Below are 144179 nucleotides of genomic sequence, written 5' to 3'. Positions count from 1 at the left end.
CGGATCGATGCAGCTCCTGTGACTTCGTCCTGCACACCCAGGATTTCAACACATCATCCCTGGGTGTCCAAAAACTCCGCAACCCAAAGAGGATCCCAGTCTAAATGCCAGAAATTGACATAAAGCCTGCCCTACGTGAAAACTCCACAACGCATCATCTTTGTGCGCCAGAAAAATCAACACACACCTCCCCGTTTTCCACGCATCTCCTCCTCTGCGCCCCGTTGCAGAGAATTTGAATGCAAAGAGACATTTTTTGCTTTTTAAACACTAAAGACTTCTTTTTTCATTTCCTACAGTGATAACTCAAAGTGTACTTTTGAAATCTTTGATAAAATAATTGATAATAGCAATGTAATATTTTCAGTAAAATATTTGATGAAAAAAATTGTGCATGGTAGGGACACGAGCTATAGTTTCCTTATGGCACGAGTTATAGTTACTTTCTGTGGTTTTGTATGTTTGAGTGAGTGTTTGAGTGCGTCTTTGTGGGTGTGTCAGTAGCTGTGTGAGTGACTCTGCCTCAAAGGAACCTCACCTGCCTTTTTTCCAACAAGAGTCCACAGCTTTGGATGAAATATCTACCCAAGTAGAGTTCTTACTGCCTCCTTGGGTAAATGTCTAGTATGTATTCTACACCACTGTTGCCTAATGATGCACAAGGAAATGTCACCAGTGACAATGGGGGAGGGGGGTCGTGTGGTCCCCCTCCCCCAGTCAAATTCATCTCCAGGGACACCGTCTTCTGGGGGCACCTCTATTCAGTGGGGGAGGGGTGTCACACAGCCCACCTCCCCCAGCCAGTTTGTGCCCTGAGAACCCCATCCACTGTGGCCCAAGCATCTGTCCTAGATGCCCTGTGGTGCACCCAGGGTGCATTGGGACTGTGGTGGGAGCCTCAAGGCCCTTGTGGTCCCAGCCAGCTCCTTGCCTACTGCAGGAGCCGGCATTGTTTTTGCACACAAGGAGCTGCTATACATGCAGCTTCCTGTCTGAAAAAGCAATTATTTCCTATGTTTCCCTGCCCACATCTCTGCAGGCTGGGAAACAGAAGAAACCTCTGCTTCCCTCAGGAAAGAGCACTTTGACAACTCTTGCCCACTGGAAACAGAGTGTTTACTCTGACTTAGTGGGAGCTATCAAAGCTTCCGCCAAGACAGATCAAACAGCTATGTCCCGGGGTGGGCACCCCAGGACATAGGAGGAGCTGACCCTGTGGGGTTGCGGTCCCAGGGCCATTAGTGGCTTCACAAGGGGGGACTGCGCAGCCTCCCCCCAATGTTTATATAGTCTAAGGGAGGTGGCGGTGCCTGGGACTGCAGTGGGGCTGGGTGGGACCCATGCATTCACTTCAAATTTAGCCCCGGGGAGGTAGAGGTCCCCAGGGCTTTTGGGGAGGCCATACGGGCCTTCCCCTTTTTAAATTAATGTTTTGCCCTAGGGAGGTGGTGGTCCCCGAGTGTGGGGGGTGTGCGCCACCCTCATATATGTCTCTGTCATTGCCCTGGGGAGGTGGCAGTCCCTGGGACTAATACGAGCTCTTGGAGGAAGGCCAGTGCCCCCTTCCGCTTTCAATCCCTCAATGCCCCAGGGACCAGACCCATACAGGGGCTAAATTTTAAAAAAGGGCGGCAGACCGCCCTTTTTTATATGTCAGGGAAATCTGCGGATCCATGGATTTTCCAGAGTTTTAATAGAAATGCTTTTTATCCCTGGCGGGGTCCCCATAAGTAACCCCTATACTAAGGCTAAAGGCTCAACCTGAAGCTACCCTGGTCCCTTTTCTTTTTTTTTATCTTTTTCTGGGCCTCAACTGAAGAAGAGTTCAAAGATGGTTGCCAACAGTTCCTTGCTGAAGTGTTGTCAGCCAATCAGATATCAGCATGGGGATAGTTGGATCCGCATCCTGAGATATCTATATTTTTTACCTTCAACATCTCCGAAAGTATGGAATGGATTTACACCAAATCAAAAAATTCACTTTTTCTAGCCCAAGATCAAACTTTCTGCCACATTTGGTGTAATTCTGTTCAGCGGTTTGGGCTGTAATTATAGTTAGCTCTAATTATCTCTAGTAATTAAAACTCACAACCCCGCCATGCCCAGTGTTGTCATTAATGATGCCATTTCAGATGTTGCTGTGATGTCATCACTGGTGTCATAGAACATGTCATGAGTGGTATAATATGTCAGGTCCTTGGAGCTGACTACAAGATATTGGGCAAAATCCTAGCAGATAGCTATGCACAGGTTCTTCCTAAACTCAATCATACCGACCAGAACGGCTACATGCCTGGCCGTAGCACTTCCTAAAATATCTGGCACTTCTTCTACATGCAGGACCAAGCCCTGAGTCACTTTCCCCATGCAGCCTGCTTGATTCTAGACCTTAAAAAGGCATTTGGCACAGTCCTGCTGGGATACCTCTTTCGTTATTGTCTCAAGTAGGGAGCTATCTTCTAATAGTACACAAGACTACTTTACACAAAACTCACATCCTGGGTGAAGCTTGGGAGGCTCATTTTGCCAGTCTTCAACAGTAGGCAGAGAGATTAGACAGTGATGCCACTTGTCCTCCCCTGCTCTTCATGATGGTGATGGAGCAACTCGCTTTCTGCATTCGTAGAGAGGGCAGAGAGATCCACCTGGCCAATGGCATGTATGTGATTTGAGCTCTAATCTTACATTCCTCACTGCCATGGTGGATGTGTTTGCCTGCGTGGTGGCCTCCATGTCAACTGGGCCAAATACAGTGTTTACCTGCTGCACCCCAGTCGTCCCCAGTGATCCATCCTCAGCTGGCAGGGCAACACAGTCTGGTACCTCGTGGTACACCACTACCATTCAACTGCCAATCTATCTGATGGGAGCCTGGGAAAGGCCCTGGGTGTGGTTCTGGAAGCAGCTCCCATTAGCTGCAACGGGGAAAATAGCCCTGTTGAAGATGATCGGCTTTCCCCGACCTCCTGTATTATTTCACTCATCTCCACCTTGTACCTCCCCAATCCTTCTTTTGGGGGCTGGATGTTCCTCTAAGGGAGCTCACATATTGCATTGGCAAAGCTGCAGCTACTGACAGGCATGAGAGGACTGGGTGTTCCCTCTTTTGAGTCCTACTATCTAGCAGCTAAATTACAGTGGCTGTTTCACTGACTAGCGGGGTGGAATCTAGGGGAGAAAGGTCAGGTGACACATAACCTCACGTCAACTGTAGTAAAGTATTTTGCCACTCAATTAACCTCCATCATACCTTACAGATGTACATAGCCAGGAAACACAAAGCCTGGATACATTTCCTCATGTTTCATGTGCTGCTGTACATCCCAGTGCTCCCATTACAGGGCCTACCATGTCCTCCAGGGATATACATTGTGACAGACCTATGACATTGTTATCATCAGTCAATAGACACAATAGGAGATCTCTTGATGGATGGGCAATTGCTCACCTTTGATCGGCCCATAGCAGCTTAAGGTGTGACCCTAGGCCAATTCCTAACCATATGGACAACTCTGCAGCACTTGCTGAACCCTTTGGTCCACAGTGGATGAAGATCCCACACCCAGGCAGTTCTTCAGACATTGCTCCAAATGGAAGCTGGTGCACCTCATCATCTGGGTATACAAAGTAATCAAGAAATATGCCTGGTCTCCGCTCCCAGAGTTACATACCAAGCGGCAGGATGATATTGGGAGGCTGTTAAATGATGGGGAGTGGGAGCAGGCCCTGGAATCCCCCAGACAGTCTCTTGGACTGTACGGTTTAAAAATGTTTCATTCTACACCCTTCACTAGACCTACCTTACACCTGACCAACTCAATCACTATTTCCCACATGTGCACCTGTACAGTCCCCGATGCCAATAAGCATTAGCTGATTTGTGTCATATGCTTTGGTCCTGCCCCTCCCTCTCCTCAAACTGGCTTTCCATACACACGCATCTACGCAACATTACAGAGCTTTCCGATATACACCTGGGGAGCCTGCACTCAGGGTATTTTCAAGTGCCAGAAACAGTCACTTTGCCATCTTGGCTATCTTATTGGTTAAGATAGCCTTGACTATGCCCTGGAGGGCAGCATCAGCACTGCTTGCAATGGTTTGGCACAGGGCAGTGTGCAAATAGGGGAAAGCTGAGGGAGAGGCCCTTTGCTATGAAGAGACTCGTTGACGACACAAAATTACCATCTCTGATGGTCACTCTACTTGACCAATTCCACCAATATCCTCCCGCCCATGGGCTCCTCTCCTACCCCATCACAGGAGCCCACAAACCTCTTGCGCCAACCTTAGTGAATCCCAGCAATTGACACCCTAACACTACCTTTGATGGCTTGCGGTCTCCTTCCCCCATACAACACATATCTGGTTTCTGCGCTCAATTCCTTCACCGGCGTACCCCAACGGGTTACTTCCCCCACAGCCCCTAATTCAACAGCTAGGATCCAAGTGACATCTCACAATAGAGCATGATCATGGCCATCCCATAGTTGTTTGTCCTCATTCATACACTCCTGACCCCACACATGCACCTTCCCTTAGTTTATTATCAGTTTTGTGGGGCACTTTCCCTTTACACAATGTCAACCTTGCACACACAAGATGCTGATACAGCTTTACCCTTTAGAATGTTCAGGCCCAACTTATGAGGTCACCATCACGTTGATGTCTACAGCTTATTGTGTGTTGCATTGAACTACTGCTGTATCTATACACTGTCCTTGAGCTCACTAATGTGAGGTTGTATTACAGCAACCTTATGTTTTCTTGAAATTTTTCAATAAAAATATTTTTAAAACAATGAGCGAAGTAGTGAGGTAATTAGCAGTGCATGGCGAGGGCATGAGTATTAGTTATTAGGTGTAACTGGTAGCTGTCAGTAAATATTTGATCTTAAAACATTATGGCGGTGATTCTAACCGCGGCGGGCGGCGGTCGCCGCCCGCCATGCGGTTACCGCCAAATCACCGCACGGCGGTCACAAGACCGCGGCGGCCATTCTGGCTTTCCCGCTGTGCTGGCGGGCGACCGCCAAAAGGCCGCCCGCCAGCACAGCGGGAAAGACCCAGCAACAATGAAGCCGGCTCCGAATGGAGCCGGCAGAGTTGCTGGAGTGCGACGGGTGCAGTAGCACCCGTCGCGAATTTCAGTGTCTGCAAAGCAGACACTGAAATTCCTTTTGGGGCCCGCTTACGGGGGCCCCTGCAGTGCCCATGCCATTGGCATGGGCACTGCAGGGGCCCCCAGGGGCCCCTCGGCACCCCCTACCGCCATCCTGTTCCTGGCAGGAGACCCGCCAGGAACAGGATGGCGGTAGGGGGTGTCAGAATCTGCAGGGCAGCGGGAAACCGGCGGGTCAGAATGCCCAGCGGTGCACCGCCAGCCTGTTGGCGGTGCTACCGCGGTCATTCGCCCTGGCGGTTTTTACCGCCAGGGTTAGAATGACCACCTATGTTGCCACTGAAATTTTCACCAAGCTATAACATTACTTACACCTTTGTATTTTCAGTGAATTTCTAAGGTTTTTCAATGGAAAGTAGAATATAATTACAACTCCTGACTATAATGTCCCTTTAACTTTTTTGCAGTGAATTTCTATGTTTATTTTACTGGAAAGTAAGATGTGCTGTGCTCAGCAATCCATGGGTACCCGTTAGCCATAGGCACCATGAGATAGGCACAAGGCCTAGCCTGTGGCCATAAGCCAGAGCAAAACCTCCACAGGCACCCACCCTTGGATAGTGCTCATGCCCTGTGCACAATTGTGTATTCGATTGTGCCGTTTTTCTGGATTCGCCCAGAGGTGAATGTTGTGTACTGGGGCAGGAGTCCTTAGAGATCCATATCTATATCTGTCTATCTTTATATTTTTGCACTGAATAAACTGAAAAAATAAGTCTTAAGAGAGTGCGTTGCCACAATCTTTTTGTTATATATATATATATATATATATATATATATATATATATATATATATATATATATATATATTTAAGAGGGGTCATTGTAAACAATACATTTTAATCCTTACAAGGAAGTGACTCAGAAAGTTGAGATCCTTCCTGAACTCGATATTGTGGTGAGTCCGAAAACCGCCCAACCTTCACCTCAAAGTACCTCTTATCACTTTATCTCCCTCATTAACACCAAGCTGAAGACTTTCGCAAAAATTCTTTCATCCACGATCCGACAAGTGATTTTCTTCTTGGTCCATCTGGACCAATGAGGGTTCATGCCCATTTGAGGCATTTGCCACTGCATACACCATTTGCACTTCACCCTGGCACATGCACACAAATTGCCCAACTCCTGCACACTGCTGCTACTTGATTTATAGAAGGCTTGCGATTCGGCGGATTGAGGCTTTATGTGGATAGTGCTGGTCTGGATGGAATTTGGCCCCAGAATGTGTTGCTACATAGACCTCCTGTATTTCCACACAACAACCCGGCTGTTGGTGAATGGGGTGCTATAGTACCCGTTCCCCACTGGCATGGGTTAATCCAGGAATACCCCCTGTCACCCCAAATGTTTGCCCCCATGAGTTAACCCCTTGCCCAGATGGTGGGCTGCTATGCTCTGATGTGTGGATAGAGCTGAGGCGTTCTGGTGGAAGACAGCATTCCATTGTATGCTGACAAAGCTCTCTTGTACCTAGCCGACTCTGCCAGCACAGGGCCGAAGTCTTTCTGCATCCTAGAGCATTATGAAGAGGCTGCTGGCCTGCAGGTCAATCCAGACAAATCACTGTTAGTGCTGATTTGAGTGAATCTACTGCAACACATTCTCCATACCTGTGAGATGCCTAAACTTCAATTATTTGTGGATTCATTTCTCCCTTGTCCCTGATATGACATGGCACCTTAAATTGCCACTTATTCACATCTAAGTGCAGGAAGACTAAGGGCATGCCTCCCACTGAACCTGTTAGGCCGGGTGGCCCCTTTTAAAATGATGGTACGCCCATGCTACCTATATGTCCTTTAAACTTTTCCCTTGCCAATCCCTGATCGGTGGTGCAGGATTTCAATTCAGTAATCTGTACCTTCCTTTATTGCTTGGACTAAAAGTCGATTAGCATTGTATGATGGAGGGGTGGTAAATGCTGTCCTTCAAATGTACTATCAGACCACATAACTCCTCGTGATTAATGAGTGGCTCATTGGTGGATGGGACAACCATGCCTATTGGGCAAACTTGCTTTACTGAATCTGGATAGGGTCTTGGGAATGCTTTATGGGGTTTCTGTGCCCTGCTATCTTGCCATTTTCCAGGCTTGGCGAGCGGTGTCACGGGCAATGTGCTGGCATAAAAAAACTCACCCTGCAGACCCCGTTGTGGCACGGTCGCCAGCTCCTGCATGTGTCTAGTCTCCAAGGCTTCTGGAGATGGGACTTCATAGGTATTCAGAGTCGAGGTAACATCAGGGAGGGAGATCACATTAATTAAGCTTTTTCAATTTCATCAATACCTACAGGTCTGGCACATGCTCACTGTTTACAGAGATAACCTTGGCAGACCCCCCCCAAGTACTGTCCACTGGAGATGCAGCTATTCATGGGTGTGCTGGGAAAGGGTGGGGGTATCACATATTTATAAATCCTTGTTTAACATAACCCAATGCCTTGGCCTCCCTCTGGAGAAATGGGAGGTATGGCTGAGTCCTCTTGATGATGCTGACTGATGGTTTACCTGAATGGCCCCCTGTGATATAGCAATGTCCTCTCACCTGCGTTTTGTTCAATTGAATTATCTTTACTGCACGTACATCACAACCCCGAGGCTGTGGTGGGCCCAAAAATGTCATTCCAACAAGTACTTTGGCTGCCTTTCCCTAAATGCTGATCTTTTTTTTCATATGATCTGGATCTGTACATTAATTGCAGACTATTGGCAGAAGAGAGCTCAATCCTTGACCCGGTTGTTGGGATACACACTCACGCTTATGCCAAAATAGGCCCTACTGGGGGGTTTTAAGGATATTGTTAACACTAGGGGGCAGAGGTATCTTATTGGGCTGGCCATGATGGTGGTGAAGAGAGACATTGCTACTGGGTAGGAATATGCCACTGCCCCAATGGTGGAGGAGTGGATGAAGTGGATGGATGAGTGTGTGGCTCAGGAGGAACCCACAGATTTGACCACATATGGGGTCATGACTGGATCATTTAGGAATGAGATTGGCCCTTGTTGGGAAACCTGATTTTATTGGCCTGTTTCATGAAGTTGGTCGGAGGGGTAGGTTTTTGTTTTCCCATCTCCTGATGTGTTTGCAATCAATAAAATTGGTTATCAAAAAATGTGTCTGACTCTTCTTTAAACATTTGTCTGGCCACAGCATGCAGCCATCTACTAACCACAAGATGTCTAACACTCCAGCTGAAGAGCATGTAGCTCCAGAGTGGAGTGCAATAAGGAAAATGGTAAGATTTCCTGGAGTTGTGGATTCAGTGAGCTAGAATACTTAGGGGGTCATTACAACATTGGCGGTAAAAGCCACTTACCGCCGTGCAGAAGACCGCCAATACACCGCCGCGGCCACGGAATTCCGCCACAGCTATTATGACACACATCTCGGAATCCGCCGAAATTGAGACACCCACACAAGTCTGTCACACCAAAGGTCAGTGTTAAACTGGCGAAAACAAAACCTCCACCTCCACGCCAACAGAAACACGCCCATGCTATTACGACCGACGAACCCACGTGGCGGTCTTTCAACCGCAGTATTCCATTGGTGGTACACACCGCCACGCTCAAAATACACACACATCTCCAAAACACCGCCACATTGGACAATTCCAAATACATACACCTGACACACATACAAACACCACTCCCACACACCCAACACTATATAAAACACACACCCACATCACCCACAAACCCCTACGACCAGAAATTATTCACGAATGCCAGAGAGACAGCACAGAATAGACAATCCCACCACACAGAGGCACACAACACCATCACCCACACAACATCCACGCACAAAACACCACACACCACTACACATCACCACACACATCAACACTCTCACCGCCCCACACATCACACACACCACCCCATGTCACGCCAAAGACACCCCCGCTTTTCCGAGGAGGAGCTCAGGGTCATGGTGGAGAAAATCCTACGGGTAGAGCCACAGCTATTTGGCTCACAGGTGCAGCACACATCCATAGCCAGGAAGATGGAGCTATGGCGAAGAATCATGGACAGGGTCAACGCTGTGGGACAGCATCCAAGAAATCAGGAGGACATCAGGAAGGGGTGGAACGACCTACGGGGGAAGGTGCATTCAGCGGTCTCCAGGCACAACATCGCGGTTCAGCGGACTGACGGCGGACCCTCACCTCCTCCCCCACAACTAACAACATGGGAGGAGCAAGTCTTGACCATCATGCATCCAGAGGGCCTCGGAGGAGTCGGTGGAGGAATGGACACTGGTAAGTCAATTCTTAACTATCATATCCCCCACCCTACCTGCATGCTATCACACACCCCCACCCTCACACCCTCCCCTATCACCCAAACTCCTCACTAATGTACTAAGAACACAAACCACACATCCCAACACCAAGCCCTGCATGACACAACTAAGCATGGACACCCATCACTAAAGCATGCTCACTACACATACCCATACCAACCCCTAACCATCATCACACAAGCCCCCACACAGAAATGCTTGCACTGGGGTACACGCTCACCCACCCATTCCACACCATGACACACACAAATGCAATAATCATGCTCTTATGCCCCTGCAGGATCACGAAGGACCATCACCACACCAGAGGGTCCAGACAACTCCACTCCACCCACAGAAGAGGCCCACAGTGACGATAGCAGCTCTGCCCTACTGGATCCTGATGACCAGCCCGGACCATCGTGGGCCTCGGGACAGTCGGTTCCCCTTGCACAGGCACAGCCCAACACTGACCTTCCACCCTCTGGTAACACCAGCATAGCACCCACCCAGCGGCCCCAAACCTCCGGGACAGGTCAATCAGCTGTGTGTCCACCACTACAGGGAACCCAGGGTAACCCACCACCTCAACAACAACAGGGACCTGGGGGCAGTGTTATAGGGCACACGGTCCCAGGGACGGAGGCACAGGAACACAGGGGAACTGGGAGGGCTGCTGTGCGACAGGGGGCGGACAGGCCAAGGGAACCCACTCTCCACGAGGCCCTCTCCTCCATCATGGGAGCATACCACCACTCGCAGGAGACGATGGCGACGGTCCTGGTCAAGTTTCAGGAGACCCAGCGCCTGCAGGAGGACCAGTATTTGGGGTTCAGGGAGGAGCTCAGGACCATCAGCTCTGCCTTGGCCACCATCGTAGGGGTGCTGAAGGACATACAGCAGACCTTGAGGGACACCGTGGCACTCCAAGGGGCCCCTGACACTAGCATGGACGATGAACTGCCCACCACCTCCACCGGCGCTAGTGGACAGGGTGCCCCACCACAGGACCACCACACCAGCACCCCACCCCCTGCAGACGGACAACCACCACGCAAGCGGTCCCTGAGATCCAGGAACAGGACAGAGCAAGATGGCAAGACCCCCGCTAGGAAATGAGACCACCCTGATTGTCCTCCCACTGTCCCACTTTGTTAACCTGTCCATACGTAAACTGCCCCAGCTCCACTTCCTTTGCCCATATGGCCAGTGCACCTGTGATACTAATAGACTGGACTCTGCCATGGACATTCCTCCACCATCACCCATCACCATTTTACAACCCCCTTCCATTTTTGAGAACTTCAATAAACACCCTTGAACCACAAAACAATGTTGAGTCAGTCTATGATTTGGTAAAATGTATTATCAATGACAGTGTCAAAATGTGTTTCTAGTTGTAAAGGCAACATACCTATGTCACACATCACAAGTCCTTGAAGGATGCATGCAGATGACACACGTTGATAAGCACACCTGTGAAACCGTAATGTAAAGGTACTACTCAGTTACCAAATAATCCTATGAAATTACACACAGGATAGAGGAAGACGTGTGACAGTGAATGTAATGGTAAAAATGAAAATGTTCTCACCTGTGTGTCACTGGAAATATTGCTGTTGTCGTTGTCTTCTTCCTCAGCTTCCTCCTCATCACTGTCCACAGGCTCCACAGCTGCCATAACACCGTCATCTGGACGATCTTCCTGCAGAAAAGGCACCTGGCGTCGCAAAGCAAGATTGTGAAGCATCGAGCAGGCGATGATGATCTGGCACACCTTTTTCGGTGAGTAGAATAGGGAACCACCTGTCATGTGGAGGCACCTGAACCTGGCCTTCAGGAGGCCGAAAGTGCGTTCGATCACCCTCCTAGTCCGCCCATGGGCCTCACTGTAGCGTTCCTCTGCCCTGGTCTTGGGATTCCTCACTGGGGTCAATAGCCAGGACAGGTTGGGGTAACTAGAGTCTCCTAATAGCCACACACGGTGCCTCTGGAGTTGACCCATCCTATCAGGGATGCTGCTATTCCGCGGGATGTAGGCGTCATGCACTGAGCCAGGGAACATAGCATTTACCTGTGAGATGTACTGGTCTGCCAAACATACCATCTCTACATTCATCGAATGATAACTCTTCCTGTTCCTGTACACCTGTTCACTCCTGTCGGGGGGGACCAGAGCTACATGGGTGGCATCAATAGCACCTATGATGTTGGGGATATGTCCAAGGGCATAGAAGTCACCTTTGTCTGTAGCCAAATCTTCCACCTCAGGGAAAACTATGTATCTCCTTACGTGTTTCAGCAGGGCTGACAACACTCTGGACAGCACATTGGAAAACATGGGCTGGGATATCCCTGATGCCGTTGCTACTGTTGTCTGAAAAGAGCCACTTGCAAGGAAATGGAGCACTGACAGCACCTGCACGTCAGGGGGGATTCCAGTGGGATGGCGGATTGCTGACATCAGGTCTGGCTCCAACTGGGTACATAGTTCCTGGATAATGGCACGGTCAAACCTGTAGGTTACGATTAAATGTCGCTCCTCCATTGTCAACAGGTCCACCAGCGGTCGGTACACCGGAGGATTCCGCCATCTTCTCAATTGTCCCAAATGACGGTGCCTAGGAAGGACAACAGCGGCCACAGAGTCAACTATTTTCCAGGTATGTACCCACAGTTACACAGAACACAACACCAAACACAAAACCCTTCCTGTATGTGTGTTGAGAGTAGGCCTAGCTATGTGTGACGCAGAAGTAAATGAAGCCATGTGGGCCCCTGAAATGGCGGCTGCCTGACCTCTAAACTGGGACAATGGGATTGTGGGGTAACTGCGTTGGCGTTGCACACGGTCGCGGTAGGCGGTCGTAGACCGCGGCGCAATGCTGCATTGGTTAACATTGGACCCTATGGGTCCCAGGAGCCAATGAACAAGTGCGCCCCCGTTGATGATACGCACCGCCGTGGACGTCACCGCCACGGATGTCACTGCCATTTTCTATCTGTTCAATCATTAGATACCTGACCTTCGACAGGAGAGGACCTACACTGCAAGTGCTGCTGTGACCTCGGTCTGGAAACGACGATGGCTGCTGCGTCTGGGGAAAGGGCCCCTGCCTTCACTGCTCAGGAGTTGGAGAAACTAGTAGACGGGGTCCTCCCCCAGTACACGCTACTCTACGGTCCTCCAGACCAACAGGTTAGTACACAGGTAGCACGTTGTATGGGCTAGGCCTGGGTGGAGAGGGCTGGTTGTAAGAGGGAAGGGGGCAGAGTTCAGGGAACATTAATGCAAGTGAATGAATGTGCCACATGGCTAGGGTAGGGAGGGGGGACACTCACATCGACGGTGTAGTTGGTAATGACTTCTCTTCTTCCCTTGTGCATGTCATGTAGGTCAGCGCCCACCAGAAGAAAGACATTTGGCGTGCCATCGCCAAGGACGTCCGTACCAGAGACTGGGCACCCACTGCCGGAAAAGATGGGAGGACATTCGCCGCTGGAGTAAGAAGACGGCGGAGGCTCAGCTGGGGATGGCCTCCCAACGTGGGAGGGGTGCCCGTCGCACCATGACCCCCCTGATGTTCCGGATCCTGGCGGTGGCCTACCCTGAGTTGGATGGGCGCTTTAGGGCATCACAGCAGACACAAGGGGGTGAGTACACTCTCATTCTGCGGACTTTGCGCGCAGTGGAGGGGTATGGGTGGGGGAGGAGGCCTGTGGGTGTACCTAGGCCAGGCAGAAATATGTAGGCTAGGCCCCTCCATAATGCAGGCCATGTGGCACTCTACCCCACCGCAGTAGAGTGCCAAGTACAGGTATACATGCCCCTGTGGCATCCATGTGTGCAGAAGTCCACATAGCCATGTAGGCCAGATCCCAGAAATTGCATCTGTAGAGGCCAGGAGCACGGCGTAGTGCAGGGGGCTGCTGTGTCTGTATTGTCCGCCAACGGTAGCGGTATGCCATGCACTCAACCTGTCTTTCTTCTGTCTCCCCCCCCTTTTTGTGGTCTCCCTGTTCTTTTGTGCATCAGCATCATCAGGCGGAGGTACAGTGGCACCGGAGCACGAGGGAGCTGCATCCCACATGGCCATGGAGGGCCACACCATGGACTCTGAATGCACCAGTGGGACGGAGGGTGAGGGGAGCTTCATGTCGGCCACCGGATCACCAACCAGCGACACGGACTCGTCCGCCGATGGGAGCTCCCTTATGGTGGCGGCACCATCTGTGCGCCCCACTTCTACAGGTACAGCCGCCACCTCCCCTACCAGCACCGCCCTCCCAGCAGCCCCTCAGCATTCGCCCCGTGCCCGCTCACCCAGGAGGGTGGGCATCACCTTCGCCCCAGGCACCTCAGGCACTGCCCCAGTCACCCCTGCGGCCATTGACCTCCTCATGTCACTCACTGTTGGGCAGTCTACCATTGTGAATGCCGTCCAGGGTGTAGAAAGGGAGTTACAACACAGTAATGCATTCCTGGAGGGCATTCATTCTGGTCAGGCTGCCCTTCAGCGAACCCTGTCATCTCTGGCCTCAGCACTGATGGCAGCCATTGTCCCTGTGTCTAGCCTCCCCCCTCCAACCTCCTCCACCCAGACCCAATCTCCTGTACCCCAGCCTATCCCAAGCACACCATCAGACCAGCATGCACACACCTCAACACACAAAAGTAGCTCAGGCAAACATAGGCACCACGCAACCCACAGGCACACACACAAGCATCACCCACATGCAGACACAGCAACATCCACTGCCTCGCTGTGTCCCCCTCCTCCTCGTCTCCCTCCTCCCTCCCAGTCTCGTCTACACTCTCACCTGCATGCACTACATCTACAGGCACCAGGACTCGCACCAGAACACCCAGCACCACACCCCGCTCACCTGCACCCACCACCTCCACTCCCATTTACACGTCCCCTGTGTTCTCTCCCAGTGTGTCTGTGACACCCCCTCCCCAAGTACACAAACGCAGGCACACACCCACCCAACAGCCATCCACCTCACGACAGCCTCCAGTACCTGCACCTGCACCCAAAACACCTAAAGTGACACCTCCTACAACCACTTCCTCTTCCTCCACTCCCAGACCCCCTCCAGCTACCCATTCCAGTGTTCGTCAGAAACTGTTCCTCTGTAAAGTTGACCTTTTTGCCCCCACCACCCCTCCACTTCATCAGTCCCGTCGTAGCGCCTCAGCCAAAAAGCCTCCAGTACCAGTGGTGCGTGTTTAAGGTGTGTGGAGTGCACCGGCCACCAGGGCAGGCAGTGTGACACGGAGCCAAGGCACTGCCAGTCCACCCCCTATAAAGGCTCTGAAATTGGAAAGTGGCCGACGGGACCGTGTGAAGACTCCTGGAGGCAAAACAACTCACAGGGGTCCCAGGGGGATAGCAGAGTCAGCTGTGACTCCTCCAAAGGTGGGGAAGGGCCAGAAGAAGTCTGCACAGCCTGGTGTGAGCATCACGGCGGAGAAGGGCGGCATCCTTACCGGCGGCCGGGACGCCAACGCCAGCACTGTGGGCACTGACTCCGGCGGTGGCGGTGGTCTCCTGACCGGTGACAATACTTGGGCCCCCCTGGGCACTGACTCCGGCGGTGGTCTCCGGACCAGTGACGATACTTGGGCCCTCCTCGGCACTGACTCCGGCGGTAGCGGTGGTCTCCTGACCAGTGACGATACTTGGGCCCGCCAGAGTCAGTGCCCAGGAGAGCCCAAGTATTGTCACTGGCCCGGAGACCACCGCCAGAGTCATTGCCCAGGAGGGCCCAAGTATCGTCACTGGTCAGGAGACCACCGCCACCGCCAGAGTCAATGCCCAGGAGGGCCCAAGTATCGTCACTGGTCCGGAGACCACCGCCAGAGTCATTGCCCAGGATGGCCCAAGTATCGTCACTGGTCCGGAGACCACCGCCAGAGTCATTGCCCAGGAGGGCCCAAGTATCGTCACTGGTAAGGAGACCACCGCCACCGCCGGAGTCAGTGCCCAGGAGGGCCCAAGTATTGTCACTGGTCCGGAGACCACCGCCGGAGTCAGTGCCCAGGAGGGCCCAAGTATCATCACTGGTCAGGAGACCACCGCCACCGCCGGAGTCAGTGCCCTGGAGGGCCCAAGTATCGTCACTGTTCAGGAGACCACCACAACCGCCAGAGTCATTGCCCAGGAGGGCCCAAGTATCGTCACTGGTCAGGAGACCACCGCCACCGCCAGAGTCATTGCCCAGAAGGGCCCCGGCAGCTACAGCCCCACTGGGCAATGAGGGACCGTCATGCCACACACCAATGTCCAGTCCAGAGAACGTCATGCCACACACCAATGCCCAGTCCAGAGCCCGCCATGGCTAAGCACCGCTGAACAGTCCCGAACCGCCAGGGCAAAGCACCGCTGAACAGCCCAGAACCGCCATGGCAAAGCACCGCTGAACAGTCCAGAACCGCCATGGCTAAGCACTGCTGAACAGTCCAGAACCGCCAGGGCAAAGCACTGCTGAACAGTCCAGAACCACCATGGCAAAGCACCGCTGAACAGTCCAGAGACCGCCATGGCTAAGCACCGCTGTACAGTCCAGAGAACGCCATGGCTAAGCACCGCTGAACAGTCCAGAGACCGCCATGGCTAAGCACCGCTGAACAGGGCATGCACCGCTGAAGAAGGAAAAGACCGCCACATCAAGCATCGTTATCCCATGTGCAGCTGGGACAGTGACAGGACAGGAACTGTCACGGGGAGACTAATCCAGTCTGGGCACCAGTCCCCTCCAGAACCAGTGGTGGCTGTTATCTACTTGAGAGACTGTGGATTTGCACTCCCCATGATGGTACAGTGGGCAAACCACCCACTGTAGAGACTTGTGAGACTGTGGCTTTGCACTCCCCAGGATGGTACTGTGGGCAAACCACCCACTGTAGAGACTTGAGAGACTGTGGCTTTGCACTCCCCAGGATGGTACAGTGGGCAAACCACCCACTGTAGAGACTTGTGAGACTGTGGCTTTGCACTCCCCAGGATGGTACACTGGGCAAACCACCCACTGTAGAGACTTGTGAGACTGTGGCTTTGCACTCCCCAGGATGGTACAGTGGGCAAACCACCCACTGTAGAGACTTGCGAGACTGTGGCTTTGCACTCCCCAGGATACATCAATGGGCATGGAGCCCCGTTGTGGATCTGGCTTTGCACTCATCCGCCTGAGGTGCCCCCCCTTCCCTTCCCCCTGAGGTGCCTGTTGTATTTCTCTCTGATGCCCCGGCAGTGTTCTCTCCGTTTGTTCACAGGTAACTTGTGTGGGCCTCGCCCATGCATTTTTGGACTAGTGGTGCACGGACATTGATATGTGCATATCTGCACTACTTCTCGTAATGTATATACTTGTTAATGATTTTATCATATTTCTGTATATATTTGAGACATGTATATTGAAACATTACAATGTTTGAACTGATTTCGTTTTGTGTTTGCATTCTTCCGGGGGGGTTGTGGGTTGTTACTGTGATGTTTTGATATGCATTGGTGTGTGTGTGTTGTAATGTGCGAGGGTGAGGGTGGGGGTGTTTCTTGTGTGCCCCCCTGACTTTTGCCTCCCCTAAGTCGTAGGTACAGTACTCACCGTTGTCTTCGCCGGCGCTGGCGTTGGTCTTCGTAGATGAGTAGGAATACAAGGGCCGGTAGGATTTGTAATTCCGGATCTATGGAGTCCTCCTTCCTCGTGGGATGTGTTCAGGTGAGCATTTTCCCATTGCAGAAACTGTTTCCGCCGTGTTTTTATCGACGGTGAATCCGCCCCGGAAAAGGTGGCGGATTGGCGGGTTGTGATACTATGGGCGGTACATTGTCTTCCGCCTGTCGGTTGGCGGTGACCGCCGCGCTGCTTGCCTGTACTGCCGTGGCGGGCAGGGTGTTAAAGTGGCTGTCTTTGTTGGTGGTTTCTGCCAGGGTCATGATTCCCTTTTTTTTTTCACCGGCCTGTTTGCGGTATTACCGCACCTTTAACACCGTCCGCCAGGGTTGTAATGACCCCCTTAGTGAGTTGTTTCTAAACATTGCTGGGAGGCTATTCCGTTCCCTGCAGCCCCCCACAACATAAAAAAATGGGTAGTTATGCCCTGCCCCTTCTAAGGGAACTAGCTGGAACAAATGTATAACTTAAAAGCCCTTGTAGGGATTATGGGGTGGTCCTTCTCTGGAGCAGTGAATGAAGAATGAGGGGGTCCTGCCACTCATTTAATTAACTTTTTTTGTTTTCTATATGTTTTTATGGGTGCCCAGTTCCCCCGGAGGCATATATAACATGCTGAAATGTTAGGGGGCCGAGGAGGAACTACATGTCCTCCATTGACCACTACCTGCTCTCCAGACAGCACCCATACTGGGTGCTGGTGGAATCCCGAAGTTTTTTTTTTTACAGTAGATGCCCCAGTGCCCACTCAGGGCATGCACAACTGATCAAATTGGCCTGTCGTAGGACTCCCATTGTAATAACAAGACTGTTGGATTTTGGGTGGCTGCACCACAGAGTATGGGGGACTGAGTGTGCTCCCACACGTGTGACAGCTGGCGGCCTAACCCTTCCAGCCAGCTAGCAGCACATCACCAGTACCAGAGGTGAAAGTGATTGTGACAGCCTATCGCATGACACTCAGACTCCTCAGGGAAGTTGTGGTAGGACAGATCTTATCCCATTCTCTCAGTTATACAAGTCTCATACATGCAAAGACAAACAAAAGCAAGATTTTTGTTCAATAGGTTTTATTGAAGAAACAGCATTCTCTGCAAAAAGGCATTAATTGTGATTATGAGGATAATGAAACACAACTATATTACAGCAGTGACCAAAAAAGTGAATCACAGGAAAAGCCCCACCATATTGTTACTATAATGTGTCTAATATCCCTATCTATACTACTAAGGGCCTGATTATGAGTACAGCGGTCCTGGGCCCACAGTACCCACGGTGGCGGTCTGACCACCACCTCCTTGCCAGTCTGACCACCAGAGTATGAGTATGGCAGTTGGACCACCACAAGATGCCCACAACCACCAGAATCTCAGATCAGTAGGGAAAGCCATAGTCACATGCGATGCTGGCACCATTGTGCTGATCACGATCGGCTTTTCCTCTGAGCTTTTCATGGGGGAGGAGGGGACCCCATCATGAAAAGCTTGACAAGAAGGCAGGGAAGGGACCCCAGAAAGGGCGACGGGGCAATTTTGCCCATTGGGGAGTGTGGCTGGGAGCACATGTTGTGCCTCCCCGACGCCTGCACTGTCGGTGCACACTGTTTGCCATGCACAACATTGTGCATGACAACAGTGCACCCAAGGTGCATCTGGCACTGCACTGTGGTGGCTTGTGCTTCAGGCTCACTTTATGAGCCAAAGCAGGCCCCTGCAGTGTCACCGCTGCAGACACTACCATCAGCCCAGCGGTAGTGTTGTAATGCAGCGGTCAGGCAGCCACCGGCTTGGCAGCATCTTCCCAACCACTGCATTAGCATTCTGGGGGTCCAACCACCAAACTCAAAATCAGGCCCTAAGTTCCTACATGAGAGCAAATAGCAATGGTAGCCCTAATCCACCCATCTAAAGAAGAGGTCTGTTAGTCTGCTGGGAGTCCCCCCAGATAAACAAAGAGGAAGCATGGTGTTTCAGCTTAAACTGTAAGGACATGCAGCATGAGATGGCAGGCTGGCTGGAATGACCCCTCTGACTTAGTTTGGGAAGCATGTTGTTTTATAATTTTTTCTAAGAACTGCCCTGACATGATAATGTGTCCTTTCTGTGTAAGGTAGACATTCTCTGGACCATCAAAACATGGTAAACTATTATGTGTAACCTTGGAGTGAGCACAGGATTAAATGTTGTGCAGATAAATGAATAACACATTCTGCATGGAAGGGCAAATTATAAAACTAATATAAATTACCATTTAAAATGATTGCTAAAATAATAAGAGGAATAAAATGACAAGTGACTAGGTGAGAGGGCACAGGCCTCAGACCCTAACTAAAATAAATCTGCCTACCTAAACGCTAAAATAACATCACAACAGTTTGGGCGGGGGAACCCATGGCACATGGACTCTGCAGCCCATACTGGCTCCCCAGCCAGCACCCTTGGAAGGTGCCTGAGGGAGCCAGCTTTATCGCTTCTGCCCGGGTGCTAGCAAAGTTGTGTTCCCTACATATGAGAGTGCAGGCAGCGAATACAGTTTATATTCTCTGCTCACACCCTCCCAGGCAGGGAACACAGTAGTGTCCCTGGGGATGTGGTACATAGAAAACACTGCACTCATCAGGCCCTGGGGCATTGAGTCATCATAAGCTGTGTAGGGCTTGCATAGGGAGGCCACAAGCCCCCTCCCCAAAATTAAAATCTTGGCCCCATGTGATGGACTCACTGGGGCCTCTATGAGGCTCAGGTAGGAGGTGCACAGCCCCCCTCCCCTAAACTGAAAACTTTGTCCTGGGCAATAACACCCTAAGGGCCTCAATGAACCTCAAAGAAGAGGACCACACTCCCCCTCCCTTAAATAAATGACATTGGTGATGCTAAGGCCCTGGCTCATCCTGGGAGGGCCTATTTTTTAAAAGGTCTGTAAACCAACACATTTATTTTATTAGCATGGCAAATGTGTGAGTCCCCTGTGAATCCATGGAACTGTTAAAAATGTGTTTTTTTGATCCCCAAGGGCAGGGTCTCTCTGGCCCCAACCACCCCCACCAGGCCTGGGGGGAAGGGGGGATAGGGTACCATTAACCTGCCCCATTAAATGTGTTTTTTATTCTTCTTGTACGGCAGGGGCATTTGACACCAGACATCAAACCCACACCTTCTCACTATGATGCAAAAGTGTTTGTGTGGTGGTAGGCAGGGACCGTGAGCACATGAGATGGGTAAGAGAGCAGCAGCACCACAATTTAGTGCATATGGCTCTGTGATACTTACTCTCTTCCCTCAACGCAATGGAGGGCAGCAACTTCAGTTTACACGCTGCACTCTCCGACAAACCAACAAATTGCAAACCTGTAAAGTTTGCCCTGTTCTGGGTTGAGTGAGGGTTTAAAGATACCCATTTTATGATTTTGTGTTTCAAATAATAATAATGATAATAATAATAGTAATGGGAACGGTAGTAATAATAGTAATAGTTGTCCTAGTAGAGTTAGTAATCGATGCTTATTTTGGTTGACTAAATTGCTATAAAGTTTCGAACAGGCACGATGTTATGGTATTGTAGTACAGCTATCTGATTTTTTAAGTTATCGCAATATTCTATCGAATATTAACATGCGGCTAGCATACACAACGCCTCAAAAATTTATAATCTAACTCCCAAACATGTAATTCTATTTTGTAACAAGATGAAAACACATTCCTAAAAAGAAATTCTGTAATCGTCGAAATAAGATTAAGGGGGTTATTCTAACTTTGGAGGAGTGTTAATCCGTCCCAAAAGTGATGGTAAAGTGACGGATATACCACCAGCCGTATTACGAGTTCCATAGGATATAATGGACTCGTAATACGGCTGGTGGTAAATCCGTCACTTTTCCGTCACTTTTGGGACGGATTAACACTCCTCCAAAGTTAGAATAACCCCCTTAATCTAAATTCTGGTCTTCCAGACAGTTAAAATAACTCTCTTCGAGAACCCCCTCTACCTGCACTTGAACAAAGAGACCAATGTTATTTTTGCTCGACAGGTATCCGAAGAGAGAAAATGAGGAGAGACGTACCTGCTAGAAAGAATAATGTAGTGTCCTTCGGTAACCGAGCAGTTATGTCTGTTCAGTCTGGTTAACACTCGGATCTGTCAGTTTACAAGAGCTATAATTCAACGCCATTCTTTCCACCTGCTGAGTTGGAAAGAAAATCCTGCGACACTTAAAATGAGATAGAGGCTCCTTTAGACAGGCCTATAAATCAGCCAGGACGAACTCCTCCTATCCATTAGCCAATATTGTAGAAGTGGCAGACTTTCCACCAGTCAGCCTGTCAAATCAGGTTCAACATGTTGTGATGGGACTGGCTTTCCTAACTGAAAAGAATGTTAGGAACCTGTAAAAGGGAAAAGAGAGATAAATAGATAGAGTGAGAGAAAGAGAGAGAGGCGCAGACGGCAAGAGAAAAAAGAGGGAGAGAAAGGAACACAATGAAAAACAGAGGGACAGAGAGAGAGAGAACGGGACCAATCGAAAGAGGGAGGGAGAGAGAGAGACAGAAAAAGGGAGATAGGAAGACAGAGGGAGAGGAAGACGAAGTGGGCGAGAGAAAGAAAAGAGAGAGAGGAAATAGCCAGGGAAAGAGAGAGGGAAAAGTGGGCATGGAAAGGACAAAAAGAGCCAGCTGTGGCAAGCATGATGCCGATTATGATTTTAGTAGTGTTTAAAAAGCAAATCTTCTATGGACTTTCTTTGTATTGTGGTTTGAATCTATTAGTTGCATAAGTAGATGCAAGGTTCGTGAAACGGAGTTTATCGTTCAATGTTCATCTTATGGCTCGTGGAAAGACGCTAAGGTCTCAGTTCCAGATTGGCGCTCATTTGCTAAACTACAAAGTGAACAGGCTTGGGATGAAACAAGTCCAGAGTATGCACGCCTTTCATATGCATTATGCAGCTTGCTGGGTCTCTGACCTTCCCCCAGAGGAGGAGGAGGAGTACCTGATTAAAACGACGACCCAGCATCTGGTACTTCACCGGGTCAAAGCACTCACTGCTGCTTCTGTTTCTGTACATCCAAATTGTAAAGGGCATGCTGCACGTGGTTGCTCCGGGCGCATTTCAGACCTGACAGCCCTTCACGTCTAATTATCACTCAAACTGAACACGCCCTGAAAGAACCAGAGCAAAGTATGTCTTTTCATGTGTATATATGTGTTGGACAATACATAAGTGAGTAAGTACCACTGTGAGTGATTGGATAAGTATCTAACAGGTATACCTGGGGGTATCACTGTGTGTATCAATGTATGCCTGGCTGTCTCATTGTATGCATAACTGCATGTTTGTATGTTTAAGTGTAAATGTTGCTCTGTAACTTGTGTTAGCTGATGAATTAGTGTGTCTGAATGACTATGTGCCTGGTTATGTTATTCTATGTTTGAGTGTTTGCTCAGGTATTTCAGTCTATAGATGAGTGTGTGCCTGGATGTGTCAGTGTATGCATTAGTGTGTGCCTGGGTATGTCAGGTTATAGATCGGTGTGTACCTCGGTGTGTCAGTGTGTGCGTCAGTGTATGCCTGGATATGCCAGCATATATGTCAGTCTGGGCATACGTGTCTATTTGAGTGTGTTAGTGCATGCATCAGTGTCTGCCTGGGTGTGTTGGTGTATGCATCAGTGTGTGCCTGGATATATCAGTGTAAGGATGAGTGTTTACCTGGATGTGTTAGCGTATACATTAGTATGTGCCTGGCTATGTCAGTCTATGGAGGCCTGGGCATGTCACTGTATGCATTAGAGTATGCCTGGGAGTGCCAGTATGAGGATCAGTGTGTGTCTGGGTGTGTCAGCTTATATGTCAGTATGTGTCTGAGGGCCAGATGTAGCAGTTCCGATTTTGTGAATCGGAAATTACGAGTTGGTGCGACTCGCAATTTCCAATTCGCAAAATTGGATGCAGAACGGTGTCTCAGACGTGTTAGTGCCTAGATGTGTTAGTATATGCATCAATAACTGAGTGGGTGTGTTACTGTGTGCATAGCTGTGTGCCTGAGTTTGTGTGTGTGCATCCATCAGTGTGTGCCTGAGTGTGTTACCTATATGTAGCAGTATGTGCCTGGCTGTGTCAGTGTACGCATTAGTGTCTCCCTGGGAGTGTTTACGTATGTATCAGTATGTGCTTGGATCTATCACTTTATGCATTAGTGTCTGCTTTGGTGTGTCAGTGTATGTATGAGTGAGTGCCTAGGTGTGTCAGCATATGCATGAGTGTGTGCCAGGGTGTGTTAGTGCAAGTGTTAGTGTCTGCCTGGGTGTGTCACTCTATGAATGAGTGTTTGGCTGGTTGTCTCAGTGTATGCATAAGTATGTGCCTGGGTATGTAAGTGCATGCAGCAATGTGTGTCTGGTTGTTTGACTGAGTGTGTCACTGAATACATTGGTGTATACATATCTGTGTCAGTGTATACATCACTGTGGCCGTCATTACAACCCTGACGGTCGGTGTTAAAGCAGAGGTAATACCACCAACAGGCTGGCAGTAAAGAAAATGGGATCATGACCACTTCAGAAACCGCCAACACATACATCCACTTTAACACTCCGACCGACACGGCAGTAGCAACAAACACCGCAGCAGTCACCGCCAACAGACAGGCAGAAGACAATGTACCGCCCACCCTATTACAACCGGCCAATCCGCCAGCTTTTCCGGGGTGGTACCAAGAAATCAAAGGCACGGCAGAAACAGTCTTTGGAAGGGCAACCACTCACCTCTCGACAATCAACGAAGAACCAGGATGCTATGGAGCCGATGCTGGTCAACCTCCTCATTCAAGAGGAATTTCAAAGGCGGCGGCGACGACCACGGTGAGTACTGCACCTAGCACATAGGGGAGGGGGTAGGAAAAAGAGAGTGACACACACGCAACATGCAACACCCCCACCCCCACCCTCACCCACAACACCGTACACACAAACACATGCAACAACAGTACATTTACATCCTGTTACCCCTGGAAGAACGCAAGGACAAAAGGAATTGAGTTAAATCAGTGATATTTTGAAATATGCAGATATACTAAACGAATATAAAAACAGTATACACAAACATTTACAATATGTACAGAAGGCCGTACAGTGTCCTTTGCAAATGTCTGTGGCCCACTGGGCCAAAAATCATGGTCCAAGCCCACACTTGACTCCTGCCTCAATACGGAGAGAACACTGCAGGGGCATCAGGTTGTAAACACACAGACACCTCAGGGGGACGGGGCGGGGGGCCACCTCAGCCGGAAGATGGTACAACACCACTGCTCCTCGAGGGGGCTCCATGCCCACTGCTAGGTCCAGGGGAGTGCAAAGCCACAGTCTCTCAAGTGGGTAGTTTGCCCACTGCTTGGTCCTGGCGAGTGCAAAGCCACAGTCTCACAAGTCCCTCAAGTGGGTGGTTTGGCCACTGCTTGGTCCTGGGGAGTGCAAGGCCACAGTCTCACAAGACCCTCAAGTGGGTGGTTTGCCCACTAATTGGTCCTGGGGAGTGCAAGGCCACAGTCTCTCAAGTGTGTGGTTTGCCCACTGCTTGGTCCTGGGGAGTGCAATGGCACAGTCTCACAAGTCCCACAAGTGGGGGTTTGCCCACTGCTTGCTCCTGGGGAGTGCAAAGCCACAGTCTCTCAAGTGGGTGGTTTGCCCACTGCTTGCTCCTGGCGAGTGCAAGGCCACAGTCTCTCTACTGGGTGGCTTCTCCACTGGTTCTGGAGGGGGCTTTGTGTCCAGTGTGCTTCATCTATCCAAGGATAGGGTGAGTTTATGCATTTCTTCACTGGTTCTGGAGGGGGCTTTGTGCCCAGTGTGCTTCATCCTGCCAAGGATTGGGTGAGTGGATGCATTTCTCCACTGGTTCTGGAGGGGGCTTTGTGCCCAGTCTGCTTCATCCTGCCAAGGATTGGGTGAGTGGATGCATTTCTCCACTGGTTCTGGAGGGGGGCTTTGTGCCCAGTGATGCAGCACTTGGGGTGTGGCAGTTCACATTCCCCCACCTGGGTGTCTGCGGCACGAGATTTGCAGGGAAGAGGTAGCATGATACTCCATGGAGGCAGGGCCAAATTCCATCCTGCAGCAACTAAGGCTCCAAACTGGTGGCCGTGCTGGTGGCTGTGCTTCCAGTGGTGGTGGGAGGCTCCAGGCCGACTCCTGCAGCCTGGGATGGCTGCTCACTGGGGTTGCTGCTGCTGACAGTTGTTGTGGCAGCGACAGGGCAGGTGGCCGTGCAGGTGGCGGTGCTTGCGGCGGGGATGCTGGCAGTGCTGGCCATGGTGCTGGTGCTGGTAGTGGTGGTGGGAGGCTCCAGGCCATCTCCTGCAGCCTCGGACGGCTGCCCACTGGGGAGGTTGCTGCTGACAGTTGTTGTGGCAGCGGCAGGACAGTTGGCGGTGCAGATGGTGGTGCTTGCGGTGGCGCCTGCGGTGGGGATGCTGGCAGTGCTGGCTGTGCCTCGGACGGCTGCCCATTGGGGATACTGCTGCTGACAGTTGTTGTGGCATCGGCGGAGCAGGTGGCGGTGCTTGCGGCGGTGCGTGTGGCGGTGCTTGCCGCGGTACATGTGGTGGGGCTGTCAGTTCTGATGGTGGGCACCAGGCCCTCACCTAGAGCCTCCGAGGTCTGAAGTGCCTTGCCTTGGCTTTTTTGCCCCTTCCTCACCTTGGCAGATGCTGCTGGGACCTTGGCACTGGCAGCTGGAGTTTTGGAGGAGGCCTTGCTGGGTGGGTCGTGCTCCTTAGCGGTGCTGCATGCACGCCCCTTCTTCACCTTGGCAGGTGGCAGAATGGGTTGGTCCTTTGCAGGGGTCGGTGGCACACTGGCTGGCCTGGCACGTGCCCCCTTTGATCCTCTGGGAGTTGCAGGTACCACAGCGTCCGCCGACTTGGTGGCTGAGGTGCTGACCTGGGATCTGGGCACCCTGGCCTGAGGGGAAGGACGGGGGGAGGAGTAGGGAAGAGGTCAATGTTTGCCAGGAACAGTTTTTTAGACACACTGGGACAGGAAGATGGAGAGGGTTTGTGAGTGGAGGAAGAGATAGTGGTTGTAGGAGGTGTCTGTCTGCTGAGTTTGGGTGAAGGTGCATGGGCTGGATGCTGTTGTGAGGTGGATGGCTGTTCGGTGGGTGGGTGCTTGCGTTTGTGTACTTTGGGAGGAGGGGTCACAGATACACTGGGAGAGGACATAGGGGATGTGTGCATGGTTGTGGAGCTGTTGGCTGCTCGTGAGGGCTGTGTTGTGATGGGTGTGCTGGTGATGGATGTAGTGGATGAAGATGTAGTGCATGCAGGTGTGAGTGTAGATGCTACTGGGAGGGAGGTGGATGATGAGGAGGAGGGGAACAGAGTAGAGGCAGTGGATGTTGGTGTGTTTGCATGGGCATGGTGCTTGTGTGAGTGCCTGTGAGATGAAGTGTCGTGCTTATGTTTGCCTGAGCCACTTCTGTGTGTTGATTTGGGTGAATGCGGGTCTTAAGGTGTGCTTGGGATAGGCTGGGGTTGAGGGGATTGGGTCTGGGTAGAGGAAGTTGGAGGGGGGAGGCTAGACACAGGGACAAGGGCTGCCATCAATGCTGAGGCCAGAGCCTGAAATGCTCTCTCTTCGGCAGCCACTCCAGAGTGAATGCCCTCCAGGAATGCATTAATTTGTTGCAAATGCCTCTTGACACCGTGGATGGCATTCAGAATGGTTGACTGCACAACAGTGAGTGATATCAGGAGGTCAATAGCCTCCTCACTGAGGGCATCAGGGCTGACTGGGACAGGGCCTGAGGTGCCTGGGGTGAAGGAGATGCCCACCCTCCTGGGTGAGCGGGCACGGGAAACATGCTGAGGGGCTGCTGGGAGGGCGGTGCTGGTAGGGGAGGTGGCGGCTGTACCTGTTGTTGTGGTGGGCACAGAGGTGTCCGCAACCACCAGGGAGCTTCCATCAGAGGAGGAGTCGCTGTCTGTGGTCTCCCCCCTGTCCCCATCGTGGTGCTCCCCTCGCCCTCCATCCACTGGTGCCTTCACCCTCGGTGGATTCGGCCTCTAAGCCCATGTGGGATGCAGCTCCCTCCGTCACCGGTGCCTCTGCTCCTCCACCAGATGATGCTAATGCACACAAGGACAGGGTGACAAAACAAAAAGGTTGGTAGAAGAGACAGAGGGTACACTCCGTAAATGCCAGCAACACCACCACCGTTGGTGTACACTACAGACAGGGATCAGCCCTCTGCACTAGGCCATGCCCAATCATTTACTGAGACAGTCACCAGCCCATGGGGTACAATGCCTAACGCCAGCATCTGCACACCAGAAACCCACAGGACCCTGCCTAGTGGTAGAGCCTGCCCAACAAGGGACCTACTCTGCCATGACCGCCCAGGCCTAGGGGCACTCACAGCCCTCCTAACACGTGCAACCTCCTAACATGCCCAAAGTCAGCTTTCAGAATCTGTACTCACCCCCTTGTGGCTGCTGTGATGCCCTCAAGCGCCCATCCAACTCCAGATAGGCCAACACCAGGATGCGGAACATCAAGGGTGTCATGGTGCGACGGGCACCCCTTCCACGTTGGGAGGCCAGCCCCAGCTGGGCCTCCGTCGTCTTCTTTGACCAGCGGCGCAGGTCCTCCCATCTCTTGCGGCAGTGAGTGCTCCACCTGTGAAAGACCCCCAGGGTCCGCACCTCCTTGGTGATGGCACGCCAAATACCCTTTTTCTGGTGGGTGCTGACCTGCAGGGAAAAGACAGCAGAAAAGGAAATTACTCACTTGTCCAGACTGTCAGACTCATTGCCCACCACTTCCCACCCATGCCCTGACACACATACACTGACCAGCTTGCATGCTGCACTCTGGCCAGGACGCCTCAGTACCCCCCAAACATGTGGCTTACATCCACAGCACTCCAAACAGTCATGGCCCACGCATCATGCTCACAGTGTACTCACCTGTTTGTCTGGAGGACCATAGAGAAATGTGTACTGGGCTAGGACCCCATCCACCAGTTTCTCCAACTCTTCCGCAGTGAAGGCAGGGGCCCTTTCCCCAGACACATGAGCCATTGTCGCTTCCAGACACAGGTCACAGCAGCACTTGCAGTGTATACCGAATAATGTTCTAAAATTTGATAATGCTACATATAACATCTTTTTTTAAATACTGTACTGCCAATGTTAATAAAAGCTGCATCTATACTTATACCTTGTGATTTATGGAGAGTTACAGCATATGCTAGAGACCCTGGGAACTGTTGTTGTCGGACATATACATCTTTTACAAGCACAAAACATACAACACAACAGCCAATTTGCTTCATGACATCAATCTGATCAAAATTAATGAAATCAATGGCTTCACCTATTGCACCATTTACTAAGCCTTAATCAACATTTAGCTTACTTTAAATAACTCAACATTTTTGCACACATGTAAACACTTTTCTATACCGGCTGTCTTGGATACAAACCTCCAAAGAATTCAATTTTGCTTGTAGTTTTGTTCTGTTAGCAGTATTTTCACTCCCTGATGTTCCCTTTTATTAATAGCTGTAATTTCCAAAATACCTTCTTTCTCAAGTTTCAAATATTATTTTTTGAAGTTGGAACACTTGATGTGTAGGTGTTAAACAGAGTACAGATTTGTCTTCTTGAATGAAGTTGAACATTAGTTGTGCTGTTTGATAAAATGATGTCTTGATAAAGTTACTTTCTAGAGCACATTTACCATCCTTTGCCAAAACTCCTACTCTGAATTTTCTTCACTAGTTCCTTGTATTCAAAATTTACCCAAATATTTATGTTGCCAATACTTCCCAAATAATTTCTTGTTTCATTATGGACAAGTGTCTTGAAAACAAGTTACCGTTTCACAGGGGTAAGTTGCAGTAGGTCACTGAAGACAATTAAATTTTTTCCTCCAAAGAGTATGTCATACTCTGTTTTTAAGATCTTCTGCATTCTTGAGTGTATCAAGGCAAGCATTATCTTTGATACCATGCTCACCACATCAATTATTAAAACCTTTTGTTTAATTAAAACTCTTGACACCTCATGACACGGTTCGCCAGAAAATGTCTGGTACTTCAGTTTATTATCATGTTCAACAGGTAGAATAAGTAGCAGATACAAAGGAATTCCTTTGGTGTTGTGGGCAGCTAATCTTGTTGCTGTTGCTACACATGATAAGTTTGATTCCATAGTCTTCTGTAGATAAGCAGTGAAAACAATAATTAGAATGTTTTTCACAGTGCCAGCTTGCTCACTGATTTATAGTAGTAGTGGCTTAAATGAAGAGATTCATACTCCCTTTTCATGCAAACATCCACGCTCTTTTATATTTCTTACATCAATATAAATTCCTTTCTGTTCATCATTCAGTTTTACTACTAAGAGTTCAAAATAATAACTTTACTCTTTTGCTTGCTGCAGTGCACTCTCTACCTTGTTCATGACTATGGCAGCTTCATTTTGAATAACTCGTTCTCCAAGAGGATCTTGACTTATAGGTCCAGAACTTTGGCTGTTTTGTGACCTCTCCTTAGCTTTCTCAGCAGTAATTGAATCTTCCTGTTGAATCTCCTCTTCCAACAGTTGCAAATAGTTTAGAAAGACTGAACACTCAATGTTGTATTTCACAGTGTTAAGAGAATCTTCATAGCAGTCATTTTCTCCTAGTAATTTTGATTCAGCACTCCAAGGCTTCCACAGTTGTAAAAGAACCAAGTAGAAAATCGCTCTTTTGTCTACAGTTTGGCAACTAATATTTCTGTGATAATTAGCTGTCCTTTGGTGTGTCTGACCAAACAACATCCAAGTACTACATATTTCCCTTCTATGTTTTTCTCTACATTGCTTCCATAGCTATAGTATTGAAGTACTTCATAAAGGCTTATGTTGTCTAGATGTGGACTCCTTTTTTGAATAGTATGTGTCCAACATATTAGATTTTACAATGCCCCTGTTTTCTCAATCAAACTCTGCTTGATACTGAATTTCTGGGAAATACTTTAGCACTCTATTTCACATGTTTGGAAGCCCTAAACGTACCCAAACAATTCCCCTTGACTTTGAGAACAATCTAGCCACGCTCAACCTGTGCAAGCACTCATAAGAGCCAACTTTACTGTGGGAAAGCATTTTCAAGCTGAAACTGTACTATGCCTTAGCAAGAAATCTCCTCCCACATCGTCATCATCTCTGTTTTCTCAGATTTTGTGATATATGAAGTGACGTAAGGAGCTACAGCAATGGAGTTATCTGCAACAAAATGTATGTCCATGTTTGCATTCCACATCTTCAAAATGACTGAATAATAGTCATTAGTGCACTTAGAGGCCTCTGTTCTTCTCAGATTGTAAGGATTTGTGGTGATTTCCGTGTCAGTGTATGTCTGACTGCAGATAGAAAGCTGTTTACTCTTCCTTGTGAAATGACAGGTCAAGGAAATCCAAAACGACATCTTGCATAAAATGTACCTTTGCATCACTATTTTAGACTATAGTACTTCTATGATTTTGGAAGTACAGAACTTGTTGTCTCAAACCTTTTTCACTTCTGCCTTTTGGAATCGCACATGTCACATACTGTTGTTTGAAAGATCGGACACACTTCCACTGTCTGTTCCAAATGTTGGTGCGTCTTTTATCCATAACAGCATGTGAATATGAGTAGCTCCTCTTGCTTGGTACTCTTTATACCAAAAGAAATCAGTTACTTCAACAAGAGGAGGATCTGGTTTGCTGCAGATGAAAGACATCATAGCTTGAATGCAGTGGGTAAAATATCCACAAACATTAGCAGGATCCAAGGAACAAAGTTCTCCTGCTGTCTTTAATTTAATGTCCTTAATGTTAGAGTTTGCTTCTCTCAAGAATTAAAGCAGGTCATCCCACGCATTTTCAGCAGAACTGAGAGCCAGGAGCCAAGAATGTGAACCAAAGTTTCTCAACATGCATTGCAGCTCTCCATGATGATGATACCAATATTCGTTGGTGCCACATTGGCACAAAATTAGATATTCAAACTGTACTCCAACTTTTCATCTTTTCCCTAAACTTTTTTAACAAAGTCTTTTGCAGAAAGGTTTTTAAGATTTACTCCTGTTTTCAGTACATGGTTTACAGCATATGAAAGTCCTGACAAATCAGTTTCATACAGAAGATAGAATATGTATGGACTACACTGGTAAAATCTAGGATCCTCTGAATATAATCTGGTTGATCGGTATTCAGTTGATAGTATCTGTGAGGGGCAGTCTTCATAATGTACACCTTCTCCAGTGGAAAACAGTTGTGAAAAACATCAAGCCTTTAAACTTTTCTCCCACATACTCATGGGAGCAACATTTGCTTGCTTCATTTGAAAAAGGTCTATGCCATCACCAATAACTTCTTTAGAATGCAGAGGATGGATATTGGAGTGTTCATACATTTCTTCTGATCTGGATTGATCCACCTTTTTAATATGACCACTTGACGTTAATGCTTCACTGTGAGAAAGTAGCCTCTTTCTAGCATGGTTACCCCCATTTTTGGCCTGTTTGTCAGTGCATTTTTACTGTCTCACTGGGATCCTGCTAGTCAGGACCACAGTGCGTATAGTTTGTGGCCTATATGTCAGTATGTTTTACTGTTTTGTCAGTATGCTTGACTGTGTCTCTGGAGTCCTGCTAATGTTAAATCCAGTGCTTATGCTCTCTCTGTTTCCAAATTTGTCACTATAGTCTAGTGACTCCATATTCCAACCCTGATTGGCACACTGGACCCCCCTTATATGGTACCTAGGTACCCAGGGCTTTGGGGATCCAGGAGATCCATATAGGCTGCAGCATTTCTTTTGCCATCCATAAGGAGCTCATACAAATGCTCCTTCAGGAATGCCACTGCAGCCTGAGTGAAATAGCGCAAACTCTATTTATCAGCCATTTCACTGCACCAGGTAACTTACAAGTCACCAATATGTCTATCTTCAGTTACTGAAGGCAAGGTGTTAAGTTACTGTGTGTGATGGCACCCTTGCACTAGCAAAGGTGTCCCTACATTGTCCAGGACCAATTTCCTGGACTTTGTGAGTGCGGGGACACCATTATAAGCGTGCACTACATACATGTCAATACATATATGTAGCTACATAATGGTAACTCTGAATAGGGCCATATGAGTTGTCTAAGATTGAGTAATGGTACCCCCAATCCAATTCTGGTATAGAGGACCTATTCCATGCACCCTGGGGGCTCCACCATGGATCCCCAGTACTGCCAAACCAGCTCTCTGAGGTTTCCACTGCAGCCCCAGCTGCTGTCACCTCACAGACAGGTTTCTGCCCTCCTGGGGATTGAGAAACTCAATCCCAGGAAGGCAGGACAATGCATTTCCTTTAGGAGAGGGGTGTTACACCCTCTCAAAATTGAAAATTGGTGTTACAGGCATGGGAGGGGTATCCTCTCAGAGCCTCTGGAAATGCTTTGAAGAGCAAAAACAGTGCCCTCCTTGCATAATCCAGTCTACACCGGTTCAGGGACCCAGAGTCCCTGCTCTGGTGCGACACTGGACAAAGGAAAGGGGAGTGACCACTCCCCTATCCATCACCACCCCAGGGGTGGTGCCCAGAGCTCCTTCAGGGTGTTCCTGGCATTAGCCATCTTGGATTCCAAGGTGTGGGGAGCCCTTGGGAGCATCAGAGTGGCCAGTGCCAGCAGGTGATGTCAGAGACCCCTCCTGATAGTTTCATACCTGGTTATGTAGCCAATCCCCCTCTTAAGGGTATTTAGGGTCTCTCCTCTAGGTGTTTCCTCAGATTCAGTTTGCAAGACTCCACCAGGACTTCTCTGCATCCTCTGCTTCAGCTTCTGACTGTCGGATCTGCCACAGACTGCGCTAGGAACACTGTAAATGCAAAAAAGTATCCAAGAAAGCTACTGCAACTCTGCAAGTTCAGCTCCTGCCATCAACAGCAACAGTTTCGAGGTTGTGCATGCTCTGAGGACTGCCTGACTTCATTCTGCACCAGAAGGACTGAAGCAATCTCCCGTGGAGTGACAGAGTCACTTCCCTGCTTCAACAGGCACATCTCTGCGATGAGAACTGGTACTCTGGGATTCCTCTCCTGTTGACCAGCGTGATCCTTGGAACACAGGTGGTGGACCTAAGTGATCCTGACTGTCCAAACGTCCAGCTGTCAAAATTTGGTGGAGGTAATGGCTTGCCTCCCTGTGCCCTACAGTACCCTATAGACCGCGTGTTCTGCAGCTCCTTGGGCTTCTGTGCACTTATTCCAGAATTCCTTCATGCACAGTGTAGCCCAGGTCCCCATCACTCCATCCTGTGATGCTCAGCTCCCTGAGCTGCTCTCTGGAGCCATGGGATCCCTTTGTGTAGTGCTGCAATGACTGCATTTTGCAATTCTTTTGTCCCATTGTTGTGGGACTCCTGTGGGTGCTGCCTGGTCTTCTGCGGGCTCTCTAAACTACTGAGAACCCCCCCTGTCTCCTCAGTCCAATTTGAGACACCCAGGTCCCTCCTGGGCCCAGGCAGTGCCTTTTCCCACCGAACCGTGACATTTGCGTGAGCCAAGGCTTGTTGGCAGAGTCCAATGACAAAAAAACAGCCTGCATCCAACGATTCGACGTGGGACAATTCTTGCACAAGCAGGAGCCCACAGCTGTCCTCTTTGGTGCATTTCTGACTTCTTCTTCCAACCAGAGAATCCACTTATGCACCCTGATCCGGGTTAGCAGGGGCTCCTGTTCTTCCTGGACTCTTCATCCACTTCTGGACTTGGTATCCTCTCTCCATAGGTCTTCAGGTCCAGTAATCCATCATTGGTTTCTTGCAGTCATGCTTGGTTTTTGCATAATCCTTTACCACAACTTCTAGTGGGTTCTGAGAAAACCTGCTGTACTTTACTCCTGTTTTCCTGGGCTCTAGGGTGGGGTAATTTACTTACCTTTGGTGTTTTCCTACACTCCCAGCGCCCCTCTACACACTACATTTGCCTAGGGGGGGAACCAACATTCACATTCCACTATTCTGGGGCCATTGCAACCTATTGTGTTTTTCACTGTTTGCACTTTATTTTATGACTGTTTACTTACCTGATTTTGGTTACTAGAGTATATATTGTGTATCATACTTCCCTCCAGAGGGAGTATAGCCTCCAAGGTATTTCTGGCCTTGTGTCACTAAAATAAAGTTCCTTTATTTTTGGTAACACTGAGTATTGTCTTTCTTGTGTATAGGTACTGTGTGACTACAGTGGTATTGCAAGAGCTTTGCAGGTCTCCTAGTTCAGCCTTGGCTGCTCTGCTACAGCTACCTCTAGAAAGCCTAAGCTTCTAGACACTGCCTACATTTCATTAAGGTGGATCACTGGACCTCGTATAAGGTGTGAGTACCACTGGTACCCACTACAAACCAGGCCAGCTTCTCACATTCACCATCCATATGTGTTATATCTTCACCAACATCATAATTATTATAATAAATGTTAATTTGTACCAGGTATAGCATTTACTTTGTTAACATCCTGTAACACTTTCCATACTTTTTTGTTCTTAGTGGGAACACCATTTACTAGAATAATAAGTGGATCTTCCTAATCTTTCTCTACTCCTACAGTTTCAATATTTTCTTTAATCTAATGGCAATTACACAACTCTACCTTTAACCCCTTCGCTGCCAGGCCTTTTCCCCCTCCTGTGCCAGGCCTTTTTTTGCCTATTTGGGGCAGTTCGCGCTTAGGCCCTCATAACTTTTTGTCCACATAAGCTAACCAAGCCAAATTTGCGTCCTTTTTTTCCAACATCCTAGGGATTCTAGAGGTACCCAGACTTTGTGGGTTCCCCTGAAGGAGGCCAAGAAATTGGCCAAAATACAGTGAAAATTTCGTTTTTTTCAAAAAAATTGGAAAAAGTGGCTGCAGAAGAAGACTTGTGGTTTTTCCCCTGAAAATGGCATCAACAAAGGGTTTGCGGTGCTAAACTCAGCAGCTTCCCAGCTTTCAGGAACAGGCAGACTTGAATCAGAAAACCCAATTTTTCAACACAATTTTGGCATTTTACTGGGGCATACCCCATTTGTGCAATTTTTTGGGCTTTCAGCCTCCTTCCAGTCAGTGACAGGAATGGTCATGAAACCAATGCTGGATCCCAGAAACCTAAACATTTCTGAAAAGTAGACAAAATTCTGAATTCAGCAAGGGGTCATTTGTGTAGATCCTACAAGGGTTTCCTACAGAAAATAACAGCTGAAAAAGAAAAATATTGAAATTGAGGTGAAAAAAACATCAATTTTTCTCTACGTTTTACTCTGTAACTTTTCCCTGCAATGTCAGATTATCGAAAGCAATATACCGTTACGTCTGCTGGACTCCTCTGGTTGCGGGGATATATAGGGTTTGTAGGTTCATCAAGAACCCGAGGAACCCAGAGCCAATAAATGAGCTGCACCCTGCAGTGCGTTTTCATTCTATACCGGGTATACAGCAATTCATTTGCTGAAATATAAGGAGTAAAAAATTGCTATCAAGAAAACCTTTGCATTTCCAAAAAGGGCACAAGATAAGGTGTTGAGGAGCAGTGGTTATTTGCACATCTCTGAATTCCGGGGTGACCATAGTAGCACGTGAATTACAGGGAATTTCTCAAATAGATGTCTTTTTTACACACACTCCTATATTTGGAAGGAAAAAATGTAGAGAAAGACAAGGGGCAATAGTACTTGTTTTGCTAATCTATGTTCCCCCAAGTCTCCCGATAAAAATGGTACCTCACTTGTGTGGGTAGGCCTAGCGCCCGCGACAGGATATGCCCCAAAACACAACGTGGACACATCACAGAAAACAGAGCTGTTTTTAGCAAAGTGACTACCTGTAGATTTTGGCCTCTAGCTCAGCCGCCACCTAGGGAAACCTACCAAACCTGTGCATTTCTGAAAACTAGAGACCTAGGGGAATCCAAGGAGGGGTGACTTGTGTGGCTCGGACCAGGTTCTGTTACCCAGAATCCTTTGCAAACCTCAAAATTTGGCTAAAAAAACACATGTTCCTCACATTTCTGTGGCAGAAAGTTCTGGAATCTGAGAGGAGCCACAAATTTCCTTCCACCCAGCGTTCCCCCACGTCTCCCGATAAAAATGATACCTCACTTGTGTGGGTAGGCCTAGCACCCGCGACAGGATATGCCCCAAAACACAACGTGGAGACATCACAGAAAACAGAGCTGTTTTTAGCAAAGTGACTACCTGTAGATTTTGGCCTCTAGCTCAGCCGCCACCTAGGGAAACCTACCAAACCTGTGCATTTCTGAAAACTAGAGACCTAGGGGAATCCAAGGAGGGGTGACTTGTGTGGCTCGGACCAGGTTCTGTTACCCAGAATCCTTTGCAAACCTCAAAATTTGGCTAAAAAAACACATGTTCCTCACATTTCTGTGGCAGAAAGTTCTGGAATCTGAGAGGAGCCACAAATTTCCTTTCACCCAGCGTTCCCCCACATCTCCCGATAAAAATGATACCTCACTTGTGTGGGTAGGCCTAGCGCCCGCAACAGGATATGCCCCAAAACACAACGTGGACATATCACAGAAAACAGAGCTGTTTTTAGCAAAGTGACTACCTGTAGATTTTGGCCTCTAGCTCAGCCGCCACCTAGGGAAACCTACCAAACATGTGCATTTCTGAAAACTAGAGACCTAGGGGAATCCAAGGAGGGGTGACTTGCGGGGCTCGGACCAGGTTCTGTTACCCAGAATCCTTGGCAAACCTCAAAATTTGGCTAAAAAAACACATGTTCCTCACATTTCTGTGGCAGAAAGTTCTGGAATCTGAGAGGAGCCACAAATTTCCTTCCACCCAGCGTTCCCCCACGTCTCCCGATAAAAATGATACCTCACTTGTGTGGGTAGGCCTAGCGCCCGCGACAGGATATGCCCCAAAACACAACGTGGACATATCACAGAAAACAGAGCTGTTTTTAGCAAAGTGACTACCTGTAGATTTTGGCCTCTAGCTCAGCCGCCACCTAGGGAAACCTACCAAACCTGTGCATTTCTGAAAACTAGAGACCTAGGGGAATCCAAGGAGGGGTGACTTGTGTGGCTCGGACCAGGTTCTGTTACCCAGAATCCTTTGCAAACCTCAAAATTTGGCTAAAAAAACACATGTTCCTCACATTTCTGTGGCAGAAAGTTCTGGAATCTGAGAGGAGCCACAAATTTCCTTCCACCCAGCGTTCCCCCACGTCTCCCGATAAAAATGATACCTCACTTGTGTGGGTAGGCCTAGCGCCCGCGACAGGATATGCCCCAAAACACAACGTGGACATATCACAGAAAACAGAGCTGTTTTTAGCAAAGTGACTACCTGTAGATTTTGGCCTCTAGCTCAGCCGGCACCTAGGGAAACCTACCAAACCTGTGCATTTCTGAAAACTAGAGACCTAGGGGAATCCAAGGAGGGGTCACTTGTGTGGCTCGGACCAGGTTATGTTACCCAGAATCCTTTGCAAACCTCCAAATTTGGCTAAAAAAACACATGTTCCTCACATTTCTGTGGCAGAAAGTTTTGAAATCTGAGAGGAGCCACAAATTTCCTTCCACCCAGCGTTCCCCCACGTCTCCTGATAAAAATGATACCTCACTTGTGTGGGTAGGCCTAGCGCCCGCGACAGGATATGCCCCAAAACACAACGTGGACACATCACAGAAAACAGAGCTGTTTTTAGCAAAGTGACTACCTGGAGATTTTGGCCTCTAGCTCAGCCGCCACCTAGGGAAACCTACCAAATCTGTACATTTCTGAAAACTAGAGACCTAGGGGAAACCAAGGAGGGGTGACTTGTGTGGCTCGGACCAGGTTCTGTTACCCAGAATCCTTTGCAAACCTCAAAATTTGGCTAACAAAACACATGTTCCTCACATTTCTGTGGCAGAAAGTTCTGGAATCTGAGAGGAGCCACAAATTTCCTTCCACCCAGCGTTCCCCCACGTCTCCCGATAAAAATGATACCTCACTTGTGTAGGTAGGCCTAGCGCCCGCGACAGGATATGCCCCAAAACACAACGTGGACATATCACAGAAAACAGAGCTGTTTTTAGCAAAGTGACTACCTGTAGATTTTGGCCTGTAGCTCAGCCGGCACCTAGGGAAACCTACCAAACCTGTGCATTTCTGAAAACTAGAGACGTAGGGGAATCCAAGGAGGGGTGACTTGTGTGGCTCGGACCAGGTTCTGTTACCCAGAATCCTTTGCAAACCTAAAAATCTGGCTAAAAAAACACATGTTCCTCACATTTCTGTGGCAGAAAGTTCTGGAATCTGAGAGGAGCCACAAATTTCCTTCCACCCAGCGTTCCCCCACGTCTCCCGATAAAAATGATACCTCACTTGTGTGGTTAGGCCTAGCGCCCGCGACAGGATATGCCCCAAAACACAACGTGGACACATCACAGAAAACAGAGCTGTTTTTAGCAAAGTGACTACCTGTAGATTTTGGCCTCTAGCTCAGCCGCCACCTACGGAAACCTACCAAACCTGTACATTTCTGAAAACTAGAGACCTAGGGGAATCCAAGGAGGGGTGACTTGCGGGGCTCGGACCAGGTTCTGTTACCCAGAATCCTTTGCAAACCTCAAAATGTGGCTAAAAAAACACATGTTCCTCACATTTCTGTGGCAGAAAGTTCTGGAATCTGAGAGGAGCCACAAATTTCCTTCCACCCAGCGTTCCCCCAAGTCTCCCGATAAAAATGATACCTCACTTGCGTGGGTAGGACTAGCGCCCACGAAAGGAAAGGGCCCAAAACACAACGTGGACACATCACATTTTTTTATAAAAAGCAGTGCCTACCTGTGGATTTTGGCCTGTAGCTCAGCCGGCACCTGGGGAAACCTAGCAAACCAGCGCATTTTTGAAAACTAGAAACCCAGGGGAATCCAAGATGGGGTGACTTGCGGGGTTCTGACCAGGTTATGTTACCCAGAATCCTTTGCAAACATCAAAATGTGGCCCAAAAAACACTTTTTCCTCTCATTTCGGTGACAGAAAGTTCTGGAATCTGAGAGGAGCCACAAATTTCCTTCCACCCAGCGTTCCCCTAAGTCTCTCGATAAAAATGGTGCCTCACTTCTGTGGGTAGGCCTAGCGCCCACGAAAGGAAATGGCCCAAAACACAACATGGACACAACATATTTTTTCACAGAAAACAGAGGTGTTTTTTGCAAGGTGCCTACCTGTGGAGTTTGGCCTGTAGCTCAGCCGGCCCCAGGGGGGGGGGGCAGAAATGGCCTAAAATAAATTTCTTCCCCCCAACCCCCACCCCCCCCGGGAGCGACCCTTGCCTACGGGGTCGCTCCCCCTGCGTGACATTGGCGCCAAAAAACAAATCCCAGGTGCCTAGTGGTTTCTGCCCCCTTGGGGGCAGATTGACCTAAAATCGGCCAATCTGCCCCCAAGGGGGGCAGAAATGGCCTAAATACAATTTGCCCCCCAGGGGAGCGACCCTTGCCTGATGGGTCGCTCCCCATCTCGAAAAAAACAAACAAACAAAAAAAAAAACACAACAAAAAAAATTGCCCTGGTGCCCTGAGGGTTCTGCCCCCCCCCCCGGGGGCAGTTCAGCCTAATAATAGGCCGATCTGCCCCCAGGGGGGGCAGAAATGGCCTAAAATAAATTTGCCCCCCCAGCCCCCACCCCTTCCCTGGAGCGACCCTTGCCTACGGGGTCGCTCCCCCTGCGTGACATTGGCGCCAAAAAACAAATCCCAGGTGCCTAGTGGTTTCTGCCCCCTTGGGGGCAGATTGACCTAAAATCGGCCAATCTGCCCCCAAGGGGGGCAGAAATGGCCTAAATACAATTTGCCCCCCAGGGGAGCGACCCTTGCCTGATGGGTCGCTCCCCATCTCGAAAAAAAAAAAACAAACAAAAAAAAAACACAACAAAAAAATTTGCCCTGGTGCCCTGAGGGTTCTGCCCCCCCCCCTGGGGGCAGTACAGCCTAATAATAGGCCGATCTGCCCCCAGGGGGGGCAGAAATGGCCTAAAATAAATTTGCCCCCCCAGCCCCCACCCCTTCCCTGGAGCGACCCTTGCCTACGGGGTCGCTCCCCCTGCGTGACATTGGCGCCAAAAAACAAATCCCAGGTGCCTAGTGGTTTCTGCCCCCTTGGGGGCAGATTGACCTAAAATCGGCCAATCTGCCCCCAAGGGGGGCAGAAATGGCCTAAATACAATTTGCCCCCCAGGGGAGCGACCCTTGCCTGATGGGTCGCTCCCCATCTCGAAAAAAAACAAACAAACAAAAAAAAAAACACAACAAAAAAATTTGCCCTGGTGCCCTGAGGGTTCTGCCCCCCCCTGGGGGCAGTTCAGCCTAATAATAGGCCAATCTGCCCCCAGGGGGGGCAGAAATGGCCTAAAATAAATTTCCCCCCCCAGCCCCCACCCCTTCCCTGGAGCGACCCTTGCCTACGGGGTCGCTCCCCCGTGTGACATTGGCGACAAAAAACAAATCCCAGGTGCCTAGTGGTTTCTGCCCCCTTGGGGGCAGATTAACCTAAAATCGGCCAATCTGCCCCCAAGGGGGGCAGAAATGGCCTAAATACAAGTTGCCCCCCAGGGGAGCGACCCTTGCCTGATGGGTCGCTCCCCATCTCGAAAAAAACAAACAAACAAAAAAAAAACACAAAAAAAAAAATTGCCCTGGTGCCCTGAGAGTTCTGCCCCCCTCTGGGGGCAGTTCGGCCTGATAATAGGCCGATCTGCCCCTAGGGAGGGCAGAAATGGCCTAAAATAAATTTGACCCCCCAACCCCCCCCACCCCCCCCGGGAGCGACCCTTGCCTACGGGGTCGCTCCCCCTGCGTGACATTGGCGCCAAAAAACAAATTCCAGGTGCCTAGTGGTTTCTACCCCCTTGGGGGCAGATTGACCTAAAATCGGCCAATCTGCCCCCAAGGGGGGCAGAAATGGCCTAAATACAATTTGCCCCCCAGGGGAGCGACCCTTTCCTGATGGGTCGCTCCCCATCTCGAAAAAAAACAAACAAACAAAAAAAAAACACACAAAAAAAATGTGCCCTGGTGCCTAGAGGGTTCTGCCCCCCCCTGGGGGCAGTTTGGCCTAATAATAGGCCGATCTGCCCCCAGGGGGGGGCAGAAATGGCCTAAAATAAATTTGAACCCCCAACCCCCACCCCCCCCCCCGGGAGCGACCCTTGCCTACGGGGTCGCTCCCCCTGCGTGACATTGGCGACAAAAAACAAATCCCAGGTGCCTAGTGGTTTCTGCCCCTTTGGGGGCAGATTGACCTAAAATCGGCCAATCTGCCCCCAAGGGGGGCAGAAATGGCCTAAAGTCAAGTTGCCCCCCAGGGGAGCGACCCTTGCCTGATGGGTCGCTCCCCATCTCGAAAAAAAAAAAAAAAAAAAAAAACCACAAAAAAAAAAATTGCCCTGGTGCCCTGAGGGTTCTGCCCCCCTCTGGGGGCAGTTCGGCCTGATAATAGGCCGATCTGCCCCTAGGGGGGGCAGAAATGGCCTAAAATAAATTTGACCCCCCAACCCCCACCCCCCCCCCGGGAGCGACCCTTGCCTACGGGGTCGCTCCCCCTGCGTGACATTGGCGCCAAAAAACAAATCCCCGGTGCCTAGTGGTTTCTGCCCCCTTGGGGGCAGATTGACCTAAAATCGGCCAATCTGCCCCCAGGGGGGCAGAAATGGTGTAAATACAATTTGCCCCCCCCCAGGGGAGCGACCCTTGCCTGATGGGTCGCTCCCCATCTCTAAAAAAACAAACAAACAAAAAAAAAACACAAAAAATAAAACTTGCCCTGGCGCCTATAGGTTTCTGCCCCCCCTGGGGGCAGATCGGCCTAATAATAGGCCGATCTGCCCCCAGGGGGGGCAGAAATGGCCTAAAATAAATTGCCCTCCCCCCCAGGGAGCGACCCTTGCCTAAGGGGTCGCTCCCTTTGCGTGAAATTCACGCAAAGAAAAAACTCCCTGGTGTCTAATGGTTTCTACCCCCCTTGGGGGCAGATTGGCCTCATTAAAATAGGCCAATCTGCCCCCAAGGGGGGCAGAAATGGCCAAAATATAATTTTACCCCAAGGGGAGCGACCCTTGCCTAAGGGGTCGCTCCCCACCCAAAAAAATAAAATAACACATAAAAAAAATAAATTAAAAAAAATGGTCCCTGGTGCCCTAGAGGTTTCTGCCCCCAGGGGGGGCAGAAAAGGCCTTCCAGAAAAAATGCCCCCCTGGGAGCGACCCTTGCCCAAGGGGTCGCTCCCTTTTGTCAATATCATTAAAAAAAAAAAAATCCCTGGTGTCTAGTGGGGTTTCAAAAGCCGGATTGCAAGCAATCCGGCTTTTGAAACCCTCGGAGAGACTTCAAAGGGAAGGAAATACTTTTCCTTCCCTTTGAAGCCCCTCCGGGCCTCCCCGGTGATTGAAAAAGAAATGCAAAAGCATTTCTCTTTCAATCGCGCTGGAAGCAGAGCTTCCAGCGCGACGAGGGAGGCCCCTGTGACACATCAGCGCGCGCGCGCGCTGATGTCACAGGGGGGGGTGGGGGGGCGGGGGTGGAAGGGGAAGGTCGTCCCCTTCCATCCCCGCCTTGGGGGGGGGGAGGGGGGGTGCACGGGGGGCGCGCTAGCGCGCCCCCAAGTTCCCCTGTGCCATGGACGAGATGATCTCGTCCAAGGCACAGGGGAACTGTAGCCTTGGACGAGATCATCTCGTCCAAGGCACCCAAGACCTTTCTGTAGTTCTGTTGGAGGTAATTTCCCTGTTTCCAGTTCCATAGGAACTATAGCTCTGAAAGGCTGTATACATTGTATAAGAATTGACTCGTAAACATTTAGGCCCATACTTATACTTTTTTAGCGCCGCATTTGCGCTGTTTTTTTTACGCAAAAATGGCGCAAAGTTACAAAATACAATTGTATTTTGCAAGTTTGCGCTGCTTTGCGTTAAAAAATGACGCAAATTCAGTGCTAAAAAAGTATAAATATGGGCCTTAGATCTTGAAGTTCTGGTGGATTGAAACTAAATCTAACCTGTTATGTACTGTTCTAGCTGACGTTTCTTTTATCTTCTAACTTATCATATCAGTATTTGCATGGAGTTTGTCTTATGGACAAATCAAACCATTCCTCAACAAATAAATATTCAGCACATTCTTGCCACTTATCTGCATTCTCCTGCTCAGTTTTTGAGTACAAAAGAATGTTTCAAGTTTGAGTTTTATAGTTAGTGCATCAACAACATAAACAAACACAGTTTGGTTTCTCTGAAGAAGCTGTGTAAAACTTCCTTATCTCTTCTGTAAAATTGTCATCATTTTTCCTACACTGCTGTTCAGGTCCAAATAAATAAATGAAATTCCACATCTTCACAAACTCTTTCCACCGTTGCTACTGTACCCTGCAAAATAGCTCTATCCATTTCTCCTAAACATAGAGTAGGAATTTTGCCCTCTAAACTAAAGTTCACATTTTTGAGTGGTTTACATCTAACATTCTCAAGTGATGAAAGGTGCTTTGGCACACTTTCTTGAATCAACATGCTAGTGAGTGTCCCTTTAAATTAGTTTTCTTACTTTGCATGGATCTAATCTCTGCAACATAGTTATTTTCTGTTTCTGACTTCTGGAAAGAAACATACATAGAAATGTTTTCAATATATCAGTAAATTCCTGACAAAAAGTACAAATGCCGCTACAGTTCAATATGTATACAGGGGCCGGCCTATTTCTTCCCTGTACTTCTTCAACTATAAGTTCCTCAACATTTCTAGGCACTATCTCCTCTTTTGAAATAGGACTACCATTCTTCACCTCATAAAATTGTCCAGATTCTTCAAGAGCATGCATGAATGTGTTTTTTTGGAAGTAGATTTCTTCATTAAAGAAAGGGTCAGTTCTGGAAGTATATTTCCATTCACCATTGAAAACTTTGCAAAAGTTACTTCTATTCACAAGTCTTTTCTCTTGGCTTTATTTCGTCATAGACAACAAATTTTTTATCTACTTCAACCTGTTCAGAATCAAAATAAATAGCTTCCTCCTGAGAACAAAGGCCTTATCGACTACAGCCCTAGCACATTCCTATTGTCTGACTATTCTCTTCTCCTTTCATACTTCTTCATGGCATGTATGAGATTCTGAATTACCCTGCTACGTAACATTCTAAGTCTGATTTCCTGAAAATCACTCAGTCTTCTGGTGAAACTCTCTACTTTTTTGTACTGTTCTCTTTTCTTAGTTGATTTGAATCTTTGCTTTTTATTTACATGATTTTGCTCACTTTTAGTTTTCCACATATTATATTAAGACATTTCTCACCAGCAGCCCTTTCTCTCTCACCACAACTTCGTACTCCTTTCCAGCAGGCTCCTCCAGTGTGTTGTCCATCTCCTGGTCACTTTTCACTTGGATTTAAGATGGAAGAATCACTTGCTGTCGTCTGGATAATACTTTCCATTTAAGGACTTGTTTTTTGTGTGAAATCACACATGTAATTAAAAAAACTATTGTATAATGGTGTTGTTTGTTTGCTTGTGCACGCAGCAGTATTTCTTTGTACTTTAATTTGAGTCTAAAATTTTATAGTGGTCGGTGACTTGGAGTTTAAGTCTGGGCCTAGTTATTAATTATTCTGCATTTCATTGACTTTTCATCTTTTGTAATGGAAAATTGTCACACAGCTCATTACCTCAGTTTGTAACATTTGCAATATTACTTTACTATGTGGCTTAGATGTCCAAAGGGCCATCTAGCCAGTAGGCCCAGTACTAGTAGCCATCAGTGAAGGAAATAAATGTTTCTGATTTATATGTTTTAAAAACTTCATTTAGGGTAGGGATGGCATTGTATTAAATTTAAAATGTTGGCTATTGCCTGCATTATATTTTTTCCAGAAATAATATATGTTGTGGGGATAATAGTTGATGGCACGGGAGGATGCATGTTGTTGTGAAACTTTTACATCTCTATTAATTTTCGTGTTTTGCATTTCTGAATTAATGTTAGGGCTTATGTCAACGTTACCATCATGCCTCATTATGGCAAGTGCATGTGTGTGTGTCTGTTTGTTATCATCCACCATTTGTCTTGGTTCTCCATGCCACGTGGCCAGGTGCCATTTTGTGTAGTCTATGTCCATAGGCTTGCATGTGTTCTTTGTTGTTCATGCCTCCTTGTTAGCAGTTGTTGATTGACCATGTGGTTGGGGGCCATTTTGTGCTCCCAGTAAGTGTGTCTTTGCCATAGGCTTGCATGTCTTCTTTGTTATTCTTGCTCCTTATTCTTGTTGTTTGACCATGTGACTGGCAGCCATTTTGTGCATCCAACCAGTGTGCCTATGCCATAGGCTTGTATGTGTTCTTTGTACGCCATGCCTTCTTGTTGTTTGACCATGTGGCTGGAAGCCATTTTGCGCATCCAGCCAGTGGTTCTTTGCCATAGGCTTGCATGTGTTCTTTGTTTTCCATGCTCTTTCTTGTTGTTGTTTGAACATGTGACTGGCAGCCATTTTGTGCAGGCTGCTAGTGTGCCTTTGGCACAGGCTTGCATGTGTTCCCCATTTCTCCTTGCTCCTTGTTGTTGTTATTTGTAATTCCTTTTCCCCCTGGACACAATGGCTGCAGTGCACTGCAGGCACATCAGCAGCATAATTCATTTTTTGTTAATGATATTACATTTCCTCGGGACCACCTTGCTGCCATAGCTTTGTAAGAATTATTCCAATTACCCATGCACCTCTCTCTGACTGTCACAGGTGTCTTCTTTAAAACAGATGGAGATAAAGCAAAGAGCTATATCTGCATGTTGTGTGTCGGATTTTAAATTACATTTTATGGTGTGGTGGCGTGGTTTGACTTTACAATGTTTTATTAAATTGGTAACAATGCCACATTTCACCAACTACACGTTTTTCTTGCCTTGTTGCTTTTAGGTGCACAAGAGACATGATGTCACATCACGCACAGTATTGCTAAAGCGAGGGCCTGTTTAATTATTTTTCAGTCCTCCAATGCCATCCACTTGTGCAGCTTGGTGCCACTGGAAACTGAGCTTTAAAGATGATCCCAAAGAAGGTTGCTCCCAAGTAAGTGGTCATGAGAAGAAGGAGCTTTCCACCAGTGGTGTGCTGACTGCAACCTTTTTTGGGAGATGGTTGCCTGCCAAACAGCCTCTGAAGAGGAACATGGGAGCAGCAGTCCTTCTTCAAAGCACCACCCCAACCTAAGTCCAACACCTACGCGTACACGCCGCTCGAGTGGAAAGATATGGTGATATTAATGCTGGTATTGAGATACTGTTTATGGGAGCTACATCGATCTTTGATTGTTTGCGTAACATGTAACGTTGGAGTAGATGACATCAAACAAATTGAATTATCGGAATGTCTGATCTTTTTTCATTTAGTGGAGCCCTGATGAAGTCAAAGTGAGGATTGGTCGCATGACAAAATACGCGTTGGCTGGGCTGATTTGGGACGACATTGAAGAAGAATGATGCAATAAATATGAGGAAACTGTGCTACTTATGAAAACTTTGGATTGGAGTTTTACTTTGTATACGAGTGCCTTGGACATTCTATTTAATTTTGTTCCATTTGGAATCTTGGGGAAGTGGGGTGGTTTTCTTCCCTTCCAGGAGCACCAATGAATATTTGTTTGTCATTTGATAATTGGGTGTGATATTTGTGAGCACCATTCCTTATCTTAAAACACCCATTCTACTTGTTTATTAACTCCAAGACCATGTCTGTCAGTGAGAAAGTCACTGCAATCATGGTTATGCTGACCAGCAGTGATGTTGAATTGGATTTGTCACTTTCATAATGTAGTACCAAATCGTTTCAGGAGACAGAACAAAGTGGACAGCAGCCACAGCTAGCAAAAGTAGATATTCTTGAACTTGTAGCAGAACAGGAGGTTGAGCTTCCTGTCGAGAAAAAACATCCTCTTTTAGAATCAATGGCTCCCAGATCTCAGAAAATACTATTCTACCATCTTCTCCAAGCACCACTGATGACGATGATGGGGACATGGAGTGGACCTCGGCAGAGTCCGAGAAACACCAGGAGGCCAGGGAAAAGAAAAGTTCTGGAAAGTCTTAGAATTATGGAATGGGATGGTGATGAGGAGGATGATGATGACAAGCCAGTCTTTATGAAAGCCAGCACAGAGAAGTCTGACATTACTATCCAACCTGCTCTGAGGGATGTGGTACAAGCAGCACCGTCAGCTCCCATATTTGTAAGAGGCCCCAGCCGAGATCTGCGCTACCCACTACCTCAGTCAAAATATGAACTGCAGAGAGGCAATCAACACACTCACCTACCTCCAGTTCTTCTTCAGGCATTGGAAATGGCCCAGTCATAAAGTATTTCTCCCCAGTTTGGGACTAGGAAACAGGAGTAGACCATTGCAAAATAATAATAATAATATAATAATTATTTATAATAATAACATGTAATAATAGGATTAGCAAACAGGGGGAGAAAATTGCAATATGCTCCATTTGGTAAGTCTGGTTCACATTATGGTACTGGGGGCCAGACGAACCATATGAAAAAACATCACACAATCTGGTGGGAGGAGCACCTTAAAAAATTGCTGAACATGGTTGTGTTGGTGAAGGTGAGGAGAGCTGGGAAACATCAGCCATAAATGTTCCAATAACAATGGAAGGTGAGAAAGAAGAGGGTGACATTCTCACGCAAAGCAGCCCTGTCCCCAGCAATACACTAGAATTACCCAATTTAGCGCCCTCACAATGGCACAGGAAGGCTCAGAGTCAGATGGAGGTACCACAGCATTACAGTAACTGCCCCACAACACACATTAAATCTACCACCACCTACTTCTCGAAAGTCGCCTGCATCAGTGACTCCAGAAAAAAACAAAATCCAGGCCACTACTACAGGCATGTTTAGGCAGGAGGGGCCCTATGACTGCAACCACTCAATGGCACGTTTGTTTAATTGGAAGCTGGCAAAAATGCTAGTGCTCGATCTCCTCCCTATTTCTTTTGTGGAACAAGAAGGGATTCTTAGAGTTTGCGGCAACCATCTGCCCGAAATAGAAGGTTCCAAGTCAAAACTATTTTGCAAAAGTAGTTGTCCCAGCACTGCATCACAATGTGCTGCAATTGGTTGGACAAGCTTTACAGCAAAGTGTTGTCCAAAAAATCCACCTCATGACAGACGTGTAAACCAGTTGTCAGGCATCTGATTGCATGTGAATTACTGCACACTGGATCTCAATTGCGAGGATAAAGCAAAAGCTATCTATAGGTCTTGACCCTGAAGACATTTTTAAAAGCCTTCGGCAGTATGCAACAGTAGTCATGTTCGCCATGGAGAAATCACATACAGGTGCAAGCATCTTAGACAAATTTAATAGCAAGGTGTCTGAATGGCTGCAACCCAGAGGTCTCCAAATTGGACTTTTTTCCACAGACAATGGCAGTAACATAGTTGAGGCCATGTCAGAAGGTAGCTATTTCAGGGCCCCGTATTTGGCACACTGCATCAATCTGGTTGTTCAAGACTTTTTCAGAAAAGAAGACATGGTCAGCAACATACTGACCACCTGCATACAAATCTATACTCATTTCATAAATTCTTTTAAAGCCCGGAAGCATTTATGGAGTATTCAGTGTGCTAATAAAGTAGCAGTTAAAGCCCTGATACAGGAGGTGCTAACAAGTTGGACCTCCACCCATTATATGTTGCAACATCTTTTTGGACAGGACAGACAGAACAATGACTATGTCATTCAAAGAGGAGCTGATGCCATTGGGAAAGCTATAACCATGGATGTGATGTAGACAAATTGGGCCTAGTCAAATGCCTGACATAGATGCTGCTCCCTTTTGAGGTTTTCATGTGGGACGTTAGCAAGGAGGACAGTACAATGGGCCAAGCTATGTTGTTGTTGCCTCTGCTACAGGAGCAGCTAGAGAAGGTGTCTGAAATGTTGGTGCTCTGAGGTGTGAACAAAAACCCAGAAGCACATGCCTTGATTGAGAACCTAAGCTATTGCTTGAACTACAATGCAAGGCTGTGAAATGACATTATCTTGTCCAAAGACCCTACTTGATCCACGCTACCAATGAATTCTTCCCACTTTCATTCTGTTTTCTGAAGGCAATTGAAGTATCTATATATAGTTTTTCTTTATTATTTTCTCTTTGTTATATAATTGTTGTCTTTTTTTACATAAATGATATGTTGTTTCCCCTCCTGCACTTGCTCTCTTCGGTGTGATCTGAAATGTTCCAAGGTTCTGAGAAGACAGTTGGAAAAGAGAGCAGCGTGCAGGTGTGGGTGAAGTTTCTTCTCCATACTGTTCATCTTTTGAAAGTGGCGATTAATCAACCTACTTCTACTGGATTTGTTTTTCCTGGAGCAGTGAATCGACTACAGCAATGCTTCAAAATTCAAGAGGTGGAATGTTGAGCAAGCAGGAGAACTGGAAGAAAAACAGCTGAAACTTAGAGTTCCACTTCAAAATTCTGGGATGCCACCTTCAACTTCCAGAGAGGGCAGTCTTGTCTCACAGCAGCCAACACCAGCAACGAGAAAACCAGCAACAACAGCAAGAAAAGAATCAGACCAGGCTTCTGCATTGGCGTGGCTTCAAGTGGCATATCTTAAGTCCAGTGCAGAGACAAAGGCAAAAGTCGTTGAGCAAATGGCAGCACCAATGACTATTCAGAGGATGTTCCAAAGAGGTGTATGTTGAACAAAAACCGTTGTTATAATGGTATGGGAAGATGCATCAATGGCCACAGCTCAGAAGGCTGGCAATAAAGTATCTAGCTTTTCCTGTAGCCAGCGTGTCTACGGAATGTCTGTTCAGTGCAACTGGTACAGTTGTTATAGTGAGAAGGACCAGTCTCTTAATCTCTTACCTCAAAACGTAGAGAGATTAACCATGATAAACAGTAACCAGCATTTTATACTACCTACTTACACTGTTCCTGAAACATCACAGGAGGAGGAAGAGGGTGATTGGTCAGAATCAAGTAAGTTAGCTGACCAACTTTTGGTGAACCACCTGAGTTTGAGGATGAACTCTACTTCCCGGACTGAGTATGCCAGTGCCACCATAGAACTTTTTAATTATTTCTTGTTAAACTTCTTTCTTTCTTCCTTTGTAAAAACAAAAAGATAGCTGGTGAAACATTATATTTCTGTCAGATTTATGCTGCCCCACCATTTTTTTGTCATACTTACATATATGGCCGGATTGCAGTTGGACCCATGTGCAGCTTGAAAAGGCCTCAACATTCCCTTCAAGATATTGGAGACAATGCCTGCATCCCACACATGTCAGTGCCTATCCTTTTCTTACATCACTTAGCAAGTCTGCTCCAGAAGATCATTGATTAAAAGATTGCCAGTGCCAATGACAAATTCCAATCTGTTACTGCCATCAAAGAGGAGATAATATTTTGTATCATCAACCACCATGCTTGGTTTGGAAGAGATAACGATTAACTATTGCACCAATGAGTGGTGATATATTGAGTGATTGTGACTGATGATTGATGATGTATGTGGTGACTGGCTGACAGTGAGGGAGGGAACTGAACAAATTTGTAAACTTGATTTTAATGAGTTCCCGTGTTTGGGGCCTGATGGGTAATAATTTTTTTCCTGAAAGTGATTGGCCTTTCAAACTTAGTGAAAATAATCTGAGGGGTCCACTCCTTTTTTCTGGCTTCTCAGTGACCAGACCACTCACTTTAGTCACAAAACACAAATTTACAAAAAATACTCTAAGTCTGTTTCTCTATTTGTGCTTCAAGAGCAGTACTCTAAACAGGTCTACCTCACTCGCATTGAGACTGGGACGAAGTTACTCAGAATCAGGTGAAGGCAGATGGAGGAAGGGCTCAGGGCAGGATTACCTCAATAGCTAGAAGAAGAAAGTTATCAACTTCAAAGAGAAACCATGATGATGATGAAAACTCAGAGGCCTAGTACTCAATCAGCTCTGTGGAGTGGAGAGAAGTGCGTTGATTTGGTAAATGCTGCTGAGTGTATGTTTGCTCCATTGCTGGCTCAAGCACAAAACTCCTCTTTATGTTCTTGCTTTGTTTCTTAGTCTCCTTAGTACACTCCTCATGAAGCTTACCTTGTTTCCTTTTGTCCTCATCATTTACTCTATAGTATGGATACTGTTTTTCAATATGCAGGACTTCTGTTGGAGCGTAGCTCTTATAATCAAAATTAACATAAAAATGTTTGTGAGTTAATGCATATTAATGCTGCATAGAAAAATATTGCTTTGTTTTACTAAACGTGTGTTTGAAATGTGCCCACGGGGAGTGGCCGCCAATATATACGGGGACTAATAAAATTGACTAATAATGAAGTATTGATGTACTAATGTACGATTTTGTATTGAGTATTAAGAATTATATGTTAAGGTTTTGCTTATTAATCAATAGGCCGTAGTTAGCATGAGTCGGGGCCTAGCTGCCCGGTTGCATATTAAATGTGTTTTTTTAATGTGCAATGTGCTGACTTGCTGAAGGACATGTAATCGTATTTTTCCAGAAGCTAGAAGACGAATGTAGCTGTAGTAGATCCGTTCTCATGAGACTCGATTTGCTCAAGGAAACATTCTTGCTGAATGCAACACTGTAAACTTGCAACAGATACATGGTCGCCTAAACCGGTATAGACAATGGGACTACTGACTGGGGATGTGAGATGACCACGAGAATATGAAATCATACCGGACATTCTACCCGTTGGAGGCGTCAATCACAGGAGCCAATAAACTACGTGAGAACTGTTATGAGGTGACAATTTTGATGGGACGATCAGTAAACTATTGGACAGGGATAGTGGTGCACCAAAACTTGCCCAATTGGAAATTAGGGGACTGTACAACAGAAAAGGGATAAAATCCTTTGATACGAGGAGCTAGAAATGCCAATGTGAGCCATTCTTACTATTACCCAGACACTTTGTCACTCTGCCTAAAGACTTTGTTGTTCGACTCTTCAACCCATTCTCACCCTTACCTTGCCCGTTCTATACTTCTCCTCCTTATGAGGGAAGTGTCCCTACTTACCTCGTCTTGCTGAACTTTGCTGTGTTTCCTGGCTGATGGCGAATCAACTGATGTCCTGAGGACGAAGACTGACTCTGTATGCTGACCCATTACGGAGGGTAACTATATGATGATGAGATTGTAATTGTCTGTTTGCCTTTCCTTTCTAGGTACCAACAGCTTCTTTTGACAGAGACCATAGATAGATGTTTTCTAAATTTGTGTTGCCAAAATTGTTTTGCATGAAGACCAACATGCTAATGCTAATTCAAGGTTAGTTAAGGGGTTCATTAAACGGACGCAAATAGACAAACAATTGAATCTATGCTTTGTTGAATAATGCGCTAATGATACTCTGCTAAAGTTAATCCATGCTGACGTCGTGCTATGTTCTAATGTTCATGATTCATGCTTTGATGAAATCTTATTCAAGTTGCCATATTATAACGGTGATGATGTGTTTTATGGTTTTGAGACTAATAAACTTGCTAGTAGATTGTAATGAATAGGGGATAAAAATCAAATCCTTACAAATTCGGTGTGGTTATTCATGACTGAAAGGTCATGGAGTGTCCTGATTCTCATTAATGCCATTGAATTGTTTTGTTATGGTGAATATTGATGACGTTATTGACTCATTGATTGACATGTTGATCAGTTATCTCATCTTAGGGTGTCTTCAATCAGGGTCAAAAGATTCATCAGCCTAAAGCGAGTCCCAGAGTGAATAAATTATCAAGTAAGGGACGCGTTAGCACTTCTCCTAGTCTACTCCTCTCCTGCACAAACAAAACCCAAGAGTGACGGACATTCCAAGAAGAATGGAGATGCACCGCAATATAGCATCATTTTCCTTTTAAAAATCATAGTTTTTAGAACTGGGTGGGTTAACTTCAGTCTTCCATTTTTCAAATCTAGAAGACATAACATTTAGAGATATACTATCTTGGGTCTCTCTGGGGCAGAAGGACTGTTTGCAATGCATTTAACTGAACCGTGTCTTACTCATCCCTTCATCGTTTCCTTCCATAACAGATTGATGATGGTGTGTTGCTCAGTTCCCTGATCAATATTGTTGTGGTTTCTTCTGTGTAGTGTTTGTCTTTGTCACGCATTTCCCTAAACCCCCTTTTCCATCCATTCATCAAGCCCCTAAAAGTCTTCCCCCAGGCTACATGATTTATTGAGGTATGACTTTATTTTACACCATAAATGGATCACACACTGGCTGTGGTGGATGTGGTAAAAGTGACACAAACTCACTGCATGCCCTTCTATTACCTAAGCAATATTCCACATTGGCCCTGTCAACATTAGCATTAAGGCCTTTGTGCTACGTCAATGCTTAAGCTTGTTTAACCACTCCTGACTCAGAGCACACTTCTCCTGACTCGAGCATTTCATTTCCTAAGTTTAGTTTTCATACTAGCTCTCCATTGCTCGGAATAAGTTGATATTGTTGATAGTTTTTATTATCATTTCAGGTCTTCTTTCTTGTGTGTCAAATACTGTCATTGTGGTAGCCTGCCCTCTGTCTTCCTAAAGCTATGATATAATATATGACCCACTAATTCTCTGTTTTCTTTCAATCTAGTTCACAATGATGGATAACCGTTTGATTAATCCTGCAGATGGAGTTCGCATAGGTGGCAGTGGTACCTTGTGTCTTCTCTGTTAGCATGCTAGCCTGCTGCTACTACTACCACCCCCTTAAGATGCTACCTTGGGGAAACCCTGCAGTAGGAAGACTGACGTACCAGCCCTCACTTTATTCAGGTAAAATAAGAACTATGGATTGAAGTAAAGTAAACCTGTTTAGTTAGAAATTAACTTCTACCAAAGAAAATTTGTTTTGTGTATCTATGTTGTTTTTTAGGCAAAATAAGCAATAATAATCATCCTCTAGTGGTTAATATAGTTCCAAAGGGCAGTAGAGCAAGGGTAAAAGTAAATGACATACACTTTTATTAGCAGATTTGAAACACAGGCTACACTAAAAGACAGCAGTGCAAACTTAAACACAAAAACATTTGAGACATTAATTAACTAAAATAGAATATCCCCTTTTAAGTTTTACAAATGGAAAACTCACCCTTTCTACCTACAAAAGGCTCAACCCTCTTCCCAAACAAATGGGCCCTTCCCCAAAAAGTTCAACTAAAGTCCAAAGTGAAATCCGGTCCCAACTCCCTTCCCACCCTCTCCACCCATAACAAGTCCCTCCCACCAAAACAAAAAATTGAAAAAGGGCTCAGAAGAGGTCAATGTCTATTTGGGTCCAGGGCTTGTCCATGCTCTGTTCTATCCTGCCGAGCCAGCTCTCCATACTGTCCATCTGCTGCAGGATGCAATGCAGCAATGCCCTGTCAGAGCAGGATGTGGTGGCAGCAGTTATAGTCAGCCCCCTGACAGCTAGCAGTGACTCTGGCGATGTAATGGAACAGGGGGCTGGAGGCTGGGGCTAGCTTGCTGTTGAACTGGGTCCCTGGTCAGAGGCAGGTATTTCCGCCTCTTCATCCTTCAACACCACCAGCTGCTGGTATTCTGACTGGATAGTCTCCAGCCCCTGCTTCCGCAGACGGGCCGCTATCTCCTTCCTAGTGGATGGTGTTGGTGGACCTGAGTAGTGGGTGGCACAGTAGCAGTACATTGTTGGTCTCCTAGGAACATTGGAATTTGATGTGATTATGGTTAGGAGAGTCACAGGGCCAATTTAACTTGCTTACCCACAGATGCCTCAAATAATGCCTTTTACGTTCTACCCTGACACTAAAGAGGCAGATGAATAATAAATAAGATACTACATCACACATGTCACATATTAAATGTGGATATTATTATCCTGTCTGCCATAAGTAGACTGTCGAGAAAACAATGCACTGTACTGTATTTGGCATGTTCATCACAGAGTATCCCTACCACCAAAACTGAAATAAAATCAGGCACTTACTAGTCCCACTTTACTCACTGGCCTCGCCCACTACCACAAATTATTTCCAACAAATGCATTCGCTGGGGAGTAAGGAAAGGAAACTTGACTTACTCTACTACAGTGTAAGGTAGAAGTAATATGGCAGGTAGGCAGAGCTTTTGATAGAGAATAAAGGGTTGTCACTAATTGTTGATTCATCATGTGCCTAAGCATTGTCTTATTCAGTACCTATAGTAGACAAAAGTCTTAAGGGAAAAATCTGGCATAAAATAAATCTGTTATGGGGAACCATGAAATATATTTTGGAATTATTTCATATGGCAATAAAAATGTGAATCATGTCAAGAATGGATTTTTCTATTTTTTTGGTAGGCTGGGATGCAAGAACTTAGGAAAGAATAACGGAGTGAAGTACTAAGAGGTGACTGAGTGGGCAAAGGAAAATACACCTTATGGGTTTTGTTTGCAATGCATTGAAAACCTTGTAAATACTGCATTAACTGAAGCAGGCGCACATTGCACAGCCAACACTGCAGTCACAAATTTAACCATACTGTACTTGTTCGATCATGGATGGCAAACTTCCATAAGCAGGGAGGAGATTGATTAATGATGATGGGTGGTATACATATCTGCCTTGCTTAATAAATACAATCAGTTAAGGGAGCAGAACAAAATGTAAAATACCTCTCACTTTGAATCATAGCTTTGATAGCCATAAAACAAAGTAAGCAAAGTAGGTGGGAAGCATGCCCCTCTGCAGAAGAGCTCCCTTGTTTATTCATGCAAGCAATTATTCAATCATCCTTTCATTCTTCCTACTATATTCACCTATAGGCACTATGATTTAAGCTTAACTTTCTCTCATCAAGTCTTTCACCAAACTCTCTAATCCATTATCCCTCTGTAGCAGGGTGTTTTGTGGTTGGATGAGGACATCCCTCAGTATACAGGGTACACACACACACACACAAGCATATGGTTGTTTTACTGTATCTTGTTTATTTCTTTATTTATGTATCACTCAGGTGCTTATTTTCTGTAAGTGTTCTTATTGGTCTTCCTTATGGCTGTTCTCTTGTTCTTCCCCTTCCAGCATTGTAATCAGAAACAGCAATTCCAGGGACCTCAGAATACGACAAACATAGATGATAAGGTAAGAGTCTCCTTGTATTTGGTTTTTATTGGGGAAGCAGGGGGTGCTCTTTCTTGTGCAGGGGACAAAGGACATGACACTACATCTCTTGTGCACTTTAATAGTGCCCAATTTCTTTTTTGAGCTTCTACATCCCGTGTTCCCCACAATGATGTGGTGACACTAGTGTAGCAATCTTAATTGTGTGCTGATCCCTGTTTATCGCCTTACAGCCCTGCTCTCCCTTCCACCTGGTAAAAACCCCAAGCAGGACCGCAAATGCAGTCATGTACCTGACAAAGCCATGTCCCTCCTTTGACGTGGTAGGATCCTGCACCCTCTCCTTCTTTTATAGTCTGGCTTCTCCACTGCTCTCCTCAGCTGTCTCCAGGTTTGGGGCTTCTCTCCCCGGGCATCTTCAGCTCGTGTAAAACTCCAGCCTCATCCGCCTGTGCTCCGCTTCCCTGGGCCGACTCCTCCTGCATCTCCTGTCCTTGGCATCTTTGTTCTGCTCTCCCGGCTCCCTCACTCGTTCCTTCACCAGCAGCCACGTTCGTAGTGCGGTAGCAAAAATGAGTGTACGAACGTACAGCGTCTCGTTCAGACACACTGCTGCTCTCAGTGCCCCGGGGGCACTCATCTGCTATGCATGAGGGATCTACTGTTTCTGCGTCCCTGGAGGCTATCCTAGCCCAGTCACACAATCCATTTAGCATCCACCCTTTCTTTCAATTATCCTTTTACCCATCCATCCAGTTACCCAATACTCACCCACGCATCCTTTCACCCACCCATGAATCCTTTCCTTTCACTCATTTCACCTATCCTTTCTTTTAATCTTCTGTTCTTTCCCATTTCCATCAAGTCATCATTTTTAGCATACATTATGTGAGCGTTTGCTGAGTAGCAGATAGAAAAGGCCATGACTCAACCACCGCTGTTGCTGGTAAAGTGAGGGGTTCACGATCAGGATTCACAACAATGCCCTTGTAGCTAGTGAGTATAATAATGATTGTCAATGAGCAAGCAATGTGACTTATCATTCCCCCATCCCTGCTACCGCTTCTCCCCCTCCTACTCAATCTCCTCCTGCAGTGAAACATGAGCCAGCTGCACCCTGTGTGGCTAGAATATTATACATCTTTTCGATGTCAGATATGCCTCACCTTAATTGTTTTAGTCAAAAAATACAACCCCAATACATTGCTACAGTTTGGTTAGCATTGCAGTATCTTATCTAGGCATTTTGTTCATTCACAATTTTAGAAAAGCCATTAAGTGAAGCCAACTAAAATCTTTTTGTGATATAGAGGCAGAGCTATAGCCTATGATTATGAATCTATAGACTAGTACAGACTAGATAAAAGTCAGCTACCAAAAAAAACATGAAATAAGGATAAAAGAAAGGTAATGCAGGGATAACAGGTATGAAACAAAAATTTGATAGGGGTGTTCGAAAAAACAAGACAGTATAAAAAAAGGAAACAAGGCAACATCAATAGTATTATAATAGTGGGCAGAGGTAAAAGTTAGGGAAATACTATTAATAAATAATAGGACTTATTGGGGTGAGTAGAGCCCTCAGCAGTGGTGCAGTGGTCAGTGCCTCCTCCTTCCCAGCTCTTCCTGGACCCACCCCGATGCTGCCCCTCTTCATGCCCTGGGGTGCTGATGTAAGAAAGGAAGAAGATAAAAAAAAGATTAGTGGGACAGTTAATCTCCACAAAATTATTATAACAGGCATTGTCAGTAACATTGTACTTATCTAAATCAGATCGCCTATAGTACTAGTATTGACTATTGCTGTGTTGGCTATACTCATTCTGAAATCCCTATTTCAAATATCCTTAACAAAAACTAAATTTGGAACCAATGCATTGCAATCAATGATCCTTGATCCTATTCTAATTTCTAAACTCCCTTGGTGGAACAACTCAGTCTCTCTTTTTTGCAATGCATAGATGCATACTAGTAGTACACATCACTGTAAAATTACTTTGGGCTGTACGTGCTTCATAAAAGTCAGAGAGAATTCTTAGTCACTGATATCACTAATTCAGGATGGTGACAGAAGGATGGAGGAGTCTGCATTGCAATACCTTATTAAATAAGAAACCAAAGCAAGCACTGTTAAATATGATTAGGTAGTGCTGAACACCTGCCTAGCTCAAACTGGATCACATAATAATATTCTTAATGTAACATAACTTTCCTTTGAGTGTGAGCAGCATGCTATTCAGAAAAAAAGGTTAGCATTGTAGAACACAAATGTAACAAATAATATAATTAATCCTCACCGTGTCCTGGAATCTCAACACCTAGCAGGTCAAGCAGGTCCTGCTCCCGGTTCATCAGCTGCTGGGTAGTGTAATGGACCTGACTAGTGTACCTCACACACCTGCACACCATACCCCAGTGCAGCTGACACTCCTGCATGGGTTACCTGCTGCCAGGCCTACATCCTGCTGTCAGTATGGCACAGAGGTGACATTGCCCTTAAACAAACAGTGCTGCCACCGTCACCTAACAAAAGATTGGCTGGGGCTCCACCCCTTGGTGGTACTGTTGACCACAAGGTAAGTGGCTGCTGCAAGCTTCTGGGGGGGAGGGGGCATGGCACTGCTTCTCTCCTGCTCTGCATTGTTGCTGTGTGGGGTAAAGAAAAGAAACAGGTGAAGGAAGGAAGAAAGCACTTAGTAAAGGGAAAAATAAAAATATAAAAGGTCATGAAAAATATGTAAAAAATGAAAAAAGGTAACGTACAGAGACACAAAAACATACACTAATACAATAAATAAAAATGAGGGGTAGATTAATTAGGAGGATGGATGATTGAAAAGATTAGGAAGGAATTTAAAAAACAGACTGAGCACCATGAACAGAGTAAGAAAACAAGATGGCCACGCCCATGCAAACCGCATGGTGTGGTTTGTGTACAATTTTGAATGCGAGAACTTAATCCACATTGTTTGATGTAAAACACAACGCGAACAAGCATGACAGGAAATCTCCGCCCACCCGTGGAAATCTGCAGAGCACAGCAGAGTTTTTTTTACCACTTTGCGAAGTTCTGCATAGCGGGACCCCACAAACTCTGCCCAGGCCTGTATGTGAGTTGCAATATGGATGGGGACTGGATTTATTACTGGACATAGGGGTCTCCATTTGCACTTTTAACTAACTCAATCTGAAAAGCACGTGGTTTTTATTTTAAGCAGAAACTACCCTGCTCTACGGCCTACCTACAGCCTAGCTGAGCAGAGACTTATGTGTTGTACAACTAGAGTTTAAGGCTTGGCAAGGGGGTTTCCTAATACCAATTCCAGCTGGCACTAAAACTTAACACACAGAGTTTGCAGGCCCATGCCATGTTTAAAATACTTCTTGCCAGAAAAGGGAACTTGGTTGTGTCACTATTTGACTAAACATCTGAGTGAATGTGTTCGTCCCTTTATGGGTGTGTCAACAGGTTTAGTAATAAGTATAGTGGTACATGAGTGGCTCTTTTAATAACTCCATGGCTCTCTAAATCCATATGTGAGTGGCTGTATGAGTAGCTCACTGGCTGTGTTGCTGAGTAAAGAGTTATGTAACTGTGTGTGCACCTGGCTCTGTTAGTGCTAGAGATATCACTGTTGTGTGGGTATGTGAGGGAACGTACAATGGTCTCTTTTGTGACAGAGTGTATCAGTGATGTATGCCTTTTGAAATAGATGTGTAACTTGCAGTATAGATGGGAAACTGAATGTATAACTGGACGTAGGTGTCTGGTATTGCACATGTCACTGAGTGACTCTGAAAAGCACGTCTTTCATTTTAAGCACAAACCACCCTGCTCTTTAGCCTACCTACAGCCTAGCTGAGCAGTGAATTATATGTCGTACAACAAGAGTAAAACTCAGGATCTCAAGGTACAAATGTGACCGAGCTTGACTTAAAAAGCCATGTCTTACTATTTAAGCACATACAAGCCTGCTACATAACTTACTTACACTCTACCTAAAGGCTATCTACTACATTTGTGGCAAGTATAAAAGCTTCATGCTTGATTCACTGCTCCAATCCAGTAGTTCCTTTAACTTCTGGTACTTGTAGTCTTCTTTTATAATAAAAAAAGAAAATGACTACTCTAAGAAGTTAAAGAAAAACATTGGTCTGGAGAAGTACATAATGTATGGAGCTGTGAAAGTTTACATGGCTGCTAGTATTTATTTGAATTGTAGTTTAAAGCATAGCAATCAATTTTTATTTCAAGTGTACTATGGAAAAATCAATATTTGTGCAGTCTACAAAGTCAGAGCAATATATTGTTGATTAACTTCTCAAACAATTGCTCTCACCCTCAGACACACACTAACATACTTACTCACACATCCAGAAACATACTTACTCAACCGTTCATAAAATTTAGAAACAGACACCCACTCACAGATCCCCTCATAGAGTTGGAATGATTTTGTAAATATCATACCCACTGTTATCAAACTCATATACACAGCTATCTTTTCAATTTCAATGTATTTTAAAGTACTCTTTATTCAAACATACCTGAAAATTGTGTTTGGTGAATACATATTTATTTTGCTCCTATTAGATAGATTCAATTGTTTCAGTAAATGTGAAAACTAAACATAAGAATGTCACACCACTTTCATACAAAGCAACCATAAATGGCGACCTTTTCAACTTTGCAATTGCTGATACTGCTGAAGCCAGCAAATCGAAATGAGCCTTTCATCTTTTACTTTTTTTTACTACCCTTGTCAATGGTTATTTTGTGTTAACCCTTTTTTGCACTCCTGTGAAGAAGCCCATTATGGTACGGGGTTTGTGGGTATTTGCGAATCCGTCACAAAAGGTCATAATGAATTTATGAATATTTGTGGGGGTACAAAGACATATTTCCCTTACTATTCCTAATACTTCAAAAGTACATTACATTTCAAAAGCAACTTCTCATTAGGAACACTGACCTTCATTGTTCTATAACAAAATTCAAGAACTGACATGAGTAAAATATAGTACAGTCTCTTTAATATCCTTCCCCCAACGCTCCCGTGGCACGATTTCCATAACAACCTAGAAAAACCAGTAGGTCAGAAGTTCACAATACATTAAAAAAACTGCACATTACTTTGAAAATGGTTAACTGTTTCCAATTGTAAGAAAATTAGAGACTAGGGGCCAGATGTAGGTACAGAAAATTTTGCGAGTTGCAACTCGCAAAATTGTATGCAGAAGGTTGTCTCAGGCACCTTCTGCGACTCGCTATGGGGTTGTAAAGACCCACCTCATGAATATTAATGAGGTGGGTCGCAAATTGCGACCCCATATAGAGTCCCTGCACTCACAGAGATGGTGGCCTGCTGGAGACAGCAGACCTCCATGTCTGTGGCTGCTTTTTTAATAAAGCAGTTTTTTTTTTCATTGCAGCCCGTTTTCCTTAAAGGAAAACGAGTTGCAATTCAAAAAAAGAATGAAACCATTTGGTTTCATTTTTTCAGAGTAGGCAGTGGTCCATTGGACCACTGCCTGCTCTGAAAAAATATTTTCAGTGACATTCACAAAGGGGAAGGGGTCCCATGGGGACCCTTTCCCGTTTGCGAATGAGTTACCACCCACTTCAAGTGGGTGTTAACTGCAGATTGCTTTGTGACCGCTTTCGCGGTCCCAAAGCAATTCTACATCGCAGTGCGAGTCGCAAATAGGAAGGGAACACCCCTTCCTATTTGCGAGTAGGATTCACATTTTGCGAGTCGGTACCGACTCGCAAAATGTGAATCAGCATCGCGATGGCCGTTTTGCATGTCGCAAACTGCGTTTTTCGCAGTTTGCGACATGCAAACCGGTTCCTACATCTGGCCCTAGATTACATGCTTGTATTTACCGACAGCCAACAACAGATGTATGTATATGTTTGAGGGAAGCTGGGTTTTGGTTGTAGTACTCCCTCACTTTTTGCCTGGAATCGGATAGGGTTTTGAACTGTAAGTGCCATAGGCCCCCGCTAAACAGGATCCCAGGGCCAGATCTCTTTCTGAAAAATAGTACTATGTATTGATACTTCAGCTACCCTTGTAAGTCCCTTGTAAATGATAGCTTTTGTACCTATGGCATGGGTACTGAAGAGGGCCCCCGAGCTGTAGCACCAATTGTGCCACTCTGAGAAGCCCCACACCAGCCTAGTGCAGACCGCGATTGCAAGTGCATGAATAGGTGCTTTTAAAAGTTGCAAACTCAACATAGCACTCACCAAGAGTGCCCTGTCCACTGACACTGCATGCATTATTGGTAAGTCACCTTTCTGAGAGGCTTTATAGGCCTAAGGCAGGGTGCACTATAATGTGTGTGAGGGCATATGTTTGCGTGAGCAAATATGCCCCTACTGTGTCTTTACAAAACCTTAAGACATAGTAAGTGTACACCAAAGTCATAGCAAATACATGTGCTGGAAGCTGGTCAATATGCTTTCTTCAGCTACATGATGGCTTCTCTGGGTTGTTTGGTTTCAGATAACTCTGAATAATAAACCCATACTGATGCCAGTGATTGATTTGTTGTAACGTGTACTCAGACTGTACCTTAAAGGTACTACTACAAAACCAAACAGCCCTGGCATGGTTGCTGAATGGTTTTTACCAGACTGTCACCACCAGAAACAAATCTGGACTCCTGGAGTGAGACCCTCTGCTCTCAGGAGCCAGAACACAAATCTTTCCTGGGTGGAGGTTTTACATGTCCTCCCCAAGGCATGCAGCTAAACCCAGCGGTCAGCTTCAAAGGTTGACCTGTGAATCTGCTACTAGTGTTTTTTTCTCCACTTTGAGTGGGAAAACCTACAGGAAAGCTTAGTCAGATTCGGAGGAGTGGCCCCCCTCAGCCTGAACATCCCACCAGGTGTGGCAGGAGAGGTGACCACTCCTTTTCATTTTACTCCATCTTGAATGGCAGGAAAATAACCAATCAGGGATAGGGATGTGACATCTTCCTACAGGAAGTGATCACATAGTAGGTGTAGCCACCCAACGTAAATGGCCCAATGGCCACTACCAGGTACCTCCTTAACACGCACTACATGCAGTGTCTAGTGGGCATCCTTAGACCTGCAGATCAGATACTATGAACACAAAAAGACCACAGACAAAGAAGATCCAAGGCTCCATAACAGAAGTCCTGCTGCAAGAAGAAAAATATATCAAACCTTACCTGCTGAATGCAGGACTCGACAATCACCATTGACTGGACATTGGACATAGTCTAACAAACCCCAGAGGACCTCCATCCTTCTGGAAATTGCCAAGAACCTCCATCCAGATTGAAGGCATCACTCCCTGCACCCTGCAGGCAAGAAACCAGTGAAGTCCAGTTCACTGACTGGCCGCTGACCTATGAACCAGACACAGCAGCCAGAACAAATTCAACCCAATGGATCCAGAGGACATTCCTGCCAGTGTGCCAAGATTGGTGGCACTGCAACATCCAGTGGGCGAGACGTGCCATAGTCTATGGTACTGGACCCCCAGCAACAGACACCAGAAGAAAAGTCCACTCCTGACTCTCCAAGGACCAGAAGCAAGCAATAGCTGGTTGACTTTAGGACACCCAAGAACCACCCCTCAGAGTGGTCCTGCTGACCTCCAATCCACCATCAAAGTGCCCTGCACCTGGCTATAAAGACTCCTTGATGCATGACCCCTAACCCCTTGCAACCTCTACACAAAATGGGAACGCACTGGAACTACCTTGAAGTCCACGTGTGCAGTGTGTTTCCAAGTAATTCCCTTCTTCATTCTGCAATAGCTTGAAGACTTTCAGTCACTGCTCCTACTTGAACCAGGAACCACCCTAACTTCTGCTGACCCACAGGACGTCTCCACGGCTTCAACCTAAAAACAGAAGGTAACTCTTGTGAGAGCATTTACCTGATTTTATATGTATTTTTAAAGATTTCTCCCACTCATTCCTATGGTGCGTAATTATGCACAAAAAACCTTATTTTGCCAAACTTTGAAAAATCATAATTCAAAAAGTATTTACTCGATTTTGATGATCTTGGTCTTAAAACGTTTATACAAGTCTGAAGTATTTTTGTAAATTGGACCTGAGTAATTGTTGAGTGTGTTTTCACATTTATTGATACTGTGAATAAAACAAATGCTTAGCACATCTCCAAGATAAGCCTAACTGCTTGCGCACACTACCACAAAAACAATGCATTAGGTCCGCTTTTTACCTCTGGATCCCAAGGTGGGGTTGCCTGGGCTCTTTGCACAGTGAACGTCTTACAATGCTTGGAGTGCAGATGGTGGGCACAGCTTTTGTTTTGGGCCATAGAGTGTGCTAGAAAGAGTGACATTGACAAGGACCTGGGTTTGCCCAATTTAGACATTACTTGGATTCACCAGAGGGGGTTAAAGTAAAATCAATTGCTGCCTTTGTTTGAAAACATTAAGGATTGCTAAATCCAGACATTGTAATTGTACAATGTGACGGCAAAAACCTGGGCATTCTTACTGGGTAGGACTGGGTATTTTAAGGAAGGATACCTTTGCTCAGTTAATGACACTTTTCCCTCAGACTGCTTTGATATTCTCTAACATATGCCAAAGACAAAAGCGGAAGTGGTAAAAAAAAAATGTCCACAGATAAACAAAGCAAGGAAACATATAACTTAAACTGTTTCTGTATTTCTCAGAGACCACAACTTGGGCTCTACCTAGAACAAGAACTTGCGGTTTGACATGGATGGGATTTATAGAAGTGAAAGAAAAACAGAGAAAGGCAACATTGTGTTTCTCACCAGCTTGAAGCACTGCATCCTGTATTAAGTGTACTTATAATCTACACACAACAGATACAAAGGCTCTTGTCAGAGTCACCCTATTGCACAAAACGAGTTAATTTTCTTTTTAAATCTCCTTTACTTACTTTTTTTTAACAATTGTGAATTTGTCACTAATATGCAAAACATTCAACAGACACCAGCACATTTAAAATACACAACTATGTGCATGTGTTTCTGAGTGGTTCTGTGAGTGTGAGTGAGTGCCTGAGTGCATCTCTGGGTGGATCTATTGGTTTCTGGGTGGGTCTGTGTTAGAAATGGGGTTTTTGGTGGCCTTCAGGTTACCCTCTGTACAAGCAAGAAAACTCCCTCTAATCAGGGTAAGTCACACATACTCCAAATTATCCTGTGCCCAACCTCTGGTAGCTTGGCACGAGCAGTCAGGCTTAACTTAGAAGGCAATGTGTAAAGCATTTGTGCAATAAATCATACAATAACACAATATAGCACCACGAAAATACACCACACAGTGTTTAGAAAAATATATAATATTTATAGGTCAAAACGTTAAAAGATGCAATATGAAAATGTAGAGATATCACTGAAAAGTGATATGAAGTGTCTTAAGTCTTTAAAAAGTTAACAAAGTCTCTTTCAAGCACAAAGTACCTGGTTTAAAGTGGAAAATCTCTGCAAAGGGCCGCCGAGGAGGAGATACGTGGAAAAATGGTGTGTACCTCGGTTTCGCCCCTTCACACACGGACTTGCGTCGTTATTTTTCAGGCGGGGAAGTCGTGCGTCGTTTTCCGGCACGCGGGTAGTCTCCTTCTGTGGTTTGCGGGATTACCAGATGTCCCGGGGTCTGTGCGTGGAATCCTAGGCTTGTTTTCCAGCTGCGCGTCGTTCCGGTGGGCTGTGCGTGGAATCTTCTCCCTCACGGCAGGCGTCGATTTCCTCTCTGAAGTCGGGTGGCGTTGTCCAGGCGAGGTTGTGCGTCGAAGTTCCGGTCGCACCGCAGGCATCGCTTCGAGCAGCGTCTTTACGGATCGGCGTGCAGTGAATTTTTCACCACGGAGCAAGCTGAGAAGTCTTTTTGGTCCTGAGACTTCAGTGAACAGGAGGCAAGCTCTATCCAATCCCTTGGAGAGCACTTCTGCAGCAAGGCAAGAGTTCAGCAAGGCAGCAGGGCAACAGCAAGGCAGCAGTCCTTTGTAGAAAGCAGTCAGGTGAGTCCTTTAGGCAGCCAGGCAGTTCTTCTTGGCATGATGCAGGTTCTGGTTCAGGTTTCTTCTCCAGCAAGTGTCTGAGGTGGTAGGGCAGAAGCCCTGTTTTATACCCAAATGTGCCTTTGAAGTGGGGGGGATTTCAAAGAGTGGCTAAGAAGTGCACCAGGTCCCCTTTCAGTTCAATCCTGTCTGCCAGGGTCCCATTAGGGGGTGTGGCAGTCCTTTGTGTGAGAGCAGGCCCTCCACCCTCCCAGCCCAGGAAGACCCATTCAAAATACAGATGTATGCAAGTGAGGCTGAGTACCCTGTGTTTGTGATGTGTCTGAGTGAATGCACAAGGAGCTGTCAACTAAGCCCAGCCAGACGTGGATTGTAAGGCACAGAAAGATTTAAGTGCAAAGAAATGCTCACTTTCTAAAAGTGGCACTTCTAGAATAGTAATATTAAATCCAACTTCACCAGTCAGCAGGATTTTGTATGACCGTTCTGGCCATACTAAATATGACCTTTCTACTCCTACTCTTTTCAGATCAGCAGCTACCACTTCAATAATGTATGAGGGCAGCCCCAATGTTAGCCTATGAAGGGAGCAGGCCTCACAGTAGTGTAAAAACAAATTTAGGGGTTTTACACTACCAGGACATGTAAACTACACAGATACATGTCCTGCCTTTCACCCACAGAGCACCCTGCTCTAGGGGGTACCTAGGGCACACATTAGAGGTGAATTACATGTAGAGAAAGGGGAGGTTTAGGCTTGGCAAGTACTTTTAAATGCCAAGTCGATGTGACAGTGAAACTGCACACACAGGCCTTGCAATGGCAGGCCTGAGACAAGGTAAAGGGGTTACTTAAGAGGGTGGCACAACCAGTGCTGCAGGCCCACTAGTAGCATTTAATCTACAGGCCCTAGGCACATATAGTGCACATTACTAGGAACTTATAGTAAATTAAATAGTCCAATCAGGTGTGATCCAAGGTTATCATGTTTAAAGGGAGAGAGCATATGCACTTTAGCACTGGTTAGCAGTGGTAAAGTGTGTAGAGTCTAAAAGCCAGCAAAAACTGAGTCCAAAAAGTGGAGGGAGGCAGGCAAAAAGTTAGGGGTGACCACCCTAAGGCTGTCAGGTCTAACAGTCTGTGACTGGGTTTGTCAGTGTCTGAGTGGGTCTGTGAGTGGGTGCCTGAGTGTCTGCGTGAGTGTTTGAGTGGGTGCATGACTGTCTGAATGGGTGTATGAGTAGGTGCATACATTTCTTAATGGGTTTGTGAGTGAGTGCATGAGTGCCTGAATGGGTCTCTCAGTGGGAGAATGAGTGTCTGAGTGGGTCTGTGAGTCAATCAATCACAGACATTTACTGTATATAGCGCGCTACTTACCTGTTAGGGTTCCAAGGTGCGGAGGGGGGGTGGGGGGGAAGGGGTGGAGACTGCTACTGCTCGAAGAGCCAGGTCTTGAGGACTCTTCTGAAGGCGAGTAGGTCTTGAGTCTGTCGGAGGTAGGTAGGGAGCGTGTTCCAGGTCTTGGCGGCGAGGTAGGAGAAGGATCTGCCACCGGCGGTGGTACGTTGGATGCGGGGGACGGAGGCTCGCGGATCACAGTTGGCGGGTCGGCGTGTAGAAATTGAGTCTCTCGTTGAGGTAGGTGGGGCCGGCGTTGTGGAATGCTTTGTGTGCGTGGGTGAGGAGCTTGAAGGTGACCCTTTTGTCGACGGGAAGCCAGTGGAGCTCTTTGAGGTGAGGGGTGATGTGGCTGTGGCGGGGTGCGCTGGTGATGAGTCGGGCTGAGGCGTTTTGGATGCGTTGGAGCCGTTGGAGGTGTTTTGCTGGGATTCCTGCATAGAGTGCATTGCCGTAGTCCAATCTGCTGCTGACGAGGGCGTGGGTCACTGTCTTCCTGGTGTCGGTCGGGATCCACTTGTAGATCCTGCGGAGGGTGTTGTAGCAGGAGGAGGTAACGGCGTTGACTTGTCTATCCATGGAGAGTGCGGAGTCGAGGATGAATCCCAAGTTGCGGGCGTGGTCGGTGGGAGTCGGAGCTGTTCCAAGGGTGGTGGGCCACCACGAGTCGTTCCAGGCGGAGGGCGATGTCCCGAGGATGAGGATTTCTGTCTTGTCGGTGTTGAGTTTCAGGTGGCTATTTCTCATCCAGTCGGCGACTGCTTTCATTCCTTCATGGAGGTTGGCTTTGGCGGTGGCGGGGTCGTTGGTGAGGGAGAGGATGAGCTGGGTGTCATCGGCGTAGGTGATGATGTTGAGGTCGTGACGGCGGGCCACTTGTGCGAGGGGGGCCATGTAAATGTTGAACAGCGTTGGGCTCAGGGAGGAGCCCTGGGGGACGCCGCAGATGATGTTGTTGGCTTCTGAGCAGTAGGGTGGGAGGCGGACGGTCTGTGTTCTGCCGGAGAGGAAGGATGAGGTCCAGGCTAGGGCTTTTTCCTGGATGCCGGCTTCTTGGAGGCGTGATAGTATGGTGCGGTGGCAGACCGTGTCGAAGGCCGCTGAGAGGTCTAGGAGGATGAGGGCGGAGGTCTCGCCGTGGTCGAGTTGGCGTCTGATGTCATCTGTGGCGGCGATGAGGGCGGTCTCAGTGCTGTGGTTGCGTCTAAATCCGGTTTGTGAGGGGTCGAGGACGTTGTTGTCTTCGATGTGGCGTGTCAGTTGAAGGTTGACGATCTTTTCTGCGACTTTTGCTGGGTAGGGGAGGAGGGAGATGGGGCAGAAGTTCTTGAGGTCCTTGGGGTCGGCTTTGAGTTTCTTGAGGAGGGCGTTGATGTCTGCGTGCTTCCAGCTTTCCGGGAAGGTGCCTGTTTCGAAGGAGGCGTTGATGATCTTGCGGAGTTGGGGCGCGATGATAGAGTCGGCTTTGTTGAAGATGTGGTGGGGGCAGGGTTCAGTCGGTGATCCGGAGTGGATGGAGTTCATGATTTTGCGTGTTGCGTCGTCGTCGACGTTGGACCAGGCGGTGATGGGGTTGGCGCTGCTTGGGTTCGAGGTGGTGACGGAGGTGGGCGTGGTCGGGGTGTTGAAGCTGCTGTGGATGTCGGCGATCTTGCTGTGGAAAAAAGCGGCGAGGGAGTCGCAAAGTTCCTGAGAGGGCGGGATGTCGTTGACATTGGCGCTGGGGGTGGACAGTTCCTTTACGATGCGGAAGAGCTCTTTGCTGTCGTGTGCATTGTTGTATAGGCGGTCTTTGAAGGAGGACCTCTTGGTGGTCCTGATGAGGTGGTGGTGTCGGCGGGTGGCATCTTTGAGGGTTACGTGGTTGTCCGGTGTGCGTTCTTGGAGCCATTTCTTTTCCAGTTTCCTGCAGGCGCGTTTGGAGGCCAGGAGTTTGTTGGTGAACCAGGAGGCTTTCTTGCTGGCGAGGTTGCTGGGGGGTTTCTTCAGTGGGGCGAGGATGTTGGCGCAGTTGTTGATCCATTGTCTGAAGTTGCAGGCTGCGGTGTCTGGGTCGGTGGGCTCGTTCTGTGGGTTCTGGGAGAGGGTGCTGAGAAGTTGTTCCTCGGTGACTTTGCCCCAGTTGCGGCGGGGGAGTTGGCGGCTGTGGTGGTGTGCGGTGTTTTTGTTGTAGGTGAAATGGATGCAGTGGTGGTCGGTCCAGTAGGGTTCGTGGTGTCTTTGAAGGTAACGTGGTCGCTGGTGGAGAAGATGGCGTCCAGTGTGTGTCCGGTGGCGTGGGTTGGTGACGTGACGAGTTGTCTGAGTCCGAGGTTCTTGAGGTTGCTGATCAGCGTGGTGGAGTTGCGGTCGTTGTTGTTCTCGAGGTGAAAATTTAGGTCCCCGAGGAGGATGTAGTCCGTGTAGGCGAGTGCGTGGGTGCTTCTGAGGTCGGCGATGGTGTTGCAGAACTGGGCCCGTGGACCGGGGGGTCTGTAGACGAGCGTGCCTCTGAGGGTAGTGTTGGGGTCGGTGTGGATCCGGAAGTGTAGAAGCTCTGCGGTGTTGAGATGCTCGTCGGTGTGGGTGGTGATCTTGAGAGAGGATTTGTGGATGATGGCGAGTCCTCCTCCGTAGCCGTTGGTGCGGTCTCTGTGGGAGATCTTGTATCCGTCTGGGATGGCGATGGCGATGTCTGGTGCGGATGAGTCGTTCCACCATGTCTCGGTCAGGAAGGCTATGTCCGGGGCGGTGCTGTCGAGTAGGTCCCAGAGTTCTACGGCGTATTTGCGTGCGGAGCGGGTGTTGAGGAGTATGCAGTGGAGGTGGTTCGGACTGGTGGTCATTGGTTTGGAGGTTCGGTCGCAGGAGAAGTGGCAGTTGCGGCAGGCGAAAGGTCCGTGGGTGTACTTCGGGGTGGCTTGGTAGCAGTGTTGGACTCGGCCGTAGTTGAGTGAAGTGAGGCGGCGTCGTACCTGAGCCTGGGCGGTGTGCGGTGCGGGGTGCGAGGTCCAGGGGTCCTGGCGCTGGGCACGGGCCAGGCACGGACGGGCGCGGACGGGCGCAGACGGGCTTGCCTCTGGCGCGCCATCGGCGCGGACGTGCAGCGACCTGCATTAAGAGGGGATGGAGGGAGGGAGGAGGAGCTGGGGGCGGGAGGTGGGCGGGGCCGAAGCGGCGGGAAAACGGTCGAGGGAGCGGCGAGTAGGGAGGGGGCTGAAAAAATAACGCTAGGTAGCTAGAGGGGAGGGGGAGGTGGGAGGCCAGCGGGTGTATGCTGGGAGAAAAGAGTCAGGGAAGCGGGCGGATGGCGCTGGATTGAGGGCGGGGGGGTCAGAGGAGGAGGGAGACGTGCAGGGGGAGAGAGCAAGAAGCAGTACAACACACAAAATAACAAGACTACTAGGTAACAGATACAGATACTAGGACACAGGGCACAGATGGAATAACAGTGAATAACAGTGACAACGTGATTACAATACAATACAGAGAATACACAACAGGGAGAGACGGTGAGGAAACAGAGACAGAAACACACACGACAGAGCAAACCTTACTGCCCACCTCTGGGCCACCAGGGATGAGGCGCAGGCGGGGGCCTGCGGGTGGAGGAGGGCCCCGAACTCGGGCAGCAGCGGCAGTCAGGGTCAGAGCACCTGAGTGGGTGTGTAAGAGTCTGACTGAGGTTCTGAGTGGGTGTGTGAGTGCCTGGGTGGGTCTGTGAATGGGTGCATGAGTGTCTGAGTGGGCCTGTGAGTAGGTGTGTGAGTGTCTGAGTGGGTCTGTGAGTATGTACATGAGTGCCTGAGTGGGTCTGTGAGTGGGTGCATGTGTGTCTCAGTGGGTCTTTGAGTACACGCATGACTGTCTGAGTGGGTCCGTGAGTGGGTACATGAGTTTGTGAGTGGGTCTGTAAGGACATGAGTGGGTCTGTGAGTGGATCTGTGAGTTTCTGAGTCAGTCTGTGAGTGGATGAATGTTTGAGTGGATCTGTGAGTAGGTGCACAAGTGTCTTAGTGAGTTTGTGAGTGGGTCCATGAGTGCCTGAGTTGGTATGTGAGTGGGTACATGAGTGTCTGAGTGGGTGTGTGAGTGGGTGTGTGTCTGAGTGGGTATGTGAGTGCCTGAGTGGGTCTGTGAGAGGGTGCATGAGTGTCTGAATAGGTCTGTGAGTGGGTGTGTGAGTGCCTCAGCAGGTCTGAGATTGGGTGAATGAGTGCCTGAGTGGGTCTATGAAGGATGCATAGATGTCTGAGTGGGTTTGTGACTGCATACATGAGTGCTCACTCATCCTCTGTGGGTTGATGAGTGCCTTAGAGGGTCTGGAAGTGGGTGCATAAGTGTATGAATGGATCTGGGAGTGGGTGCATGCATGTCTTAATGGCTGTGTGTGTTGGTGGGTGAGTGGGTCTGTGAATGGGTGCACGAGTACCTAAGTGGGTCTGTGAATGGGTGTGTGAGTTTGAGAGTCGGTCTGTGAGAGGGTTTTCAAGTGTCTAAGTTGGTCTGTGAGTAGGTGTATGAGTGACAGAGTGGTTCTGTGAGTGGGTGCATGAGTGAGTGGGTCTGTGAGTGGTTCTGTGAGTACCTGAGTCGGTCTCTGAGAGGGTGTTATAGTATATGAGTGGGTCTGTGAGTGAGGATGTGAGTGTCTGAGGTGGTCTGTGAGGGGGTGCAGGACTGTCTGAGTGGGTGTGAGAGTAGATGCATAAGTGTCTGAGAGGGCTTGTGAGTGGGTGCATGAGTGCCTTAGTGGGTCTGCAATTGGTGTGCAAGTGTTTGAGTGCCTGAGTAGGTCTATGAGTGGGTATATGAGTATCTGAGTGGGTCTGTGAGTGGGTGTGCGAGTGCCTTAGTAGGTCTGCGAGTGGGTGCATGAGTGCCTGAGGAGGTATGTGAGTAGATGCATAGGTGTCTGAGTAGGTTTGTGAGTGCATGAATGAGTGCCTGAGTGGGTCTCTCAGTGGGTGGATGAGTGTCTGAGTGGGTCTGTGAGTGGGTGCATAAGCATCTGAATGGGTCAGTGAGTGGGTGCATGAGTGTCTTAGTAGCTCTGTGTGTTGGTCGGTGAGTGGGTCTGTGTATGGCTGAACAAGTTCCTGAGTGGGTCTGTGAATAGGTGTGTGAGTTGGTCTGTGACAGGATGTGCGAGTGCCTGAGTGGGTCTGTGAGTGGGTGCATGAGTGTCAGAGTGGGTCTGTGACGGGTTGTGTGATGCCTGAGTGGGTCTTTAAGTGGGTGCGTTAGTGTCTGAGTTGGTCTGTGAGTGGGTGTGAATGTCTGAGTCAGTCTGTGAGTGCGTACATGACTTTCTGAGTGGGTGTTTGAGTAGATGGATACGTATCTGAGTGGGTTTGTGAGTGGGTGCAGGAGTGCCTGGGGGGTCTGTGAGTGGGTGTGTACATGCCTGATTAGGTCTGTGAGGGGGTGCTTGAGTGCCTGAGTGAGTAGTTGTATAGGTGTCTGAGTAGATTTGTGAGTACATGCAAGAGGGCCTGAGTTGGTCTCTCAGTGAGTGGATGACTGTCTGAGTGGGTCTGTGAGTGGGTGCATAAATGTCTGAGTGGGATTGTGAGTGTGTGTGTGTGTGTCTAAGTGGCTCTGTGTGTCAGTGGGTGAGTGGCTCTGTGAATGGGTGCATGAGTACCTGAGTGGGTCTGTGAATAGGTGCATAAGTGTCTGAGTGGTTCTACGAGTGAGTGAATGAGTGTCTGAGTGGGTCTGTGAGTGGTTGTGTGAGTGTCTGAGTGAGTCTCTGAGTGGGTTTGTTAATGTCTGCGCGGTTCTGTGAGTGGGTGTGTGAGTATTTGACTTGGTCTGTCAGTGGGTGTGTGAGTAAGTGAGTCTATAAGTGCCACTATAGGTCTGTGAGTTTGTGTTTTTTTTTTAAATAAGTGGCGGGAATTGCAAACCCTTTGTGTAACATCATGATGGGTCCACGAATCTCAACAATGACAAAAAAATTCGAAACTAATTTTTCCTACTTAACAATTCATTATATGATCAATATACATGAATCATAGGGTCAGGGAACCTCTACACTGACCTCTTCAAATACATGGCTGCCCGCATCTCAGCCCCAGGGGTTGCAACATTCTGCTCAGTTTGCTGCCAGCCAATCAGGGTCTTCCTGTGATGTGAGGGCTTGCAAATCCACAGCAAGTAAAGAACAAAGGGTCCACACCTCTAGATATACAAATTTTGTTTTCTTTTACTATCTCAAAAACTATTTAACTGATTTACACAAAATAAAAAAGGGTGCTTTCTGGAACAAGAGCTATCTCTTTGCAAATTTGGTGTAATTTTGTCCAGTGGTTCAGGCTGCAGTCCTATCTAAAATCCCTGTGGGAATTAACATGGGAAAAACACTTTTTTTGACCCCCCTTTTCACAGCCCCCGCTTCATGGATCACCCCGAAACTTTCTATGCACAAAAAGACCCAACTTGACACTTTTGTGTGTGTGGGAAGCCAGAATCACGCATTAATCATCCAACAGCTCAGTTTCTTCTCGCAGACAGCAAAGCACACTCCAGGACCAGGAATATTTGAAAGAAAGAGTTTATTAGCAACACGTTTCGATCGCTGTGATCTTTTTCATAACCATTTTGAAAACCATGCTCCACTCCCCTTAAAAGCAATTCTTTTCCCACAATTCTAAAAATAGAAAACAAACTTTCACTCCCACAGTGACTAAAGGAAAAAGGGTATGGGCCTCAATTTAAATTTGGTAGTCTTTTCACAAGACTGCTTCAGTGGTGGCCATCAAAAGACCGCCCTGCTGGTGGTAATCGATCACCGTAGTAAGAGTTACACTGTGAAGTCTGCCAAAAAACAGCTACATTTCTGAAACCGTCAGGACACTGGAGGATGGAAAAGAGGCGGTCCTACCACCAGCACCCCTAGACTGACAAAAATCCTCCCTCCGGATTACAATCCACAAATCACAACAGCGGTTCTTCCGTAGCAGAAAACCATTAGCTGTGCGAACCGCGTAGGTCTCAACTGTTATTATACTGAACGCCACACCACACTGGATGGTTTGAATACCCCACATCTGACACACATCCACACACCTGACACACTCAAACACTACATTATATAACACACCCCTACATGAGCCAGAATCCTTTGCAAACAAAGCGCCACACACAGCCACAGACAACCTACATGTTACACAGATACAAAAAGTATGAATAGGCACCCATAAACAATCCACTACCCACACATCACACACCTGCACAACATACTCAACAAACATTTTACTACCACACATAACCCACAACAACCATCACCCACTCACATCACAACACCTATACCTCACCATTTACCTAACTCTGCAGCCTTTCACTTTGAACACTTCCACACCATCTTCACCACCACTACCATGTCCTCACAAAAACCTCCACATTTCATGGATGAGGAGTTGAGTGCCATGGTGGACGAAATTGTAAGGGTAGACCCACATATGTTCAGAGCAGAGGTCCAGCAAACATCAATTGCCAGGAAAATGGAGTTGTGTCAAAGGATAGTCAACATGATCAATGCTGTAGGCACCTATCCATGCACAAGGGAGGACATCAGGAAGAGGTGGAACGATCGCAGGGGGAAGGTACATTCCATGGCCACCAGGCACCAGCTGCGGTAATGAAGACTGGCGGTAGCACCCCACCTCCCCCACTACTTTTACATCTTGGAAGGAGAAGGTCTTGGACATATTGCATCCTGAGGGCCTGACAGGAATACCTGGGAGAGAGGAACCTGGTATGTCACTACAATATTCTTGTCACTCAATGGTCAGGTACAACTTATCCCACCCCAATTAACACAACACCCATGACACCCCTGCTCAAATGACCTACTATCCCTCTCCGGCATGCCAAATGTCCACTAAATTCACCTGGCCCCTCAGCCCTTGGTAATGTCACATGAAGTACTGGCAAATTATAACACTACAAATTCCAGAATGCAATATTTCACCATTGTGAAAACCTGGAGAGAGTTCCAAATATGAGATGTTATGCATGTTAAACTATCAATCCAAACCATCTTGAATGTCCTAGTGTGTAACAGAATACGGCAATGAAAGCACTGCAATGGCTCACTCACCATCATCACAAGTAAAACATAGCTATAGCTGAGTGCCCATTCATAATGGCTTAGGATTAAAGATTCTTAAGATAGAAATGCACTCATCTGGGTTGGAAAGTCAGATGGTTGAGTGGATGAATATTTAGTACATCCAGATACAAGTCAATGTCCATTGGTTACTCACATACTGTGTCCCTGCAATGACACTAATGTGTATTGTACAGCTCTTATGTGTGCCATCCATCATGCTAGATAGTTTACCAGGTAAGAGAGGTGATCCCCCTTGTCAATAATCAGACAACACCAGATGTTATCAATAGTACAATCACTACCAACATAGTTTAACAACTCCAAACATGGAGTACGGAATTCAAGTCACAGAGATTAATGTCTCAAAGGGACAATACTGACTAAGAAACCATCTCCCAAGTCTTGGGAGCCTACCAAAAGGCATGACGGGCCAGGTAATCACCATGGGCAAATACAAAAGCTGTAGTGGGACAACTACCAGGAAGTCATGCATTAGTGACAGGCACAAAATGCCACCCTGGCTTCCATTGCTGTGATGCTGAGGGACATAAACACTGCCCTGAGTAAGTCTGCCATACAGCATCAGGCGTCTTCCACTAGTAATGACTCTTCTGGCCCTTCAACATCTGTGGCTGGTAGTGAAATTGAGGCCCTGCCAGGGGAAAGTCATGCCTCAGACACCTCACCCTCTGTAGCAGGGAACTCCCTCCCACCCCCCACAAATGTGGACATTCTCCCAGACATCCAGCAGAAGCAGATGCCAAGACCACACCCACTGCCAAGAAGTGAACCTCTCCTGACTTGTTCCTCTTGTGTGCCACAGATAAACCCTGTTGACTGTTCTGCAACCAATCTCCATTTTTCCGTTTTGCAATGACACTGGACTCATGGTTCATAATGGTGCAGCAGCCACCCTGATGATTTCAGCCACCATGACTGATCCCTTCACTGTTAATTCTGTGTTTCATTTAGTCACTGGTCACACATATTGTTTTACTGTCCAAAATAAATTACAAATTACAGGTCCTGTGTATGTGCCATTTATCACTCATGCACAATAGTTATGCATGCCAACTTAAGTATGAATATGTCCATCTCTATTGTACAACCTTTGTTATGGACATCACACTTGGACTCTATCAGCAGAAGACTCATTACATTAGAATTGTAACATGGACAGATTTCAAAAAAGTTGTACACTACATCTACACACATTTTTTGGTAGACTTTGGTAGATATGCGTACAGCACATAGACCATAACTGAGAGTAACATCAGGATGTTTGCTAAGGTGTCTCACATTGCTAAACCACAGGATACAGAAGTTAGAGTCGTGTTAGTCTTCCTACAAGGCAGGAGGCACACAGATTGGTCCTTTGTATCACCTGGTAAAGCCTTACCATATACCCATGTCTAAGCTTCCAAATATTCATATCCCATGGTACATAAAGAGATCATTACTGATGTCCTCAGTCCAGGGTACTCTCACTTACATTGGTCACATACCTGTAGGCTTGTCACTCTCTTATATCAGTCCACAGTGACATACATGTTGATCTGCAAAGTAGGAACACACAGACAGCTAGGTTCAAGTAAGAATACATACTACAGAAAACATTGTGATGGGAGAGGCTATGGTCCTACATTTACCTATGAGCCAGACACATATGGAGACACAAATTACACCATTAATCCACCTCCCGTACTCTACAGGTGAACTTGATGGGAAAACACATTTCTACCCCAGTGTCCTGACAGTCTGAAAATGGTAGTTGCACTCCATATACTGATAATTATTAGCACCTGGTTTCAGCCATGTCCACTTCTCATGTCTGCCTACAATTCCCATCTGCTGCTAACACTGTCTGTCACTTGCCAAGGTTGATGAGCCAAACAGTATGTCAGCAAATCTGTGATTGGCAGAGAAAATGGTTAAGAGATAGCAGAAAACATTCCTGAAATCAGAGAAGTCATTTCCGCAAGTGTGACTTTGCATCTGCTATAACAAAACATGTTACTGTAGACCACTCCGTCCTGTACATAATAAACATTTTCAGACTGCATGCACAATTCCCTCATATGCATTGGAGCTACCTACAACCCCACAGATGATGCAATGCAATGAAGGAGGTGATATGCTACCCATCAACTTAAGGTTACAAAACGGAATCACAACATTAAGTAAACATCACATACCTTTTGGTTAATTGAAGTACTGATTGATGAGATCTGCCCTGGAGTCTCCTGCTTCATCTTCCTATAGCTCATCATCACTTGGCAAATCTGCATTTCCACCCACAGGTGCTGCTGGCTCCCCCTCATCTGGTAGAAATGGTATCTGACATCTCAGGGCAAGATTGTGGAGCATTCAGCAGGCAACAATTATTTGACATACCTTGTTGGGTGAGTAGAGGAGGGCGCCTCCTGAAATGTCCAAGCACTTCAATATTGCCTCCAGGAGCCCAAAAGTCCGCTCCACGACATGCTTGTCCTCCCATGAGCCTCATTGTAGCAGACTTCCCTTGGTGTGGTTGGGTACCTCACTGGTGTCAACAACCAAGGGCAGTTAGGATAGCCAGAGTCACCTGTAAACAATTTGGTAGAACAAACATATGTATGGGACACGCAACATTGTGATGGCAGGAGAAATACTTTGCAAACACAAATTTTAATTGTAACTTACCAACCAGCCAGGCCCTCTCTGTGTTGAGTTATGTCATCAACTGTGGGGCATTGCTGTTCCGCATGATGAAGGAATCATGGACTGATCCTGAATACTTAGCACTGACTTATAAAATGCACTGGTCTGCCAGACACACCACTTGAATGTTAATGGAGTGGTAGTTTTTCCTCTTCCTATACACCTGTTCATTGGCACTGGGGGAACCAAGGTTACATCGGTGCTATCTATCGCAATGTGTCCCATAGCATTAAACTCTGCCTTCACATAGGCCAAATCCACATGTTGGGGAAACCTGATGTAGCTGTCCAGGTGTTTCAGCAATGCACACAGTACATCCTTCAAATTCAGACTAAACATGGGATGAGACATCCCTGCAGGTGGGCAACTGTATTCTGAAAGGACCCAGTGTGAAGTGTAGCACTGATATGACTTGAATGAGGGGAGGTATGCTATAGGGGCTGTATATGGCATGCTTCAGCTCTTGCTCCAACTGATCACAAAGACCCATGATTGTATGCTGATTCAGCCGATATGTCTCGATGGTATGTCTTTCCGCCATGGTGTACAGGTCTACAAGTGGATGGTACACTGGTGGTTGTCTTAATCTCTTCATGGCAGGGTAACTGTGTGGAAACATGTAAATATAGTATGTGACATCAAGCATGCACACATCATGTAAATGTTCACATACAAGTCACATATATCTGCTGTTGAGGTCGGTTCCAACTTTTGAAATCTACATTACAGGACATAGCTATGCATCCTATGAAACTCTCTTTGATGCACATTCCCTCAATTACCTAATGTACTACACATGCACATTCATCTCCGACTGTTTTCTTTTTTATTAGTCCAACTGACTTGACATGTCATACACATGTTGTTACACATTAACATATTAACAATGCATATTGGATCCTCAGAATTGGTGTACATTTCTATCACCACATGTCCCTCAGTTCGACAGCTTTCATTGCTCACATGCACTAATAGACAACTAAACATGAAGGCAGTACTTACAGATATGATGCACAATATAGAGCTTAGTTTATGATGCAGATTAACAAACTCTACCATACATTGAACATGCTCAAAATGGTAGCCGCCTGACCTACTGTACTGGACATGTGGAAGTGACCGAAGTCCACAGGCGGAAGTCGTCATGGATGTAGGCAGTCACAACTGCGGTGGAGATTGCTATTGGAAGAAATTGCTGCCTTCGGCGGACTTGGGCCAATGGTGATGTCTGCGGGCAGTGACGGTCCTGTACGTGGCAGAGGTGACCATCATCTTCAGATGTATTGCTCATTTGACTCATGACACTGCTGCTAGCAAGACCTCCACTACCTGAGCTGCTGTGTACTGCCTCTGGGAGCTATCATGCCACATCCTGCAAGTGATAGGGCCCTAGCCTTCACCCCTGAAGAGCTTGACAAACTCATGGAGGAGGAACTACCCCTGTATGGACATCGATATGGAGAACCAGAGAAACAGTTGAGTCCAATGCAATACCTATGTGTGAAGGTTGTGGTGTATGATGGTGTAACTGAAACGTACAGTAGTGAAGGTGTTGATGCATTCAGATGCTAATTTGTACATTAGTGTGAACTGAGAGCATGGGAATGTGTGCCCACTTGCTGTTACTGACGTGTTGTGTCCACTACTATTTGTATGGTGCATATGGAGCTGACTTTTTGCTTTTGTCTGTGTCATCCATGCAGGTCAATTCCCATCAAAAAAATTTAATCTGGTGTGCCATCGCCAAGCAAGTGTGGACCCCGGGTTTCCACAGCCGGCGGAGTACCCACTGTAGGAAGTGGTGGGAGGACCTGAGACACTGGACCTGGAAGACCGCAGAGTTCCAACTGGGGATGTCCTACCAATGAGGGAGGGGTGCCCATTGGACCTTGCCCCCCCTAATGGCCTGCATTTTGGTGGTGGCCTACTCTGCGGTGGATGGGCATTTGAAGGCAGCACCGCAGACACAAGGGGTTAAGAACTGACAGAGCCTATGTACATGCCTCAGACATGTTAATCACCTATGTCAACCAAATGGTATGACTGCATGTAGAGATGCACATGTGACTGTGTCATATGTGTAACTCTACTCAGCCACACATATGTGTAACCTGCTGTGTCCATAGGTTGTATAGCTCTGTGGTATCAGACCAGTCCTGTTTCACTGGATCGTGTTCTATGTGCAACATTGGGTCTAACAGATTAGTAACAGGGCCAAGTAATCCTGTGTCCTGAGATTGTTGGAAACCTCATGTGAGGATGTCATCCCAATCAGGATTTTGATATGGCAAACTTACTACACATTTTAGGAGGTTTGAGGAGGTGTCCTCATTGTCGTGTCAGATTCCTACATTGGGAAATGTGAAGTTGGATCAAGGTGGACATCCTACATAGTGAAGTCAAGGTGGTAATGATACATTGACATTATAAGACATAACATTACATGTGTTCAAATACCTTTTATTCTGATGTATGTGGAGTAAGTGGATAGACTGCCGATCCCTTAGCCCTTGTATATTGCCCATGCTATATACGGCAGTACCATACCTCTATGGGTGCAACATAAACTATTTTTTGCCCACATCATGTGTCAATTGATACTTTGTGCCTATGTTGAAACCTCTTCTTTGCCAGACTTACCCTTGCTAATCTGAGGCTGTTTGGACAGTTCTAGTAATTGATCTGCTCATTTCTTCCCGACTTAATAGTGTAGCAGGGCTTTCATTTGACTAAGACATGTTGGTGTTATGGGATCTGTTGTCATTCAATTTACTTGACTCTAGGTGTATGCGTTATTCATGGTTACATTAGTAAATGGATATGTAAGTGTTAGTTCTGTACTAAGGTAATAGGATTCACATGTCTGGATATAGGTATTTAGATGTTTTCATGTAGAGGTTTCTAATCAGCAAGCGTAGTGAAATGTTATGTGGCCTTTCTGCACATTGTTTGGTGTCAATTGTATTGGAGGTGTTGTTATGCTCCCTGTAGTTGTTTGTGGTTGCATCCTATGTGCTAACTAGGCCCCTATTGCAGGGCATATAATTGTTGTCTATGTGCCAATGAGTGAGATAAGTGGGTCCAGATACTCTTTATAAATCTTTTCATAGTATTTGGATAGATGTTTCAATGTCATGCTATGTAATTTTGTGAAGCACACTATTTGGCTATGGGAAACATCCTTTTTTACAACTTTTTTTTTACGAAAGTCGTGGTTATCGAAAGCGCAACAGCGCTATTTTGTGCCTTAACTACGTATGTTCTGAACAACGAACATGCGTGGTTAAGGTACAAAGAAGGGAGTTGGCGAAGGAGGACGACGCAGGTGACAAGGGGTTGACAAAGGTAAGTGGTGGGTTTAGGTTTTGGGGAGGGGGTGGGGCGGTGGGGGTTTTTAGGTTTTGGGGTGCGGTTGGGGGGGGTGGGGCGTTTTGGGTTTTGGGGAGGGGTGGGGGTTAGGGGGTTTTAGGTTTTGGGGTGGGGTTGGGGGGTGGGGCGTTTTTGGTTTTGGGGAGGGGGTGGGGGTTAGGGGGTTTTAGGTTTTGGGGTGGGGTTGGGGTTGGGGGTGGGGAGTTTTTGGTTTTGGGGAGGGGGTGGGGGGTCAGGGGGTTTTAGGTTTTGGGGTTGGATTGGGGGGGTGGGGCGTTTTTGGTTTTGGGGAGGGGGTGGGGGTTAGGGGGTTTTAGGTTTTGGGGTGGGGTTGGGGGGTGGGGCGTTTTTGGTTTTGGGGAGGGGGTGGGGGGTCAGGGGGTTTTAGGTTTTTAGGGTGGGGTTGGGGGGTGGGGCGTTTTTGGGGAGGGGGGTGGGGGTTCAGGGGGTTTTAGGTTTTGGGGTGGGGTTGGGGGGGTGGGGTGAGGGATGTAGGGTGAATGGTGCCTATTAGTAATGGTTTTATCAGGAATGCCTTTACAACGAAATATCGTTGTTAAGGCATTCGTGCTAAAATCATTAGTAGTAAGAACGAGGTCGGTGTTCCGACCTCGTTGTTAAGGCAGTAGTTGTTTTTAAAGTCGGTGTTCCGTCGTATAATCTTTGGCTATGCCATATGTAGTGTGTTCATCTGAGGTATCTGACATTGTGAAAGTTATGGGCAGATTCACAAGTTATGTATGTGACTGCAAAGCAACATGCTGTGTTGTATTTGAAGTGAGATGAGTTTACTTTCATGGAACATGGCTACTGGTGATGGACTGGGCAAGTGTGAAGTATAGGGTGGCATGATATTGTGTTGTTAGCAAACTGCCTTTCCTAAGAATGATTGGTTGATACACAGTGATGATCTGTATGGGGAAGAATTTAGATGTAGCCAATTCATCTTGTGCATGGTCTTTTTGAGTTACTGCTGAATTGATGGGATGGTGATGTGGTGGTGAGATGGTTGGCGTATGTTGTGGGTGAGACTGTGGTCATATGAAAATGTTAGAAGTATGTAGTTGTGTCATGATGTAGACTCTAAATGGTTCCTATTATGGGCTTTATGTGACATAGATGTGTTGTTTATGTTGTTACTGTTGTGTATGGTATAATGTATGTGTATTGAGAATGTGATGAGCCTCTCTCCCTCTCTCACTTTCTGTGCATCAGCATCGGCAGGCAAAGGAAACAGGAAACAGGGCACAGCTGAGTGGGTAAGATGCTGACCACGGTACCGGAGTGCTGATATCACCAACACCGAGGGACCCAGTGGCCTGGACGGCAAGGGTAGTGCCACGGGGAGACTGGATCCAGTTCTTCATCATCAGAACCGTTGCACCATCTAAGTCTGCCACCCCCTTACTACCACCACTCTCCCTGTAGCTCCCCACCCAGTTGGACATGCCCGCTCACCCAAGAAGGCGGGCGTCTCCTTTGCCAAAGGCGCCTCTGCCCCTGTCAGCCCTGCTGCCCTCTTTGAGGAGGCTATAGACCTTCTAAGGTCGATCTCTGTGGGTCAGTCGACCATAGTGAATGTCATGCAGGGACTGGCCACTCAAGTGGAGGGCAAGCATTCAAAGTGCACTGGCTGACTTATAGAGCTCCTTTCAGGCGCTGGCCTCCACATTGACTATAGCTAGTCACCCTTTGTCTTCCACCCCCACCCACTTTCCTCTTCTTAATCCCAAACCCCTCTTCCCTGACCCAGCCAAAGCACACAGATAAACAAGCATGCATCCACCTCAACATCCAAGGGTAGCTCAGTCAAACACAAGAACCACAAGACACACCTCTGGCATGCACACAAGCAACATACACCTGCATACAACAGCAACTGTCACAACCTGCCCTGACACCATTCCCAGACATCACAACAACATTCACAGATCCAGCCACTACACCTATCTTACCCACAGACAGCTCCACAACAGACACTCAACATCCACCCCAGTAACCACATCCACAGACACCACAACCTACATGCAGCACACCCAAAATACCATCAGTCACCACCTCAACAGACACTCACCAACCAACCACAGCATCTCCGAGCACCTCCACCCTCCCTCCTCCCATGAAACATAAACGCCCACACTCACCCACCCAACAGACACCCACCACCCACAAGCATACCTCCCAAAACAGGCACCCAAGACATCCACACCAACAGCTTACACAAACCCTTTCCTATGAGTGTCTGTGTGTGTGTGGAAAAAGCTTTCCTTTCAGAGTTAACTCTTTTCCGTACTCCTCTCCACCCCGTGATACCCCTAAATGTGCTGTGTCCCCTCCCAAGTCCTGCCCTTCCACCTCCAAGAACCTATCCTGCCCCCACAAGCTCCTATGCCCCTCCCCTGCCAAGAAGTCTACACCGCCACCTAAAAGCCAACCCTCCCCTAAACTTAAGTCTCCCTCCCAAGCCAGATCCCAAAGGCCCCCTCTAAAACCCAAACCCAAATAGCCCCCTTCAGCTCCGGATAGACCCTGAGGTTTCTGTCTGCCCATTGATACCCCTTCCTGTGGAGGTTACATGGCAGTCAGGAATCAAATTTGAGGCACACGTATGTGCACTGTGTGCATTAGGTCATGTTTTCAATAGGACTGGCCTATGGCCTTTGTTTTTAAGATTTGATGCCAAAAATAATAATTTGGACCAACCAGTTGTTGGGTTCCTGGTTACACCTTTGTCATGCATTTGTTTTCGTAGTATGTAGTTGTTCCTGGCTGACGTTAGTTGTGTGTCTGTATGTCTGTATGCATGTGTGTTCTGCTTGGGCTACGTGTGTTGTTTAGGCAGTATGCAAGGTTGTGTCCAGTGATTTTGTCCGAAAGTGGTAGGGTATGTGTTGTGTGATGTACTTTTGTGTCTTCAAGGGGTTTAGTTATGTTGGTATTGTGTGTTGCTGGTGTTCTGATGTGTTTGTTGGTGTATTGTGTGGCTTTGTGTGCACTGACTGCGTGAGCATTATGTGCATGAAAAGTTGGACATAGAGTTCTTTGTAGGTCGATCAGTAAATGGTTTGATTGTGTATTTGTATGTGTGCTTTGCAAGTTGCTGTTACATTGTGAAGTCTGTGCGATGTGTCCCTGAGTACCCTTCCAAGTGACTGGAGATGGCGTGGTTGTGTTGTTTTTGTGATGTGTTGTGGTGTTTTGTGGTACAGTGTGAGTGTGAGCCTGTGTACCTGTGTTTGTTTGTGACGTTTGTATGTGTGTGGTGAACGTGCTGTGTTGTGTATATGTGGGTGTGTGTGTGGCTGTCTGAGAATGTGCATGTTTGTGAGCAGTTACATGTGAGTGTCGCCTTCGTACCCCCTTCTCGAATGTATGTTGTGTGTGTACAAAAACTGACATTATACAACAGTAACAGGTAAGTGAGTATAATTACTGTTGCTGTCATCGTTGCAGATGCTGAAGTCTTTGTGAGAGCAGGAGCAGCGGGAAGACTTGTAGTTTTGGTTCCATGGCAGTTCTGGATGAGTATAGCTTCATGAAAGTGGGTCTCTCCTTTTGTACAGTTAGTTTCTGCCTGCATTTCCATGGTGGTGTGACCGTGGCGGAAACCTTCGAGGTGTGAAACCTTGTTATCTGGCCTGTGGAAACATAAGCCCTCATAAGAGAGTAAACTGAGAACACCAGAAAAATGGAAGTAGGCTCCAGAGAGCTATTGTTGGCAGATACTATGGGCCTGCAGGTGGATTATTCCTGTAGATATGTGTGTGTGTGTGTGTGTGTGTGTGTGTATATATAAAGATATAGTAAAAACCAAAGGTTACAGGCATGTTATAGTTAAGAAAATGAATTCAAAAATTCACTTAAAAAAACAAAACTTATAGGGACGTTATAGTTAGGCTCACATTTCAAACATACAAAACCATGGATTTCAAGTAACTATAACTCGTACCCTAACGTTACTTTGATTCGGGCCCTGCCATGCACAGTTATCAATGCTGTTATCAAAGATGTCATTAGTGTTGCAATATGTGGGGTAATTAGAAGGTAATTTGCATTAGCCTTCAGCAGTGTGCAGCACAGGTTGGTCACAGGGCCTGGTCTGTGGCCAGGCCCTGCAGCCAACCCCTTATATTCTCCCAACTTCTTACTACACATGGCCTTTGGCCATGCGCTGCAGAGGTTCGCCGCAGGGTCTAGCCTGTATCCAACCCCCAATAGCAGGCCAACCCTGCAACACTTCAAATGAAAAATGTTCTGGCAAACAGACAAAAAATGTATTTGACAGCTAAAAAGAGTTAGATCCCCTTTCTGCATGTACCTGAAATATTTGAAGTTGAAAAGAATTCAAAGCTGAGAAATGATGCACCTAGACTAGACCTCTCAACCTTCTGTGTGACAGTCTGATATTTTAACCACCAGGCTGCAGGTATCTCCGTACTAAGAATTCTCCACACATATAAATGACATTTAGGGCCAGATGTAGCAACTTTGCAAATTGCGACTTGCAATTTGCGAGTCCGAGCGACTCGCAAATTGCAACTCGCAATTTGCAATGCAGAACGGTGTCTCAGACACCGTCTGCGAGTCGCTATGGGGTCGCAAAGACCCACCTCATTAATATTAATGAGGTGGGTCGCAAATTGCGGACCCATAACGACTATGGGCACTCACGGATATGGAGGCCTGCTGTAGTCAGCAGACCTCCATGTTTGTGATTGCTTTTAAATAAAGCAGTTTTTTTTTTTTCAAATGTAGCCCGTTTTCCTTAAAGGAAAATGAGCTGCACTTAAAAAAAAAAAAAGAAACCTTTTGTTTCGGAATTTTTTCAGGGCAGGTAGTGGTCCCTTGGACCACTACCTGCCCTGAAAAAATAATTTGGGGTCCAGTCACAAAGGGGAAGGGGTCCCATGGGGACCCCTTCCCGTTTGCGAGTGGGTTACCATCCACTTCAAGTGGATGGTAACTGCGACTCCATTTGCGACCGCGTAGGCGGTCGCAAATGGAGTTGCATACCACTCTGACTCGCAAATAGGAAGGGAACACCCCTTCCTATTTGCAACTCTGAAATGCATTTTGCGAGTCGGTCCCGACTTGCAAAATGCATTTCTGCATAGCAAACTCAGGTTTGCGACTCGCAAACGGCGATTTTCGCCGTTTGCGACTCGCTAACCGTTTGCTACATCTGGCCCCATGTTCCAATAATTGTGACATGAATGTTCCATCGCTAGCAATGTTTAACATTAAAAAGATTAATTAAATAAACAAACAGATTTCCATAAGATACCAGAATTTGTACCTTCAACCTACTGAGTGACAGTCCAAGAGTTTTACTAGTAGGCCAGAAGTGACATCAAAACATAACTTTAACAAACCATCTGGCTGGTGTAATGCTTTGAAGTCATTGTATGGAGAGGCCATTGCTATTGTTATTGCAATGTTCTCTCCATGGAATGACTTCAAGATGCTTGGTGACAGCACAGGACTGCGGGGGCAAGCTGGAAATAGCAACACTCTGTTTGTGGGAGCAATGTTTTCATTTCTTTCCCTGCACGCATATTTGGGTGCAGGGAAAGAGATGAAAACTCAGCTTTCAGGAAGCGGGAGCTGTTTGACAATTCCCGCTTGCTGAAAGTAAGTTCCCACCAAGCAAAAGCAAACAGCTATCTTGAGTGCAGACCGAGTATGAACCTAAAGATAGTACTTGTAAATGCCCTATGTGAATTCCAAAAGTCGTAAAGTTAGTCTAAGTTTAGACGAATCATCTAAGTTTACCTTTGTGACCTGGGTCCTGAGCTGTGAAGTATGTCCTTGAAATTTTATTTACATCACGTTTACTACTCCTGGAGGTGTTGAAGGGACAGCAATGTAAAAACAATGCACTATGTGCACTCTGGGTATTACTAAAACCAATATTTTTAAAGCAACATTTTATCTTAAACATTTTGCTCATTTTGTAGCAGTCTACCTTATACTGTGTGTAATGAAAGTTTTAAATATTGAATTACATATTCACAGTACTTTCTGCCACAGGCTGTGACATCATAGCACTAAAAATATACAAGTCACTTTTCTTCTCTGCATCAACCAAGACATAATTCTTTGGCTCTCTAGTTAAACACAGAACACTGCTGTGCATTAACTAACAGAGGTTTCATAATGTACTATAGTGCATTTCACCAATGAGTGACACCTTTTGTTATTAATTTTTCATTTAAGCTGCATATTATTTTATGTGTAGCTACCTCATGGTGCAAGACCAAAAATATATATATCTTTTTAGTCACACCTTTGATCCTGCCCCCGCCCTCACTGACCCTGCCGCATCTGCATGTAGCATCACAGTTCCCATACTTTTCTTAACGCACTTCGACTGCTGCATTCGGTGTATTTTTAGGGCCACCCCTACTGCTGTCACGCTTTAACAAGCTGGGAGGTATCTTGCAATTGCTGCCTGGGCACTGGTAGGGTTCAGTGAGCCCAAAGGCTATCAGGTGCTTATGTAGGTCCACCCGCAACATTCAGCATGCCTTATGGGTTGTTTGCTGCTGCTGCAAAAGTGCTGATGACCATTCAAAACCAGAGGCTTTGGCAATGCAAATGGGTCTACAGTATAAAATTCAACCCAGACCTATTGCCTTTGCCATTGCTTGTATTTCTCAAAGTACCTGTCATTAGTCTGGAATTTCTCCTTCGAAAATTCTAGAGGTGATTTTCTTTGATGTTTTCCACCAGTTTCTTAAGGAAAAGAAATTGCTCTGTCTTGACTGCAGCAAAATTCAAGGTTTGCCGGTCTTATGTGGGCAGAGTGGTCTCTAGGTGAAGCCCCTTCCATCCATTGCTTTAAGGCATGATTCATCCACATCTGGATCAACCCAAAGCATATTTCTCTCTCACCATTGTGCTGTTGGCTATTAGACATATCATTTAATTTCCTATTGAATGCTTCTCGTGAAATACATGGCTGAAATATTTTCAGAAGCAGCAAGGCCTGGCAGAGGCTATGTCGTGAATGCAAAAGACATCTTGTCCAGAGGACTTCATCACTAAATGCAGCAAACCATTACTTGAAATCTGATCCAAAAAAGTAGCAAATCACTATATTTGTCAAGTGTTATTTTCCAACTAAATCACTTTTTGCGTGCAAAAAGAATGAAAAGAAGAATAAAACAACAGTATATTGAACTACAACAGAGGAGGACTTTAATTGTGCATTTAAATATTTATCCAGATTATTCTTTAAGTAAGCATTTGTTAACTAGCTTGTGTTTGTTGTTTATTTTGCAATGCTCATGACATTTTTCTTACCCTAGGTATGGATTTTGCATTGCATTCTTTATATGTTCATATGGCCTTCTTTAGTTCCTGTTGTTATTTTAGATCTGGGATCTTAGGGCCACATGTAGGTAGGTTCCAAATTGCGACTTGCAAATTGCGAGTCCCAAATTGGAATGTAGGATGGTGTCCCTGACACCATCTGCGAGTTGCAAGGGGGTCGCAAAGGCCACCTCATTAATATTCATGAGGTGGGTCACAATTTGCGACCCCCTTGCGTGTGGCGGCTATCATAGGGATGGTGGCCTGCTGCAGACAGCAGACCACCATGTCTGTGACTGCTATTTAATAAAGCAGTTTTTTTATTTTTTTGTAATGCCGCCCGTTTTCCTTAAAGGAAAACGAGTTGCATTACAAAAACGAAAAATGAAACGTTTTTGTTTCATCTTTTCAGAGCAGGCAGTGGTCCATAGGTGCCTTCCACTAATGAAAGCAAGCAGATTTTAACAGGCAAGCCCACGAACCATTGAAGGACAACTGACGTGACATCAACGGGGCTCCGAGCCTTTTTCTAACTCCTAAAGCTTCTCACAAGCGAAACGCATGCACAAGCGCATGCGACGCAGGCTCGACCCTGAAAAGGAAATACTTTGTTGTCCATTTTAGTCATTTGTGAAGCCATCTTGAAAAGGTGCCATTAGTTAAGATCCACGTCAACAACCTTTTTCTCACAAAGATAATTGAAAAATTTGGGAAGCAAAGTTGATTGAAAATGTTGGTTTAATTCATATTAGATGGGTGTCCTACTTAATCTGAACATTTTGATAGCAATCGGGCGTCTTTACAGAGATAGTTCTGATTGTTTGGGGCTTTTTTTGGTTTACACAGTCTTGTGTCAGGCTAAGTTTTATGAACGATGATATTTATTTTGGACTCATTTTATATAGTTTGGTCTTTTTTTCTGTTTTTTGCCTAGCACTGATTTAGCTTGTGAACCCAGGTTCTCGCTGACTTTCCACGAGGCGTAATTGTTCACCTAAATGCGTTTGTGTACCTAAATGTGATATTTGATCCTAAATATGTTTTTGCATCCAAACACTTCCCCACATTCATTTTGAAGCTACACCAACTGTAATATTGCACATAAATGTGATTTTTTATTCATATGTGTTTCACGCCAAAATGCATTTTTGCATCTAAATGTGTTTTCACGCTCCAGGTGCTATCACACTAAGGTTTAATTTGCACTTAAGTGTCCCCATGCTCCTGCTAGTGTTTCACCTAAGGTGACGTTGCACCTTATGTAGTTATGCATGGGGGTTTGCAAAGGTTTCACTGCTACGGCTATCATAATTACATGAAATTTCCAAACAGTTACACCAAATGACATGGAATTACATGTAATACGGCTTCATACCTCTTGCACAAAAAAGACACAAGTTTATCCTTTGAATTTTTAAAAATGCAGAAAGCGGCATGTTTCACAAGGCATTCGTACCGCCATTTTGGTTAGGAAGTGGCACTCGGACTCCCTGCTCCTACTTACATGTGCTCACTCTTTTCCCCCATTCTATCCAACTCCATCCTCTCCTTTCCTGTCGACGTCAATTTTTAAAATTTTTATTTCACTTTGAATTATAGCTTTCCTGCCCAAATGTGTTTATTTTTAATTTTTTGCCCTTGCCTGTCTGTTTGACCTCCATTTTTTGTCATCACCTTGTTTCCCACTTATTGCAGAGACACGCACTAGGCCACAGGATGAGGTGGCTGTAACCCCTCATGATCAACATGTGGTTGACAGTGCTCCCAGTTTTTCAGAGGAGAATATGGCTGTTTATGTGATTTATTCACAACACCAGCTCCCTTTCATGCTAGCAGAAGGTGGCAGCCCCAGCAAGTGGTAAAGCTTGACTAAGGAGACCCTGCACTGGGGGAGAGTGTGGTATAGCACCTCCCACATCCAGCAGCAGGTCATGCACCCCTGGGCTGACATCCTGGAGTAAAACATTTCTCATGGCTTTGAGTACTAGAACTGAGTGCACATCTTGGGGATTTGTTCTGCAACAGAAAACAAATATACACACACACATGCATTTACATATATCCACAATGTATTAGACATTAAATACGGTTTAGAACTCTAGAAAAACACAGTTAAAGTTTAAATAGTGTTAATTGTATGCAAATGGGTCCATATGTGTACATAAATTAGCATATACAATTTCACATCATTATGATTTCTTTAGACTTAGTTCGTAGCTGGTGAGTGGGGCATGCTCGGTCCAGTCTGGTACTAGTGTGGAATGTTAGAGAGGGGTGTCAGGAGTAGGACTGGAAACTGAATGGGTACCAAGTCATAGTGCTAGGTTTTCGGATTTAAAAGAAATCTGTTCCTCAAAACCACATTGAGTAATTGGATGTCACCTAGGATGCCAACAGGCAGTGCTGGAGTCAGGTGTGCTTTAGGCTTAGATTGATGGGCAGCAACTGGGGAGAACAGAGAGAAAATCTCAATGATGGTCGGGCTCCTCCATGGCTCTTCTGACTCAGCACAAGCTCCTTCGTAAGGTGCAGCTCAATATTATCTATTTTAACTGGGGATTGCTTTGGCGTGACAATAGCAAAAAGAAATGGAGTGTAGGTATATTAACTAATAACTAACTTGTACAACAGGTAACTCCTTTAAAAATGGACGTTAATATTGGGAATTTGGTGTTGGTTACTCAAGCAGTATATTTGTTTGCCTGTAAATTATTCTGAAGTACTTATAATTTTATTGAATTAAGTACTACTTAACAATGCCTTTTTTTTCTTACATACTTTCAGAAAACCAAAGAAAAGGAAGCCCAGGAAAGAAAAGACATCCAATGCCACCCCCCACTACAGCAGAAGGTATTCCCTCTGGTGCCAGTAAGTCATGTACATTTATTTATTTACTCTTCTTAATGTTTAACAATGTTACCTATAATAGTAGGCAACACAACATTCACTGTAGTATCCTTTTTATAAATTTTTATTAACTTTTTTCCTAACATCTTCTTTATCTACTTTAGCTAGTATCTGTACACCCCATAAACCTCCTTGTGTTTGTTGTTTATATTCCATTCTCTTTCCACAGCCTACTTCCTCCAGCCCCATTCCCCCCTATTTTCTTATTGTCGTAGCATCAACCTCTCCCTCACACATCTTACAGATCTTCTCTTCATTCCTTTCTCCTACCCTCAGTCATTGTTGTCCTGATCCTTTCCTATACTTTCCCTCACTATTAAGACTTTTATAGCATTCAGGTTTCAACTATTTTATGTGTAAAATAGTATGCCCTTCCAAGTGTTTCTCAAGGAGGCAATACATTCTGATTTGTTAGATTTTACTTTTTTATTTTACAAATACTGCAATTGTTAGTGACATATCTAAATGAGGAAGCAGACGGACAGTAGGATAAGGAATATCATCAGGAGGAGGAGTAGGAGCAAGTGATTGCTCGGACGAGTGTTAAGTGAAGGTCCCACTACCTTCTCAGTAGCAACTGCTGCATTTGCTGTGTTTTGTTAAGGTATTCCTTTCCTTCCATGCTCATTTTTAATTCCGGTCCCCAATTTTTAAAACTATTCACCTTCCTTTGTTTCTGTTTATTCTGTCTCTCATTTAAATTAAAGAAAGAAGAAGAGGTGAATTTATGTTGTCCTTGTCCAGTGCCCATTATCCACCCATACCTACCACTTCCGGTCCATTCCGATTCCTGCCTCGTTTCTCAAATACTTCCACAACTTCTTCCTAAGTTTTCTTTTTTGCACACCTTCCTTATAATGTTCTGTCTTCTACCTTCCATTAACCTTCCAACTTCTTCCTAGCCCCTCCTAAACCAAGCCCAAAACCTAAAACACTAACCATACATAACACTCAATTGTTCCCTAACTTAGGAATAATATTTGTTGTACAGATAATACATTAGGGGTGAGGGTGTGGTTTGGGCAGTAGAACCTGGTGGGATTCAGTAGTACACAAAGAGTGGAGACGCTGGAATTGTTTTTATGTGCCAATTGTTGTCCAAAAGACATGCTGAACCACCAGATTAACTCTTGTGCTGCAAGATATAATAAAATAAATTCTGCAACATAAATTTAAAACATCAAAGTTTTCTATGGAAATAACTCTAATTTAGCAGTCTAGCTATATTTCAAAACACACATTGAGGCCCTCACTACGACCCTGGCGTTAATGACACCGCCAGAGCCATGGTGAAGGTTGGATCGCCGCCAAAGCCGAAGTCCGGCCTGCACATTACAACAGAGGCAGAGCCGCCACGGTCTGACCACCGACCCAGCCATGTGGCCGCCAGCCTTGGCGGTACCGGCGCTTTCAATCCACCAGGGCATTGCTGCCAGCTGCGCTGCCCTCTGGACTACGAGTCACCTTTCCGTCAGCCTTTGCATGGTGGGCCCACCACCATGCAAAGGCTGGTGGAAAAGGCATGCCGGGGCACCGATTTGCAGGCTGTGAAAAGCCTGACTGGTACTATTGCACCAGATGCACTGCAACATTACCACAGGCTCGATTACGAGCTGGCTTTAATGGTGTGGTGTGTTTGCCGCTGGGCTTGCGGGCGAAACAGTGTTTCCGCCCACCAGCCCAGAAGGAGACAGTTAATAGGTACCACAGAGGTACGGCCACATATACAGTCATCCAGATGCGGCCTCCTCCACCCGCCAAAGTCAAAATGAGGGCCTAAGTGTCTGTTGAATGAAAGTGTCACCCCATGCAATAATTTATTATTCCCTCTGCTGCTAGGCCTTCCCCAACCACAGTGCTGAGCCCTTTTTTGGCTAATTGGTGCAGTTTGCACTTAGGGCTTCATAACTTTTTTTCCAGATAAGATATTCACACCAAATTTGCACCCTCTTTTTCCAACAACCTGGGGATTCTAAAGATACCAAAGGTTTGTGGTTTTCCGTGAAGGGGACCACGAAAATAAGCAAAATATAGTATATTTTGATTTTTTGGAGAAAGAAAACAGGGAAAAAGTGCTTTAAATAAGGGTCTATTTTTGTACTAAAAATGTCATCCATTAACAGATTGTTGTACAGAAGTCTCCATCTTCCAAGCTGTTAGGAACATGCAGAGATCAATCAAAAACCTAACTTTGTACCACAGTTTTGGCATTTTTCTAAGAGGTAGTATATCTTTTCTCTATTTTTTTGTGCTCTCAACTTACTTCCAGTTTTTGTTGAAAACCAGTGTAAAAACCATGAGTGATCCATGAAAGCTATACAGAATTCTGAATTTAGCAAGGGTTCAAAAGGAAAATAACAGTGGAAATAAAGAAATATTGAAAATGAGTTGGGAAAAATGGTCATTTGTGTCAAAATTTTCATCTGTAACTTTTTGTCACTATAGCCGATTGATAAATGTAATATATCATTATGTCTGCTAGATCTTTCTGGTTGCAGGGATATATATAGGGTTTGTAGGTTCTCCTAGGACCCAAGGTACCTCAAGCTGCACCATACAATGGTTTGTCATTGAGTACCAAGTAAAGGTCAATTCCAATAGCAAAGTAGAAGAGTGAAAAATAGGTATCAAGGAAACACATGTATTTCTCAAATGGAGTATAGAAGCAGTGGTTATTTCTACATTTCTGAATTTGTGGGTGCCCGTATTAGCGTATGATTTAGAGGGTATTTTTCAATCTGTCATCTTTATTACACAATGCTTACATTTGAAATGCACAAATGCAGTGAAGTCCTATTGGTAATGACAAATATTCTACTATTCTATGCTTCCCCAAGTCTCCCAATAAAAATGGAAATGCACTTAAGTGGGTATACCTAGTGTCTGTGACAGGAAATGGCTGAAAAAACACAGCATGGATGCAGCGCAATTTTCCACCTGAAACTGACCCATTTGTTTCCAAAGTGGGCCTCTCTAGGTTCTCAAAACTAGCTTAACTTGCACCTAGCGAAACCTAGTCAACCAGCACATTTTTTAAAACTAGACACCTAAGGGTATCCCGGGGTAGCCGGGTGCCTCACATCCCGGCTACTCCTGGGGGTGACCATTGGGGAAAAGGGTACCCCGGGGGCATCACCGATATTAGCCCGGAAGGAGACGACGTCGGGAACCCGGAAATCCGGGTTCCCATGGACACAAAAGAGGGACGACCGATGCAGCCCACGTAGGTAGAGGAGGACGAAGACGCGGAGGACGAGGACGGACAGCGGCGCGAACCACCATCCAAAAGCGGAGAAGAGAGACAACGCGGGTGAGGAACACTCGGCGACGGCAGGCAAAGAAGCCCAAGAACACTTGCTAACCGCCAATTCCCTGGAGGGGCGTGGTTAGGGCAGGTACGACCTGGCTTACAAAGCTGCTACAGATCATTGCTGGGGAGGAAATGGGGAGCGGGAGGAGGGAAGGATGAAGGGGGGAACGAGGGATTATCTCATTAATGGGTAGGGTGGAGAAATGGCGGAAAAACCTACCCTATGTACATGTACATGATTTGTTTGTTTTTCTTTCTCTTTCTTTCATCCTTGCTTAACTGGTCTGCTGTATTGTTTATTTTTCCTCTATATAAACTTAAGTATCAGCATCTCAGAGAACAAGCTCCCCCTCTAACCCACTGCAGGTCATTATGAGGCGGACTGTACTAATAACAGTTTCACTCTCACTTTATGACTGGACATATATAAATAATTTTCTTTTGTTTGCTTCTTTTCCTGTGTATCTGATCGTACCTTGTGGAAACAGAAGTGTACTCGGAGAAACTAAAACTGCGTGGAGCACGGCACTATCGGGTGAAGCACATATAGGGCTGGTGTATAACCCCACATTCCCTCCCACCTCACCGCACTCCCTCTCCCCTTACTTACCCATTCCAGAAGTCTATGTTCCCTCTTCCCCGTTTCCTCCACTGATCAACACCACGTCACTGGACCTTCACCTGGCCGGAGAGGACTCACCTGGGAAGAAGAAGAGAGAGGGGACGTTAGATACAAGAACCATTGGGACTTGGGCCTATAAAACAGTATCAAAGAAACATTTAAAGAAATAAAAATTCACTTAAAACTTCTGAGAACCTGATTTGTTTCCTCTCTGTCCGTACCCGCTACGCACCACCTCGTACTGTGGTGTCAGAAGTGGGATAAGTAGTGGCGGACAGAGAGATACCCAAACCGGGCGACCATGGAGGTGAAACCAAAAATCGAGGACATGATTCAACAGTTAGCAGAGGGACAACGCCATCTTCAAGTAATCTGGGAGGAGCATCAAAGGGAAGCTAAAGCTGATAGGGAAACACTTCAAAGTGCTCTTAAGAGCCAGGCCACTATAATGGCAAGCAACCAACTTATACATGAGACAACATTACAAAAACTTACAGATACTATTGCGGCCACCAAAGTCCACCCCAACGTCCCCAGCTTAGTCCTTCAAAAATATCAGGAAGGTGAAGATCCTGACGCGTTCTTCACGAACTTTGAGCGGGTGGCTTCCTCCGCTACTTGGACGGAAGAACGGTGGGAACCATACGTGGCGCCATTGTTGATGGGCAATCTCCAGGCCGCTTACCAAGCGGTTAATCCAGCGTGGACCACTCCATGCAAAGAGATAAAGAAAAGCATATAAGAGAGTGTTGGGCATGATACCGAACATTACAGGCTTTGGTTCAGAAAGATTCAGTGGTCTCCTTCAGAGGATCCCAGGACCCTATACTATCGAGTGAAGGGTCTAGGACTAAAATGGTTGGGCCCTATTGGGACTGAGAGGGAGGATATCATAAAAACCATACTCCTGGGACAATATTTAGAATCCCGACCTGCCGTTATCCGTAACTGGATCAGGCAACATCCCAATGTGGATACGACTATGGCTATTGATCTAGCGTGCACATACCACTGGTCGACCGATTTTAAACCAGGTCCATCAAAGTCTGTCAGCCCGGCTAACCAGCCTATGTGAATTCCCTATCGGCCTACTCCCCAAAGAAGCACAGAGGAAGCCCCTATTCCTCGGTCTAGTGAAAAACTCCCAGTGCAACAGCCCCAGTGTAATAGTTGTGGAGAGTGGGGACATATCGCCAGACTGTGTCCCCACAAAGAGGAAAAAATCGAACCCATGGAGATTGGGATTACCCGAGGTTGAGTTTTATACACAGGGAGGGAAAGCTCCAAATACATCTGAGGAATAATTGTTAATGGTCTCAAAATCATTGCCATGGTAGACTCCGGTTGTAGCCAATCCGTTATTAGGGCCCACCTGATACACCCAGACATCCAAGATTCTGACAAGGTCATTTTGATCTGCTGTATCCATGGGGAACTGAGAGACAATCCACTGGTTTCTGTTGTCCTTGAGTGGGAGGGGAGATAGGACCTGGTGAACATGGGCATCATTGAACACCTAGTAGAAGAGTGTATTGTGGGTACAGACTATATACATTTCACCGACCTGTTAGAGAGTGTACAGGAAAAGAGTCATCTAGAATCATGGTGGGGAGAGGCCCCCTTTTCAGAGCCCTCTATAAAAGCAGGAACTGAGAGATACAAACCTAGCAAGAGGGAGAAGAGAGAGAACAAGAAGCTGTTCATGTTAAGAGAAAAGAGAGAGGAGCCAATGAAGGTACGGAGTGTAACAGTCCCCTCCCTACCCCCTTTCCGCAGTAGCCAATGAGAGGATCCCACACTCCATAATGCCTGGAGGACAGTGAGACCTGAGATCACAGATGAGGTGGGTCCTTATTTTGTAATACAAAAAGGCCTCCTGTACAGAATCACAAATCATAACAACCACGAAAAGAAACATCTAGTCATTCCCGAACCATACCGGATTCAAGCACTCCACTTAGCACATAGTCAGATGGGAGGGGGACATTTCGGTAGAGAAAAAAATGAAGAATATCTTCTGTGCCGGTTCCACTGCCCAGGGATATATGCCCACATACGTAATTTTCCACCTGAAACTGACCCATTTTTTTCCAAAGTGGGCCTCTCTAGGTTCTCAAAACTAGCTCAACTTGCACCTAGCGAAACCTAGTCAACCAGCACATTTTTTAAAACTAGACACCTAAGGGTATCCCGGGGTAGCCGGGTGCCTCACATCCCGGCTACTCCTGGGGGTGACCATTGGGGAAAAGGGTACCCCGGGGGCATCACCGATGTTAGCCCGGAAGGAGACGACGTCGGGAACCCGGAAATCCGGGTTCCCATGGACACAAAAGAGGGACGACCGATGCAGCCCGCGTAGGTAGAGGAGGACGAAGACGCGGAGGACGAGGACGGACAGCGGCGCGAACCACCATCCAAAAGCGGAGAAGAGAGACAACGCGGGTGAGGAACACTCGGCGACGGCAGGCAAAGAAGCCCAAGAACACTTGCTAACCGCCAATTCCCTGGAGGGGCGTGGTTAGGGCAGGTACGACCTGGCTTACAAAGCTGCTACAGAACATTGCTGGGGAGGAAATGGGGAGCGGGAAGAGGGAAGGATGAAGGGGGGAACGAGGGATTATCTCATTAATGGGTAGGGTGGAGAAATGGCGGAAAAACCTACCCTTTGTACATGTACATGATTTGATTGTTTTTCTTTCTCTTTCTTTCATCCTTGCTTAACTGGTCTGCTGTATTGTTTATTTTTCCTCTATATAAACTTAAGTATCAGCATCTCAGAGAACAAGCTCCCCCTCTAACCCACTGCAGGTCATTATGAGGCGGACTGTACTAATAACAGTTTCACTCTCACTCTATGACTGGACATATATAAATAGTTTTCTTTTGTTTGCTTCTTTTCCTGGGTATCTGATCGTACCTTGTGGAAACAGAAGTGTACTCGGAGAAACTAAAACTGCGTGGAGCACGGCACTATCGGGTGAAGCACATATAGGGCTGGTGTATAACCCCACATTCCCTCCCACCTCACCGCACTCCCTCTCCCCTTACTTACCCATTCCAGAAGTCTAAGTTCCCTCTTCCCCGTTTCCTCCACTGATCAACACCACGTCACTGGACCTTCACCTGGCCGGAGAGGACTCATCTGGGAAGAAGAAGAGAGAGGGGACATTAGATACAAGAACCATTGGGACTTGGGCCTATAAAACAGTATCAAAGAAACATTTAAAGAAATAAAAATTCACTTAAAACCTCTGATAACCTGATTTGTTTCCTCTCTGTCCGTACCCGCTACGCCCCACCTCGTACTGTGGTGTCAGAAGTGGGATAAGTAGTGGCGGACAGAGAGATACCCAAACCGGGCGACCATGGAGGTGAAACCAAAAATCGAGGACATGATTCAACAGTTAGCAGAGGGACAACGCCATCTTCAAGTAATCTGGGAGGAGCATCAAAGGGAAGCTAAAGCTGATAGGGAAACACTTCAAAGTGCACTTAAGAGCCAGGCCACTATAATGGCAAGCAACCAACTTATACATGAGACAACATTACAAAAACTTACAGATACTATTGCGGCCACCAAAGTCCACCCCAACGTCCCCAGCTTAGTCCTTCAAAAATATCAGGAAGGTGAAGATCCTGATGCATTCTTCACGAACTTTGAGCGGGTGGCTTCCTCCGCTACTTGGACGGAAGAACGGTGGGAACCATACGTGGCGCCATTGTTGATGGGCCATCTCCAGGCCGCTTACCAAGCGGTTAATCCAGCGTGGACCACTCCATGCAAAGAGATAAAGAAAAGCATATAAGAGAGTGTTGGGCATGATACCAAACATTACAGGCTTTGGTTCAGAAAGATTAAGTGGTCTCCTTCAGAGGATCCCTGGACCCTATACTATCGAGTGAAGGGTCTAGGACTAAAATGGTTGGGCCCTATTGGGACTGAGAGGGAGGATATCATAAAAACCATACTCCTGGAACAATATTTAGAATCCCGACCTGCCGTTATCCGTAACTGGATCAGGCAACATCCCAATGTGGATACGACTATGGCTATTGATCTAGCGTGCACATACCACTGGTCGACCGATTTTAAACCAGGTCCATCAAAGTCTGTCAGCCCGGCTAACCAGCCTATGTGAATTCCCTATCGGCCTACTCCCCAAAGAAGCACAGAGGAAGCCCCTATTCCTCGGTCTAGTGAAAAACTCCCAGTGCAACAGCCCCAGTGTAATAGTTGTGGAGAGTGGGGACATATCGCCAGACTGTGTCCCCACAAAGAGGAAAAAATCGAACCCATGGAGATTGGGATTACCCGAGGTTGAGTTTTATACACAGGGAGGGAAAGCTCCAAATACATCTGAGGAATAATTGTTAATGGTCTCAAAATCATTGCCATGGTAGACTCCGGTTGTAGCCAATCCGTTATTAGGGCCCACCTGATACATCCAGACATCCAAGATTCTGACAAGGTCATTTTGATCTGCTGTATCCATGGGGAACTGAGAGACAATCCACTGGTTTCTGTTGTCCTTGAGTGGGAGGGGAGATAGGACCTGGTGAACATGGGCATCATTGAACACCTAGTAGAAGAGTGTATTGTGGGTACAGACTATATACATTTCACCGACCTGTTAGAGAGTGTACAGGAAAAGACTCATCTAGAATCATGGTGGGGAGAGGCCCCCTTTTCAGAGCCCTCTATAAAAGCAGGAACTGAGAGATACAAACCTAGCAAGAGGGAGAAGAGAGAGAACAAGAAGCTGTTCCTGTTAAGAGAAAAGAGAGAGGAGCCAATGAAGGTACGGAGTGTAACAGTCCCCTCCCTACCCCCTTTCCGCAGTAGCCAATGAGAGGATCCCACACTCCATAATGCCTGGAGGACAGTGAGACCTGAGATCACAGACGAGGTGGGTCCTTATTTTGTAATACAAAAAGGCCTCCTGTACAGAATCACAAATCATAACAACCACGAAAAGAAACATCTAGTCATTCCCGAACCATACCGGATTCAAGCACTCCACTTAGCACATAGTCAGATGGGAGGGGGACATTTCGGTAGAGAAAAAAATGAAGAATATCTTCTGTGCCGGTTCCACTGCCCAGGGATATATGCCCACATACGTAATTTTCCACCTGAAACTGACCCATTTTTTTCCAAAGTGGGCCTCTCTAGGTTCTCAAAACTAGCTCAACTTGCACCTAGCGAAACCTAGTCAACCAGCACATTTTTTAAAACTAGACACCTAAGGGTATCCCGGGGTAGCCGGGTGCCTCACATCCCGGCTACTCCTGGGGGTGACCATTGGGGAAAAGGGTACCCTGGGGGCATCACCGATGTTAGCCCGGAAGGAGACGACGTCGGGAACCCGGAAATCCGGGTTCCCATGGACACAAAAGAGGGACGACCGATGCAGCCCGCGTAGGTAGAGGAGGACGAAGACGCGGAGGACGAGGACGGACAGCGGCGCGAACCACCATCCAAAAGCGGAGAAGAGAGACAACGCGGGTGAGGAACACTCGGCGAAGGCAGGCAAAGAAGCCCAAGAACACTTGCTAACCGCCAATTCCCTGGAGGGGCGTGGTTAGGGCAGGTACGACCTGGCTTACAAAGCTGCTACAGAACATTGCTGGGGAGGAAATGGGGAGCGGGAGGAGGGAAGGATGAAGGGGGGAACGAGGGATTATCTCATTAATGGGTAGGGTGGAGAAATGGCGGAAAAACCTACCCTTTGTACATGTACATGATTTGTTTGTTTTTCTTTCTCTTTCTTTCATCCTTGCTTAACTGGTCTGCTGTATTGTTTATTTTTCCTCTATATAAACTTAAGTATCAGCATCTCAGAGAACAAGCTCCCCCTCTAACCCACTGCAGGTCATTATGAGGCGGACTGTACTAATAACAGTTTCACTCTCACTCTATGACTGGACATATATAAATAATTTTCTTTTGTTTGCTTCTTTTCCTGGGTATCTGATCGTACCTTGTGGAAACAGAAGTGTACTCGGAGAAACTAAAACTGTGTGGAGCACGGCACTATCGGGTGAAGCACATATAGGGCTGGTGTATAACCCCACATTCCCTCCCACCTCACCGCACTCCCTCTCCCCTTACTTACCCATTCCAGAAGTCTATGTTCCCTCTTCCCCGTTTCCTCCACTGATCAACACCACGTCACTGGACCTTCACCTGGCCGGAGAGGACTCACCTGGGAAGAAGAAGAGAGAGGGGACGTTAGATACAAGAACCATTGGGACTTGGGCCTACAAACCAGTATCAAAGAAACATTTAAAGAAATAAAAATTCACTTAAAACCTCTGATAACGTGATTTGTTTCCTCTCTGTCCGTACCCGCTACGCCCCACCTCGTACTGCGGTGTCAGAAGTGGGATAAGTAGTGGCGGACAGAGAGATACCCAAACCGGGCGACCATGGAGGTGAAACCAAAAATCGAGGACATGATTCAACAGTTAGCAGAGGGACAACGCCATCTTCAAGTAATCTGGGAGGAGCATCAAAGGGAAGCTAAAGCTGATAGGGAAACACTTCAAAGTGCTCTTAAGAGCCAGGCCACTATAATGGCAAGCAACCAACTTATACATGAGACAACATTACAAAAACTTACAGATACTATTGCGGCCACCAAAGTCCACCCCAACGTCCCCAGCTTAGTCCTTCAAAAATATCAGGAAGGTGAAGATCCTGACGCGTTCTTCACGAACTTTGAGCGGGTGGCTTCCTCCGCTACTTGGACGGAAGAACGGTGGGAACCATACGTGGCGCCATTGTTGATGGGCAATCTCCAGGCCGCTTACCAAGCGGTTAATCCAGCGTGGACCACTCCATGCAAAGAGATAAAGAAAAGCATATAAGAGAGGGTTGGGCATGATACCGAACATTACAGGCTTTGGTTCAGAAAGATTAAGTGGTCTCCTTCAGAGGATCCCAGGACCCTATACTATCGAGTGAAGGGTCTAGGACTAAAATGGTTGGGCCCTATTGGGACTGAGAGGGAGGATATCATAAAAACCATACTCCTGGAACAATATTTAGAATCCCGACCTGCCGTTATCCGTAACTGGATCAGGCAACATCCCAATGTGGATACGACTATGGCTATTGATCTAGCGTGCACATACCACTGGTCGACCGATTTTAAACCAGGTCCATCAAAGTCTGTCAGCCCGGCTAACCAGCCTATGTGAATTCCCTATCGGCCTACTCCCCAAAGAAGCACAGAGGAAGCCCCTATTCCTCGGTCTAGTGAAAAACTCCCAGTGCAACAGCCCCAGTTTAATAGTTGTGGAGAGTGGGGACATATCGCCAGACTGTGTCCCCACAAAGAGGAAAAAATCGAACCCATGGAGATTGGGATTACCCGAGGTTGAGTTTTATACACAGGGAGGGAAAGCTCCAAATACATCTGAGGAATAATTGTTAATGGTCTCAAAATCATTGCCATGGTAGACTCCGGTTGTAGCCAATCCGTTATTAGGGCCCACCAGATACACCCAGACATCCAAGATTCTGACAAGGTCATTTTGATCTGCTGTATCCATGGGGAACTGAGAGACAATCCACTGGTTTCTGTTGTCCTTGAGTGGGAGGGGAGATAGGACCTGGTGAACATGGGCATCATTGAACACCTAGTAGAAGAGTGTATTGTGGGTACAGACTATATACATTTCACCGACCTGTTAGAGAGTGTACAGGAAAAGAGTCATCTAGAATCATGGTGGGGAGAGGCCCCCTTTTCAGAGCCCTCTATAAAAGCAGGAACTGAGAGATACAAACCTAGCAAGAGGGAGAAGAGAGAGAACAAGAAGCTGTTCCTGTTAAGAGAAAAGAGAGAGGAGCCAATGAAGGTACGGAGTGTAACAGTCCCCTCCCTACCCCCTTTCCGCAGTAGCCAATGAGAGGATCCCACACTCCATAATGCCTGGAGGACAGTGAGACCTGAGATCACAGACGAGGTGGGTCCTTATTTTGTAATACAAAAAGGCCTCCTGTACAGAATCACAAATCATAACAACCACGAAAAGAAACATCTAGTCATTCCCGAACCATACCGGATTCAAGCACTCCACTTAGCACATAGTCAGATGGGAGGGGGACATTTCGGTAGAGAAAAAAATGAAGAATATCTTCTGTGCCGGTTCCACTGCCCAGGGATATATGCCCACATACGGCGCTTTTGTATACAATGCCCCAGATGTCAGATGATAGACCCAGGACCCCAAAAGAAAGCACCATTACAGCCATTGCCGGTTATTGGTGTACCCTTCTCGAGGGTGGGGATGGATTTAGTGGGACCCCTCCTTCCTTCAACCAAGGGATATACCTATATTCTAGTCCTGGTGGACTACGCAACACGATATCCGGAAGATATAACCCTCTCCAGCATGACTACTAACAATGTGGCTCATGCTATGGTTGGTTTCTTTTTAAGAGTAGGGTTCCCAAAAGAGATTATGACTGACCAAGGAACCCCATTCATGTCCAATTTAATGACACGGATCTGTCCGATCCTGGGAGTCAAACAATTAAAGACCTCTTTATATCATCCACAAACAAACAGTCTTGTAGAGAGTTACAACCGTACCCTTAAGTCCCTGTTGAAAAAGACCATTTCTGAGGCCGAGAGGGATTGTGATAAGAAGCTACCCCTAGTCATCTACGCAATAAGAACTCACATCCAGGCTTCTACCGGTCACAGCCCATTCAAATTGGTTTTTGAATGTCAACCAAGGACCCTTCTTGATATGGCTGCCAAACTATGGGAAGAGGAAGAAGGAGGCGAAAAACAGGTATTAGACTATACCCAGCAACTAAAGACCCAGCTACAGATGGTCTGGGAAGATGTCCCTGTCAGAGACCCGGGGCCAGGAAGTCCCCGGACCGAGACTAGGCGCTATAGATGGGAGTGGGACAGAGGGTCAGAGGTGGGAGAGAGATGGGGGGAGACGAGGGAATCAGGGGTGCTTCACCAGGACACAGAGAGAAGAGAAGATGCGGAGTCAGGAGGTGAGATGCTGGAGGGGAGGGAGAGCCCTGGCAGGAGAGAGGCGCTGAAGGAGGGGTCTGGGACAGAGGGTCAGTGGTGGGAGGGAGACAGTGGGGAGAGTAGAGACTCAGGGCTGGGGTTTCACCAGGACCCAGAGAGAGGAGAAGATGCAGAGTCAGGAGGTGAGGTGCTGGAGGGGAGGGAGAGCCCTGGCAGGAGAGAGGCACGGAAGGAGGGGTCTGGGACAGAGCAGCAGAGCCTGATACCGAGGGCAGGACCCGAGGGCTCCACACAAACACCCGGAGAGGAGAAGAGCCGGAGGAGGACGTGCCTGCCCTCTACAGGTAAGAAGGAGGAATGACACCCGGAGAGCAGCAGTGAAAGGCGGAGCATCGGTTTCAAACCTTCAGTGCTCAGGGCCTGTGGGGGACTCTCAGGAGGAGGTGGAAGCCATGTGAAAACAAACAGTAGAAAAGCCAATAGTTCTTACTTGTTTTAAATAAGCATTGCCAAATCCAAGAGATCGGACTTGCAGTTGAAAACGTGTGTCGGATAGGGTGACCACCTGGCGTTGATGCAAATTCTGGACAGAACTGTTAAAAAATTCAGGACAAAGGGTCAAAATTCAGGACCCAAATTCAAGTACAAACGTCAGTTTTACAGACATGCAAGGGAGGCCATGCCTCACTATGTGAATTTATTTACTTTTTAACATAGCACTATTTATTCACTGTGGTCTTTTTGTGATTGCCTCCTGGTATGCTACATTCAGGTGTCACATTTTGTCCTTGTTCAGTAGTAAATTAATGCCCTTCAGTACTGCGGCAAGGCCATCACCCCTACCCAAATCTACCCAATCTTTCTTGAGGAGAAAGTAACAGCACATTTTTGATAATGTTTCTGAACATTTTAAAACCCCTGGAAAACAGTTTGGGAAACATTAAGGTAATTAACTTTATGTAAGTTTAAACACATTGAACAAAAACATCTGGCTTACCCCAACCACCCATGGACTTTAAATCTAAAAAAAATATAAAGAGGCAGGGCAGATGGTGTGGCCGACAGTCTCACACCTAATGTCAGGATGTGAGGAACCCGCAACTTGTCCGTAGTCTCACAGCACTAGAGTGTATGCCTGGGACTCTACATTTATCTCACAAGTCTACTCTGCACTCTGACGCTGCACCACTCTGCATTACTGCACTCTCTGCCACTCTATTGTATGCCACTCCACTCCACTGCACTCTATGCTACTCTATCCCATGCCACTCTATGCTACTGCACTCTGCACCAATGCACTTTAAACAACTGTACTGTACACCACTGTCCTCTACTCTGCACCACTGTACTCTACGCCACTGTTCTCTGTGCCACTCTGCTCCACTCTACATCACTGCACTGACACTCTACTCTGCAACATTGCACTCTCCGCCACTGTACTGTACACCAGTCTATTATGTACTACTGCATTCTAGCCACTGCACTCTATGCCACTGCACTCTATGCCACTCTACTCCACATCACTGCACTGATTCTACTCTTCAACATTGCACTCTCCGCCACTGTACTGTACACCAATCTACTCTGTACTACTGCACTCAATGCCACTACACTCTATGCTACTCTTCTCTGCTTCACTCCACTCTACGCAACTGCACTCTACAGCACTATACTCTACTCTGCACCTCTCTACACTACACTTCGCCACTGCACTCTCTGCCACATGAGTCTACTCTGCACTCTATGCCACTGCGCCACTCTACACTACTGCACTGTCTGCCACTCTATTGTATGCCACTCTACTCTACTGCACTCTATGGCACTCTACTCTGTCCAACGCCACTCCATGCCACTGCACTCTAAACCACTGCACTCTACGCCAATGCGCTCTAAAAAACTGCACTGTACCCTGCACCACTGGGCTCTACACCACTGCTCCTATGCCGCTCTACTCCACTCCACTCCACTCCACACCACTATGCCACTAACTTTTAGCTATGAACAGCAGCCACTCTGATATATAACATGGCTAAAACACATTGGCAAAGCCAATAACTCTTGCGCAGACGAGACCTATTGGCTTTGCCAATGTTAGTTAGTACCTTGAGGCATCGAGGCCCCTGAAAGAACTGTGAATGTGTGAGTCCTTATTTTAAACATGCATTCGATGCTTCGTCAGGGATAGTAAGCGCTATATAAATACAAATACATCATAATATAGGCTGCTACAAAATGCGCAAATACATTTCAGTTAAATATTAAAAAGTGTTTCTCAAATACAGATTTGAATAATATACCGTTTATACCTAGTACGAACTTTTTTTATAACACTCCATTAAAACCACACACTCCACAGCTCACCTTGGAACACCCTTAAGGTACATCTCTAAGAGAAAATATCTTTGCCATCAGAAAGCTTTAAGTGACTCCTTTGTTTAAGGTCAGTGCAGGTTTTCAAGCCCCTTTACATTTGCAGATTTACCAGTTTGCACATTTTCATTTCTTTAGCAGAGACACCCTGGCAAGAAGGCCTTTTCTTATCTGTCTGCCCCTCCCTCCGAGCACAGGAGACTCCCTGCCTATCAATCCTTTTAAACTCCTTACCCACGCTCACAAGGCGCTTCACAACACCGGACCCTCCTACCTCAACACCAGACTCAACTTCTACACCCCAACACGCCAACTCCGATCCGCCAACCTCGCCCTAGCCATCGTACCCCGAATCCAGCGCAAGACCTCCGGCGGCAGATCCTTCTCTTTCCTCGCCGCCAAAACCTGGAACTCTCTCCCCACTCCGCTACGCCAGACCCAGGACCTCCTCACATTCAGAAGGCTCCTCAAGACCTGGCTCTTCGACCGCTAAACAGCCTCTCCACCCCCCCCCCACCTCAGCGCCTCGAAACCCTAACGGGTACATAGCGCGCTCTATAAATACTATGATTGATTGATTGATTGATCCAGCTTGTTAAACTAATCTACCCGTAATTTCGCCCTGCCTTTGTTGGCCTTTTGGTGAAAGGCTAAAATTACGGACAAATGCCGTCCGTTAAGGCTTTCATCACGGACAACGGACGGCAGGGCGAAATTACGGGCAGTCCATGAAATTTACAGACGAGTGGTCACACTGTCGTACACGCCTCCTCGTCTTTGCTCTGACTTGCCTTTTGTAACGCATTATTGTTTTTTATGTTATGATTTTCAATATTATTCCAGGACGTGCTATGCTCTTTCCTACTAATAACGCAGGTACAACAGCTTCTTATTTACCGATGCTTTCACCCTATCTGCCATCTCTACTGGCTCTTTAGTTACCTATACCAACAACTGCACTACATTACACCTTCAGTAATACACCATGCCATGTCACTCCACACTAGTCTACACACCAACAACTGCACTACTTTACACCTTCACTAATACACCACGCCGTGTAACTTCACACTAGCCTACGCCACTTCACCCCACTCCACAAGAGTCTACACCACTCTGTGTCACTCCACTCCACACTAGTATACACCACTCTGTGTCCCTCGACTCCACACTAGTCTACACCACTCTACTGTACACCACTCTACACTAGTCTACGCCACTTCACTCCACCCCACTCCACAAGAGTCTACACCACTCCGTGTCCCTCAACTTCACACTAGTCTACACCACTGTACTATACGCCACTCCACACTAGTCTACACCACTCTACTATATGGAGCAGGGGCCGTAGACAAGAGAGGAGGTAGAGAGCAGCTCTGGTCCGTATAGAGAATTCGCGAGACGCATCATGGCAGCCCCCCAGGTCCTCACTGCCCTTGCGGCTATCCTCGCCCTGTGCCGCCCCAGGGGGGTCCTTGGATTTAACCTGGATGTTGGCAACCTCGCCGTTTACACTGGACCAGAGGGCAGGTATTTTGGATTTTCTGTGGATTTTTACCTCCCGGACCCGCAGAGGTGAGCCTGAGTTGAGCCCAAGGGAGAGTTTTCTATTAACCGGTCACAGAATGCACCCCTCCAAGCTCCATACTTGCCAATAGATCTGATTCAGGTGGGAGACTCCCGATTTCTTACGGCAACAATTGGCTTGATTTTAGCTGTCTCCCGACTGGAATGGCCTCCTTTTTTAACGGAAGTCAGTGGGAGAATGTAATTCTCCTGAATGTTATTTAAAAGTTTCACACTTTCCCCTTCTAAAATGTTGGCATTTATGGAACTCACACATGCTACTACCGTTAAGGGGGCTGGATGAGGTGGTCTGGGTTTCTTGCAGCTTTGTGCGAGGAAGGACATTGTTAAAATCTGGTTAATTCGGTACTCTGTGAAAAAAGGAACGCCCCAGAGCGTATGTTTTTTTCAGTTGGAATAATTTAATGGAGGGAGTGGGACGTTTTAGTACCGCATGTCAAAAGAAATGTTCCTTGCTGTTTCAGGTTTATGCGGAGTGCTTTTACAAAGGTATTATTGGAGTCAACCCGAAGTTTTATAGTTTTGATTCTGCAGAGTGCCTGTTGGGGTGCGCGTGCCGCAGGTTGGTCGTGAGGTAAACTTTCTTCATGAAAGTGGTGTTAGCGGAGGTCACTCTTTTGGGTTCCTTCCGGCGAAACCTTTTTATTATTACGTGTTTGTGGTGGGGCGTAAGGGGTAGTCTCTAAAAATACTTTTCCGAGGGGAAACGTAACTAGCATGAGCGCCTGGAAAGCGGCAGTGTAGCTGATAATATGGGTGCCTTCTATTGTGTTTTGTAGTGCCGTGTGGGACGAAGCCCCTCTTACAAGGATGGTGTTTTTGGGGTGGTCTCGGGGTCTTCTTTTGCCTGCCAGGGGTGGGGAATGTCTTCTGATGTGTGGGTTTTGGTTTTTGCACCATGCTGTGAGCACGGTTAGGGCAGAGGGAGCATTTGGTGACTGGGTGGAACTCCACACCCTGATGGAATTCGCAGGTCCGGGAGGCAGCAGTTGCCCCTGGGGAGGAAGAGCCTGGTGCGTCACATGTGGGTGTAAAAACTGTCCTTACTGAACCCTACTCTTCTAGACTGCAAGGAAGAACTGTTCTTCCCACCACAGGGTCCCTGTACGGCCGATCGCTTTCACACTCGTGCGTTCTTGTGGGTAAAAGCGCTGCTCTGTTCTTGTGATGCAGTGTCCGGAAGTACAGCAGTCACTCGTGCGTGTAACCTGAAAGGTGGTGGTCGTATTGGGGTAAACTGTGGGACGCCCCAGACATTCGGGGTTAATTTCCATGTTTACGTTCTGTGATCAGGGACATTGCGTGGTGGTGCAGGCAGTATTAGGAGACTGGCCGGTGAGCCGGGAGACCGGGCTGTGTTGTGTAGAGGTTGAACCCACTTTGAAGTCTGGGGCAGCGGGGTGTTTCTTATCGGCGTTCTCAGTCTGAGGGAACACAGACACACATGGGAGACTGACCTCTGGTATTGGCCATGTAGCGGCTGCACCCAAGCACGCTCTCTCTTGTTTCCAAAGGGGGTAGGGTTTGGGAAGTGCAGACAGTGTGAGCTACAGGTAGTTTGATGTTCGTTGTTTAAGACCTCTAGCCAGGGAACTCCACTGGGCCAGGAAGGGCGGCTGTCATTTGGGTTTGTGTGGGCACTGGGCAGAGGTAGACTAACTCGAAGAGGATTTCATTTGAACAGGGCTGTATTCTATTAAATGTTTAGGGGAAGTTTCGGGTAGACTACCATAGGACCTGAGAGTCGTAGCTGTATTCTGAGGGATCAGTACCCCCCTTCTAGGCTGGAGGACGCAGGGCTGTAATGTAGATATATGTTTAAGTGGGGCTTGCTTATATGCAGTGTTGAAATGGAAAATTAGAAGTGCACGTATTCCGTACCAGAGTACCTGCTTGTTTCCGAGAAGTGCAGGTACTCTACCTCACAAAATGAAAAAGTACCGGTATCCAGTACCGGCCCATTCAAAGCACTGCTTATATGCTAGTTTTATGTGACGTAAGACTGTGCCCTAAAAAGAAAAGTAGCCAATCCCACGTTAAGTAACTGAGACGTTCAAGTGCCTCATGCTTCCGCCCAGTGAAGGCAGTTTAAGGAAAGTGTGAAAATCCCCCGGCTTGGAGTCTCCTGTGGAGCCCTCGCCCCCCTCCTCCACTCGGGCCTCCTGGTACTAAGCGGCCCAACGACCCCCTTGCTGACTTCACCCAGCTCCTCGCTGTCCGTGTGGCCGCCCTTCCCCTGTGCCCTCCCTTTAGGTTCTGAACACATTTCCACCCTGACTCTGCCCGGCTCGCCTCCAGCCGCTGGGGCTCTGCCTCTTAGCCCCTTCTCTCCGCCATGTGACGCTACGTGGCTGCACATATGACTTTTTGCCGTTTACTTGTACGACTCTCCCGCTCCATTGTGTTGTTCTCCAGTCGCCTGCTCTGTCTGTCTGTCAGCTTTTTTTCCTCTGCCTCTTTAACATCCTTTTTATTACCCACTTACATTTCCTCTTACCCGACTCTTCACTCCTCCCTTGGCTTGCTCTTTAGATGACCTTGCATGTAAGCCGCAAGCAGCGCCGCGATCAGGAGCTTCCTTTCGTGTATGGGTACATGATGCTCCAATGACAGGTGTTTTGGCGGTCTGCTTGTTCCGAGGTGTGACTCACAAATATGCACTCCTGTTTTTTATTTTGTTAAATGCATTTCCGTCCACAGAGTACAAGTAAACGTGTACTTAACAACTTTTAATGGCGGTATAGAAATCGCTAGTCTGCAGCCAACGGACCTTACTGGCCCCGTGTCCACCTTTCTCTCCACAGCACCTCTCGAACTTTCTTCCGTCAGGCTGGATGCACAGCCGCTTGTAACACAGTCACAGTCTGGCCTAAACACCCTCACCCTGACTGCACAGCCCTGTACCCTGTCACGCCAGCAGTGGATCCTTCACTCTTTTGGTGTACTTCTGTCACACCCACGACAGAACCTGCCTTCTGTGGTCCTATTGCATAGGCTGTGCAGCCAGGCTTCCCCCATGCTGACTGCAGCATAATTCATACCGGTCATGCTGGCTCCCTTGAGGCACTCGCGGGCTGTCGTTACTCAGGTAACAAACTTGTAAAGCACCTACCTCTGCATCCATGGACATCGAACAGCATCTCAGTATCTATAACGACCGCAAGACGTGGATCAGCTTAAGAGTTGAAGACACACCTCTAACACCTTGTCTATTACATAATAAAACTACCCTACAAAAAACAGTACACTCCTCATGGCTCTCTCAGCCACCAAGTCCACCACCCACACACACAGACCCAATGAAATGCCTCCTTAACCTGCTGGAAGAGGAACACTATATTGAAAAGCAAGACTATTGTGAGCCTCAAAGAGTTATCACAACTAGCAACACTCCTGCTTCAAGCTCACATTATACTACTTACCCTTCTCCTAAACAAAACTACACTACCACTAACACACCTTTTCTAAACAGCCAGCTCATAAATGCTCGATCTCTCTAAAAAAACAAGCACCACATCTACGACCTGCTCACAAACACACAACCTGACTTACTATTCATAACTGAATCCTGGTTGGGAGATGACATGGCCCCAGTGTTGCACGAAGCCGTTCCTCCAGGCTATCAAACCATCACACAAAACCGTATAGCCAAGAGAGGAGGTGGACTAGCTATTATATTCAAACAGGCATTGAACCTCAGTAAAACAGACAACATCTCCATACAAGGTTGTGAAGCCCTCCTTACCAGATGCCACCCTACTCCAACGTCCTCCTGTAACTTTCTCCTCCTTTACAGACCTCCACCAAACAACTCCACATTCCCAGATGCTTTTCTAGACACAGTCTCAAACCTTATTACAGTATACTCCAACCTATGCATTCTTGGGGATCTAAACATTTGGTTTGACAAACCCAATATGCCCCCATCCAAAAGCTAGCACCACTGGCCTAGTCGCAGTGAACCTACATCAGATTGTACACAATCCCACACACATCGCTGGACACATCCTAGATGTCATTTTTGCTAAGCCTGAACTAGTTATTATTCATAGCATCACACCAATCACTTGGTCAGACCACCATTTGATAACTTTCCGACATACAACTCCACAACTCAACACACCCCACAACTACTTATATACATACACCTATCGACCATGGAGCAAACTCAATTTGGATGACTTAGAAACACAACTAACAGCCAACACAGATCCAGGTACAATTAATTCTGTGCCAAAACTTTGAGTGGCTACAGGAAGCTTTTGAATTCCTAATACCACTCAGAAAAACTAAACACAACAAAAGAAAACCAACACCTTGGAGAAACACAGAACTTAAAAAGATAAAGCAACAAATCAGAAAGTTGCAGCGGACCTGGCTCAAAACAAACAACAGTCAAGACAAACTGCAGCTACACAAACTTAACAGGATATACAAATCATCAATCATAAAAAGCTAAAAAAAGGTACTACTCAGACAGAATTCAAAATGCTCAATCTACAACCAAGGAATAATATAAAATTCTCAATGAATTTCGAAAACCTGCATGCATGGAAGGAAGTCATCCCACTTCTCAAGATTACACAAATTGGCAACTCACTACACAACCAAGGCAGACACATTGGACTCCTATTTAAAACAGAAGAAAAACATCAGCACAAACCCCTTTCCTAAAATACCCTCTAAGAATAAACCAACCCAACCTCTACAGTCCTTCAAACAAATATCCCAGGATGAATTTATGGATTTGGTCAAAGCAGGCAGACCTTCCGGTTGCCCTTCTGACCCTTGCCCACCACAAATCTTCAAGAACATTCTTCTATCTACTTCTGCTGCCACACCTGTAAGAAGAATCATCAACAACTCTTTAACTTCAGGAACTTTTCCTGTAGACCTGAAAAAGGCATACATTCGACCTTTATTAAAGAAAACAAACCTAGACCCGCAAGACCCCAACAACTACAGACCAATCACAAATGGACCTTTCCTGGGCAAATTGATAGAAAGAGCAGCATTCGCCCAGATGTCACAATTCATTGAAGACAATTCTATACTTTCAGACTTCCAAACTGGATTCCTCCCAGGAAGAAGCACTGAATCGGCACTCATAGCAATCTGGGATGATCTTAAAAACACAGTCGACCTAAATGGAGTTGCTGCACTACTTCTCTTGGACCTCTCAGCTGCCTTTGATACGGTTGACCATGACACCCTAATTCAAAGACTCCACGAAGCCGGCACACAAGGGATAGCTCTCGACTGGATTACTTCCTATCTTCAAAAAAGGTCTAATATCATCCACTTGCCCAACTTCTCGTCCGAACCCTACCTCACAAAAACAGGGGTCCCCTAAGGATCAATCATCTCACCTTTGCTTTTCAACATCTACATGATATCTTTACCAGAACTGATCAATGTTTTACATCTCACATGCTACAACTATGCAGATGACACACAAATACTACTTAAATTAGAATGCCCCAAAAACATTGAAAACTCACAAATCTTCAGTTGCCTCAGAGCCGTTGATCAGTGGATGACCTGGAGCCATCTCAAACTAAATACCTCCAAAACAGAAATACTCATATGTGGTGACTGGAAAAATTATGACCCTCTGTGCGTCTGGCCTGACGATCTCAGACCACCTCCTCAATTATCCAAGGAAGTTAAAAACCTAGGAATCACCATGGATTCCAAGTTAACTATGATTGCCCAAGTGGACAAATTAGCACGAACAAGCTTCATCACCTTGAAAACTTTACAACACATCTTCCCCCACCTCGGATTTCCACACAAGGTGCAAGCTACTATCTCGTTTGTACTATCCAAACTGGATTATGCCAATGGCCTCTACCATGGATCATCTCGATCTATTATGAAAAAACTACAACGTATCCAGAATTCCGCAGCCAGGCTACTATTACATGTAAAGCCGCAAGCCCACATCTCCCCTGCCTTGAGAGCACTACACTGGTTACCCGTTGCCAGAAGATGTACTTTCAAGCTGCTTTGTATCACCCACAAAGCTATACATGGAAAAGGACCGCTTTTTATCAGAAACAAAATAACCAAATACATCCAGCAAAGAAACCTCCGCTCAAGATTGGCATCCCGCCTTAGAACACCACCATACAAGAAAAAGACTATGGGTGGTACATCCTTCTCCGTTCAAGCAGCCAAACTATGGAATTCATTACCCCCAAACTATAAGAGCCACAGATAACTTTCTTGTCTTCAGAAAACTACTCAAGAGTTGGCTCTTTCCTTCATAACCACCATATTAAAATAACTATGGACTGCATATGCCTATTGTTAGACCTGACAGCCTTAGGGTGGTCACCCCTAACTTTTTGCCTGCCTCCCTCCACTTTTTAGACACTGTTTTTGCTGGCTTTTAGATTCTGCGCACTTTATTACTGCTAACCAGTGTTAAAGTGCATATGCTCTCTCCCTTAAAACATGGTAACCTTGGATCATACCTGATTGGACTATTTAATTTACTTATAAGTCCCTAGTAATGTGAACCAATATGTGCCTAGGGCCTGTAGATTAAATGCTACTAGAGGGCCTGCAGCACTGGTTGTGCCACCCACTCAAGTAGCCCCTTTACCTTGTCTCAGGTCTGCCATTGCAAGGCCTGTGTGCAGTTTCACTGTCACCTCGACTTGGCATTTAAAAGTACTTGCCAAGCCTAAACCTCCCCTTTCTCCACATATAAGTCACCCTAATGTGTGCCCTAGGTAACCCCTAGAGCAGGGTGCTGTGTGGGTGAAAGGCAGGAAATGTACCTGTGTAGTTTACATTTCCTGGTAGTGTAAAACTCCTAAATTCGTTTTCCACTACTGTGAGGCCTGCTCCCTTCATAGGCTAACATTGGAGCTGCCCTCATACAGTATTGAAGTGGTAGCTGCTGGTCTGAAAGGAGTAGGAAGGTCATATTTAGTATGGCCAGAATGGTAATACCAAATCCTGCTGACTGGTGAAGTTGGATTTAATATTACTATTCTAGAACTGCCACTTTTAGAAAGTGAGCATTTCTTTGCACTTAAATCTTTCTGTGCCTTACAATCCATGTCTGGCTGGGCTTAGTTGACAGCTCCTTGTGCATTCACTCAGACACACCCCAAACACAGGGTATTCAGCCTCACGTGCATACATCTGCATTTTGAATGGGTCTTCCTGGGCTGGGAGGGTGGAAGGCCTGCTCTCACACAATGGACTGCCACACCCCCTACTGGGACCCTGGCAGACAGGATTGAACTGAAAGGGGACCTGGTGCACTTCTTAGCCACTCTTTGAAGTCTCCCCCACTCCAAAGGCACATTTGGGTATAAAACAGGGCCCCTGCCCTACATCATCAGACACTTGCTGGAAAAGAAACCTGAACCAGAAACTACATCCTGCCAAGAAGAACTGCCTGGCTGCTCAAAGGACTCACCTGTCTGCTTTCTACAAAGGACTGCTGCCTTGCTGTTGGCCTGCTGCCTTGCTGAACTCTTGTCTGGCTGTGAAAGTGCTCTCCAAGGGCTTGGATAGAGCTTGCCTCCTGTTCCCTGAAGTCTCAGGACCAAGAAGAATACTCTTTTTCACTTGGATGCTTCGTGCGCCGAAATTTTCGACGCACAGCTTGTTCCGCGGCGAGAAAAACACTGCACACCGATGCTGATCGACGCAACGCCTTTGGGACGACCGGAACTTCGACGCACGGCCTCGCAAGGACAACGCCGCCCGACCTCCAGAGGAGAAATCGACGCGACGGCTGCCGTGAGAGCGAAACTTCGACGCACAGCCCTGCAGAACGACGCACAGCCGTAAAACAAGCAGAAGAATCCACGCACAGACCTGGGACATCTGGTAATCCCCGCGACCCACAGAAAGAGACTGTCCGCGTGCCGGAAAACGATGCACGACTTCCCCGCGTGAAAAATAACGACGCAAGTCCGTGTGTGCTGGGGAGAAATCGACGCACACACCATTTTTCCACGTATCTCTTCTTCTGCGGCCCTCTGTGGAGATTTTCCACTCCAAACCAGGTACTTTGTGCTTGAAAGAGACTTTGTTTGCTTTTTAAAGACTTAAGACACTTTATATCACTTTCCAGTGATATCTCTACAATTTCACATTGCATCTTTATTCGTTTTGACCTACAATTATCCTGATAAATATTATATATTTTTCTAAACACTGTGTGGTGTATTTTTGTGGTGCTATATTGTGGTAATGTATGATTTATTGCACAAATACTTTACACATTGCCTTCTAAGTTAAGCCTGACTGCTCATGCCAAGCTACCAGAGGGTGGGCACAGGCTGATTTTGGATTGTGTGTGACTTACCCTGACTAGAGTGAGGGTTCTTGCTTGGAGAGAGGGTAACCTGACTGCCAACCAAAAACCCCATTTCTAACATTGGTGATCAGCGGTGAGGATAGGACTTGTATTTGTGCAGTGACATACAGTAGCTAAGTATTTCACTACCTACCCACAGTTGAAGGTCAACTTGATTTTTTTATTTTTTTTTGCAAATTCGTTTTTCCTGACAATTTTTAAAAACTAAATCCTCACTCAACATGTCTCTGACTGGATCTCAAGTAGGAGACTTTGACCTAGTCCTGTTGGATACATATACGGTCAAACAGCTAAGAGGGTTCTGCAGGGCAATGAGGGTACCCACCCAAGGGGCCTCCAAAAAGGAGGACTTTCAAGTGGCGCTGAGGGCCTGGGCAGAAGCCCATTTAGAAGAGGGTGATGAGGAAGAGGAGCCAGAAAATGGCCCCTCAGAGGATTTGTTGCTATCTGTGGATGATGTTACCACTACAATTGTGCCCCCTTCCAGACCAGGGAGCAGTGTCTCTGTGCAAAGCCTGACCACAGAGGAAAGGAGAGAGGAAAGGGAGATCCAATTGCAAATGTCAAAACTGAAAATTGAGGCTCAACAGGAGGAAAGAAGGACAGAGAGAGAAGCCGAACAAGCTGAGGCTGAAAGAGCAGCCAAACAGATTGAAGCTGAAAGAGAAGCCAAACAAGCTGATGCTGAAAGAGCAGCCAAACAAGCTGAAAGAGCAGCCAAACAGGTGGAAGCTGAAAGAGCTTAGGCTGAAAAGAAACTATTGTTGGCTCATGAACTGAGTCTCAAGGAGCTGGAGATCAAGGCGAGACAGTCTGAATCCAGCAATAATGTTGGCAGCATACAGACAGGACCTGCTGGAGAAAAGAAGGTTCCTATACCCAAAATGTGGTGCCCAGTTTTGTGGTGGGAGATGACATAGATAAATGGTTAGCTGCTTATGAAGTTGCACTAAGGGCTCATGAGGTTCCTGAAGGGCAATGGGGGGTAGCTATGTGGGGTTATGTGCCACCATTGGGGAGGGACACACTTCTCACATTGGATTAACCTGATCAAAACACATACCCACTTCAGAAAGCCACTTTACTTGCCACGTTTGGGCTGACCCCTGAGGGATACCGTCAGAGGTTCATGGACAGCACCAAACAAACCACACAAACATGGGTAGATTTCTTTGACTTTTCCAGTAAGGCACTGAATGAATGGGTGTGGGGCAACAAAGTAGATAATTATAAAGGGCTATATGACTTGATTCTGAGAGAACATATACTCAATGTTAGCTATACAGAGTTGCGCCAGCACTTGGTAGATAGTAAGCTGACTGATCCCAGGAAGCTTTCTGAGGAGGCGGACCTCTGGGTTAGGACCAGAGTGTCAAAAAGGTACCTGGGGGGGACACCCACAAAGGTGGTCAGGGTTCCCAACAGAAGAAAGTGGGGGGGGGAATAAACTTACAGATAAGGAACTCTCAAAAGGCCCCCAAACTAATTCCCAGGGAGGTGGTGGCAACCATTCCTTTTCCAGATTTGGGAAAAAGCCAGGGACACATGATAGGTCAGGGAAATCCAACCCCAAATGCATGGAGTGTTACCAGTATGGTCACTATAAATGTGACCCCCAGTGCTCCAAGAGGGCACCGTCCACTACCGGACAGACACCTGGGTTGACTAGTGTAGCGCTTGGGGAGGAGATGGACCCAGATAGCTTAGAGGAGCAGGTAGAGATTTCCCTAGTGTCCGTGGGAGAAAGAGAAATGGTGCCCAAAGGCCACATGCCCCGAAATACTTCCAAGTACAGGCAGTGGGTCACCATTAATGGGCAGAAGGTGGAGGCTCTGCGTGACACAGGAGCCAGTATGACTACTATCCAGAGTCAGCTGGTGTCAACAGAGCAGATAGTCCCTAATACATTCCACCAGGTCACAGTCGCTGACAATCATGAGAGTCACCTACCGGTGGCTCTGGTTCCCTTTGAGTGGGGGGGTCTCTGGTACTCTGAAAGTAGCTGTGAGTCCTGCCATGCCTGTAGATTGTCTGTTAGGCAATGATCTTGAGCATACTGCTTGGAAAGAAGTAGAGCTCAGATCTCACCGGGAGATGTTAGGGTTACCTGAGTGGGTCTGCATGACCACACAGTCCATGGCTGCCCGGGAAGGGAGTCAAGGGCGTCTGGAACCTGGAAAGATGGCCCAGACAGATGCCAAAAGGGAGGGCCAGAGGTGCGGGAAACCCACTTCCAATGTTCCCACAGTGGTAGACGAGGCCCCTGAGGAGGAGGAGGCCCCTGAGCCAACTGGGGAGGACATAGCTGGCCTGGATAACCTACCTGAACTTGCTGGCTGGCAAGTAGAGGGGGGGCCAACCAGGGAAGCATTCTGCAAGGCGCAGAAAGAATGCCCCACCCTTGAGGGTCTGAGGAAGCAGGCCACAGACCACGCAGCAGGTGACGCCTCCGGCGCTCACCATATTTACTGGGAGAATGATCTCCTTTACAGTGAGCGTAGGATTCCAGGTCCTGGGGCACACCATGTGCTGGTGGTCCCCCAGTGTTACCGGAAATTCCTACTAGGCCTGGCTCATGGCATTCCCCTAGCAGGACACCTGGGCCAAGACAAGACCTTTGACAGGCTTGACACCCACTTTCATTGGCCCAGAATGAGGAAAGCCTCAGATAACTTCTGCAGAGCTTGCCCCACCTGCCAGGCTAGTGGGAAGGCAGGGAAACAGCTTAAAGCTCCTATACTCCCACTCCCAGTCGTTGGCACCCCCTTTGAAAGGGTGGGCATCGACATTGTTGGTCCCTTGGACCCCAAAACTGCCTTGGGCAACAGGTTTATCCTGGTTTTGGTGGACCATGCCACCCGCTATCCAGAGGCAATCCCTCTGAGAACAGTGACTGCACAGGTGGAGACCAGAGCCCTGTTGGGAATATTTACCCCTGTGGGATTCCCCAAGGAGGTCGTGTCTGACAGGGGCACAAACTTCATGTCTGCATACATGAAGACCATGTGGGATGAGTGTGGGGTGATCTACCGGTTTACCACCCCTTATCTTCCTCAATCCAATGGGCTTGTTGAGAGATTCAACCAGACCATGAAATGCATGATTGGTGGCCTGACAGAGGCCATGAGGCGTAAGTGGGACGCCCTCTTACCCTGCCTGTTGTTTGCTTATAAAGAGGTGCCCCAGAAAGGGGCGGGGTTCAGCCCCTTTGAGCTTCTCTAAGGTAACCCTGTCAGGGGACCCCTAAGCATTGTTAAGGAGGGCTGGGAGAAAGCTCCCCAGGCACCTCCCCAGGATGTGGTAAGCTACATGCTGGCCCTCCGCAAACAAACCCAATGCTTCTGGAAGCAGGCCCAGAGTAACCTCAAGGCCAGTCAAGAGGTGATGAAGGAGTGGTATGACCAGAAGGCCACTCTAGTTGAGTTCTCACCTGGAGACAAAGTTTGGGTGATGGAGCCAGTAGAGCCCAGGGCTCTCCAGGACCGCTGGACTGGCCCCTTTGAGATCAAGGAGTGTAAAGGGGCGGCCACTTACCTAGTGGACCTCAAGACCCCTAGGCACCCCCTAAGGGTCCTCCATCACAACTGGCTCAAACCTCACTTTGAGAGGTCTGAGGTCAGTTTGCTCCTGGTCACAGATGAGGGCATGGAAGAAGAGAGTGAACCTCTCCCCGACCTCCTCGCTGTCAAAGAAGGGGATGGGTCAGTAGGGGGTGTCATTCTCTCTGACTCCCTGACTCCAACCCAGAGAGGGGACTGCTATGAGCTGTTAGAGCAGTTTTCCCCCCTGTTCTCCCTTACTCCTGGACTAACCCACCTCTGTATGCATGACATTGACACAGGTGACAGTCCCCCTGTAAAGAACAAAATTTACAGGTTGTCGGATAAGGTGAAGACCAGCATCAAGGAGGAGGTCTCCAAGATGTTGACTTTGAGGGTTGTTCAGAAATCCAGTAGTCCCTGTGCCACCCCTGTGGTATTGGTTCCCAAGGCTACTGCCCCAGGTGCAAAGCCAGAACTCCAGTTCTGTGTGGACTACCGGGGTCTCAATTCAGTCACCCGGACTGATGCTCACCCCATCCCCGAGCTGATGAGCTCGTTGACAGGCTAGGCGCTGCCATGTTCCTGAGTACGTTCGATCTTACTTCCGGGTACTGGCAGATTGGCCTGACTGAGGGGGCTAAAGAAAGATCTGCTTTTTCCACCCCTGATGGCCATTACCAATTCCGGGTGATTCCACTTGGGCTGAAAAATGCCCCCGCTACCTTCCACCGGTTGGCTAACGGGGTCCTAGCTGGTAAAGATGCCTTCTGTGCAGCTTACCTGGACGACATAGCTGTCTACAGTTCCAGCTGGGAGGAACACCTGCTCCACCTCAAGGAGGTGCTTCAGGCTTTGCAACAGGCAGGCCTGACTATCAAGGCTAGTAAGTGCCAGATTGGGCAGGGTTCCGTGGTGTACTTGGGACACCTACTAGGTGGTGGCAAGGTGCAGCCACTCCAGGCCAAGATTGAAACTATCAAGGCCTGGCAACCACCTAGAACACAGACTGAGGTGAGAGCCTTTTTGGGCCTCACTGGATACTACCGCAGGTTCGACAAGGGCTATGGTACCATTGTGTCCCCCTTGACAGAACTCACTTCCAAGAAACAACCTAGGTTGGTGAATTGGACAGAGGCCTGTCAGAAAGCCTTTGATTCTCTGAAGGAAGCCATGTGCACGGCCCCTGTGCTCAAGGCCCCTGACTACTCCCAGGAATTTATTGTGCAGACAGACACTTCAGAGCATGGCATAGGGGCTGTTCTAGCACAGCTGAATGAGGAGGGCTCAGACCAACCAGTAGTCTTTATTAGCAGAAGGCTATTACCATGGGAACAGAGGTGGAGTGCTATTGAGAGAGAAGCTTTTGCTGTGGTCTGGGCACTGAAGAAGCTGAGGCCCTACCTGTTTGGGACTCACTTCCCAGTTCAGACAGACCACAGGCCCCTCAGATGTCTCATGCAGATGAGGGGTGAAAATCCTAAACTCTTGAGGTGGTCCATTTCCCTACAGGGGATGGATTTTACGGTGGAGCATCGCCCAGGGGTTGACCACGCCAATGCTGATGGTCTCTCCAGATACTTCCGCCTTAGCGATGAGAGCTCCCAGGAGGTCGGGTAGCTCTCCCCACTTTCAGCTAGACACTTCGGGGCATCTAGGGTGAGCTGACTTGTCTGGCTCTCACTACATTTTGTTACCGAGAATCGCTTGTAGTCCTCAAACTTTGACTAAAAAACACACAGGCGGTCATTCTGACTTTGGTGGGCGGCGGAGGCCGCCCGCCAAAGTCCCGCCGTCAGAATACCGCTGCGCGGTCAAAAGACCACCGCAGTAATTCTGAGTTTCCCGCTGGGCTGGCGGGCGACCGCCAGAAGGCCGCCCGCCAGCCCAGCGGGAAACCCCCTTCCATGAGGATGCCGCCTCCGAATGGAGCCGGCGGAGTGGAAGGGGTGCGACGGGTGCAGTTGCACCCGTCGCGATTTTCAGTGTCTGCTTGGCAGACACTGAAAATCTTGGTGGGGCCCTGTTAGGGGGCCCCTGCAGTGCCCATGCCATTGGCATGGGCACTGCAGGGGCCCCCAGGGGCCCCACAACACCCGTTACCGCCAGCCAGGTTCTGGCGGTCAAAACCGCCAGAACCAGGCTGGCGGTAGGCAGCGCCGCCATGGAGGATTCCCTAGGGCGGCGGGAAACCGGCGGGACACCGCCGGTTTCCCGTTTCTGACTGCAGCATGCCCAAGGATGCACCGCCAGCCTGTTGGCGGTGCATCCGCGGTCCCCGGCCCTGGCGGTAGTCTACCACCAGGGTCGGAATGACCCCCATAGTCCCTCATTATGACATTGGCGGTAAATCCCACTTACCGCCATGCTGACTGCCGCCAACATACCACTGCCCGCGGCAGATATCCGTTCACCATATTATGACACACACACACCAATCCATCACTATTCAGCCATAGACACAAGTCCGCCACATCAAAGGTCAGTGATAAACTGGCAGTAGCCAAACCCTCACCATTACACCAACAGAACTATGCCCACCACATTATGACCCACGAATCACCACAGCGGACATTCAATGGTGGTAAACCATTGGCGGAACATGCTGCCGCACTCAAAATACACACACGCACACAAAACAACACCACATTGGACAATTCAAATAACACACCCCTGACATCCATACACACACCACACCCACACACCCACACCACTATAAAACACACACCCACATTACCCACAACCCTTTACAGCTACAAACTTTTGGCACGACACAGACACCACGACTACAGACAAAACCAGAGCCACACATCACCTATACCTATACACTACCCACGCCCCTGCAACACACACCCAAACACATCACCCTACACACCCTCACCTGCACAAATCACACAACACCCATGGCATCACAAAGACACCCCAGATTCTCAGAGGAGGAGCCAAGGGTCATGGTAGAGAAAAATATCCAGGAAGCCTCAGCTATTTGGAGCACAAGATATCTATTGCTAGCAAGATGGAGCTATGGCGGAGGATCGTGGACAGGGTCAACACCATGGGACAGCACACCAGAATAAGGGACGACATCAGGAAGAGGTGGAGCGACCTACAGGGGAAGGTACGTTCCATTGCAGCAAGACACCAACTCGCTCTACATAGGACTGCGGTGGACCCCCATCTCCTCCACCACAACTAGCAGCATGAGAGGAGCAAGTCTTAGCAATCATGCATCCTGAGGGCCTGGCCGAAGTAGCAGGAGGACTGGACTCCGGTAAGTCAACTCTACACTACTACTACCCTGATACCTGCATGCGATCACATACCCCACCCTCACCCTCTCTCCCATCACTCCACCACCTCCCACACCCCCACCATCACATCTCACTCATCCCAATGCCAAGCCCTGCATGCCATACCAAAGCATGGACACCACTCACAGACCTGCATGGACGTCTATCACTAAAGCATGCACACTAGCGAGAACTAATCATACCACTATACACCAACGTACACAAGTAAAAGCTGCCATGGGCATATACAACCAGAGAGGGCAACCCATTGATGCACAATATGTCACACACAGAAACAATACCACTGCATTTACATTCCCACAGATATCCCAGCCAATGTCAGCGTCGAAGAGGTGCCAGCAATATCAAGTCCCCCAACTGAAGAGGCCCAGAGTGATGACAGCAACTCTGGTCGCCTGGATCTGGATCACCAACCTGGCCCATCAGGGACCTCTGGACAGACGGTTTCCCAGGCACAGTCACACACCACCACAGAGCCTCCCCCATCTGGAAACACCACCACAGCACCCACCCAGCTTACCCATACCTCTGTCCCCAGGACACGTCAATCAGCAGTGTGTCCACCATTACAAGGACCCCAGGGCACACCTCATACCCAAGACAATCAGGGACCTGGGGTCAGTGGGCACACGGTTCAGGGGACAGAGGCAAAGGACAACAGGGAAACTGGGAGGAATGCCTTGCGCCGGGGGAGGACAGACTGAGGGAACTGACTCTCCAGGAGGCACTTGCAGGGATCCTGGGAGCCTACCAACATTCACAGGATACGTTGGGACAGGTCCTGGACAAAGTGCAGGAGAACAGGCGGCTGCAGGAGGGACTGTACCATGAATCAGGGAGGACTTGTAGGCCATCAACATCACCCTGGTCTCCATAGAAGGGGTGCTGGCAGACATGGCCAACATTATGAGGGAAGGCAGCCTCACTAAAGCGGATCCCTGCCACTAGCCAGACATCTGAACTGCCTTCCACCTCCGCTGCCGCTAGTGGGCAGGAGGCCCCACCACAGGAACAAGAGGCCACCAGCACCCCTCCCTTGCAGAAGGTGAACCACCCCGAAAACGTTCCCTGCGGTCCAGGCAGAAGCCAGAGACTATTGCCGAGACCCCGTCAGGAAATTAGACTCTCCTGATTCTCACACTTGTGTCCCACTCTGTCACCCAGTCCACTTTGAACTGCCATTGCCCCCCTTCCTATGTCCCCATGGACAATGCACCTGTCTACCAAATTGACTGGAACCATACCCTGGACTTTCCTTCATCATGATCCTATCCAAAAGCACTTGCCCCGCTACTCCTTAGCACTTAAATAAACACCCTTTGAAAAAATACAAGTATGGTGTATGCCAAACTTAATTTAGTATGTATTTGTTTAACCAGGTTCAAACATTGCAATTCAAATGTACTGTAATGTTCAAATAGGAAAGACCTGTAGTTGGCTGCTTTGATCACACCAGGAGCGATAGTGGGGCATCAACATCTGCAAAATGAGTTGCCAATGGGTACACTGAGTGGGCATAGAAGTGGGAAATAACAGCATGCCGGTGCCAAAGATAATCTAAATAATGACAACAAAATGTTAAGTAACACTGTCTTACCTGTGTGTCATTGGAAGTATTGTCGAATCACTGCAGTTCTGTTGTCCTCATCCTCTGCCTCCTCATTCTCACTGTCCACAGGGTCCACTGCTGTCACACGGCCATCTCCAGCATCCTCCTCCTGCAGAAAAGGCACCTGGCGTCTCAAGGCAAGGTTGAGCAACATTCAGCATGCCGCGATTATCTGGCAGACCTGTTTGGGTGAGTAGCACAGGGATGCCCGAGTTAGATGGAGGCACCTGAACCTGGCCTTCAGAGGGCCAAAGGTCAGTTTGATTATCCTTTTTGTTCGCCGATGTGCCTCCTTGTAACGTTCTTCTGCCCTTGTCCTGGCATTCCTCGGAAGGGACAGTAGCCATGATAGGTTGGGGTAACCTGAGTCACCTGCAAATATCGAAGGACAACATTTAGCCACACTATCCTATATTGTCCCCACTATACCCATACACCAACATATACTGTGTGGGAACCAGGGCTCACCTATTAGTTACACACAGTGCCTCTGTAGTTGGGCCATCACATTTGGGATGCTGCTATTCCTCAGGATAAAGGCATCATGCACTGACCCAAGATACTTAGCACTGACATGGGAGATGTACTGGTCCGCCAAGCACACCATCTGGACATTCATGGAGTGGAAACGCTATTGATTTCTGTACACCTGTTCATTTTGCTGGGGGGGGAATGCAATATGTATTCCATCAATTTCCCCAATTATGTTGGGGATATCTCCCATTGCATAGAAGTCAGCCTTCAATGTGGCCAAATCCTCCAGCTGGGAGAAAACAATGTAGCTGCACATGTGTTTACTCAGGGCAGACAACACTCTTGTCAGCACTATTGAGAACATTGGCTGTGACATTCCTGCTGCCAAGCCCACTGTCCCTTGGAAAGAACCAGTTGCCAAGAAATGTAGTACAGCTAGGACTTGCACAAGAGGGGGGAATCCCAGTTGGGTGACGGATAGCAGATATTAGGTCAGGCTCCAGTTGGGCACAGAGCTCTGTGATTGTGGCCTTGTAAAGTCTATAGGTGGGGATAATGTGCCTGTCCTCCATCGTTGCCAAGTCCACCAGGGGTCTGTACACAGGGTTATGTCTCCATCTCCTATTCATCCATTGTGGTTGCAGTCTAAGGGATAAAAGAGTGAGGAGCTGGTCACAAACTGAGCATCGGAGCCACAACAGTACAATACATGAGGTTAATTTGTAATGCGTAAGTGGTATTTGTCCTGTTTGTCCATTTTTACATGTAACGCAGATATTATCCAGGCCCTACCCCCCCTGAAATGGCATCCACCTATCCTGTGTGGAGGGACAGGTGGAAGTGAGGTAATACCGCTGACGTTGTGGGAGGCGGTCGGGAACCGCCGTGCAACTCCTCATTGTTTAACATTGGGCCCTATAGGGTACAGTGGCCAATGGTGATGTACGCCGGCGATACCGCCATTTTCTATCTGATCAATCACTTGCTACCTTACATTCTGCAGGAGAGGACCTACACTGCATGTGCTGCTGTGACCTGTGTCTGGAACCTACCATGGCTTGTGTGACTGGGAGAAGGGCCCGTGCCTTCACCTCAGCGGAGTTGGAGCGACTGATGGATGGGGTCCTACCCCAGTTCGGACTGCTGTATGGGCTTCCAGATCAACAGGTGAGTACACTGTTAGCACGATGCATGTGGCAAGAATGCATGGAGTGGTGTGTGTAAAGGCCTCATTTTAATGTCTGTGGGTGGCGTGCAACTTGTGTTCTGGGCGATGTGTGTGTATATGGCCATGGGAAGGGGTATGGTGGTCCATAAGTGCAACAGGCAGGACAGTCTGACAGATACCATTTCCTGTGTGTATTCCTCTACAGGTCGGCTCCCATCAAAAGAAGGGCATCTGGTGTGCCATCCCCAAAGATGTGCGGACCCTTGTGGTCTACGGCAGGTGGACCACCCACTGTCAGAAACGGTGGGTGCACCTGAGACGCTGGGCACAGAAGTCAGCGGAGGCCCAGCTGGGGATGGCCTCCCAATGAGGTAGGGGTGCCCGTTGAACCCTGACCCCCCTGATGGCCCTCATATTGGCAGTGGCCTATCGGAGCTGGATGGGTGCTTGAGGGCAACACAGCAGCCAGAAGGGGGTGAGTACAGTGCCCATCATTACAACTTACGCATGGTAGGGGGGTACCCAGGTGGGGGATGTGTGTCAGTGGGTGCTCCTAGGCCAGGCCTGACATTGCAGAGTAGGTCCCATGTTGCCCAGGGTTCTGAAGTGATAATTTTCCTACCTAGCTTGTAGGCATCAACAACTGGTCAGGGCTGTGTGGGTCCCAGGTGTGCTGTATTTGCCGGTATGTGCCCCTCCCCATGCCTTGTGGCTAGCATTATAACTGGTAGTGCAATGCATAGTGCATAGGGCTGTTCCCTGTGTGTGACGGTAGTATGTACGCCAAAGGTGGTGTTGGTGCAGCCATTGACCCAGTGTATCTGTTGTCTCCCCCCCTTTTTGTTTTATCACCCTGTGCTTATGTGCATTAGCATCATGTGGCGGAGGAGCAGCGGCAACGGCGACAGAGGGAGCTGCATCCCACAGGACCCAGGAGGCAGAGTCCACCGACGCTGAGGGCACCAGTGGGATAGAGGGCGAGGGGAGCACCATGGCAGAGAAAGGAGGGGACAGTTCGGACACAGATACCTCCTTTGATGGAAGCTCCCTAGTGGTGGCAGACACCGCTGTGACCACCCCAGCCACAGGTACAGCCGCCACCCCCGTACCAGCACCGCCCTCCCACCAGCCCCTCATTAGGTTTCCTGTGCCCGCTCACCCAGGGGGGTGGACATTTCCTTCTCCCCAGGCACCTCAGGCCCTGCCCCAGTTAGCCCTGCTGCCCTGAGTGAAAGGGCTATTGACCTCCTGAGATCCACTCTGTAGGGCAGTCAACCATTGTGAATGCCGTCAAGGGACTGGCAGCCCAGATGCAACAGACTAATGCATTCCTGGAGGGCATTCACACTGGTTTGCGGCCCAACAGAGATAAATCCAGGCTCTGGCCTCCTCTCTGATGGCAGCCATTGTCCCTGTTTCTACTGTCTTCCCTCCAACTTCCGCTTCCCAATCCCATTCCCCTCAACCTCAACCTATCCCAAGCATACAGGCAGATGAGCATGCACACAAGACAACACACAAGAGTGGCACAGGCAAACACAAGCACCACACATCATCCCACAAGCACTCACACAAACACCATCCAGATGCAGACATACCAACATCCACAGATTCCACTGTGTCCCCCTCCTCCTCATCCTACACCTCCCTCCCAGTTCTGTCTACACTCACACCTACATGCACTACATCTTCATCCACTACCAGCATCACCACCACACCCAGCTGAACACACACCTCACTGTCAGAAACCTCCATACGTCCCCTGTGTCCTCTCCCACTGTGTCTGCCCCCCCCAAGTTACACAAACGCAAGCACTCAGACACCCAGCAGCGATCGACCTCACAACAGCATCCAGCCCATGCACCTGCATCCAATCACTGCAGACAGACACCTCCTACTACCACTCCCTCTTCCTCCACTTCCAAACCTTCTCCCTCTTCCCACCCCAATGGCCCTAAGAAGTTATTCCTCTCCACCATTGACCTCTTCCCTCCCCCTCCTCTCCGTCCTTCATGTCTGGCCAGGGAGGCAATAGCCGAGGCAAGCACCTGAGCCCCCCAGTCCACGGGCCCAGTAGTCACCACACCCACTCGTGGTAGGAAAGGATCCAGGGCTCCAGGCAGCCTCAAGAAAAGGGTGCCTGTCCCAGCTGCTGCCCGAAAGGGCAAGGAGCCATCCCCAGCTGCTGCCCGGAAGGGCAAGGAGCCACCCCCAGCTGCTGCCAGGAAGGGGAAGGAGCCATCCCCAGCTGCTGCCCGGAATGGCAAGGAGCCATCCCCAGCTGTTGCCAGGAAGGGCATGGTGCCTGCCCCAGCTGCTGCAAGGAAGGGCAAGGAGACAGCACCAGCAGGCAGGAAGGACAAGGGGCCTGGTGCAGGGATGCAGATGGGGCCCCCACCACCTGCAGCAGCAGCAGCACCACCAGTGGGCAGTCATCTGAGGCTGCAGGGGATGGCAGGATGGCATGGAGCTTCTCCCCACCATCAGCAGCAGCAGCAGCTCCACCAGTGGCAGCCATCAGAGGCTGCAGGGGAGGGGCAGGAGCTTCCCCCCACCACCACCAACAGCAGCAGCAGCACCACCAGTGAGCAGCCATCTGAGGCTGCAGGGGATGGGCTGGAGCCTCCTACCACCAGTGGCTGCAGCAGCACCACCATTTCCATCACTGAGCAGCCATCACCGCCGGCGGACGATATGTAGTCCTGCCTCCATGGGCTGCTGTGCGGCCTGCCCCCTTCCCCCTGCAAATCCAGTGGGTATGACACCCAGCTAAGAGACTGCGATCTTGCACTCCCCAGGCTCAGAAGCACAGGATACGATGCACCCTCCAGAACCAGTGGGTAAGACACCCACGAACCCCAGCCTCCTCAGGAACAGAAGCAGAGGACACGATGCTCCCTCCATTACCAGTGGGTGAGACGCCCACCAATCCCAGCCTCCCCAGGATCAGAAGGACAGGACATGATGCCCCCTTCAGAACCAGTGGTAAGACACCCATTTGAAAGACTGTGGCCTTGCACTCCCCAGGACCAAGCACAGGGCATGTTGCCTCCAGAGCATGTGTGCAAATCACCCACTATAAAGACTGTGGCTTTGCACTCCCCAGGACCAAGCACAGGTCATGTTGCCCCCTCCAGAGCCAGTGGTCAAGTCACCCACTTGAGCGACTGTGGCCTTGCACTCCCCAGGACCAAGCACAGGGCATGTTGCCCCCTCCAGAGCCAGTGGGCAAGTCACCCACTTGAGAGACCGTGGCCTTGCACTCCCCAGGACCAAGCACAGGGCATGTTGCCCCCTCCAGAACCAGTGGTGTTGTTCCAACTGCCGGCTGAGGTGCACCCCCGTTCCTCTTCCCCCTGAGGTGCCTGCCTATTTTCCAACTGATGCCCCTGCAGTGTTCTCTCCGTGTTGGTGCAGGTGACAAGTGGGACCTTGGACTTTGTCCTCTGGCCCTGTGGACCACTCGCAATACTGACTGGGCAGTGTCCCTTGAACTGTACATGTGTATATACCATTACATTGCATTTTTGTGTGTCTACTGTGTTATTATTACACTCACTTTTGCACAGTCCTGCTGTCCTTGTATTATTCCTCAGGGGTACGGGGTAAATATGTTTTATTACCGCAGCTGATCATGTGTAAAGTATTGGGGGTGGGGAGTGTGTTGTAGGTGTGTGTATCACTCTCTTTTTCCTCCCTCCTCCCGTGTGCTAGGCGGTTGTACTCACCGTGGTCGTCTTCGCCGTTGTTGGTGTTCGTGATGGAGCAGGACGTAGAAAATCATTGGGAATATTTGAAGTTCAAGCTCTATTGCGGCATGGTTCTTACCTGTGTCTCCAAAGGTGAGTCCTTTGACTTCTGTCCTCAGTTTCCGCCAGGCTTTTGATGTTGTTGGTACCGCCCCAGAAAAGGTGTCGGTTTCCAATGTCTTAATATGGTGGGCGGAACATTGACTTCCACCTGGTTGTAGGTGGCTACCGCCGTAGTGGTTGTTGTATCCGCCCCGGCGGTCAGTGTGGTAAGGTAGCTGTATATCTGAGTTCTCACCGCCATGGTCATATTTTGGCAGTAGTTACAGCAGCCTGTTGGCAGTATTACCGCCACTTTATCACCGGCCGCCAGGGTTGTAATGAGGGCCATAGTCGCATGTCTCCTGTCTGCAATTTGCACAGCTAGTTGTTCATCACTACACAAGGCACTGCACTGTCCCCTCTCAAGTTTATTACAAACAAGCTTTTTAGGGTGAACTTTACAGTTAGACCAGATTGTGCCACAAGCAAGAGTGTCCATTTTGAGCAATTGCACACCAGTGTAGAAGTTATCTATGAATAAATGGTGACCTTTGGTAAAAAGTCCTCTTCCACCCACACAATTTTCTCAGTAACTCCAAAAGTGGACGGACAACCCGTGGGGTCAATAGTGGAATGCCTACCAGGGTACACTCTGAAATTATAAACATATCCAGTACCACTCTCAGATAACATAAAGATCTTATTCCATAATGAGCTTATGTGATAAGAATGCACTGCCTATAAACCAAAGGGCCCATTACAGGACCAAACACTCATCCATTTCTTTCCCTGGAGCATACATCTCTGAAATCGATTTGCAAATGATCAATGATAGGCTGAATCTTAAAAAGAAAGGTCAAAATCATGGTAACCCTATGGCAGCGCTAAAGCATTATCAACAAAATGCTGATAACAGAAGCAAATGCCAATCACAACTCATGGTTGCAGGAAATATAGTTGTTGCCATCAAGAGACTAGTAGACCAATATGACGACAACAATGGCTTCCTTATCAAGCTCATCAATAAAGTTTAACCAAGGAACCTTTTCAACTCATCCAGATTTGTGTGAGTCCACAGGGTAGCTCTAGAGTGGGGCTTACGTTTGTCACTGTTGTCTCTTAATACTGTGCAGCAGGGAAATTATACTCATTTGAAATAAACAGTATAAAAACATTTTTCTTACCAAACTCATGCTATTACACAAACTGCAGATCTACCAGCACCAAAACTGTGAGCAGGAGTCACAGTAAAAGAAATCAAAAGCTTTCAACTAGAATAAAAAGGAGAAATAAAACTTCACCATCACAAACGCAATTGATAATAAGAAATAAAACAGTTAACATGGTAAAATACTGTGAAGTCTGCCCATCCTCATCTAAATACCGGCCAGGATCCAGTCAACACTCACCGTCAGCCAGATGCCAGACCACACACACTGCAATGCAAGTACTAGTCCACACACCCTGCCAGGCAAGCACCAGTCTGCACTCGCCATGAGCCAAGCCCAAGTCAACACACACCGCCAGCCAAATGCAAGTCCGCATACACCACAAGGCAAGTGCCAGTCCACACAAACTGCCAGGCAAGTTACAGTTTAAACACAAAACCAGCCAAGTGCAAGTCCACAAACATCGCCAACCAAATGCTAGTGTAGACACGACAAGCCAATAGCCAGCACACGCAGACTGTCAGCCAAACTCTAGCTCACACACACAGAAGCTTTCCCTGGGGGGCAGATGGGCTTACAAAGATGGCCAATCTGCCCCATCGGGGCAGAAATATCCAAAGTGCTTTCACCCAGGAAAGGGGAGCAACTCATCCCTATGAGGCTGCTCCCTGACATTCATATAAATATTCTTGGTGTCTCATGACTTTCTGCCCCCAGGGGCAGATAGATCTATAAATATGGCCAATATTCCCCCAAGGGGGGCAGAAATGGCCAAAATATTAACCCCCAAAGGGGAGTGACCTTGCCCAAGGGGCTTCACCCAAAACAACAAACTTGCCTCCTAAAAACTCCCTGGTAGTCTAGTGGCTTCTGCCTGCCTTAGGGGCAGATGGGCCTAAAAATATGGCTAGTCTTCCCACAAGGGGTGCAGAAACAGCCAAAACAGCCAAAACATACACCCCCAAAAGGAGAACAAACTTTGCCAAAGTGGCCGCTCCCCAAAACACCACCATCAGATTCATAAAAAAATCCCTGGTGGTCTAGTGGGCATTCCTGCTTCACAATCACTGTCCCTTGCATGGTCGTGAAGCACAAATGCACTGCAGAGGCATTGGGGGAAAGGAAACTCCCAACCCTCACAGAAGGAATCCGACCTGCCTTCCTCCAACCACGCTGGAACCTAATGGCTTCCAGCACAGTCCTGTTAGGTTTTGATGATGTCAGTACGTGCTTTGCACGCATTCTAGACCTGACAGCCTTAGGGTGGTCATCCCCAACTTTGTGCCTGCCTCCCTCCACTTTTTAACACTGTTTTTGCTGGTTTTAGGACTCTGCACACCTTACCACTGCTAACCAGTGATAAAGCGCATAAGCTCTCTCCCTTAATACATGGTAACATTGGTTCAGAACCAATTGGCATATTTAATTTACTTGTAAGTCCCTAGTAAAGTGCACCGTTTGTGTCCAGGGCCTGTGAATTAAATGCTACTAGTGGGCGTGCAGCACTGATTGTGTCACCCACATAAGTAGCCCTTAACTATGTCTCAGGCCTGCCATTGCAAGGCCTGTGTGTGCAGTTTCACTGCCACTTTGACCTGGCAGTTAAAAGTACTTGCCAAGCCTAGGTAACCCAGAGGGCAGGGTGCTATGTAGGTAAATGACAGGACATATAACTGTGTGTTTTATATGTCCTGGTAGTGGAAAACTCTTAGATTCATTTTCCACTACTGTGAGGTCTGCTCCCTTCATAGGCTAACATAACTGCTACCCTCATATGCTATTTGGGCAGTACATTCTGATCAGAAAGGAGTAGACAGGTCATAGTCATATTTAGTAGACCAGAATGGTAATACAAAATCCTGCTTAGTAGTGAAGTTGTTTTTTATATTACTATTTTAGAAATGCGACTTTTAGAAAGTGAGCATTTCTCTACACTTAAAATCCTTCTGTGCCTTATAGCCTGTCTCCAATCCATGTCTGTGATGGGCTGGTTGACAGCTCCCTTGAGCATTCCACCTAGACAACCACAAACACAGGGTGCTCAGTAACACCTGCACACATCTGCATACTGAATGGGTCTTCCTGGGCTGGAATGGTGGAGGGCCTGACACATTTCAAAGGACAGTGGCCTGCCCTCACATAATGGGCTGCCAAAGCCCCTTTTAGGACCCTGGCAGAAAGGATTCTACTGAAAGGGGACCTTGTGCACTTCAAAGACGCTCTTTGAAGTCTCCCTCACTTCTAAGGCACTTTTGGGTATATAAAAGGGGTTCCTGACCCTACCAACTTAGACACTTCCTGGGACAGATACTCTGAACCAGACTCTGCAACCTCCCAAGAGGAGCTGCCTGGCTGCCCAAAGAACTCACCTGGACTGCTTTGCTGTGAAGGACTGCTTCCTTGATGTTGCCCTTCCTCCTTTATAGCCTCTGGCTTTGCTGAGAAGTGCTCTCCAAGGGCTTGGATTGAACTTGCCTCCTGCTTCCTGAAGTCTCAGGGCCAAAAAGTCTTCATCTCTGTAAAGGAACTCCTTGTGTGGAAAAAATCAATGCACAGCCTGCCGGAATCAACGCACAGCCTGCCCAGCGGTAAAAGAATCAACGCATTGCCGAACTGGAATGACGCAGCCTGGCTCCCCAAGTGGAGATCGAAACAGTGGCAGCGTTGAGAGCCAGAACTAGGCAGCCTGATTTCCTGCAGGAAGAGTCGATGCAGTCCCTGCCGCATGACAGAAACTCCGGCGCATAACCCATTGGATGGATGCAGCACCTGTGAGTTCTTCCTGCATGCCCAGGATTTCCACACATCATCCCTGGGCATCAAAAGACCCCACATTGGAAAGAAAAGTCAAGCCTCTGTGCCAGAATTCGATGCTAAGCCTTTGCCACGTGGAAAATAATAGATGCATCATCTGTGTGCGCCTGGAAATCCGACGCACACCATTAGTTTTCTTTGCATACCCTCCTCTGCGGTCTCTGTGCGTGTAATTTTGACACGACCAGGTACTTTGTTCTTGCAAGTGAATTTGTTTTAAAGACTTAGGACTCTTCTTATCATTGCAAAAGTAATATTTCAACTTGTTCTTATCAAATCTTGATCAGTTTGGGCCAGATGTATCAAAGGGTTTTACCCATTCTCTGTCAATGGGAAAATGCTTTGGTACATATGGCCCTTTGACCTTAATTCACTCAGATAAATATCTTATATTTTTCAAAACCTGGGTGGTTTTTTTGTGGTGTTTTCACTGTATTATTGCATGATTTATTACACGAATACTTTAAACATTGCCTTCTAAGTTAAGCCTGACTGCTCAGAGCCAGGCTACCAGAGGGTGGGCGCAGGATAATTTGGATTGTGTGTGACTTACCCTGACTAGGATTGTAGTCCCTACTTGGACAAAGGTGGATACCTCTGCCAAATAGAGACCACATTTCTAACAACGCCAATGTCATCAAATCACCAAGGTGTGGTCAGAATTCCGCTGCCATCGCTGGTCGTGGGTGGTCTAGAGGGGAGACCCTATGGAGAATGCCAGAGCTTCCCCCATGGGTGGGTCCGGGGATGACTTTGAGCCATCCTTTGCACACACCTACCATGATGTTGGACAGCTCCAAGCAGTCCGACACATGCAAGGTGATCACACCTTTCTATATTGCTGTTTCTATTTGTCTTTTTTCTCACTTTTAGCAAAAAAAGTGTTTAATTATGCATGTGCTTTTTGGCAGTGTAATTAAAGCAACACACTATAGATGATAATTATGTTAATGATGTGTAGGTCAGAGGGTCACAGAATCACAGAGAAAAGTTTCAGTGACTGTAGAACTAGCAGAGCAGTTTACCTAACTGACTCTACAAATGTGATTGCATTGGGTGCTACAATTCATGTTCTCTTCTCCTTCTGTTACAACATTTTCTGATGTTGCAGTCAGAGGCCCAGTCTTCTGCTCCACCAGTACTTCTAAGGAGGATGAGGGCCGGCAGGATTTAGAAGAAATGCAGCCTATTGTGGTGGTGTAGCTCCAGCTAGTGACACTGAAAGAGAAACAGCAGCAGTTATTTTGAATTCTAGTGCCAGGTGGGCGGAACTGAGGGTAATGCACCATCATCCCGGAGTAAATCATCTGCAGTCATCCCACACAACAGCTACCAACATTCCCTACTCAACCAAAGAGGTGCTCCTTCAATAGACCCTCAAATGTATTGATGATCTTTAGTTTAGTTTTAGCAGTTTAAAAGGGATTTAGGAAGAAGGGTGGGTCTATTGCTGGTTGATTGGGTGGCAAGGTTTAAGGAAGTAGTAAATTAGTTTATATTAGTTTAGTTTTGTGTGTTTTGAGGGATTTACTGGAAGGGGTGTTTCTGTTGCGCCTAGCGGACACAGCTCTATTTTTTTGTAAAAATCAACACTTTAATTTTTCTATTTATATGTTTTAAATTATTATTATGGTTATCATTCTTATTATGGTTATTCTTATGTTTACTGTTAGTCGCATCTTTAAATGCATTTTTTTTGTAACATTCATAAACCAGGATGCTCCACATACTTACCTTCAGAATAACTGCTGAGCCCAAGTACCCATCACAGAGAAATTGTTCAATGGTCCACCCTTATGGTCCTCTCTCTAGGCTACTCTCTAATTGCTTTTACCTCCCTTGCCATCATGGTAACCCCACAGCAAGTATTCAATCAACTCTCCTGCAATCCGTGTTGGAAGACTGTTGATAGATCAAACTTGTCTTTTCCCTTCATGAATTGATGTCCCCTGAGAGTGCTCAACCTCCAATCAGTCAGTATTAGTAATATCTGTGTATTGCTCTACCTTCCTAACCTACTCATCACTCACTACTTAGGAGAAATGCTATGTACAACATCCAATACAATACAGGAAATTCATTTATATTAGGCATAATGTGAAATCCTGTCCTACCCATAACTCATCAACTCTCTCCTTACAGTCCTTACCTGATTAAAACTATATTGTCTTCCCACCCTTACCCAAGGCTTGATGTTGCTGCAGGTGCTTTCCAAAGGTACTAACCACTGGTGGCCCTAGCAGGCAGAAACATGGAAGACCTCAATATGGTTCATCTTATTCCAAATGGAGCACACAAACCAGAAAAGAATTTGGCAACATGAAACAAAAAGACGAAAATCAAGTGATTATGAAATCCAAAACACAGACCTACATAAATCAACAAAGTGTAAAGGGTTAGCCTTTTACAAAAGTAATCAACATTCAAGTCACAGAAAGTGGATAGCTTTTGTAGAACAATCAGGTAGATAGACTCTGTGGGGCACTATTGTTATAATTTACACTCTGCACCATGCTGTCCCTTTTTTCCTTTAAGGCATATGGTGTATTTTGTATTTGTATTTGCGCTCATTCCTGTGATAAGCATTGAAGCACTAAAGATCGAGTTAAGCAGAACAGAGACAGCAGGAACAAAAATTACTGGGAGAATAGCCAGGTTTTAAGATGTTTTTGAAAAGATGTATAAACCTATAGCCCTCTAATGTACTGGAAGAGAACTCCAAAGCCTAGCCACAGCAACCGAAAAGGCCCTGTCTCCCCATATGGTTTTCTTACAGCAGGTGACAAGGCCCTGATCTTAAAAGGCAGCTTGGAGTATGCCACCTATTGTGGGTTTCAGATATCCAGATCCCTGGGCATGAGCCCTGGGCATGAGCCTTATTTGTATGACAAAGAGCTTTGAAGGAAATGCACTTTCTAATAGGAAGCCAGTGAAGCTGTCTAAGACTCTCACTAGCTGAAGCGGACCTGGAGAGACCTAAGACTAAACAAGCAGCAGAATTCTGTATAGGTTGAAGCTCATGCAAGAAGGATTGGTTAATATTTAGCAGTAGTGCATTGCAGTAGTCCAATCTAGAAGTGATAAGAGCAAGGACTAAAGGAATTCGGAGCTCGTTGGAAAGGAACCGTAGAACTTTCTTTAAAGTGTTTATCATCCAAAAAAAGACACTGATAGTTTGATTAACCTGTAGGTTGAAAGTCAGGAAACTATCAAACAGAATGCCTAAATTTTTTACTACTGGCATGGGGGATGGTAAAGACCCACAGGATTCTGGCCACCAGTGGTTGCCCCAAATACGCCTATCTGTTCCAAATACCAGAATCTCTGCTTTTTCTGGGTTCATTTCCAGCCAGTTCTGGCTCATCCACCTGTTAACTTCCCTCATGCAATTATGGAACCTAGTAATAGGGACAATAAGCTGTGTAACATCAGCATATGAAGTGACCTGGAAACTGTATGAATGAACCAATTTCATGAGGGGTGCCACATTTAAGTTAAATAAAAGGTAGGGCTATGCAACGAACCCTGAGGAACACCACAGGGGAGTGGAAAGGGGTGGCTCCATACTCCACACAACTCCCAACAATAGATATCTCACTCAAAAAGGACTCCAAAATACCTAGGGCAGCGTCTCTCACCCCTTCCTGTTGTAAACGGTGCACCATCAACTGGGGGGAAAATGTGTCAAATGCTGCTGAAAGATCCAATATGACCAAGATGGCTACTCCTCCTTGGTCCACTTGTCTGCGTATGAAGTCAGAAGTGGCAATTAAAGCGGACTCTGTGCTGCAGAACTGCTGAAACCCATGTTGGGAGGGATCCAGGCAACCTTTCTCTAGAAGATAGTCAGAAAGTTAAACATTGAGATGCTTTTCAAGAATCTTAGCTGGAGCAGCCCGGAGGGAGATTGGGTTAAATTCTTCAGATTAGCGGGATCACCCCCAGGTTTGTTTTTCTGTGGTATAACAATTGCCTCTTTCCAGGTAGCTGGAAAAATCCTAGACTCCAGCACTTCTGCAAAGGTAGCTTTAAGTACATTAGAGATATGATCCGTGACCAACTGTAACACCTTAGAGGGGTAAGGAGCGTCCAGAGAACTGGATGTAATTCCTGCAAAAAGAGACTTAGGCCCACATTATTTCCCTGGCGGTGAGTGATAAAGTGGCGGTAATACTGCCAACAGGCTGGCGGTAATTACCGCCAAATTATGACCATGGTGGTGATAACTCCAACTGCCACGACGGACACAACTCTCAGCACTGTGGAAGCCGCCAACAGCCAGACGCAAGACAAAGTACCGCCCACCATATTTTGAGCCTGCAATCCGTCACCTTTTCCGGGGTGGGACCAATGCTATCAAAAGCCTGGTAGAAACACATCACAGAAGAAAAAGGACTCACCATTGGAGACACAGGGAAAAACAACACCGCCATGGAACCCAAAATGCAATTTTTCCCAATGATCTTCTACGTTATGCTCCATCTGGATCACCAACGCCACCGCCGACGGTGAGTACAGCCACCTAGGACACAAGGGAGGGAGGGAGGAAAATGAGAGTGACACAGACACAGAGCATCCACACACACACCATACACACAACCAGCTGCACATTAAAAACAATTAGGGGGTCATTCTGACCCCGGCGGTCTTAGACCGCCGGGGCCAGGGTCGGCGGGAGCACCGCATTCTGACATGGGCATTCTGACAGGGCATTCTGACCGCGGCGGTAAAGCCGCGGTCAGACCGGCAACACTGGCGGTCTCCCGCCAGTGTACCGCCGCCCTATTGAATCCTCCGAGGGGATTCCGACCCCCCCTACCGCCATCCAGTTCCCGGCGGTCCGCCCGCCAGGAACCGGATGGCGGTAGGGGGGGTCGCGGGGCCCCTGGGGGCCCCTGCAGTGCCCATGCCATTGGCATGGGCACTGCAGGGGCCCCCGTAAGAGGGCCCCTACAAGTATTTCACTGTCTGCTTGGCAGACAGTGAAATACGCAACGGGTGCAACAGCACCCGTCGCACCTTCCCACTCCGCCGGCTCGATTACGAGCCGGCATCCTCGTGGGAAGGGAGTTTTTCCCTGGGCTGGCGGGCGGTCTTTTGGCGACCGCCCGCCAGCCCAGGGAAAAACTTAGAATACCCTCCGCGGTCTTTCGACCGCGGAGCGGTATTTCGGAGGGGGAAGTCTGGCGGGCGGCATCCGCCGCCCGCCAGACTTAGAATGACCCCCTTAGTCTCTGAAAAACGGCAGAATAATCCAAGGACAACAGGAATGGACAGAAGTAATTGCAATCAAATCAACATATAAATAACTTATTCGATTTGTCAATGAAACAGATTTGTACACATGTACACAAAGGGACACTGCCCAGTCCAATGTTCAAAGGGCCCACATGGACGCAGGGCACAGTCTAAGGCCCAACTCAAATCCTGACCTCATATGGATAGTACTCTGCAGGGGCATCAGTTTGCAAATGAGCAGGCACCCCAGGGGTGGTAGAGGCACCTCAGTTGGATGCAGGAACAAGCCCACTAGTTCTGGAGGGGGATCCATGCCCATTGCTCTGTCCTGGGGAGAGCAAGGCCACAGTCTCTAAGGTGGGTGACATTCCCACTGGTTCTGGAGGGGGCAACTTGCCCATTGCTCTGTCCTGGGGAGTGCAAGGCCACAGTCCCTGGAGTGGGTGACTTTCCCACTGGTTCTGGAGGGGGCAACTTGTACAGCAGCCCCTGGAGGGTGACCTACATGGCGTCCTCTGGTGGTGATGGCTGCAGTGTGTTGGGGGATGGAGGTGCTTCCTGGGCAGCCTCTGCAGTTGCTGTTGGCTGCAGTGTGGCAGTGGAAGAAGGAGCCTCCTGGGCTGGTGTAGGTGTTACCCTGACAGAATTGGCTGGAGTAAAGGGCTTTGTCTCCTCCATTTCATGGGGCGTGGATCCCTTACCCTTCCTGGCAGGGGTGGATGGCCTCTTCCCCCTTCTCAATGGAGGTGCAGGCTCCTTCCTCTTCTTGGCAGGAGGTGCAGCCTCCTTCCCTTTCTTTGATGAAGGTGTGGTATCCTTACCACCATGACGAGGTGTTGCTACTGCTGTCCCCGTGGACTGTTTGGCTGAGGTGCTGGGCTGTGTCCTTGTTACCCTGCTCATACGTGCAGGACAGGGGAGGGAAGAGGTCAGTTTGGGAAAGGAAAAGCTTTTTAGGGACGTAGGGCGGGAGGAAGGATGAGTAATGGGATGGAGGTTGCTGGAGTAGTTGTAGGAGGTGTATGTCTACTGATTTTGGTGCAGGTGCATGGGCCGTATGCTGATGTGAGGTGGATGGCTGTTGGGTGTGTGAGTGCTTGCGTTTGTGTCCTTTAGGAGGGGGGACAGACAGGATGGGAGAGGACAGTGGGGACACATGCACGGCTGTTGTGGAGGTGTCTGCCAGTGAGGTGTGTGTTCTGCTTGGTGTGAGAATGCTGGTAGTGGATGTTGATGTAGTGCATGCAGGTGTGAGTGTGGACGTGACTGGGAGGGAGATGGAGGAGGGGGAGACAGTGGAGGCAGTGGATGTTGTCGTGTCTCCAACTGTATGGTGTTTGCGTGAGTGTTTGTGGGAAGAAGTGTGGTGCTTGTGTTTGCCTGTGACACTTTTGGGTCTTGTCTTGTGTCATGCTCATCTGTATGTGTGCCTGGGATTGGTTCGGGTTGAGGAGAATGGGACTGGGAAGTGGAAGTTTGAAGGGGGACAGTAGAAACAGGGACAGTGGCTGCCATCAGAGAGGAGGCCAGAGCCTGAATCGATTTCTGTTGGACTGCCAATCCAGGAATGCATTTTATTGCTGCATCTGGGATGCCAGCCCTTAGATGGCATTCACAATGGTTGACTGCCCTACAGGGATGGCTCTCAGGAGGTCAATAGCCTCCTCACTCATGGCAGCAGGGCTAACTGGGGCAGGGCCTGAGGTGCCTGAGAGGAAGAAGGTGCCCACCCTCCTGGGTGAGCAGGCAGGGAAACTCGCTGAGGTGTTGCTGGGAGGGCGGTGCTGGTATGGGTGTGACAGCTGTACCTGCAACTGGTGTGGTCACAGAGGTGTCCGCACCCACCAGGGAGCTCCCATCGGAGGAGGTATCTGAGTCTGTGTTGTCTCCTCCAGTCTCTGCCGTGGTGCTCCCCTCACCCTCCATCCCACAGGTTCCCTCAGCGTCGGTGGACCCTGCCTCCTGGGCCCTATGGGATGCAGCTCCCTCTGTCGCCGGTGCCTCTGCTCCCCTGCCAGATGATGCTAATGCACACAAGGACAGGATGACAAAACAAGAAAGCGTGGAGAGAGACAAAGGATACACTAGGTCAGTGACAGCACCAACACCACTATTGGTATACACATCACCATCACACAGAGGGAACAGGCTTAAGCACTATATATTGCGCTACCAGTTATATGGCTAGTCACTAAGGCAAGATGAGGAGCACACACCGGCAACAGCAGCACTCCTGGGACCCACAATGCCCTGACTGAAAATGACTGCTAACAAGCTAGGTTACCTGTATTTGTCACACACCCATTACCCTTTGGATGACCTACAATGTAATGTCTGGCCTGGCCTTAGGGGCACCCACTAACACACATCACCACCCAGATACCCACCACCAGGCAAAATATGAAATGACTGTACTCATGCCCTTGTGGCTGCTGTGATTCCCTCAAGCGCCCAGCTCAAGGTAGGCCACTGCCAGTATGTGGGCCATCAGGAGGGTCAGGATCCGACGGGCAGCCCTTCCTCATTGGGAGGCCATCCCCAGGTGGGCCTCCACAGTCTTCCATGCCCAGCATCTCAGATCCTCCCAACGTTTCCGACAGTCGTTTCCGACAGTGGGTGCGCCTCCTGCCATAGACCCCCACGGTCCGCATGTCCTTGGAGATGGCACGCCACATTCCCTTCTTTTGATGGACTCTCACCTGCAGAGGCATTACAGACAGGAGAACACCATTAAACAAACACTCCAGCCTGTCACACAAATGGCCCACCATACCATATCACCATTGGCACACATAGCCGAGCGCACAACATGTACAGAGCCTGAAGACTTTTACCCACCCCCATCCCAATGACACGATGCTTGCACACACATCTCCATGCATCCTTTCCACATGCATTGTGCCCAAAATGTGTACTCACCTTTTGGTCTGGAGGTCCATACAACTGCCCGTACTGTGGTAGGACCCCATCTACCTGTCTCTCCAACTCCTCCGAAGTGAAGGCTGGGGCCCGTTCTCTGGTCACATGGGCAATGATAGGTTCCAGACACAGGTCACAGCAGGACACGCCGTGTAGGTGTTCTCCTGTTGAAGGTCAGGAAACAAGTGAGGAATCAAATAGAAAATGGCAGTCACATTGGCAGCGGTGTACACCGTCACCGCCGGCGTAGATCCCCATTTGCCACTGTACTCCATTGAGCCAATTTTATCCAATGAGGAATTGCACGGCGGTGCAAGACGCCTTCTGCCACGATGCTCAACGTTGGCGGAGTTACCTCACTTTCACCTGTCCCCATATACAGGACAGGTAGTCCCATTTCAGGGGAGGAAACAGGCATATCGGCAATTACTGTGTCACAGATTAGATTGGCACATACTTCGCCATTAACAGTGTCTCAATACATAAGTGCACCATGTGGACTGCAGTTGTGGTTTTGTTGTTCCAATTGTGACAGCCTACTCACTCTTGTGTCCCTTAGATACCTACTGCTGCGGATGAATAGGAGTTGGAGACATACCCCCATGTCCAGACCCGTGGTGGACTTAGCTACACTGGAGGACAGACAAATTATACTCACCTATAGACTGGACAAGGCCACAATCACAGAGCTGTGTGCCCAGTTAGAGCCTGACCTGATCTCATCTATCCATCCTCCGACTGGGATCCCCCCTCTTGTGCAAGTGCTATCAGTGCTCCATTTCCTGGCAACTGGTTCTTTCCAAGTGA

The sequence above is a fragment of the Pleurodeles waltl genome, chromosome 8 (assembly GCF_031143425.1).
Source record: "Pleurodeles waltl isolate 20211129_DDA chromosome 8, aPleWal1.hap1.20221129, whole genome shotgun sequence".
NCBI lineage: Eukaryota > Metazoa > Chordata > Amphibia > Caudata > Salamandridae > Pleurodeles > Pleurodeles waltl.
Note: the sequence above shows the minus strand (reverse complement) of the source record.